The following is a 144,179-nucleotide window of genomic DNA, read 5'->3' on the forward strand; positions in this document are numbered from 1 at the left end:
GGTCTCCAAAGTACAGTATACAGAGATTTACTGTACAAGTACAGTGGTTGTATGTACCCTTGATTTTGGACACTCGTTGAGTGTAGAAAGCGTTACAGGTACCACGATAGCAGGTTCAACAGATTTGCAGGTTTTTGCAAATTGTAGCTATTTTGTCTTAGTGCTTCAAGATGTCTGACGGTTTCAGTCAGATTGTTACTGAGAAGATTGAGAAAAATAACTACCCTGCATGAAAGTTCAGAATAACAAATTTCCTAAAAGGAAAAGGTTATTGGGACTATGTAGAAGGAGACAATGAAAAGGAACCAGAGATTCCCGAGGCAAATGCTACAGCAGAACAAAGGAAAGCTTTGAGGGACTGGCAACAAGGCCAGAGCAAAGTGATGTATTGGCTTTCTATGAGCATCACAGATGGCATGATGGGCTATCTATAGGATGTTGAAACCCCCGCCATTGCATGGAGAAACTTAGGCAGAGTGTTCGAGGTGAACACCAAGGCCAGGAAGCTTCAACTAAAGTCGGAGCTAAATCAGGTTAAGAGGAACAACCTCTCAATCAATGATTATGCCTTGAAGATCAAGAGTATCATTGAGGCTCTTGGATCTATTAAAGTCTCAGTGGAAAACGATGACATTGTCCGTGCATGCTTGGATGGTCTAGGAGATGAGTATGTACATTTTAGGTCTTCCATGAATACAAGAGATGACATCCTCGTGTTCCAAGATTTGATTTCTATGCTTATTCTTGAGGAGAAGAACCTTGACACATCTTCTTTTTATGGTAAAAATAATTCTGAACAGGCCTTCTATTCTAACTCCAACAGAGGTAGAGGTAGAGGTCGTGGTCGAGGCCCAAGGGGTTGCAGGGGCCAATTTCTGGAAGGTCAATCAAATCAAAACAATACAGGTGGCAGGGGAAACCAGTCTCAAGGCAGGGGAGTCAAAGAGGTCGTGGTGCAGGATCAAGCAGGCAGCAACATACTCCAGATAGCAAAGAATGTTGGACTTGTGGTGAAAGAGGTCACATGTCACGTGACTGTCCAAAGGGAAAAGCAAGTGGAAAGAGAGAACAGGGCAACTATGCATCTACTAGCAGAGATGCAGATGACAGCAAAAACGAGCGCATGTTTGTTATGCAGCATGTAATGAATACAATGACTGCAGAGAATTCCACCCAAGATGATGTTTGGTATGTGGATTCAGGTGCCTCTAATCACATGACGTCTCGTGGAGAGTGGTTTAGAGATATGTGCAAACCAGATGTATTAGGCTATGTGCAGACAGGAGATGACACAGCTCACCCCATTGCTCATGTAGGGGACATACCTCTAAATACGAAGAGTGGGAAATCAAAGTACTTAGCAGATGTACTTCATGTCCCAAACATTACAAAGAATCTTGTTTCTGTTGGACAAATGGTTGAGCAGGGTTTGGAGGTTCGCTTCAATCCAAATGGCTGTTATGTAGAAGATTTCCAGAATGGCTGTAAGCTGATCACAGAGGGCAAATGTGTGGGCAGAATGTTTACGCTGAATGTAGACATGCCTGAGGTAAAAGCTGCATTATTTGCACAGGGCACAGGTGTTGTGGCTGATGTTGACATTTGGCACAAACGCATTGGCCATGTCAATGAGCAGAGATTGCGCAGCATGCAATCAAAACAGATTGTAAAAGGTTTGCCCAAATTCAAGGTGGATGGTATGCATAAAGTGTGTGCAGCATGCCAGTTTGGAAAACAGTCAAAGGGTTCATTTCCACATGAGCGCAATGTATGTAAAAATCCACTTGAGGTGGTGCACACAGATGTTTGGGGTCCAACCGATACTGCAAGTATACATGGTTGCAGGTATTATGTCTCTTTCATTGATGACCATACAAGGAAAGTATGGGTCTACTTCATGCGTAACAAAAGTGAAGTGTTTGGTCACTTTCAAGACTTCAAAGTCATGATTGAGAAGGAGACAGATATGCAAATCAAGACATTGAGGTCAGATGGAGGGGGAGAGTACTTCTCCAATGATTTTTCAGATTTTCTGCGAATGCATGGTATACGCAGGTAGTTTACATGCAGATATACTCCACAACACAATGGGGTCGCAGAAAAGAAAAACAGGCACATTGCAGAGGTTGCATGTGCATTGATGAATGAGAAGAACATGCCTCATCATTTCTGGGCTGAAGCCGTAAATACAGCTGTGTACATTATGAACAGGACACCTACAGCTGCAGTGCATGATGTAACACCTGAGGAAAAGTTTACAGGTACAAAGCCTGATTTGGCACACTTGAAAGTGTTTGGCTACATAGCTTACGTGCATGTACCAGATGAGTTGCGTAGGAAATTGGATCCTAAAGCAGAGAAATGTATTCTTGTGGGATATTCCCTTGAACAAAAGGGGTACAAGTGCTACAATCCTACTACACGAGAATTACGAGTGAGCAGAGATGTAGTCTTTGATGAGATGAGCAGCTGGTACAGTAATGCACATGGCACTATTAGGGCTGATGTAAAAGATGATGTGGTTGTACAAAATGTGAGGCCACAGTCACAGGTTTTGAGTGGACCACAAGAGTCCTCTTCTCGTGGCTCTGTTGAGAAACCATGGAATGGTAGACTACGTACGCAGGTTACTCCACCAACAGGTATAGGGAATGTATCACGAAAAGGAAAGGAAAAGGTTGATGAACCTCCCTTTATGGCTGATGCATCATCAGGTTTTTCACATGTAGACATGGATTCAGATGGTTCTGAACAAAGTCTTGATGAGGAATTTGGAATTTTGGCTGTCAGGACACCTGCTGTAAGGAAAGTACAAGAAGATTCTAGAGGGCAAAGGAGTGACCCAGGACCGCACAGATCTAATAGAGTCAGAAATCCAGTTCAAAAATTGCCTTATGATGGGTATCTAGCGCATCACCAAGCCTACATGGCTAAGGTGATACAGGATGTGGAGCCCACATGTTTTGAGGATGCAGTTGGAAATGTGCATTGGGATGATGCAATGAATGAAGAGATGGCTGCATTGGAAGAAAACGACACATGGGAGTTGGTGCCATTGCCAAGTGGCAAGAAAGCTATTGGCTGTAAATGGGTGTATAAAACCAAGCATAAGGCTGATGGTAACATTGAGCGTCACAAGGCAAGGCTGGTCGCAAAGGGTTATGCACAGACGTATGGCATAGACTATGAGGAGACCTTTGCTCCAGTGGCAAAGATGACGATTTTGAGAGCTGTCATAGCAGTGGCTGAATCTAGAGGATGGATTATGCATCAAATGGATGTAAAGAATGCCTTCTTGAATGGTGAGTTGCAAGAGGAAGTGTATATGGATCAGCCACCTGGTTATGTCGATCCAGGTTACCCAGATTATGTATACAGACTTCTCAAAGCTTTGTATGGTTTGAAGCAGGGCTCTAGAGCATGGTATGACAGGATTGCCAAGTATCTTGTCAGTATTGGTTTTAGGAGAGCTCATGCTGATCATTCACTCTATGTACGTTGTCGTGCTGTGACACGTACATAGTGGGAACGCATGCTACAAGATCTATCTTGTATTTTTTTATATACATAATTATATTTCCTATAGTGTACATATGCATATTTAAGTATAATAATAAGCTTTCTATCTCATCCTATTATTTTTCTCAAGGGTAACCTATCCTTACTTTACCATCAGAAAATACTATGGGAAAAGCATCAATAGCTCCGCCTCTTTAACTTGGGGCAAAAAGCATTGATTCTTTATTTCTACTATTTCATTATCATCTCACACCCTAGCTAGATCCTATGTCTAGGGTAAACTCCAATATATATATATTCTACGTATTTTTTATACTTTTCTTATATTTCTTTTTAAATAGCTACTAGGAGAGAATCAAATCCTAGTGGGACACTAGGTGGCATGATTTCAAAGATACACTTATTTTAATGCATTATTGCAAGCATGATTACAAAACTTTGTCAAGGAGCAATGTCATGCTTTCATATGGCATGAGGTGTCCTTGTGAATTAAATGAAAGTCTAGGCTAAGGAGACCACATGAAGACTTTTGCTGCCATAAATGGACCCTATTTTGATGAATTTTTTACACAAGGTTCCAATTCGAATTGGAAAACGATTTTAAAATGAAAATCGTAGCTAATGAGCTGAAGTTTTTGCCCATATTTTTACTTTTTTATTTGGAGCCACGGTTGAGGAGATATGATAAAAATACTGGACCCCAGTCTGCCCACATCATGCAAGGACAGCTCATTTCCAACTTTTCCAATTCATGTTCACACTGGCTCCTCTCTTCTTGTAACCCTTGGGGGTTCCCTTCACCTATAAAAGGGGACCTCTTCTTCCTTGGAAGAAACTCAAGCATTCAAGCCATTGATGAGAGGAATTCTTGAGGGAGTGAGTAGTAATGCCTAATTGTACTTAGCCATTAACATAAGCCCAAGCCTACACTTTCTCCTAGAGGGAGACTAGCCATTCTTGCAACAAGCTAACCTTTGAAGATCAACTCTAATCAAAGAAGGTCTTGCACTTGGTGTATCAATCAAAGTGGAATTATCCACTCTTCTTCTCTCTCCATCAATAATGGTGCAGAAGGGTTTGTCAAGTAAGATGTGTTCTACATTGATGTTTTCTTGATTTCTTGTTGTTTTCTTTTTCATCTCTAATCCAACATATATATATATATATATATCTAATCTCATCTCTTTAACCAAATCTATCTCTTTCACTCTTAGTAATTAATCCTCTCTACAAATTTTAGGTTCTCCTTGCTACAGGTACATCTCTCCCCGCAGTATCCTTATTGCCCACGGGCAAGAATAGGGCTTGGGAGGGAAACTTCTCATCTCTTCTCTTCTCTTCTCTCATATCTACATTTCTCACATACTATCTTAGATGAATAACCCACATGATGATAATTTCTATCGCTTTCACTCTGTACGATCTATTAGAATTAACGTATGGATTAGCCGTAAAATACACTTTCAACAACGTATAGTGTTTGTCTTTGGCCCAGAAAGGCTCAATGAAATACTTCTATCACCGGATCCCATCATACTACCTCTCATAGACTATAACTTTTCTTTTGACGTAAGCGTAGTTATCTTGCTATGAACCAAGAGGATTTGTACACACAATTAATCCCAATCATTAGACAAAATATATATATTATGGTAAGCACAAAACTACAATTCCAAAGAACAATTCGTAGCCTATTTGGCCAGCCAAGATTGAATGCCATTAACTCATTTGTTAACCCTTTCATATTACCCATGATACGATATGACCATAGTCTTGATGTTTTCATCTTTGTGTTATTTTGACATTTTCTTTTGTGTTCTTTCTTTGTGCGTGTGAGTGCAAGAGAGAATGGGTGGGCTTCTTTGATTGTACTTCTTTCCAAACCCTAGTCTTCATGGCATCTATGGTTTAACTCCTTCATATAGTTTTTGTCGAGTTCTCTCACAAACTCTCACAGCCATAAGCCCGATGCTTTCCTGGCAAGACCGCAAATTTCTCGACAACGTGAGAGTGATGTGGGGATTGTGGTCATTACCATATATGTATATGACATTATTATTTTTGGTGATAATGCTATGGAGATTGACCATGTGAAGGGTCTTCTCAAACAGGAGTTTGAAATGAAATATTTAGGCGAGTTGCGCTACTTTCTTGGCATTGAGGCGATCAGGACTCTAGAGGGTGTATGGCTATCACAGAGACAGTATGCTTTGGACATGTTGTCAAAGTATGGTATGGATGATTGTAAGCCAATTTCTATTCCCTTGCATGTGAATGCAAAGCTGAGTGCAGAGAAGGGTGATGTTGTTGAGGATGTCAACATGTACAGGAAGATTGTGGGTAGTCTAATCTACTTGACTATCACGAGGCCAGACTTGAGCTACACAGTCGGCTTGGAGAGCCAGTTCATGCAGCTTCCAAGGAAGCCACATTGAGATGGAGTACGACGCACACTTAGGTACTACGCAAGTTCTATCTGACTCCCATAGCATATACGCATACTCTTTGTAGCTTCCAGGTATCTCAATATTCCTTTCACTGCCTCCCAATGTTTCTTGCCTGGGTTTGACATGTATCTACTTACTATTCCCACTGCAAATGCAATGTCTGGGCGAGTAGTAATCATTGCATACATCAAACTACCCACTGCAGACACATATGGAATCTTATCCATTTCAGCCTGTTCTTCCTTAGACACAGGACAATCTTGTTTGCTAAGTTTCACATATGGTGGCAATGGAACACTCAATGCCTTTACCTTCTCCATATTGAAACGTTGCAAAACCTTGTCAATATACTCTGTTTGAGATAACCAAATCAACTTCTTTGATCTGTCTCTCTCAATGCGCATACCAAGTATATGACGGTCTCACCCATGCTTTCATGTCAAACGATTTTGCCAAATAAGGATCAGCCAACTACCATCCTTAGCCTTCTTTGTATATAGACAGTAATCCACATACAAAATAAGGATCAGCCAACTAACATCCTTAGCCTTCTTTGTATATAGACAGTGATCGAACTCACTACGTTTGTAGCTTGAGAAAGCATAAACTTGTGGAATTTATGGTACCATGCCCTCGGTGATTGTTTTAAGCCATAAAGACTCTTTAACAACTGGCATACCCAATCTTCTTGCCTTTCTCAACAAACCCTTCTGGCTGCTGCATGTAAATTTCCACATCTAAATCACCATGCAAGAACGCTGTCTTGACATCCATTTGGTGCAACACCAAATCTAATATGGCAACCAATGCAAGAAAGCATCTCAATGTAGTCATCTTGACCACCGGAGAGAAGACTTCATCAAAGTCAATGCCTTGTTCTTGCTTAAAGCCCTTGGCAACAAGCCTTGCTTTGTACTTTGGCTGACTATCATGAGCGGTGATCTTATACCTGTAAACCCATTTACAAGGTAGAGCCTTTTTGCCCTGTGGTAATTTAACTAGCTTCCATGTCTTGTTTTTATGCAGAGCTGTCATCTCTGACTGCATGGCCAATTGCCAATTCTCGGAGTCCTTCATTTGCACTGCTTCCTTGTAAATGAAGGCTCATTGCAATCAGTCAACATGACATAGTTCATAGATCAACTCTTCTAATCTCCTCAAACCCTCTCTGGTTAGTAGATGATTTTTGGATTCATTAAAGTGAACATCATTGCTGCGGACAACCTTTCTCGATTCGGGATCCCAAAGTCTGTACCCCATCTCACCAAATTACCATAGCCTAAAGATGCACTTTCTACTCTTTGGCTCAAGTTTGTTCCTAAATTCCTTTGGAACGTGAGTATATGCCTTACAGCCAAAGACTCTGAGAGTGTGCTTGTATGAGGGCATTTTGCCTGACCATACCATCTCTGGCACTGAATCCTTCTGCAAACCTTGCTAGGAATCTATTTACAAGATAAACACTGAGCTCTTGATACCATATTCAGCCCCCAAACCCATTTGGCAGCTGTGCATTAGACAACATACTTCTGACCATCTCTTGTATGGTCCTATTCCATCCTCTCAGCAACACCATTTTGAGGAGGATTGTAAGGAGCATTAAGTTCACCTTTTATACCTTTTGACTCACAAAAGTCCTGAAAGGCCTTTGAAACATACTCTCACCATTGTCAGTGCGTAAGCATTTAAGCTTCTTGTGCCACTCTGATTCTCCACACGTGTCACAAAACGTTTTGAAAAGCACTAAACGCTTCATCCTTGTGCTTGAGAAAGTAAACCCATACTTTCCTCGAGTAGTAATCAATCTATAAATGTCATAAAGTAAGAAGTTCCCCCTAGAGCTAGTTAAGCATAGGTCCACACAAATCACTATGAACAAGTGCCAACTGTGGTATCTCTTCTACTGCTTGCTATGCTTATGTGGCTGATGTGTTTGCTTACCATACAGAAATGTTCACAAAATTCAAAATCATTAAATGAAAGCCAGGCAAATAACCAGAACGAGACAAGATTTTCATCCCTTCTTGGACATATGTCCTAACCGGCTATGCCACAAAGAAACGTTCGGCTGCTCGATTACATTGATTACATTTTTAGAGACATTTGATACATAAATCATGTAAAGTCCTCTAGACTTTACTCCATGTGCTACTGTCATAGAACCCTTGATATCTTCCACATGTTCTGTCCAAAAGTGGTGACGTAGCCAGCATCATCAAGTAAACCTGTGCTGATCAAGCTACTTTGTAATTGCGAACATGTCTCACATTCTTCAGTGTGAAAGAAGAGCCATTCTGAAACTTCAATTGAACATCTCCAACACCTAAGATCTCACATGTCTGCCCATTTGCCTGCCTAGCCGAACATGATCTTTTAGTGTCACATAAGAAGTAAACCACTCCTTGTTTTGGAGACACATGAAGTGATGCCCCTGAGTCTATAATCCAGTCACTCAGTGCATTTCCATCAGATGTTGTAAGAAGAGCTAAGTCCATTGTATTCTTCAAGAAGTAGATGTCTGCTGACAATAGACTGTCATCCTCTGCAACAGTGTTTGTCACATTTATTTCTTGAATCTTCACTGAGGACTTGTTCTTCTCACCATGGTCTTCAGCTTTCTCTTTGCCTTTTTTCTGCTTTCCATTCTCTGCAGTCTCTTTTCATGTGACCCTTCTTGCCACAATGGTAGCATTCTATGTCACTCTTTCCTTTAGCACTGGCGGGACTTTCTACGAGACTGATTCCTCTTTCCACCTTGTACTTTTCTTTGGTCCTTCCCCTGACAACTAAGGCTGTTCCTTTGCCTTTGTCCATTGTCTTTCTATTGGTTTCTTCAGTAAGCAGACTTCCTTCTACACCTGCTATGTTCAAACCATCTGAGGTGCAGAATTACTCAAAGCTGTGCGAAAAGTGTCCCAACTTTCTGGCAATGTGATCAACAAGAACAGCTCTAACAGGTTCATCAAACTTGACACCTTGAGCTGACAACTGACTATAGATTGTGTTGAATTCATTCAGATGATTGGACATAGGTGTCCCTTCTTTCATCTTCAAGTCAACAAGCTTCTTAAGCCAGTATACCTGTGAAGTTGCACTCTGCTTCTCATAAAGATCACTCAGCTTTAACCATGCTTGATAAGCCGACATCTCGTCTGCTACATTGAAGTAAACGATTTCTTCCAAAGTCACATAATAATGGTAGAAAGTGCCAATTCATCCATTTCGCTCCATTCATCTTCGACCAAATTTTCTATTTTTTTCCCCCTTGAGCTTTATAGGTTTTATATGCTTCTTTTGTACCAACAGTGCCAAATCTGCTTCTTCCACAATGGGAAATTGGTTCCATCCAGCTTCTTGATATTGTAAGAGCAGTGTCCTGTGATCCAGCCATAGCTACGCTTCACAGTAGTTTTACTTTCCTGGGAAAAATTCGGCAGAGTTTCCCCTGGAAACTGACCTCTGAACCAATATCAACCTGTCAAATGAACCAAGAAAGCTTCAGATTCTGCAGAAATTTTGGGCAGAGTCTCCTTTGTAAAATGGCTCTGGTGTACTAAAAACAGACCAAAAAACAGCTCAAAAAACCACTATCTCTCTAACACTGTAAGCTATGGGTAAACCTGTCCTGCACCTGTACTGTCCCTGACTGTCCTGTCGCTATCCTGTAAGCATAGACTGCGACAATGCCTCAACGGCAGTAAAGCAAAGATGCAATCCCAACTGTCTAACTCATAGTCAATACATCCTAGCTGCCTATCTAAGGGTGCTCGAGGGATCGCTCCAAGACCTGTATCACCGAAAGGATCTCAACATTCGAGAATCCCCCAGCTCAATAAAACCTCACTCGACCCTCAACAAAGGCTGCAATAAATCTGACAATACATAGACTTCCCACAAAGTCATACATCCACAAATTTCCCACTGTATGCTGTAATTGCTGCGGCGGTTGTTTGCTGCGTGACTCACAGCCAGCAAACCCTCAACAGACATACATCATCTCTGACAATACATCCCATGTGGAAGTACCTGCAATGTCAGGATGAAATCTGGAATATCAAGCAGCAAACACAAGCTACCTGATGAACTAGTGGATGTCGCCTACAGTCTGTGTGTAGATACGCCCGTGTCGTATGTGACACGTCTCCAAGAACTGTGAGCAAGAACGTGTGAGCCGTCTTCGATGGTAGACAGCCACAAATCAACACTCTGGGAGTGTCGATATCCTCAGCACCTGCAGTACGTAGGCCGAAAACCCCAAAATTTGCAGAGTCGGATCTGCACCCTCGAGACCACGTTGTCAAAAAATGGCCTGTGCAGACCTTTGTCGAAGCCGAACGGACGGTGGCCGAGATGACCTCAGAATGAAATTCTGACAACACCGAGCCTTTCGGGCCATCCCACGAGATTTGGGGCCGTGTCTTCGCCTCTCCAAATTCACTCCAATTTGAGTTGGTGACTCTAGCCTCTGCAGTGCTGCCCCGAGCCTCGATCTGAGCTCTGATACCAGTTGAAAGAGTACGAGCGGAAGTGCGACACGAGAGAGAGTGCGAGAAGAAGAGCACGACGATATGGTGAACTCGCTCTACTACTGAATGTGTTGAGCATAGTGAGTTCTTATTAGGTTTTACTAAAGAATATGTGTACATACCTGGCGGCCCGCCCACTTACCTGGGCAACCACATTGGGCTTTATACCCCAACAATGCAAACCAATCAAGTGAGCACGTCTACAATGCCGATACTCATGTGTAATCGATGTGGCATAGATCATTTGATTTCCCAATGTCCAAATAATCCAAATGCACCGAAGATCACGCCATTAAACTTGATTGAAGTTACCAAGGAGCCATCACCAAGTGCACCCGTGGTACCAGTAAACGTACTCATGCGATCGATGCTCCAAAAACAAAATTATATTCTTGAGGAAAGAGACACGGCATCAATTGCCCAATCTCAAAAAAAAAAGAAAACACGAAGAAAGAGATCGCAAAAAGCAGCGAAGTCAGACCCCAGTTCAAAGACCAACATAGGGACTGGTGACGACCCCGTATATATGAACGACGCTGAAGAAGATTTTGATTCAGGTGAAGCCATGGAGACCAAAACGACCACTAGCATAGAAACCAACAAGGAAGATCTTCATGAGAACAATGGCCAGGATCCAAAAAGAAGATAGGAACTTACCCAAACCCTACAGTGGAGATTGAGCGAGCCAAACAATCAAGGAGTTTGGTAGAAGATACCCAAAGGGATCTAGAACCAGCACCTAGGAAGATCCAGATTACAGACACCGTGTTCCCTACGCAACAACAACCTCACCAAGTCCATAGACCCTTGGACATACCTAGTGACATCCAAGAAGAAAGTGACTTAAAGTCATGGGAAAGTGGACGTACTCACTTCTTGATGGAAAGAATGTTTACAGAGGGACTACCTGATCCTATTGAAGAAATGGAGATCCCATCTTCCCCAAGTCAAGGGACTCAAGACCAAAAGGTGTCATTAAACATTGCCAAATTGATGGATTTCATGCCTTCAAAAGTTAGAACCACCATCATGTCCAAACTATATAAAGACCCCGAGCTAGTCTCAGCTCTTCGAGCCTTCCTCAATGGAGAACTGAAGTTTGGGCTACCACAATTTGCACAGATTGATGGAGTTGGGGAGATGCCAATAGAGGAGGAATACATAGATCCACAACCGAACCTAGATGAGAACCTTGTTATAGAAATACCTGTTAACAAGTTGGGACAATACTTTGAGGGTGATGAATCCAATGCGACTATACCAATCACTACTAAGGAATTAACTGTGAAGGGAATCCTTGATGGTGGCGCTGGGGTTAGCATTGTGACTAAAAATTGCTGGGAAATTATGGGAAGACCTCACCTTGCGACCACAACCATAGTAGTGAAGATGGCCAATGGGTCTATTGTTAAACCTATTGGGATGCTAGAAGATGTCAAGATCAAGGTCTTTGGACATAAAAAAGGAGTTACCTTTATTGTTATTGATTTCTCCAAACACACTATGACATCGGAGATGATCTTAGGACGTCCTTTCATGAGGGAAGCAAAAATGGTGCATGACTGGTCCAAAAACCATGTCTACCTGCAGTTCCAAGATTCTGTCATTCGAGTGGATCTTGTTACAGGTCAAGCACATCCTCTAGGAAATAGGTTTATAATTGATCATAGATCTGACACCACAGTTCACTCGGCCCCATTGCAGTATTGTTACACGTGTAAAGCGGACACTGATGTTGGGAAAGATTCTCCTTATATGGATGTACTACCTGGGATGACTGAGTCGGACAATGTGGATTGGGTCCACCTAGCAGCAACCATAGACACTTGGGGAAATAGGGGGACGACCTGGGTAACACCTGAGGGGGATGAAATGCCCGTACCCTTAAATATGCTACAAGCAATGCATATAGCTTCTAACAAGACTCATCCTCATATGACGAAGAAAACATACAAGTGGGTCCCTAAAGCTTCTTTAGCGACCATGGCTAGTGTTGAAAAACAGAAGCCTTGTAAGAAACGTACCACTCGCTCCAAGAAATGTAAGAAAACGTGGCGCTGGATCCCTAAACGATTATTGGATGCCCAAGGCTACTATCGAGGAAATGATCAAATTTGGGTGCCAAAACGTAGATTGTGTTCTTACCTGTCACCTGATCCATATGAACCCACTCCTGTAGCTCCAAAACAAATCGACAATCGCGGAAAGAAAAAAATCACAGAATGCTATACACCCACTCCAGAGCTAGTTTGGGTACCAAAGAAAAAACGATTTGTTCCACCTAGCTCAACAAGGGGGGAGTCCCATGAAGCTTCTAGCTCCTCATGTAATGCATCCGTAGAGGTAAAGGCTTCTCCACAGCCTCCACCTACAATAGTGGATCTCCATAAAGATACAAAGGAATCCACACTTCCCAGTGTTCAAGAATTCACACTTCAAGTTCTATGCATTGTTCTATGCTGATGATTTGCTGATCATTGGACCAAATGAGAGATGTATTGCTGAATTTAAGGCTGATTTGAATGCTACTTTCAAGATGAAAGATTTGGGGTTGTTGCATCATTAGTTGGGTATACAGTTTAAGCAGTGTGATGGTGGTATTGCCTTGTGTCAGAAAAGTTACATAGAGACATTGCTATGTAAGTTTGGACTTGAGGATTGCAAACCTATTGCCACTCCCATGGAAACAGGTTTGAAGTTGAGTCTACATGATGCTGGCGATCCTGCTGATGTCACTCTTTACCAAACTGTTGTTGGCTGCCTTAGTTATGTATGCAACACGAGGCCAGATATTCAGTTTGCAGTCTCACAGGTCAGCAGATTTATGCATAGCCCAGGGTCTAAGCATTGGCAGGCTGTCAAGAGGATTTTCCGCTACCTTAGTGGCACTTTACATCTTGGCTTGTTTTATCCCAAGGGGGGATCATTGCCGCCAGACTTACATGCTTTTTCGGACTCAGATTGGGCTAGTTGTTTTGACACACGAGTGTCCACAAGTGGTTTTTGTTTCATGCTTGGCAGTTCATGTATATCATGGTTGAGCAAGAAGCAACCTACTGTGGCCACTTCAAGTTGTGAGGCTGAGTACAGGGCAGTCTTCACAGCTACGGTTGTGTGTGTATGGCTCAGACGCCTTATGGCTGATTTGGGTGTTGGACAGGACACTGCCAACACTATCTACACTGACAGTCAGAGCTCATTGGCATTTGCAAGGAACCCAGTTTTTCATGCTCGCACAAAGCACATTGAGGTGCATTACCACTATGTCAGGGAGAGGCTCTCAGCAGGAGAGATCAGCTTGGCTTATGTGCCAACACAGGACAACCTTGCAGATCTTTTCACAAAGGCATTGTCTCGTAAGAAGCTTGAAGCTTTCCACAAAGCTTTGGGCTTACTCCCCTTTGTGGACTGATCCTGTCCTCAGGGCATGGCACTTCCCTTTACTCATGTGCGAGCTCTCGTTCACCGCATCACTCCAGGGGGGATTTGTTACCATATACATGTGGTAGTGATGTGTGTGAACACACTAGCACCGCCAGGGCATTTTTTCCTCTTTAGGAGGTTTTTTCCCCCGTGCATTGTATATACGCCCATCACTCTAGGGCTATCTATCTTTCCATTGCACACTAAGTAACACACTCTCTATTGTGTGCCTTGAGCTTCCTTCGTCTTCTCCAAGCTGTGTGTGTTTCTCTGCAACCCTAATTCCAACAGACTCTGGGCGACCAGGCAAGGCACATGCGCGTATACAAGTTTGTGCGCACCCAGACTCTGGGCGGCTGGGCAAGGCACAGGCGCCTATACCCCAACAACCTCCCACTTAAACGCGATTGTGCCTTTAAGCAAGGGAACCTAGTCTAAAGACTACAAAAGGCGAGAGAAAATTGCTCTCAACCGATGCCCACTGGCTGGCTGTGATCGTGTGCATCCGGCCGTCCTGCTCCCGTGTAAGTCCATACACCACCAGACGTACCGCACACGTATTGCAAGTATGTACGCAATACCTGCACATCTCCCTTGTGCACTATGCCATCATCAGTCAAAAAACGCCTGACAACCCCAACTACAAATGCTCCCACTGCAGCTGCGATATCCGGTCTCAAGATCAGCATCTCATACATGAGACCACCGAATGCCGATGCAATGCTAGCGGGCCCTGCTAGCTCTACGGAGCATGCATCAACATATATATCCCTGGCAATAGGCATCTCTGACTGACAAGGCGTGTCAGCCACATTCATCTCCTGATTGTCCGCAAAAGACGCATCAACCTGTCGTGCAACCTCAGAGCAATCCAGCTGCTCTAGGTGTCTGCTGGAAGACATATTCTGCACAACTATATCCCCATGCTCATTGTCGAGCATAGAAAGGAATGATTGCATAATCGCTGATGTCTTAGCCTCCTCTGCAATCATCCACTACAAACATGACCACTCAATTTGTTGTGACTCACTAGAGCTCTCATGCTCTAACTCCTTATGCATAGACTCTCGCACAACTTCCTCCTGTCGTGACTCACTAGAGCAAGACCGCTCTACCTGTCTATCTTGCATAGAAGTATCTCGCACAACTGACTCTCTGCTTTGCGTAGTCACTAGCAAAGCATGGATGTCTGACTCTGTCACCTCTCTGTGTGACTGCTCAAGTCGTGCCTCAACTATGTGCACAATGAGCTCACTACTCTGCACTCCATGCAAAGCACCCTGCAACCCATGAGCAAAAGAGACTGTCCGGGTCTCTCGCTCTCTGCATGGCTGTAACAAGATTGTGACTCAACCATCTCGCACTAGTACTACGTGCAATAGGTACCATGTGCCAACTCTAGCACCTCTCGCAATCACCAACGAACCCAAATGCAACGCAAAAGATCGCTCAAGCAGCGATACCTGACATCCACTATCCCTGAGCTGATCAACGGAGATCAAACTCATCGTCAAATCTGGCACATGACGCACATCTCTAAGCATGTACGATGCACCGCTCGGTAATGGCAGTCTCACATCTCCTGAACCAGCAATCTCATGCAGTGACCCATCTGCCAATCGCACACTACCATGCACTCTACTAGAATAGCTACTGAACCAGTCACAATACAGAGTGACATGAAAAGTAGCGTCCCTGTCTAGCACCCGCAAAAGAAGTGCACTATCCTCAGACTTCAAAAAATCAGGAGTAATACAGGAAGCAAATGTGACCTCACTACCACTAGGGTACTCAGACACTGTATCTGATCCTGCAACTGTCAAGTCAATGCAGCCTATAGCATCTACTGCATCCTTGAGACTAGCCTGTCTCTTGTGCTGTCTCATACAACAAAAGCATCGCCGTCTAATGTGCCTTGAATGACCACAATGCCAACACATAACCCGTCGGCGCATATGTGAATGCCGTTGTCTCACAAGAGTCTCAGATGACTCAAATCTGTCATACATCTCATGCAATCTCTACCAACATGCTCTCGTAGTTGTCTCATACATAACAAGAGCAAATATAGACTCCGCAAGGTGCAAACATATCGTAGATAATGCCATCTCATCTAGCTCCTGCCACCACTGATTGTCAGACAAGCATGAAGGTCTACCTGCATCACCACTCAATGGTCCATGCAACCCTGGCTGTGTCAATGCATCAAGCATACACTCTCTCCATGCTGCAAAGTCTGACCCATCAAACATGCGCATTTTGGAGAGATCATAATCTGAGCGATCACCTGTCTCTGCCATGAGCACAATGTAGCAAACTAGAAAGCAAAATCAATGTCTCAGCACATGCCAACTTTCCAAGAATATGGCAAAGTCACAATGCAAAATCTGCGAGACAATCTGTGAGCATAAAGCTCCCACAAATGGCAATGATGCAAATCCCAAATGCCAAGTGTACGAGGCTCCTGTAGAGTAAACCAAGCTCCTGTATGGCTGTAAAATATGGCTGCAAATCATCCCCAAAACAGCCCCAAAATTCAGCTCTTAAACAGCTGCATAAACAAGTCACAAATGTGTCCCATATCAACCTACAACTGAGCCATACATGGACACCTGCAAAGAGGAAACAATGGCTGAAAATTCAGCGCCCAAATAAGCCCTCAAACCTGCCTGTAAACTTGTAAACCTATAGCTGAAACCTGCTGAAAAACCTCAAGCCATTAGTGCTCGAATCCGGCTACCTAGCTCGTAGCCACACAAGCATACATCACAACATTCACTCATGTGAGTGTGCCAAGATAATTGTATGCCTGTCAAACCATGAGCTAATCACCAAGCCCACATTGTGCGGTATCGATGCATACATGCACTAAGCTCCCACATGCAGAGAACACCGCACATAATCACCGAGTGCAATCGCAATCACAACCTGGATCGCATCAACTTATGCGCATATAACTCCTGGGAAAATTTTGCCAGAGTTTTGACGCACAATGGCTATCAACACAAAATAACCATTGTCCTGCAAGCTCAATACAATGAGCAATCAATGCGCATCAAACTACACTCAACATACATGCATAAGCTCTGCAAACCTGTGTCCAACAAATGCTCACAAAGAGTACCATAGGTGACCATACATATCATCCACAACCAACCTCTGCACTTGCTCACAAGATCTACTGCTCACAACATAAGCATACATAGAGCATTACCCACTCAAAGACCATGTATGCAAGCCACAACACTGCAAAAGAACCACTCAACACCAACTGGCAACACCTATGGGAGTACTAGACTCAACCTGTACCTGGGAGTCAAACCCGATCTTGTAACACCTAAAAATGCTCACAGTCGAGCAAATCAAACCAATCCACCTCCTGCTTGCCAATCTACACAAGACAGGTTTCTTTGCGGCTGAAACCTATCTTCTGATGTAGTGCTCAGAACAAAATTTTGAGGGCATAAACAGCTTCAAAAGGGGGGTAAATCTTCAGGTCACCTATTGGAAATGCTCCCGGAACGCCGAGTGTGAATTTCCAAGCTCCGGATCCAGTATCTGCCTGAAAAGTGCGCGCGCGATTACGCAAAAATGCACTGAACTTGGCTCTGATACCAATTGAAGGAACTGTGCAGGAGAGAAGAGGAAGAGAAGAGCACACGACACACAGATATGGGTGGGGAGACTCAATCACTTATGCTATGTATAAGGTATACAAGTCAGTGGGCGCCCAGACTCTGGGCGGCCGGGCAAGGCACAGGCACCTATACCCCAACACACACAAAGGAGAGTAAACCCAAAGCTTTGTGGAAAGCTTCAAGCTTCTCATGAGACAATCCCTTTGTGAAAATATCTGCAAGGTTGTCCTGTGTTGGCACATAAGCCAAGCTCATCTCTCCTTCTGAGAGCCTCTCCCTAACATAGTGGTAATTCACCTCAATGTGCTTTGTGCGAGCATGAAAAATTGGGTTCCTCGCAACTGTCAATGCGCTCTGAATATCAATGTAGATAGTGTTGGCAGTGTCCTATCCAACACCCAAATCAGCCATAAGGCATCTGAGCCATACACTCTCAACCGTAGCTGTGAAGACTACCCTATACTCAGCCTCACAACTTGAAGTGGCCAATGTAGGTTGCTTCTTGCTCAACCATGATATACATGAACTACCAAGCATGAAACAAAAACCACTTGTGGACACTCTCATGTCAAAACAAGCAGCCCAATCTGAGTCCGAAAAAGCATGTAAGTCTGGCGGCAATGATCCCCCCTTGGGATAAAACACGCCAAGATGTAAAGTTCCACTAAGGTAGCAAAAAATCCTCTTGACAGCCTGCCAATGCTTAGACCCTGGGCTATGCATAAATCCGCTGACCTGTGAGACAACAAATTGAATATCTGGCCTCGTGTTGCATACATATATGAGGCATCCAACAGCGGTTTGGTAAAGAGTGACATCTGCAGGATCACCAGCATCATGTACACGCAACTTCAAACAAGTTTCCATGGGAGTGGCAATAGGTTTGCAGTCCTCAAGTCCAAACTTACATAAAAATGTCTCTAAGTAATGATGCAACATCCCCAAATCTTTAATCTTGAAAGTAGCATTCAAATCAGCCTTAAATTCAGCAATACATCTCTCATTTGGTCCAATGATCAGCAAATCATCTACATAAAGAACCACAATGAGAAGTACATCACCCTCACGCTTTACATACAATGTGCTTTCTGTTGGACTATTACGAAAGCCTTGTTTGACCAAATGAGTGTCAGCTTTCTCATACCAAGCACCAGGAGATTGCTTCAACCCATACAAAGCCTTGTTCCATTTTCACTCTTTGTCCTCTTGTCCTTTCTTGACAAAATCGTGAGGGTGCGTTACATAAACTTCCTCAAATATGTCACCATTCAAGAAAGAAATAGCAATGTCTGATTGATGTACATCCCAACCAAAATGAGCTTCCAATGCACATAGAAAACGCACAGTAGTCATACGACAAGTGGGAGTAAAAGTCTCTTCATAATCTATGCCTTTTTATTGTGCATAACCCTTTGCAACAAGTCAAGCCTTATGACGATCGATCCCACCATCCGGCTTGCATTTCAACTTGTAAACCCACTTTGTATCAATGGCCTCTTTACCAGGAGGCAAATCACATAAAGTCCATGTGTCATTTTCTAAAAATGCATCATATTCTAGATTGCATGGCAGCCATCCAATTTTTTGAATTTTGTGCTTCATCAAAAGACAAAGGTTCCTCGGCATCATGTAAGCTAGACACAGCCAAAGCATAACAATCTGATGCATAAGATGCATGGCAAGAGCCTGAATGAATACGATTAGACAAAGGTGCATCCAATTTACTGTCACGCAAAGTGTGCACCAGCCATTTGGCATACCTCTAGCATGCTCATTTTCAGCCCTTTCCTCATCAAGTACATCATGTACATCTACATCAATAGTAGGCTGATCTATCACATTTTTGGAAACCCCCATAGGCTGTACATTTGCCTCATTGGAATTTACATTCGAAGTTCCACCACTAAAACGAGGCAACAAAGTGTCATAAATGTATGTGAGCTTACATTACTGTCTCTAGTACATGACAGCAAGGGCTGAACAGAATCTTCCACAAACACTACATCCCGTGAAACCAAAATATGTTTTTTTTGTGGATGATACAACGTGTAACCTTTACTTTCAGCACAATAACCAACAAAAATACATTTGACAGCCTTGTCATCTAATTTTATGCGTTGCACTTGTGGCACTAAACCATAAGTCAAACAGCCAAAAACACGCATGTGCTCAATAGATGGCTTTCTATCATGACATGCTTCATATGGAGTCATAGATTGTAATGCTTTCATAGGACACCTATTGAGTACATAAGTGGCACACATGACAGCCTCGAGCCAAAACGAATGTGGTAAAGCTTGACTCTTGACCAAACAACTTGCCATTTTCGCAAGAAATCTGTTTTTCCTCTCAGCAACACCATTTTGCTGAAGCGTATACCGCATTGTACATTCGTGTTTTATCCCACGACCAGCCAGAAATGCATTATATTTATGAGACATATACTCCCCCCCTCGATCGAAATGGAGGGTGTCCCATAGTACATTTTGATACATTTTCAGCCATAGCCAGAAATTGTTTGAAGCACATGAAAACTTCAGAGTTCGCTTTAAGCGGAAATACCCATGCATGCTTGGAGTACTCATCAATGAAAGTCACGACGTACAGGTAATTGCCCAAGGATGGAGTTTGCATGGGCCCACAAACATCACTATGCACAAGCTGCAACCTGCATGTGACCCTAATTGAACCATCCTTTGAAAACTTAGAACGCTGCATTTAACCCAAAATACAGCCTTCACAAACATGTTTGATAGGTGCTTCAAGAGGTGGCAAAGAAGCAACCATATCAGATTTCTGCAAAGGCAACAAACTGGCAAAATTCAGATGCCCAAAACATGCATGCCAAAGTTTTGCATCTGAAACTACATTTGCAAAATTTTGTTCACACTTGTCATACAAAGTGAGCTTATACAGCCCACGGCACAAAAGGCCAGATGCAACAATTTCATCACCAAAACTAAGATCATGAACTGTACATCTGTCATTCACAAATTTGACTACAAGTCCAAGTCTAGCAAGTGTGGATACAGACAAAAGATTCTTCTTAATCCCAGATACATAAAGTGCATCAACAAGTGTGAAAGAACTTCCATTTGCAGCAGTAAGCACAATCTTTCCAACCCCTTGAACCGGATAAGAGGCATAGTTGACACAAGTGACTGAATTCCCATGAGGGACAGACTCAAGAGAGGTGAACAATTCACGATGTGAGGTAATGTGCTTTGTAGCACCGTTGTTGAAATACCACACATGTGAATCTGCAGCAACTGACACACATGCATCACAAGGACTGCAGGATTGTAAGTGCACTCTGCACTAAAAAGCCCATTCTACATCAACATCAGCATCACAGTCTCCTTTTACAGAAGACTCAACAATGGCTGCATTTTTAGTGGAACCAACATTTGCAATGGAACCACCCTCTTTCTTCTTAGCCTCTTTGGCCTTCAACTTAGGACACTGCTTGATCAAGTGATCATTAGCTTTACAATAATGGCAACGCATCTTCTTTTTTCTCTTATCGCCAGAATTGCTAGACGAGGTTGTGCTAGCAGAAGCATTGGGAACAGAAGTTTTGCCACTCACAGCAGAACCATAAGAAGTGGTTGCATTGCTGTTACCACCCTTTCTTTGAGAAGCAATAAAAGCCTGTTCAACTGCACGCTGTCTAGTCCTGTTTTTTCTGGAAAGTGGCTCTTGCAACAACAATGTGCATAATGCATCAAACTTGACAACTTCAGGATTTCCTTGGGTCATAAGTCATTAAGTACTATCAAAAGTCTGATAAGAGTCTGGTAAGGCATCAAGAACAGTCTACACAAGGGAATTGTCTGAAATAACTTCACCTGCAGAAATAAGTTTCTCATTGATATCCTTGACACCAGCAAGGAAAGTGTCCATATCATCCTCCTCATGCATAATCTTTGACTCCAAGTCTTTACGCAGCAAAGTAATTTTAGCCTCATTGCGACTTGCATAAAGACCAGCCAAAATATCCCAAGCCTGTTTTGCAGATTTTGCTGAACAAATGTGAGGAACAATGGTGCACTTCATATACAATGCAATCAATGCATGAGCTTGCGCATCCTTTACATCCCAACAAGATTGGTCTGCCGTAGGCAAAACAACTCTAATAGCAGCAATTCTAGCAGCATGACCTGCAACATCCTCAACATCGTTGCATCCTCAGAACCAGGACGTACATCAATGTCCTGCCCAATATTCTAGATGGCCTTTGACACAAGAACGTGTATAAACCCACATAGGGTAATTGTCCCCATCCAACCTGTCCTCAGCAGCAAACATCTTGAACACATTTGTGTTGTTGTCAGCCATGGTAAATGCTGCATCTGATGTGAAAACTTCCTGAAAAGAGGAGAAAAGAAGCGGGAACAAATGTACTATATAGCACAAACCATAGAAGACTGTAAGGCACCTGTTATGTAGAAAATGGCATTGACAGAAATTTTGCACAAAATGGCAAAATAGCCTGTGCAGTACTACCTGTAGTGGCAACGGAGGCCGAAATGAGCCCGATTCAGAAATCTAAGTAGACTGAACTCTACAAGCTCTCCCAAAAATTTTGTTGACCTGCAAACGCTCGCCAAAGCTCATAGAAATAGAAAAAAGTGAGCAGGCATGTGTTGGAGCTGCTCTGGCAACTGAGCCCGGGAGGACGCAACTTGCTCTAATACCAATTGTTGGAATTAGGGTTGCAGAGGAACACACACAGCTTGGAGAAGATGAAGGAAGCTCAAGGCGCACAATAGAGAGTGTGTTACTTAGTGTGCAATGGAAAGATAGATAGCCCTAGAGTGATGGGCGTATATACAATGCTTGGGGGAAAAAACCTCCTAAAGAGGGGAAAAATGCCCCGGCGGTCCTAGTGTGTTCACTCACATCACTACCACATGTATATGGTAACATCATCAAGGAGCAGGCTTTACTCAAGGAGGTAAGAAAGCTTCTAGCTAAAGATTTCATTTATCCAGTGGAGAATTCAGAGTGGGTCTCTCCCATTGTTGTCACTCCCAAGAAGAACGGAAAGTGGAGGGTGTGTGTGGATTACCATCCACTAAATGAGGCAACAAAAAGAGATCACTTTCCCCTCCCATTTCAGGATGAGATACTATGAGGTAGCTAATCACGAGAAGTACACTGTGTGTGATGGCTATTCAGGTTACTTTCAAATAGGTATCGTATTGGAGGATCAGTTGAAACCAATCTTCATCACTCATTTGGGTTGTTATGCTTTCAGAGTCATGCCATTTGGCCTGACAAATGCTCCTGCAACTTTCCAACGCTTCATGAACCATTAAAGAGGGAAGGATCAAGTGTGTAGAAGAGTATCAACTATCAAGGAAATTCCAGTCATTCTAAAAGTTTTGCATGAAGAGGCATGTGGTGGTCATTTTGCCCAAGAATTAACCATGAAGAAGATTTTGCTTGCGAGATATGTTTGGCCAAGCTTGCATGTGGATGTCCAACATTGGTGTAAAAGCTGTCACAACTGTCAGGTAAATGGAAATATAAGGCTGGTGCATGGTCCGAGGCAAATAGTGCTTGCAAATGGACCCTTTGAAAAGTGGGGCATTGATGCTATGGGTCCTCTGCATAGAACAAAGAATAGTAAACTCTACATTCTAGTGGCTGTAGACTACATGACTAGGTGGGTAGAGGCTCAAAGTGTGGCAAGGGTAAATGGGAAAACAGTGAGCAGGTTTGTCTACACTAATATTTGTTGTAGATTTGACACACCTCTGGACATTGTTTCTGATAATGGTCCAGGGTTCAAGAAGGGTTTACTCACAGAAGTTTGTGAAGAGCTTCACATTCTACATCTTCATAGCACACCCTACTACACACAATCGAGTGTGATAAGAAGCCACACAATGAAAATCCTGTCAAGGGACCAAATATCATAGAGGACGCAGAACCACTCTATTTGGAAAATATGTCTTTTGATGGTACATGAATGTAGCGTCACCCTGGGGGAGGGCTAATGATAGTCGCTTTTCGGCTCTCCATAATTGTCATGGTGAGCTACCTCACCCTATCAAAATCACCTAAACACTGTGGCTATTCTTACCTTTTCATTGTACATAGGCGTGTGTGAGTTAGGAGACTTTCCCCATATCTTCTTAAAACCCTCATCTAACTAGTCACTGGGCTAGGTGAGCCAAAAAAATAAATAAAAACAAAAGCCAAAGTATAAATATTTCATTGTATATAGGGCTAAAGGGAATTTTCATAATTATTTTGATATTTATTTAAATATTTTTACTTAGGTGTGCGTTCTTTTCCTAAGTATGCTATGTACATTTACTCACCATTACCATAATCTTTCTTACTTATGTATTCTATAAAAAATCATTTCATGCAAGCTTCTCTTATTTTTGGTGTAAATCCACTTCAAGGAAAAACCTCAAAAAATACCTTCCACCATCAGTCATCATCTTGTATATATCCAAACATAGTGTCTTGCACACTTATAAAAAGACAATACATGACCTTTTGTGCTCCATAGTTCCAATCTTTAAAGTCCTTTATGTGTGTAGCAGTTGCATCTTGCTCTAGTAATGTTGGTGTTGTCTCATGTTCTCCATCAATGTCTTAGGGGGGTCACTGTATATATTATGTATATCACGTTCATTCATGGGCTATTTCTAAAGCTCCTTATCTGTGGAATTTTGACGAATAAAATACACCCTTTTTCTATTCAATATGTAGTTTTTTTTACTAATTTTATTTTACGATACCCTTTTGTATGTGAAAATGTGAAAAAAAATTCAAATTTAATCATCCCTTCTACTGCACTCACGTGATTGTCACATAATTATTAAGTGACCCCTCCGAGATCAATGTACTCCCAATAATGTTTACCTATAAGGACATTGGTCATTCTAAAATTCCAAGCATGGTACAGCAGTTGCACCCTGCTCTGGTAATGCAAGGTGCATCAATTGCACCTTGCTCTGGTAATGTTGGTACTCCCAATAACCTTTACCCTTAAGGACATTGGTCATTCTGAAATTCCAAGCGTAAAATTTTTCTTGTCCAAGCAATTTGATTAAGTCCATCATTGCTAGACAACATGTTTTCAATACTTCACCAAGTCTCTAAGTAATAGTCAATTACCACTTCTAACCACTATATGCATACATACACATGTTTCACACTACTAAGTAGTATATGTGAACATTGTAGACCAACTGGAGTTTTTGGCACCATTGAATGCTAGATCTAGAGAAACTCAAAACTCAACGTTCAATTCTTACATGCAAATGCACTCTGACTCTTAGACAAGGTTGTAGCATGCCCAGAATGGAAATTTGGCTGCATAGTGCAGTCCAATGGACTACATAAAAACTTGAGACATATAATTTTCAAAAAGAAGCACCTCACTCAAAGGTCATTTGACAATGGCTCTCGGGAATTCCGAAACCGCTTCTTCTGCTATTTTTGCTTGTTGCTCCAAGCTCCTCAAACACAATTAGGCTATGATACCATGTTAAGAGATAGAGAAAGAGAGGGTTATTGGGGTAATGCGATGTGCCTCTTACCCTCGTTGGACGCACTAGAGGCATCCCAACCACCCATCACTTGTACACAACTTAAATAGAAGGATAAGGGGCTTTCTCTAACACACTGTGATGAGTGCTCCACCCACATCTTGTGTGTACTCTCTCTCTCTCTCTCTCTCTCTCTCTCTCTCTCTCTCTCTCTCTCTCTCTCTCTCTCTCTCTCTCTCTCTCTCTCTCTCTCTCTTCTCTGCACACATACCGCATTTGTGCACTTAAAATTGTTATCAGAGTTAGAGTGAAGGCCTTGCATCATTCAACGTCATGAGAGAGAATGCGCTGAAGCTGTGAAATTTCAAGCACTATCTTGTAGTAGAGATTTGACTGTGTAAAAAGATGTTTGTCGGTTAGGTTCATGCAACCTTATTTTAAAATGCCATTGTCTACAATTTTCCAATTGAAAGTTTTTCCAAATTCCGCACGGATTTTGTTGTACATTTGGTAGACTACTTGCAGGTCAAGGGTATAAATTTTGATAGATTTGTTTTGACCTATTGATACCAGGTTAACCGCACCGCCCTCTAACTTGACCTGAGAGTCTAAAGTTCTCGGTTTTCGAAGCCGAGAACCGAATGAATCAACCCATTCGGGGAGCCGGAGGTAAAGAAAACCACAAAAAATAGCACTTTTTCTTATTATTAATGCCGCCACCAACCCCACACTTCCTCTCATTTTTTTATTTCCTTTCTCGCTCTTCCACCAAGCCCTGCAGGGCGCATAAAATATCACACACTCTCTATCCCTATAGCGGGCCACCATGCTTTTACAAAGTCTCTCTCTCTCTATCATGATTTTTCACACACTCTCTCTCTCTCTTACCCCCCCTCGCTTGTCTTTCTCCCTCCGACAGGGCCGTCGTACCTCAACCACCCTCTCCTCTCGTCCACACTCTCTTGGCCTCACACACACCTCTCTCTCCCCTCCTGTCTTCCTTCCACCGGCGGGCCACGTAGCATATACTCTCCTTCTCACTCTCCATACTCTCTCTCACTCTCCAACTCTCTCTCTCTCTCTCTCTCTCTCTCTCTCTCTCTCTCTCTCTCTCTCTCTCTCTCTCTCTCTCTCTCTCTCTCTCTCTCTCTACCCCACCCCGTTGACCCTCAATAACTCCCCCCCCCCCCCCCCCTTCCTTGCTCGCTGTCGGCCAAGAGCAGTCGGCCAAGAGCAGCCCGAAGGCGCACCCTCTCTCTCTCTCTCTCTTCCTCTCACACGCTCTCTTGACCAGCCCGAAGGCACAACAAACAGCGCTACTCTCTCTCTCCCTCACCCTCCAATGCCATCATCTCCCTCTCGTTCCCCTGTCGGACCAGCCCGAAGGTGCAGTAAAACAGCTCTCTCTCTCTCTCTCTCTCTCTCTCTCTCTCTCATAACCTCCCATCCCACGCACCATATCCACACACACTACCCCCCCATACCCCTCATCCCTTCCCTCGCTCTCTGTCGGATACAGAGCCACCTGCTCTCTCTCTCTCTCTCTCTCTCTCTCTCTCTCTCTCTCTCTCCCCTCGTGCAGCCTGAAGCGCACAGCCGGGTAATTCTCTCTCTCTCTCTCTCTCTCTCTCTCTCTCTCTCTCTCTCTCTCTCTCTCTCACCCATACACACACACCCACACCCACACACACACCACCTCTCCCCATTCCCTCACCATCTTCCCCCCCTCTCACTCACACCATCTCCTTCCCCCCCCCCCTCGTTCTCTGTACGAAGTTGCACGTTTTTTTTTTTAATTGTTTTTACACACACACACACATAGAGATCATTCTATCCCTCGTTCCCACACTCACATACCCTTGATTGCTTACATAAACACTTTCACAAACTCTAGACACACGCACAACCCATTGTATATATATATGACACTCACACATTACCCATACACACAGTACACGCACGCATATACGCACACACACCAGAGAATAATAGAAATCCAAAGGAATCAACGCCAACAACAAAAAGAAGATGGCCAACTCATGTGTCGCCAACACCAAAACAAGAAGTGGTGTCGAAGGCGCACCCCGGCCGGCACCGAGAGGAAGTAGCACGTAGCATCACGGCTTCCCGCAACAACTACCAATTCTGGCAGCCTTAAACCTCACACTGACCACCCGAACCATCAACAAAACCCTTGTGAATTCCCCGAACTCCACTCTTCCCTAATAACCTAGCCATTGGCTAGTGGATTGTAAAAACTCTCCTCTCTCTCTATCTCTACCTTCTCTCTCTTTCTATCTCTTCCACAAGCTTGGACAGCGAGTAAGCACCTTTAAGCTTCACATGAATCAGTACAACTTACCTCAAGGCAGATCACACATTCCGATATGAGTACGCTGAATCAAGGTAATACTGGACTTGAAGGCTCACTACCAGCACGTCATCAACACCATGTTGGGTGGGGAGCGCTTCTTTGAGGTTCTGGCATCAGATCAACCATTTGTCTTACCTTTGGTACAAGGCAATGTACCGTTTGAGATTTTAATCTATATTCTAGTGTAAAAAGGGTATACACGCCTCCTTGTAAAGAAAAAAAAAACTTTTGATTGCAAGCTAAGCAGTGTGTCTTTCTAGCTCTCTCTCTCTCTCTCAGTAATCATGGCAAGTGTAGCATTTCCAACATTTAAAGGAAAGAAGGGGGAGGATTTGGTAATAGATTTTCTAGATGACTTTGAAGTAGCATGTGTAGTAAGCAACAAAGATACAGATGAATCCCGGGTTAGAATCTTTAAGCATCTCATGAAGCTAGAAGCTAGGTCATGGTACAACGCACTTCCACAAGCAACTAAGGATGACTGGGAGCCCTTAAAAACTACTTTTAAGAGGCGCTTTGGGGGAGGTGCCACTTCAGAGAAGCTGTGGGACAAGTTGAGAGACTTGAAGCAGGAGGGTCTTTTAGAATATGCCACCTATGAGTCCAAGTTTGTGGATTTGTGGGAACGGTGGATTGAGTCACTGGCAAGAGGGGAAGCTGCACCCAATTTACTAAAAAAGGATCGGTTCACGCAAGGCTTATGGCCGCTTCTCAAGGAGAAGGTGAAGGGTAGATTCCCGGCTACGTACGAGTTAGCCGTCGAGATTGCTCGCCTTAAGGACAAGAAGCTGCGGATGAAAGACAAAGAAATCGAGTCAACAGAAGCAGGAACATCATGTTGACCAACAACCACCATTCCTCCACCACCACCGGCTCCTGGGGTAAGAAATGACCAACAAGATATGTTGGCCCATATTACTGACCAACTGCAGAAATTGTCTGTCCACTTGATACAGCAAGGAAGGAATCAAGAAAGAGATCAAGACTCGAGAAGAGCACGACAACAAAACAGGGAGTATCACTGCTACAACTGCAGAGAAGATGGTCACGGTATGTACTACTATCCCAAACCGCGACAAAACTATAATAGAGGAGGTAGGAGGAACCAACTGCACCCCCTAGAGAGAGAACACCCCCACCCCGAGCACCAGCCCCACCAACACAAATTCTACATTCACCCCAGGCACCACCACAAGCACCCATTCCACCTCTTCCACCGGCACCACCACCTCATCGCCCTGTAAACATCATAAGGCTAGAAGAGAAAGGAAAGGTTGTAGTAGTGGATCCACCCAAAGTAAAGGAGAGGGATAAGGGTAAGGAGAAGGTAACCTTTGTAGAACCATTTGAAGCCATGATTGTAAGGAGAGCTAGGAGGGAAAAAGCTACACAATCTGATGATGAGAGAAGCATGAAAGGAGAGACTAGCAAGAGGCCATCAAGGCCACAACAGAAAATAGGCATCGCCGACTTTCAGTTAGGGGAAAGATCTAGACCCTATGATCTAACATTGGATGTGGTAGAGCAAGGACCAAATATTACATGGCCACAGCTGCTACATCTCGCACCAAAGGTAAGGCGGCAATGGTCCAAAATGGTAAGTACAAGGCGCTCCAAAGCAAAGGTAGCCGGAGCAATTTCGGGTTGCAACATGGATGACATCCTTCCAATTGTCGACGTCAACATAAAAGGTAAGAGGGTTGGAAACACCTACATTGATGAAGGTGCACAAATTTGTGTGATGAGTGAAGCTATGATGCTTCAACTAGGGCTCGAGGTTGACAGGCCTTCTCCATGCAAGGTAAAGATGGCAAACAACACAAAAGTAAAATGTGCAGGTGTGGTAAGTGCTGTGAAGATAAAAGCTTTCAACACTGAAGTAGAAGTAGATGATTTTGTGATGCCTACTAAGGGGGAGGGCTATCCATTAATCTTGGGAAGGCCATGGTTGATGGCCATGAAGGAAAAACAGGACTGGGGCACTGGCCTTCTACGCGTGACTGGTAAGAAAGAGGAGACAATCTACTATGACATGAAGACTGGCAAGCAGAAGCAAATGGACCTAGAGACATCAGCAGATGAAACCACTAGTGAGTCTTCCACTTCTGAGGAGGAGACCAAATCCACCGACGAAAGTGACAATTCCATCGATATGGATGGTTTCATCATGAAGGATCCACAAAGGGTAAGCACAACTGGCGACCCGTCACTAGAAGGGCAAAGAAACAAAAAGGGAAGTAAATCACCTGGCCTAGGAGAAAGTAGGTTGAAGGGTATGTTGTCTATGGAATTAACAATTGAGGAGAAAGATAAATTTTTGCAAATGTTGATGGGATTTCCTGACCTTTTCATTGACAACTATGAAAGAATTACAGGTATTACAGCCGTGGAACACCATATTAAGCTGAAGGAAGGGGTAAAACTAGTTGTGCAAAAGCTACCACGGCTAGGGTTCATACAAGAAAAGGTACTCCTGGCCGAGGTAAGGAAGCTACTAGAAGCAGGGTTCATCTATCCTGTAGAAAACTCAGAGTGGGTGTCACCCGTAGTAGTGATGCCTAAGAAGAATGGTAAGTGGAGGGTCTGCGTTGACTACAAACCACTAAATGCAGCTACAAAGAGAAACCAGTTTCCTCTCCCTTTCTTGGATGAAATTCTGAATGAAGTGGTGGGTTTTGAATGCTACACCGTGTGTGATGGTTATTCCGGGTATTTTCAAATACACATAGCCTTGGAAGATTAGCTAAAAACCACTTTCATTACGCCATGGGGTTGTTTTGCATACAAAGTTATGCCATTTGGTCTCACAAATGCACCTGCCACATTCCAAAGATATGTCACATATGTCTTTCAACCATTCTTTGGAACATCCGTAAGAGTGTTCATTGATGATTTTTGTATATATAGCCCTCGCATTTCACACTTAGAAAAGGTGATTGAGGGTTTGGCAAGGTTGCAAAGCTTAGGTGGCCAATTAAATGTGAACAAGTGCCACATTGGGGAAAGTAGAGTCATTCTGTTAGGCCATGAAATTTCAGCAAAGGGTATCAACGTCGATCCAAGTAAGGTGTCTGCACTCATAGCTCTGCCTTCACCAACAACTGCACGTCAACTTGTCTCTTTTTTACAAAAGGTGAGGTCCTTGAGTACATTCATACATCTACTATCACAACTTGTTCTACCACTACAACAGCTCACTCAAAGATCAACTTTCACCTGGAACGAGGAGAGCGAACATCACTACAACAAGGTAAAGGAGATCTTAGCCACCCTACCAACTATCTCACCACCTAAGTGGGATGAAAAATTCTATGTCACCTCAAGTGTGGGTGATGACTCGTTGGGGGCTGTGCTACTCCAGAAGGATACAACAACATCTTTCATGAGGCCGATTTACTTCTCCAGTCGAATGATGATAGCAGCAGAGAAAGGTTTCACCCATGTGGAACACCTAGTCCTAGCCCTTAGATTTGCAACTACAAAGTTTAGGTCATATTTTCTGCCTAGGCAATTTGTAATTTTAACCATGGATGAAATGTTTGCCTATGTTGTACAACACATGGATGTTTCTACTAGGATTACTAAATGGCTAGTTCGTCTGCAAGAATTTGACTACACAGTACATGTGGAAAGCATGACAAGGGCAAGCTTGGGGGGACTCATGACCTACCAAAACTTTGAGAAGAAGGTGAAGTAACCTAAATGGGAAGGAATTTGATCACTTCCAGAGACACCGATCGTAGAAAGAGCACACTCTCTCTACTTTGATGGAGCCTATAAGCGAACATCTGACAATGCAGGCATAGTGGTCTTTGATGACAAAGGTATCAAGGTATTTTTGCTTGGCCATTTGTTGGAATCACATTCTAACAATGAAGCTGAGTATGCAGCACTAACCAAGGGGTTACAATGGTGCGTCTCGCAAGGGGTAAAGCGCCTTAACGTATTTGGGGATGCTCTACTTTTGGTAAGGCAAGTAAATGGAGTATGGACATGCAAGAATCCTAGCTTGAGGACTCACTTAAGCTGTGTAAAAACTATGTTGGGTAAGTTTGAAGCATTTCAACTACACCACATCCAAGGGCTCAAAACCATGAAGCTGATGCCTTAGCAAGCGAAAGATTGCAAGAAGTGCTGGTTGGGGCTATAAAACTAAAGCTCCCTCTATTTCAGGTAGTGACACCTTACTTGACGTCATGCATTTTTTGGAAACGGGGGAATGTCCTCTGGATTTAGCAAAGGACAGAATCAATGGCTTACCCGGAAGGCCACAAGGTATCGGTTTATCAATGACGGTTTGTACTGTAAGGGTAAGGACCAAATACTCAGGAAGGTCTCTCTCTCTAATGAAATTACGGGGGTAATTGCCAGTTGTCATGATGGTGTTTGTGGTGGTCACGTTGCCCTATATATAACAAGTAGGAAAATCTTGCAGGCTGGGTTTGTATGGCCTAGCCTCAACCGTGATGTACACCACTGGTGTAGGACATGTAAGTTGTGTCAAAAGGCCGGCGCCAGGTTACTCATGCCTGAACCACAGACACCTATCCTTTCACATGGACCATTTAAAAAATGGGGTATAGATGCCATAGGACCATTGCCTAGGGCCCACTCAGGGAAGTTCTACATCATCATGGGAGTTGACTATATGACTAGATGGGAAGAAGCTACATCCACAACTAGGATCACAGCTATAGAGGTAGCTAAGTTTGTATATGAGCACATATGTTGCAGGTTTGGCACACCATTAGAAATCATCCCTGATAGAGGGCCATGTTTCAGAGTAGACTTGGTAGGAGAGTTAATGCAAAAACTTGGCATTACAAGGAGGCACTCCTCACCATATTACCCTCAATGTAATGGCCTAGTTGAGAAAGTGAATGGAATGGTTTGTAAAATTATCACCAAGCAGGTTAACAATCATCCTGGAGATTGGGATAAGTATCTACTCCCAGCTTCGTGGGCCTACAGAACCTCATTCCGTACATCTTTGGGGTTCACCCCATATCATTTGGTATTTGGCAAGGAGGCAATCCTACCTATTGAGGTGCAACTAGCAAGTCTCAGAGTGATGGCAAGCCAGCTTCAACGGCCCAACATGCATTTGAGAGATCACATCCTCGACTTGGAAAGACTACAATTGGACAGAGAAGAAGCAATCAATTATTATGTGGCACAGGCAGAGCACATACGGATTAATTTCAACTAGCATCTTCGGCGCAAAGATTTAAAGAAAGGAATGTTGGTGCTCCGCTACGACAATCTCTTCGACACAAGCAAAGATAAGAAGCTCCTACTCCGATGGGAGGGCCCTTTCATCATCAGGAAAAAGTATGCCAATGGGAGTTACCAGCTTATGGAAGTTGATGGAAACCTTCATAAGACCAGAGTAAATGGTTGGCACCTGAAACCTTATTTCCTTCGATTTGATCAGACTCCACCGATCGCCATTCCTGATGAGGATACACCATCAACCTCCACCTCTTCATACAGAGCTGCCTGCTCTCTCTCTCTCTCTCTCTCTCTCTCTCTCTCTCTCTCTCTCTCTCTCTCTCTCTCTCACCCATACACACACACACACCACCTCTCCCCATTCCCTCACCATCTTCCCCCCCTCTCACTCACGCCATCTCTTTCCCCCCCCGCCCTCGTTCTCTGTAAGAAGCTGCATGTAATATTTTTTTTATATTGTTTTTATACATATAAATAAATAAATATAAATATAAATTATATATATATATATATAAATTCTATCCCTCGTTCCCACACTCACACACCATTGATTGCTTACATAAACACTTTCACTCACTCTAAACACACACACAACCCATGGTATATATATACGACACCCACACATTACCCATACACACAGTACACGCACGCATATACGCACACACACCAGAGAATAATAAAAATCCAAAGGAATCAACGCCAACAACAAAAAGAAGACGGCCAACTCGTGCGTCGCCAACACCAAAACAAGAAGTGGCGCCGAAGGCGCACCCCAGCCGACACCGAGAGGAAGTAGCACGTAGCATCTCGACTTCCCACAACATCTACCAATTCTTGCAGCCTTAAACCTCACACCGACCACCCGAACCATCAACAAAACCCTTGTAAATTCCCCGAACTCCACTCTTCCCTAATAACCTAGCCAGTGGCTAGTGGATTGTAAAAAACTCTCCTCTCTCTCTATCTCTACCTTCTCTCTCTCTTTATCTCTCTTACTAGAGAGGCATCTAGACCTTCTACAGCGACCAGTGAATATTTGCAAGGACCATTAGGTAAGGACCACCTCTCAAGCCTATATAAAGAGGCCTCCGCTAAGCACAAAGGGGGACACAAAGGCACAAGTGAAGGAGGTACACACTAGCTCCATGCACTCTACATTTTAAGCACCACTAAGCACATAATGCGCCCCCCCAAGCTAGAGAGCTTATGGCATCATGTTTGGTTGCAAGCTTGGGCATTTTAGCATTGGAAACATCACCATTTTCCCCATTATATCCACCACACCATGGTTGAGTTACTAGTCACGACCACTCCATGCACATAAGGCAGTCACTACTCCCCCGCAAGGCAACATGAGCACGCTAGGATTGAATGCATCGACACCATGCTACCTTGGGCCACTCTCGATGTTGGTGATTGATGTCGTCGATGGCTACATTCTTGATGTTTTTCCTCAACTAACCTCCGCGCTAGCTCCAACTTCGCCATGCACCATATGACGCTCGCATTCCATCATGCATCCCTAGTGCCGAGAGCCAGGTTTGTAACAGTCAAGACCACCATTTGTAAGTAGCATCATCGCCAATAAAAAGGGTACAATGCTGTCTTGATCTTTGGAGTCCATTCTCTATTCTCCTTAGTTTTGTTTTCCCACATTCGCGGGATGTTTCGTCTCTTGTACATCACTCTGCTTGTGCTCCATCACATGCGGTCTCTCCAACAAGTCAGTATGCTCCATTCCGACCTTGTCACATACCTCTCTCGTACACACACACACACACACACCTGGCTGTTGACTATGCATTTTTTTACATGTGGACGTTTGCTGTATCACCATTTCATGTTGGTTACCTAGAGGGCATCTCACTTTTGCTACCCTAGGTCATGTATGTCTACGTCCTAGCCACATTTATGCTAGGTGGTGCCCCCTCTCTATTTATAGGATTACTCCTACCTTGAGATGATGCTTGGGGATGTTTAGGCTATGTGTGGTGTAGAGGCCACCCCATATGGCATGTCATTTTCGGTGATCACTATAAACACAGCTTGTTTCATGCCATTTCCACAGTTCTTAACCATTTTTTGTGATATACAACTTTGTAGAAGGAAGTTTTTGCAAATTCTCTACGATTGAGAGATCTCGATTGATCGGTTGCAGGGTGTTCCAAAAGTTGCGGATTGATATGAAGATGATGTATGCATACTGTGGTGATTTAGAACGCTTTTGGAGCTGATTTGCTACATCTAGAGAGCTTGGATGGTTTTTCTCATGAGTGAAGAGAGTGTGGGCTGAAAATTGCAACAAATGTATGCGCATAAGTTGAGAACATTTCGTGGATGTGTGCACTCTTGCGGAGTCTCAAGATTCGAGAGCTGATTCATGAGCTGGCGAGAGAGGAGCTTCAACTGAGTTCAGGCTTGTTCTGAGGGAGACGAGGAATGCCCACCCATGCAGGAGAGAGCGAGCAACCCTGCTTCACCCCAATAGTGGAGTGAACCGCTATAGATAGGCCCTCTGAGGTGCGTACATGCCCCACTACTGACCTATACAATGCCATGACCTCCCAAATGAGCTCTGTGAAAACTCCTATCTCCTGTAATCTGCGCATCAATGTAGCTCTGGGTACTGTGTCAAATGCTTTGCGGAAGTCCACAAAGCTACAATAGATCCATCTCCGATGTGATATGCCCTCCTCAACGATGGCTCTGAGTGTCAAGATATGGTCAAGAGTAGAAAAAACTCTCCTGAACCCTACCTGCCCAGCTGCACGTATCCTCTCTCTCTATGCCCATCTGCTCAGCTGCTGCTGTTGAAGAATGGATGCGTACAACCGTGCCAATGTGTGTCCGATCATGATAGTGGGATAATTCCCAGGCTTCATAGGTCTCCTGACTTGAAGATAGGTACAATAGTAGATAGACTCCAAGTATCAGGCAAGCCCTCACACATGGCGCGGTTAAACATAACTGCTAGAAGCTCTCCTAGTAGATCTTTGGCATGCATGAAGTGCTCAGCCACTAAGCCATCATGATCATATGCTCTCCCAGTCCTAATCATGTCAATGGCCTTCCTCACCATCTCAGCGGTGAAAAAAGCACATGTGCAGGAACATGGATCAGGGGGGTCAGGAAGGGGCGACTGTCCAGGAACTGTGTATAGAGATAACACGTACTGGCCCTAGGACTCTGTAGAGGTAATGGCAAGGGGGGGGAGTGCTCATGAAAGAGCTGCCATGCCTCTCTTGTGTCCTGACTCAAGAATAGCTGGTATAGGTCCTGCTCTAGAGGCGAGCCAAAAATGCCCTCTTCTTCTACCGCATTAGGCACCGAAAGTCAATATGTGACTATCTGTGAATGATGTCCCCCAAAAGCACCTTCCTCTAAAGTCTAGATCTAGTCTCGCGGCATTCCACATCATACGAGTTGTTCTGGGGCATGCTCCAAGAATGGAATCTCTGCTCACGCTAGGTGTGTGGGTATGCCTCTGCTGCTGCATCATGTAATGTCTGTGTCAGTATAGTAGTCAGCTCCTCCAGGGGTCACCCTGGCTCTTCTGTACACAGGTGTCTGTAGATCCCATCTATGTATACACAGTCTGTCTCCCACGTGAAAGTGTAGCAAGTAGGGGCTGCTACCTGTGGCCTATGTGCTACACTGAACTGGAAAGAGATGGTTAGCGACACAAGAGCATGATCCACTTCCACACCAACACGTCTGGGTCCAACCGTGAGATCCTCAATACTAGAGATGAGACTTGATTGTGCCATGACATAATCTACTGTGCTGACTCCATGTCTGTGTGGAAAGCATGTAGAACCCCCTGCATTGGGAAATCTCTGTAGGCCAATCAAGATGAACAATCCATGTGTAGTCCCCATGTCTATCAAGTGTCGCCCATACTCAGTATGTTCCCATCCTGTAATAGTCTGGATAGGCCCGTCTCTGCAACATCTAGCTCTCTCAACATCTCCTTTGAATTATCATAAAAAATTGTCTGATGATGGGCAATCCTAGCATTGAAGTCCCCTAAAATAATGATTTCACCATCTGTAGAGAACTCCCAGATGTCATCATCCAAAATAGAATAGGGGGACTGTCCTCTAGGTGGTGCATACACTGACGTACTCGGGGGAAAGTAGCAAATAGCAATGTAAAGATATATGTCTGTCTTTGCTCTCAGTGTCACCCACATGTACCTAGCTTGCTTATCCGTGCAAGCTATATGTATCAATGGTTGCAACTCCTCCCTGAATAACACTACCACTCCTCTTGAGCCCCACCCTCTGTGCTCTGATCATGTCTCCTATCTACAGGCAGTCTCCCATCTGTATCCACTAATGTGAGGCATAGTCTGCTCAGGGGCCGGATGTGTCTCAGAGTAGAAGATGATGTCTCTCCCATTAAAACTTTCCTCAAAAGCACCCACATCAAGACGCATAGATCCATTACAATTCTAGGTAGCAATTTTTCGAGAGAGAGAGAGAGAGAGAGAGAGACCATTAAACCAACCAACTGGCAATGAAATAAATGATTTAGACAATGGGGGCTAGGTGTGCTTATATACTCCACTTAGCAATTGGCTTCACATTCTTGAGCTAAATAAAGCATCTTCATCTCTCTTGAGGGACTCCTAAGTGCCAAGGTAGATAATTGAGTACTGATCAATGCACTTTCCATGATAAGGCTGTCAAATGTATCGTACTAGAGACAATAATGTAAGCTCATAGGACATGTATGACACTTTGTTTCCTTTTTTCAGTGATGGAAGTATGAATGTAAATTCCAATGAGGCAAATGTACAGCCTATGGGGGTTTCTGAAAATGTTACAGATTAGCCTATTACTGATGCATATGTACATGATGTACTTGATGAGGAAAGGGCTGATAAAAGAGAAATCTAGAGGTAAGCCAAAATGGTTGGTGCATACATTGCGTGACAGTGTATTGGATGCACCTTTGTCTAGTCGTACTCGTTCAGGTTCTCGCCATGCATCAGATTGTTATGCTTTAGTTGTGTCTAGCCTACATGATGTTGAGGAACCTCTATCTTTTAATGAAGCAAAAATTGGATGGCTGCCATGCAATAAGAATATGATGAACTTATAGAAGATGACACCTGGACTTTATGTGATTTGCCTCTTTGCAAAAAGGCCATTAGTACGAAGTGGGTTTACAAGTTGAAACGCAAGCCGGATGGTGAGATTGATCGCCATAAGGCTCGACTTGTTGCAAAAGGCTATGCATAGCAGAAAGGCATAGATTATGAATAAACTTTTTCTCCCACTTGTCGTATGACTATTGTGCATTTTCTATGTGCATTGGCAGCTCATTTTGGTTGGGATGTACATCACTCAGACATTGTTACCGCTTTCTTGAATGGTGACATATTTTAGGAAGTTTATGTAACACAGCCTCGCGGTTTTGTCAAGAAAGGACAAGAGGACAAAGTGTGCAGATGTAAGAAGGCTTTGTATGGGTTGAAGCAATCTCCTTGTGCTTGGTATGAGAAAGAACAAGAGGACAAAGTGTGCAAATGTAAGAAGGCTTTGTATGGGTTGAAGCAATCTCTTCGTGCTTGGTATGAGAAAGCTGACACTCATTTGGTCAAATGAGGCATTCGTAACATTCCAACAAGCACATTGAGGTGCATTACCACTATGTTAGGGAGAGTCTCTCAGTAGGAGAGATCAGTTTGGCTTATGTGCCAACACAAGACAACCTTGCAGACCTTTTCACAATTGCATTGTCTCGTGAGAAGTTTCAAGCTTTCTGCAAAGCTTTGGGCTTACTCCTCTTTGTGGTTGTTACCATATACATGTGGTAGTGATATGTGTGAACACACTTAGGACCGCGAGGCATTTTTCCCCTCATTAGGAGGTTTTTTCCCCCGTGCATTGTATATACACCCATCATTCTAGGGCTATCTATCTTTCCATTGCACACTAAGTAATACACTCTCTATTGTGTGCCTTGAGCTATTTCGTCATTTTGTGCAAAATTGTTGTCGGTGTCGTTTTTTGCATAACATGTCCCTTACAATCTTCTATGGTTTGTGTTATATAGCACGTTTTGTTCCAGCTTCATTTCTCCTCTTTTCGAGCAGTTTTCACATGAGGTGCATGCATTCGTCATGGCTGACAATAACACAAATGTGTTCAAGATGTTTGCTACTGAGGAGAGATTGGATGGGGACAATTATTCAAATTGGATGAAATTTAGCCTATATGCTTCCTAAATGTTGTAGATCACAAGGGTGCACTCAGTTGTAACTTTTGACCCCAAATCTGGCCTCTAAGACATCATATGCGTATGATGTCCGAGTGGTCAAAATTTAGTTCTGTTTCTACCAGAGGTGCCCCTTGGTGTGTAGAACAAGAATATGTACTCACAACAAATTTTGGATTTCAAAATTGCACAAAATCACCACTTTTTGACAAGGAAATCCCCTGAAAGGGTAAAATCCCCTTAACTCTCAATCTATATGTCCAAATGATATGAAATTTGGTGTATGTGCTCAACACAACAAGCAGAAGATGGGTATAATGTCAAAAATTCGTTTTGACTGCCAGAATCACCCTTTGGACATCATACGCATATGATGTGTGCTGATGAATTTTTGGACAAAATTCATTCACAGGCATCCCCTAGTCTCTAGCACTGGTTTTCAAGCACTTCTATCAATTTTCATACAAAAATGTGCTCAAAATCACAAGTTTTTCTTTTTTCCATTTCAAACACTCTGTCTTTTGTCTTTTGGGTGTCAAGAGTTGGCCAAAACTCTAGTCTCATTGTGTACTAAGGATTAAACCCCCCTTCTAAACACTCTGGTGCAGTCAGATTTTTCAAAATTGGTCTCTAGATGCCCCTTGAGACATCATACTCGTATGATGTCCAAGTTTACAAAATTCAGTTTTTCTTCACAAAACCCTTGCACATGTCCTCTTATATGCTCAACATCAATCAGTCATGCAAAAATGTCAACAAAAAGCTGTTAACTGTATTTTTTCCTTAAAAGCAGACTTTTCAAAGATTATGAATGCAACCAAGCACTTTAGCAAATAAATCAGTGATGAATAGCTCTATATCAAAATCAAATCACTTACCTAAAGCTACACCTACAAATCATATGGGGTTTTGCATCTATGAGTAGAAAAACGCTTTAATGCCACACACAGACCAGCAAACACTTTTATCACCTCACAAACCACTCAACCACCAACAACTATAATCTACAAATCCTAACTAAATCTACCTAGTTGCAGACCCCGGCAAGACACACGCTTCCTGGCTATCCACTTGATCTCGGAATAACCTCTTCCGGATCCACTTGAGATTAATGATTTCTTTAGCCTAAACTAAAGCAAGCAACCATCACACGAGTGTTAGTAGGAATACCTACCTAAGTCCTTGTTTCCTCGACAGCGGCGCCAATGTTACGTGAGCGAATCACACCACCCATAAAGTGCATGTAACACAACCTAGATCAACATAATGTCAATCGAGGACACAGATCACACAATAGGCACACGGAGGGCTTGTCAGGCTGAGACCATCCTACACATACAACACTCTGGAAGGCCAACTAAACCACAACCTAGAGTCTCACTGCTCTCAACTACACCACCCAATCCACATACACACAAACAGAAGGAAACTCACTAAACCATGCCAGAACCGTACGAAACTTAAGGAACACCATCCGCTCACTAGGATACACCTGTCCCAAAGCCTCTACACCCAAAAACCTAGCTCTAAACCTATCTGCGAAAAATGCGTATAAAGACAAAGCCAAAATTTTGAAGTGCCCGAAACTGAAATCTATGAGTACCTATGTGTAACTTATGTCGCCACAATTCTAATGATTACTTGCAGCAGGTAGAAAACAGACATTGTTTGATATACTTACATCCGCAAATAGATCGTAGATGTGCGAGCACGTTCGCTCCGTTTCGTGAGGAATTCTTGGTGTTGTCGCGTAGCTCTTACCGAGCCTAGAACGATGACGCAGTCGGTTCTCCAATGCGATGAGCGAGCGGGGAGTAGCGCCAGGATGAAGCTCACATTCTCTCTTTCTCTCTCACACACAATAGACAACAATGCTAAACTTTTAATATGATTAAGTGTGTTTACAAAAGTGACCTAGGTACCTTATATACTAAGGCTACCTCAAGTTAACCAAAAATAGAGTTTGAGGGGTCAAATGGCTTTGTATTCACAATCGAGAAGTGCCATTGCACCCTAGCTTCTGCAACTAGACTACCTACTTATTACAAATGATGTTTATAACCATAATCCTCAGCATTTCATAACTCTCAAAAAATAAGGCTTTGTTGAGTTATGTCGTGCTGTTGACCGAGCGGTCAACAATAGAAAAAATTGAATCGATCCTTAGGAATAAAATATGTAACTTGGAATCGAAAAGGCTATAGCTATTTGTAAATGGGAGTGGAAATGACCATAAATTTGTTGCTAGAAATACCAAGGATCCATGTAGCAAGCCAATCGATTCAAAGTGGAAGATCTTGAGCTTAAATTACTTGTAATATATGCTATAGTGTGGGCACACGAGCACATACATTTATCTTGAGCAAGGGGTCATGGCTCACAATGTGGAAACTTCCTCTTATTGCTTGAAAGATTTTGATTATAATTAAAGGTGTCGAGTGTCATGCGCAATAGAGATTTCCCATGCTGGATGGCGGCATCCACAAGCTCAAGCCATGAGAAGTGGGGAGGTGGTGCTTGTTTTTGTGTGTGTGTGTGTGTGTGTGTGTGTGTGTGTGTGTGTGTGTGTGTGTGTGTGTGTGTGTGTGTGTGTGTGTGTGTAGGAGACAAGCCATTTACGACATCCATGTTATGGAGCCCGATCTACACTTGTAATTCTTATTCTAAAAAAGCACATTTGTAAGGCCCCGTTATGAGGAGAAGCCATCATGCATGAGAAAACTCGTTGGAATATTCCCTTATTGTCGGAATATCTTGGCCAAAAAATGGCATGTGGTCCATGGCCAGTGGGCGATGTTGGTTGACGGAAGCATCTACACATAGGCGGCTGCCTCTCATGTGAAAGGGCAGCCCATAGAAGCTTCTTGGCATCTATAAAAGGAGGCCTCTTCTATGATGTAGAAGCTGGAAGTGCAAGCTAAAGAGAGAATCATGCGAGACGACCATTGAGGGCTTCTAAGCTTGGAATGAGCTAGTCTCTTTAGGTAGTTATTCTAGTGTTGGAGTTCAAAGCTAGTTGTGAGTTCGGAGAATTCAAATGGTGCATATCAGATGAGACAACTGGAACTGAAGTACTGAACTAGAAAGACTGAAGACTGGAACACTGGAACTGATAATGTATATTCATACCAGTATGCATAATACAGAAAGTACAAGCTAAGCATTAGAGTAGAAATGGCTCAAAGCCCAAAAGGTTCCTAGGATTAATACAATAACTTCAGGGATAGGTACAAAGGCTAACGACAGTACATGACAAATTAACCCGCAACCAACCAACCCCATAGAATGTGTAATGGGTCCTATTTATAGGATTGTGTAGAGTTACTATAGTAACTACTATAGTTATTGCCCATCGAATGCTTCTAAAAGTTACCGCTGGTAATTCCTAAGAAACTGTTCCCCTCGCTGCATCTACAAAGCTCTTTGTAAACTACTTCAAGTTTGAAGTATAAAGCTAGTGAGTGGTTGCTTTCCCGTGGACATAGCCCACACTTGGGTGAACCATATATATCTCGTGTATGCTCTCTCTTTATTCTCTACTACTCTCCCTTGTGTATGTTATATCTCTCTCTAATAAGTACTTTGCTTTCCTTGGATATAGCCCACACTAGGGTGAACCATGTATATCTCATGTATGCTCTCTCTTTATTCTCTAGTATTCTCTCTTGTATATGTTAGATATCTCTCCAATAAGTACATTTCTCTAATTTCTACTTAGTAGCCTCTTAATCCTATCAATCTGAGGGTGATTCTTACCTTGTTTTTCATAGCTAAAAGTCAAATGAGCACAGCTAGAGGGAGGGGAAAAAATAACAGTTACTTAAAAGTAATGGAAGACAATTGTGTAGGCATAGGAACCCTCTCAAATAATCAAATTGATAAGGCCAAACTTGAGCCAATTTTTACATCATGAGGAATTTTTAGCCCATTCCATACACATCACCAGGAGAAAGCAAGTTTATGGCAATTAAGGAATGGTTTTTTCTGTTACTTATCACCATCACAAAAGCCATAACATGAGTTAGGAAGCATTTGTGAAAGATAGGTGTTAGCCAAAAAACCCACTTGTTGTCACCTTAAAGGAATAAATTTGCATGATTTTCAAAACCATACAACATTGTATCTCTGTCTGATGTTCCATGGAGGAAGAGGGTGGACAATACAAAAAAGGACAAAGCAAAATGCCAGTCATCCCGTGAGAGTTCTCCCTCTTTGCTACCCCCTTTATATAGTAGAATTGTTCCTTTGCTAACTCCTTAAAAATGATCTCTTTTGATGCCATGAACCCCATCACCCTTGCAGTGGCTTTCTTAAAACAACAAGTCCATGGTGTGCAAGAGGATTTTGAATCTCAAGATGATGGGGGCAAAGAGCCGCTCCAAATCAAACTTTGTTAAACACTAGGGCCCATAACACCTAGTGTGCATGCATTTAGCAAAAGCAAATTCGAACCGGCATATCCATAACCGTAGTTGACAATGCTTATGGCTAATGTTATGCTCACGGCTCATGGAAAAATAACTAAATACTTTTGACAGGAAAACCATGCTAACCTATTTGGTCCATAATAGAATGTGAAAATCCATCACATCTAGGTACCAAATGAACTAGCTCATTAACAGAACATAACTTTGCTATGTGTATAAACAACCTTCCGTTAAAGTTGTTTAACAACACTTGTAACCTTAAGAAGTCTTACATGAAATAAAACCCAACAACGATGAAGTGATTGTGTATTAGTTGGGTCATACCCCTGAAAATACCACTTCTAGAGACATAATCAGTGTTAGAACTAAGCAACATCTCTTCTCAAGTTGGAATCTTATTCACAAATGAATCTCAAAATAATCATCTCTCTCCACGAATAGAAGAGAATGATTCCTAACATCCCAAAGAAAGTAGTGAGACTAAATTTTCTTGGGTTTGCAACAAGATATTACCTATTGGGAGGCTCTCTTAATCTATTCATGGCATGATGCATCCCATGAATTATGTGCTTGATAGCAAGGTCATGCCTACTTGCTACCCCACATAAAACATCATATGTATTGCTATCACCTTGTGCACAGAAATTGCTCATCATTGTAATTATATACAATGATCACAAGCAATGATACCAGCCTCTAACTCTTTCTAACAAAGTAGTTGATGTTATAGCAGAAGCGTAAACTATGCTTTAGTGGAATGAGTCCACAACATGGCATGCCATACGCTGTTGCTTGCAAGGTGCTCTAGAAACAAAAAACGGTCCTCTCACTGACACGAATCCGTAGAGGGGAAAAACTATCCAATCCATGCAAGTCAACTTTGACTCGGTTCCTTCCTAAGCGGGCCTGCACATGGGCCTTGTTGCCGAGAGTTCCTTTGTCTTTGTAGTATGAAGTAACCATGCCCAAGCCCTTGCATCACCTCTTCATACAAGCTTGAGAGAGAGAGAGAGAGAGAGAGAGAGAGAGAGAGAGAGAGAGAGAGAGAGAGAACATGCACAACCATACCCCTCCCCTGAGCTCTAATGCCAATATATGATCGCGGGGGACTGAACCATGCAACTCTCCACCCAACCTTGCTATATATAGACTCGCAGCCATCCAAACATAGCTCCCCTTGATAGCATGTCCGTCCTGGCCCTTGGTCTGCCCGGTCTTACACTAGGCATGACAGTCATAAGCCTTGTCAAAATGATTTTAAACATATGTAATCTTGCTCAATTCCTTTGCATACTCTATTCCTTCCCATAGTGCAATTATGGCATTAAGGACAAATCTCCCCTTAATAAAACCCTTATGTTCTTTCAAAATAAACCGGTCCATAAGAGGGCCAAGTCTTCTAGCTAAGGAAAGAGAGAAAATCTTATAGACAAAAGTCAGACAAGTGATAGGTCTCCAATTAGATAGGTCATCCCTTGAGCATTTCTTATGAATGAGTTTAACAACACAAGAATTAATGGAAGAGGAAAGAGATCCTACAATCAGGGCTTCTTGCCAAACCAATAACATGTACGACGTGAAAAAATCTTGATATAAACAATAAAATTCATAAATCTGAGGAGATTTACCAGGCTTCAAATTTCCAATAGTTTCTCTTAACTTCCATTCTGAGATGGGTAAGTCCAACAGTGTAGCCACATGTTTAGGCGTTGTTTTTTTCCTGACTTGAGCTACTTTGGCTCTAGCATTTGTATTATCCTTATTTCTTAGAGGGAGAGGAGAGAAAATATTGGAAAAGTAAGACCCGGTAATTTCAACATTCTCCTTATGGTAAGAGGCATGAGTTCCACCTTCCTTAATCAAGTAAGGGATGAAATCCCTACATTTCTTTTTCTTTGATAATGAAAACATTTAATTTTTGGGTTTATCTATTTTCCCTACCCAATACTATTTGGTCCAAGCAAGGGCACCTTGGGCCTCCATAAGCTCTTCCTTCCCAAGCTAATCTTTCAAGTTATTCAGCTTAAGGGATGAATGATCTACTAGAGAATTAGATTCAAGCAATGCGATTTACTTGATGATCATCATTCTCCTCTTAGATCTAATTTCCTTAACTTTGTTTTTGAAAAGAGTTAAAGCCTTTCAAGTGTTCTTAATGGCTACATCCCAAGCAGCAAATGCATTGCTATGTAGACTAAAAGCACTTTCAAAAATTGCCTTAACCTTTGCTTTGACTAATGCAAGTTTCAACAAGGAACTGTCTAAATGAGGCCAACAAGCTTTGGAGGAATGTTCACCTTTTTGTAGCTCAAACACTAGAGGTTTGTGATCAAATATTAAAATAGAAGAATCTATTTTACAGCTCACCATTCAATGGGATTGTAGAAGATTAGCTATCATATACATCCTGTCAAGTGTGGTTGCTCTGTAATAACAGTTGCCGTGTTGGTTGTTTGCCCATGTGAAACTAGAGTTTTTAGAAGTATGTACCAGAGTGGGTCTATCTATCAGTTCTTCCTAGCTCTACTTTTCATTGCCTTGAATGACTTGTACCAAGGCGTTAAATATGTCATTCAAAGAAGTAACCATATTAAAGTCCCCTATAATTAGTAGGAGATCATTGAGTGAATTGAGTTTTGTCCATATAGAAGTCCTTTTAGAGACAGAGTTTGAAGCATAATACTGACAACATTGTAATTGAAAAATTCCTTTTGAGTAACAACAACCCAATGTCCCTTTTGGCCAATGTGCACTCCAATGATCATCTGCTTATGTTGAGATTCAGTCCAATCACAACCCCTCCTTTACCTGCACCGTGGTTAGAAGAAAATCACTCATGCTTCCTACTAATTTTTGAAGATTAAAGTCCAGAGAGAATCCTTTAACCTTCAACACAAGAAAATAAATGAAGTCAACCTGAAGGTTCAAGTCAAGCATCCATTTCTTAATGCAAACAGGTTTGACAAGTCCGTTAACACGTTGCAATTCAAAGAAAAACCAATTGTGGACTGACTCATTTTTTAGATGCTTTGGAAGGTTTCACAAAAGAGACAGAGTCTCTGTAAGGGTTTGCACTTTTCTCGTTCTTCCTTTTAGGTTTGCCACCTGGTGCCGGGGGATATGTGTTCGCTACGTGAGCCGGGCAGGCGCCGGGCCTCTGGCTGTTGGAGGTGTGAAAGAGAGAGAACAAGAGACACTGACAGATCTGGCAATCACCGCAATCATCAATTAATTGAATATTATTTTGAGTACAATTTAGTCCTTAGCTAAGGTGGGCTGTTAACAGCGCCGTCACTTGGATCATCTGCTAACTAGGAGTTTAAGCTCCCGCTTTACAGAATTAACCGGGCCGTTAACGACACCGGGCTTAACAGAATGATTAATCAAACATTAGCTGATGACGATGAAGTAACTTATGCAAACTTTATCTCAACTCATTGTCTCAATCTTCAGGCTTCAGAAATGATATGCAGCTTCCTACTTTGTTTGCATGCACTGCCTCAACTCTCGAAGTTCGATCCCCTTTCAACTCGAATCCCTTTGCTTCTGCTCCCTTGTCTTATACTTGCTCAATCTCGGCTTATGTAGGCTCAAAGCTTATGCTTGCTCGAAGCTTGATGTCCTCTCAACTCCCTTACTTATGTCCGATGCTCGTTGCCCTTTTTTATCCTGTTTCTTCTTTTCGTCTTCAAACTCATCCAGCTTTAGGGGAAAGTGCCTGTGTGTAGAACTTCTGCATGTCTCGTTCCCGCACCCGTACGATGTTTAGGTACCCTACCTCACAGCATGATTCCTCCGTTGGGCCTCCTTTTTTGCATCATTTTTGCGAAGGAATCCATCTCCTTTCTGCATTCTTTCCCTTGTACCTCTATTTTTGACTTGCAATTTAGGGCTCCAAAAAAGAGAGGAGAGAGAGAGAGAGAGAGAGGAGTGAAGCCTAAGAGAGTAGGCTGGTAGTGGAGGCACGCAGCCACTGACTGTAGCAAATGATTGCTTGAACCCTCATTTTTCCGTGTGCCGGCTGTGCGGAGAAGATGGAGGCGATGGCGTCGTGTGCTGCACCGTCCGCATTCAGGCGTCAAAGCAGTCTCATTTCCGAGCACCTTAAACCAGCGCCTTCATCCCTCCTCAGGGTGAGCGCGCAACACACCTGCTATTCCTCATTCATCAGGCATGGTCGTCGTCTTTATTCAGGTACCTCTTCTGCTCCCTCAATGGTTTGAGCTGCGATTATGATTCTCCCTTGCTCACCTCTTGTGCTCCAGGTTCCCGATCATTATTGCATCACGCCCATGCTCCTGGTCCTGTCAGGGCTGGCTCAATTGCCACAGACAGCAAAGAGGTACGCTCACATTCACCCTTCTGAATTTACTTTAGACTGAATTTCTTGCTTGGGCGTTTGAGGAAAAAAGACAGAAGAAAGCTAGCTCGCTAATGAGGCCCAAAACAAGGAACAACTGCATATAGAGCACGGACAATAGGCACACCTAATCTAGAATGAAAGTACAATTGTGATGTAATATTGCAAAATAGCGAAGCGCTGACGAATTATGCTTGTTTGAACCCTCATGGATGTTGTATGAAACAGGCACAATAGAATCCTGACAATGTTCCTCGTGGCGTGCACGTACGTGTGCGTGCACACACACACACACACACACACACACACACACACACACACACAAAGAAAGACCATTTCAAACGCCTATTAAAGTCGGATCATTTCAATGTGTGTGTGTGTGTGAGAGAGAGAGAGAGAGAGAGAGAGAGAGAGAGAGAGAGAGAGAGAGAGAGAGAGAGACTCTTTGACAATTGTTTAAATGTTGCTCAGACTGTAGCTTGCTCCGTTCAGACCATAGAAACATAGTGCAAGGAATGGAGTTGGGATCCGGGTCTGGATCGCAAAAGTTAGGGAATGGGGTGATATCGGGAATGACATTTTTTTTCATTTTTTCTTGATTTTTTTGAGCTACACGTATGAACCATAGTTTTAAGAACACTTTGAGCATTGAATTGCACCAAAAAAGACAAGAAACTTGACTTATAATAGCAAAATACATCAATAAAACATTGATGGCGTGATGGTGAATACAAGTACATAAGTACATGCTGCAAGGGCTCAAAATGGCAAGTACATGCCGCAAGGTCTCTCTTTCAGTTTCTTTCAAGTGAAGTAAAGTAATTTTGTGTTTGTACAAAGTACTAGGTATCCTTAAATCCTTTTGTTGCATGTGACACTCAAAGACTGAAAAATTTCGAAGATTCAATTCTTTTTGAGAATTCTCTCAACATCAAAAGTCATTTCTTTAACTGAGGCTCTCATTTTAAATGGGAGGGAATGTGAGGATTGTGTCGTATCCTTCATCCACATGTTACTTTCTTGCACTTGATCTTGTTGCAGATATGAACATAGACTAGAATGGAGACCCATGTCCTTGAAAGGGTGCGTCTCTTCATCCAACAGCTACACCTCTTCATCGAAGGGTTACACCCTTACAGCGAATGGTCACATCTCTACAACGATTGGCTACAACTATTGGTCAAAGGATGTAACTTTTAGTTTAGAGTCATGTCTGTTGGTCAAAGGATGTAACTCTTAGTCTAGAGTCATGTCTGCCCGTCAAAAGACATGCCGCTTGATATGTCTTTTCATCTCTTATCTAAAGGAGTCTATATATGCAGTTCTGTAACTAAGTCAGACTTTGTAAATAATTAATTTATTTACGAGAAAAGAATTATCTAATTAGTTGTGTGCACAGCAGAATAGACCTAGCAGTTCTAAGGCCTCAGGTGAGCCTAAATGCGGGCTAGAACACCTCAGAGGGACCTTAGCAGAAATTACCCTGAAGCCCTAGTGATTGGGAAATCGGGTCTTCAGAAAGGGGTAAGCAGTAGCCTCAGATTTTAGGCTCAGAAAAATACGCGCGTCAGTACAAGCACATGAATGAGATGGGGTCCTTAGAACAGTGACCCTAAGGCTAATAAAGCTAATAAAGCCTTAGGGTAAGTTTCGTGAAATTAAATTTAACGGTTCGTGCTCGGGCGGACGGCCGGACAAGTGTGAACAGGTAAAGGCGGTGCAGTGCCCGTGCGGCATTGCGCCGGCAGACCTCTGGTGTTCTCATAAAAGAATCATTGGTAGCAGTTGTTAGTTAGTTGCACATTTTTTTTAATGAGCTAGAAGTTTTAAAATCAAAAGTTGAATGGTTTTTAAGTTTTTAAAGTAAGTGTGCCAAGTGGCACACTTACCAATGCAAAGTAACTCTCTCTCACTCACTCTCACCCTCTCTCTCTTCCTAGCGCCCCCTCTCCCTGATGGCTATTTAGGAGCCCCCCCTCCCCCATTTTCAGGGCTGGCAGTGCACCTACCCCCCCTAATGTGAGCGTGCTCTACGCGGTGGAGCCCTCCATTGAAGCTTGAGAGCAGCCCCTTGCGACATATGTGGTAGCCTTGTGCTCCCATTATCAAGAACAAGGGATCTCACAGTCATAGACACCTTCTGGTGAAGTTTCATCGCGAGAAGCTACTGTAGACGCTCTCTTAGCAGAGTGCGGCTGCTGAAATTCTCTGTTTTCAGCCCCTAATCACCTCGATTAGGGTTGTTTTCAGCAGATCAGCCATAGAAATTCTCTTCTCTCTCCTTATCCTAAGTCTACATCAAGTTTGGCGCGATTCCATCGCGAAGAAGACCTCTGTTTCGGTGTAGGGGTGTGCACAGGTAAGAATTTCATGTTATATGCAGAAAATTACAGCAAGCATGTACGTGTGCATTTTTTGCTTGTTTCTCTTTTGTGTTCGATGCATGAATGAATGAGCATGAAGGCCACACATAACGGAAGATGGACTCTCCTCTGCGAGAGCTTCCGATGAGCTGTTTCGGAAGATAGACTCTCTTTTCGAGAGCTTCCAACCAGTCTCGCAGAAGAGGGGAAATCCCCTAAGCAGTAAGAAAGTGGAAACACTTTCTCAGTCAGTAGTCAGAACAGAACAGAAGAAAGAATAGAGGACGAGCGTATGCCCCGTTCCTGTGCTTGTAAAGATTCTCCCTTAGTAATAAAGATATTCTCTTTATGGGGGGGGACCAGCCCATCTTCTGGTCCCCAATGAAGTGTCAAGTTTTCTCGCTCCCTCTAATTCTCTTGAGTATTTGAAGTGCAATTAAACGTCAGTTTACGCTTCCGTATTTTTGTGACAAGTTCAATCAATCAAATTAATTCAACAAGTGCTCTTGTTTCTTGAGTCTTGGTTTAATCTTAAGTATAAAGTTTTAGTCTTAATTCTAGGATTAGCACCATTAATCCTCACAACCATGGGTAAAATAAGGGGAAGTCGCAGACGAGGGTCCATAGCCTCCACATACCCAAATCAGCCCCGAAGTAGAGAAAGACTTGGAAAAAATAGCAAGTTTCTTCTCTCTCAATTAAGTTGAATATGGCACCGGGTTAGCCTACACTGTGCATCCAAGGTGGTCGTGACACCAAGGCTCTGATGACATGTCATAATAGGCAGTGGAAGATGCAAATGAAGACATGAGCTTGCCCTCCAATCCGGTGGGCACCTTGACTCCAATCTGGCGCGACCCTGAATAGATCCTCTGTCACTAGTAAACACATGCAATGCGACATCCATATAGAACGCAACTGTGGAGATAGGAGATCAAGGAGGTAGAAAGAGAAATCGGATGATCCTTTTGATATTTCGCCTATGTTGGACCTTAAAATACGTTGTGCACAAGTGCCAACTTGTCGCTATTAACATCTCCATTGTCGTCGGGTTCTTCATCCTGCAAGATTGTAGGTGGGATGACTTCACATTCTTTATCGGATTCTCTGTCAGAATCCATGCCATGTGTTGTAGAAAGTCAAAATGGATCCTCCATAGAAGAAGAATCGACTGAATCACTGGTATCATTGTAACTGGCTTGGCACTGTCAATGCAATAATTCCATTGCAAGAAGTGAAAATTTTTAACACTTGGAACTTCAAATCAGAGAGTAGTTGTGACACAGAGTGGTGGAGTCCCGCTTGTGGATCCTCTGGACACAAAGTCTGGCGCCCCTTTTTGTACTTCATTCATATTAGTAGTTCACCGGAGTAAACTGGTAGGGAGGCAGTCTGCAATTGTGCAGCTATGTACTGATGTGTCGGAAGTGACCATCTAGGGCACTATTTTATAGGCTCTTGCCCCAAAAGCAACACAAGCTAGCGCTCAAAAGTTTGCTCTGCTATAAATTGATGCTCCAATTTGCTGAAAAGTATACAAGGTCACCATGGTACGGATTTCATGTTAGTGGCAGATTTTGCACTACATTTTTTGGGCTTTCGCACAGATTTCCATAAGATAGTCTGCATGATCACTTAGTTCTCTTCCGTTTGGATACTATCCAGACATGTCATCACTTTGTGACACGTTTGACATGGGTACCGACCCGCCACGTTCCAGGCTACATGTTGTGATGCCCGATGCCCATTGAGTGTAACAACACCCATCAAACATGTGTACAAACCATTTTTGCAAGAGGGAAAAACTGGAAAAGCCTTTATGACGGGCTTGTCTGGACATGCAGATCGTGCGAATAAGCTCACAAAATTACCGGAACTAAATCATTTGGACTCTGTAGACAAACCTTGGTTCCGGAGACATAGTAGTAGCATGCTCACATGGCTCGTAGAACCATGTGCACGTGACACAAGGAGTTTGAGATTGAGAATGGAGGGTGAAAATAGTGCTCCACCTCCAGTTCATGTGTAAGGTGCAGCGGAAGTGAATGTTGAACTTTGCTAAAGATGAGTGCTCCGAAGTGTGCTCAAGGGTTCCTTTTACTTGCGGAAGGGAGTGCCTTCCATTCCTTTAGTGAGAGAGTGCAATGATCACAAACAAAGTGAATGACAAAGTGAATGAAGGTGTTGAGAGAGAGAGAGAGAGAGAGAGAGAGAGAGAGAGAGAGAGAGAGAGAGAGAAGAATGACACCAAACGGTTCTCAAACCCTCCTTCAAGGGCCCCCCTTTCTATGGCGAGAGAGGTCTATGCTATTGACTGCACAAATCTGGTAGAATGGTCTAGATGCAATGGACTTGCCGACGATGTCGACGCCAATGATGACGATGACAAGGACGGGCTGAAATCTGAAAACGTTAGGGCTGATGTCACAAATTGCTGATGTGTCAAAGCCCTGAAGAATGGAGCCAACTTGCAGATGCCGGTTGAGGGGCCTAAACCCTAAGAAGAACAAGTAACAGAAGGAGTCCTACCAACTTATGGGGACCCCATCCGATGGGGCTCCAAGTGACAGAAAGGATTAAAATAAAGCAAGACCTACACACACAGAGAAAGAATTGTGTAGCAACTGATGATGTGATAGCTGTACGGAAAATCCAAAAATTGAGGTGACATGATGACGTGGCAGATTGTACGGATTTTTGCGTTTTGCGTTGACTGCTGTACGAAATTCCGTGGTTTACGCTGGCAACTTTTTGGCATTGCTTTTGGACCAGATGCTTTTGAGTTTGAAGGCTTTTCACTATAAACTGCTTTTGGGGCCTAGGGCCTTTAAATATGAGGCCATGGGCTCATTCTCGGGCATGCTTCCTGGAGAAGGTGCAGAGTTTGGAGTACCGGCTTGTAGTGAGTTGATGCAATATAAAGAAATACCAAAAGGGGCGCCAAGGTTTGCGGCCAACACTCTCTGGGGTGGAATTTCGCCTCTCTTTGTCACGTGTTGTCTCTCTCTCTCTCTCTCTCTCTCTCTCTCAGTTCAGTTGTTATTGAAGTGCTAAAAGTCTGTTCAGTCTGCTCTTTTCTATTGGCATGTGGTGCCCGTCTTGTGACAGTGGTATCAGAGCATCAGGCATATGCCTTTTTAAAAGCATACCGGTCCTACAAAAGAGTAGACAGAGCTATTGGAATTTTACTTAAAGTATCTTCGGGTCCCGACCCCGGACCTATTAGCCACTTCCACCCTTACTTCATCGTGCATCGGGCGCGCTCCCGTCTTCACCGCTCATGTCTTACAGGGCATAAGCCAAAAAGATCACTTGCAAGAGAAGGATCCAAGATTTGTTTCGAGTCACTGTTTTTCTCAAAAGCAGTGCCATGCAGATGTTGATTGTCTATAGCTACCAAGCCGCACACTTCCAAGGACTTGACAAGCTTTCAAGAATTTTTTTTCCGAAGTTATATGGTTTTTGACATTTTCCTTCGGAGTGCAACTTTTGGCAGAGGGCGGTATCTTGAAATGCTTGCCATGGAAACCCTAGCAGATTATAACTTGAAATTTCTCGACATCTCTCAGTGGATGTCTCTTCACGAGCAGATGACCTTGGAGGTCCAGTGGGATTGCTATCTTGGGACTACCATCGCCGCCAAAGAAACACTGTCTGTCCAAGAGCTTATGGAGCATGCTATACTCGGCTACGACCTTCTGGAATGAACCTAACCCTAATTTTTGGTGCACGTTTCAGGATGGAAAGTGAGTCGACTTTTCGAGCTCGTCTGATGTCGAGATTGCTTTTTAAGTTTGAAATCTGTTTGAGAACTTATTTGGTGATCCGGTTGGAATTTGTTTGGAATGGATGGTATTTGTTTTGAACTTGTTTTGGTACCGATTTGAAATGTTTGACTTTGGTTTTAATACTGGTCTCATTGATTGGTGATATTACTTCCGGGTTGAGAAGTGAGAAATATTGTTTTGGTATTGTTTGAACCTCGGAACAACGCAGGCCGATGCCTGGGGAGCATTTCGTTGTATGTTTGAAGTCTGAGCAGTGGTTACTCGGGAGGAGTATTAAGAAGTCTGAGCAGTGGTTACTCTCAGCACCTCCAAATGACGCAAGTTGCGGTTTGGGGGGCGTTTGGTTGTAAAAGGCCTCTACATCTCTCGGCCCGGACCTTTTTAGGTTATGCGGGAGGAGTGATGAGGGAGTCGTTGAATATCTCCCGGCCCGAACCTTGTTAGGTTATGCGGGAGGAGTGTTCATCGGCGACTTTATGTTTCTATGTCTTGTAACATGCATATGTGAGCATTTGTGTTGCATTATGATGTGCCTGTCACGATTGTGACTATGTTGTAGTATTACATCTACTCCTAGGTGTAGATACGCGAAGTGCCATGCCAAGGAGAGGACCCCTGCGCTTGGATGGTCACGACCCTTCGCTCAAGAGACGTGCCTCGTCGCCAAAAGCCACACTCCTTCGACGAATAGTCATAGCCCTTCGCTCTACGGGTGTAAGGTGCAGCGGAAGTGAATGTTGAACTTTGCTCAAGATGAATGCTCCGAACTGTGCTCAAGGGTTCCTTTTACTTACGGAAGGGAGAGCCTTCTGTTCGTTATTGAGAGAGTGCAAATGATCAAACAAAGTGGAAAAACACTGTGAATGAAGGTACTGAGACTGAGAGATAGAGAGAGAAGAATACGACACCAGAATGTTGTCAAACCCTCCTCCGAAGGCCCCACTCTCTATGATGAGAGCGGTGTACTATTGATTGCACAAATCTCTAAAATGCTTTAGACTTGCTGACGATGTCGGCGACGATGAGGACGACGACGAGACGGGCTGAAATCTGAAAACGCTAAGGGCTGAAATCTGCAAATCTTTATCTGCTGAATTCTGACTCTATGTCGGTGACGATGTCGATGGCGACGATGCGAGACGACGTGCTGAAAATGCAGATCCTGGATCTGCGTTTTCCGGGCTGAATCTGCAAACTATGCTGGATCTGACCGTGCGGCGAGGATTTGCTGCGGGAAGGTGAGATCTACGAGGTTTGGGACTTGTTCTGCGGGATCTGACTGTTGAAAACTGAAAATGCTTGTGCTTCTGATGGTTCTGTCGCGATGAATCTGCAAAATGCTGATTTGCCTGCTGATCTAAAAATGCTAGGGCTGAATTTCCTGCTGATGCAAAAACGCTAGGGATTTGCTGTGTCTGCTAATGCTGGCTTGATTTGCAATTGCAAACGTTGGGCTGAATCTGCATTTGTAGAAAACTCTAGGCTGGTTTTGCTCTTGAAGAAAACGCTAGGCTTCTTCGGGGGGGGGGGGTCTTGCTTGAGAAGGTGCACTGTGGATGTCAGGTCCCTGCTGCCTTCTGCCAGAAAGTGCTAGCGCTAGGTTTCCTTATATTATATATTGGCTTAGTCAAATTGCCCTACCTAGTTCCCAACAAAAGTCACTTAAAAATAGCAAGTGAAATTTGGCTAAAATAGGAAAAATAGGTCTATGCACTGTAAAAATGCTCCTAATGGGTTCTGATGGTAATCTGATGATCATGCTGTGTGCAACCAGAGGATATGCATCTACTCTAAGTGCCTAGACATGCACGGTTCGCATGAAAATTGGCTAAAATAGGGAAAATAGGTCTATGCACTGGAAAAATGCTCCTGATGGGTTTTGATGGTAATTTGATGATCATGTTGTGTGCAACCAGAGGATATGCATCTACTCTAAGTGCCTGGACATGCACGGTTTGCAAACAGACTCACAAAAGTGCCAGATCACTTCCTAATCTAACTGAACTGAACCCATGTCATGAAGTAGCTTGTCCACGCACACATAGGGTTAGATGTGCACGTGACATCCCCTCCTTTTCAAAGTGAGGTATTGGTACCGAACTGTAAGGCGTCGAGGGAGATCGCCAACAGCGTCTAGAATCTTGGAAAGGACTCTTCGCCGGCCCACTTTGATGCGTGGGTCATGCGATACTTGAACTTCATAAAGGTCTGCAAAGCTTGCTTCTTTCGGCCGCGCCGAAAGCGACACAAAATCATCTGTGGCTCCTTCAATGCTTCAACTTTGTCGATAGTCATGCGTCTACCTTCTTCAAGAATCTCCGAGGATAAAAATTCTTGAAACCACTTTCAACACAAAAACATGAATATACCCATTCCATATAAAGTGACTGGAAAAATACTATTCCTTCGAAAAAACTCTGCATGCAATGGAGATGAACATAGAGACGGAGTGCCAAACCGTTCATCAAACACACGCAAACAATGGGGTCGAATCTTGACTTTTTTTATTTAAATCAATCAACTGTGGCAAATCACACTGGAAATGCCGATGCTTGATGCTCGACCCTTCTTGTGCTGAACACTGTGAATGAAGGTAGTGAGACTGAGAGATAGAGAGAGAAGAATACGACCGTCGACACCAGAATGTTGTCAAACCCTCCTCCGAAGGCCCCACTCTCTATGGCGAGAGCGGTCTACTATTGATTGCACAAATCTCTACAATGCTTTGGACTTGCCGACGATGAGGACGACGACGAGATGGGCTGAAATCTGAAAACGCTAAGGGCTGCAATCTGCAAATCTTTATGTGCTGAATTCTGACTCAATGTCGGTGACGATGTCAATGGCGACAAAGCGACGACGACGTGCTGAAAACGCAGATGCTGAAATCTGCGTTTTTCGGGCTAAATCTGCAAACTATGCTGGATCTGACCGTGCAGCGAGGATCTACTGCGGGAAGGTGAGATCTGCGAGGTTTGGGACTTGTTCTGTGGGATCTGACTGCTGAAAACTGAAAACACTGGTGCTTCTGATGGTTCCATCGCGGTGAATTTGCAAAACGCTGATTTGTCTTGCTGATCCAAAAACGCTAGGGATCTGCTGTGTCTGCTAATGCCGGCTTGATCTGCAACTGCAAACGCTGGGCTGAATTTGCATTTGTAGAAAATGCTAGGCTGGTTTTGCCTTTGAAGAAAACGCTAGGCTTCTTTTGGGTTTGGGGGGGGGGGGGTTCTCACTTGAGAAGGTGCACTATGGATGTCAGGTCCCTGCTGCCTCTTCTGCCAGAAAGTGCTAGCTCTAGGTTTCCTTATATATTGGCTTAGTCAAATTGCCCTACCCAATTCCCAACAAAAGTCACTTAAAAATAATAAGTGAAAATTGGCTAAAATAGGGAAAATAGGTCTATGCACTGTAAAAATGCTCTTGATGGGTTCTGATGGTAATCTGATGATCATGCTGTGTGCAACCAGAGGATATGGCATATGCATCTACTCTAAGTGCTTGAACATGCACGGTCTGCAAACAGACATACGAAAGTGCCAGATCACTTCCTAATCTAACTGAACTGAACCCATGTCATGAAGTAGCTTGTCCACGTACACATAGGGGTAGATGTGCACGTGACAACGGGTGCGACTATTCGCCCAATGGTTGCAGCTCTTCGCCGAAAGGATGTGTCTTGACGTCTAAAGTCATGTCTCTTCACCAGGAGACATGTCTTTTCATTTGTGTCTCTTCGTCTCCTATATAAGGAGCCCTTGTATCACACATTCAATCCATCAACGCAGAGTCTTCCAAGTCTTGCTTCTGAGTTTAGTTCGAGTTTCTTAAGTCTTAATCATGAGTTTAAGTACTTAATTAAGGATTAGTACCTAGAATCCTTACAGTGGTATCAGAGCAAATTTTTTTCCCGAGACCCGAAGGTTGTGAGCCTCTCACCCTTGCCGCTACACTTTACCCTCTCCCGGAGTTACATGGAAGCAGAAGAAAGGTGGTGCACTCACGCATACGCGTATGAGGTAACCTAAACCTTCTTTCTCAATTTCGTAAACAGAAAACAGAACACGTGTGTGCACGCGTGCACGTACCCGTGAATGGTGATGCTGGTGGCCTTGTTGCCCTTTCGTGGGATGCACCCTTTGGCTTTTGCTTGCACCTCTTTGCGCAAATAGCCACATATTCATTAGGCTGCCCCTTCGAGCTCTCACCTCTTCTGGCCGGCGTGCCCTTCGTGCTCGCACCCCTTGGGGGTATCAAGTAACACACGTCCGCAGTAGCAGCAAACGACAACATTTTCTCTCTCAAGCGGCAACTCGTCAAATGCCTTGCGTTGGACTGTTTTGGCCTAAGTAAAAAACCCCAGCAGCGTTTTAGTTTATTTTCACGTTACTTGATAACCCCTTATTTAAGTGGCCATTAAACCCAACGAGGGTGCCCAACTTGGCCGGCCAACCCAGTTAAATAAAAAAGACCATTTGAAAGCATCCCTTCATATACACCAGAAAACGAGATGCAGTGCTGGAAACTTCTCCATGCCTCGCTGCTCAAATTGCCCACGCAGGCTGCCTTTCGGTGCTAAAATTTTACACTGGCTACTGAAATGTCCCTTAGCGTGCGTAGGGTTCTATCTCCTGCAACGTATGGGTTGCAATGGTTGGCCCTTACATCTCGATGACTTCTATGCAAATGTCCCGGTGTTGTTAGCAGCACTGTAGAAGGACACAAAACCCGACTTGGTTCTGAAACCAATCCTCGAGCCGAAGTACATACTAGTTTCCAAGCCGGAATATATTCTTATTACAAATTCTCGTGTCACGAGGTGATCACCATTTCTCCTACCCTAGAGTTGGAACTTGTTCCAGAGGTGGTACGAGTGCCAAAATTACCGGTTCCAGCTCTCGAAGTATTAGTTCTTAAGCTTATTCGGAGATACAATCACTTTCTTTGAGCATTTAGCATGGCCGACTTACAAGATGGCGACGACAATATTTTAACCGAGGAACCGATAGTAGTTCTGAAAAAGCAGATGGCAGCACTTTCAAGAAGCCTCGTACCGGTTCACATTTGCTTGGATCAGATGTAGATGCAAACCTCTTCTCGGAGTCACCCAACCGCTTCTCGGACTACACATGCAATTTCTCTACCATCTTCTTCCGACGCTTCAGAGGTCGACAAGGAAGAACCACTCAAACTAAAGGCTTCGAAACTCAAATTTTCTCACCCAAAGCATGGTGTCTCAAAGACAACTAAACATAAGTACCTTCGTGCAAGCAGAAAAAGTCAACATGAATATTCTCGGAAATGTTATAGTTTTAAGCAACCAACTTCTTATTGGAATCATCACCAATAGAAGTAGCAACATGAAGCTTTCAACGGATCATCAGCAATATCAAGATGGGCTTACTTAGTGGCACATATATCCGACCCTAGTCGAGTACTCGGTCGTGAATGCCGCGACGTTGAACAAGTTCCCCCTCGCGAGCCATGCCCTACATTTAAGTCTTTCTTATTTGACGGTGGTAAAGTTGAAGATTTATTGATCCTTTCCTTGTGCAAGAGGATCCTTCAGAGGTCTAAGAGGCAACAACTCCCTCGACCTCCCCCTTCTCAATTGGAAGCCTTAATACCCATTGAAACAGCTGAAGATTCAAAAGATTCCGGTTCTTATGTGACAACGGACAAGCACAGGACCCCTTCTATGGCCGTGATCAAGGTAGAAAAAGTCGCCTCATCACCGCCCTTGCAAAATATAGTCTTTGTTTCTGAACAGATACTAAATGCAGTGGTGAATGATAATTTTTCAAACTTGAAGACTCCAGTCCTTACCTTCATCGGTGCAAAGGATAAAGCAGATATAGACTCTTGCAGCACGACTTCAAATGAATCTTTGGACACCACTTGTTCTATTGATAAACCTTTACACATGGATATACCTCCAAACACAACTCTGTCTTAGTCTACAACATCCCTTCAGGAGGATTTTTCTGTTCCAGACAAACCTATGGAATATCTTACAGATTTCCAAGCAGTGGTCATCACTCAACAAAGAACTCAAGTCAGTTTATCAATAATTTCACTCGAAGCAAATAAAGATACAATCTTTTCTTGGATAAAGCTCGAAGTTACAAATGACTTTGACAAAGACACTATTCAAGTTGCAGATGTGATATTGATACTTTTGACAAAGATGAGACAAGTTGCAAGAATAAATGACTTGTTCTTCTGCCGTTATGTATCCTCCTAAAATTCCTTGTGCGGCTTTTTCATCCGGGGTTAGCTTAGGTTTAGCAGGTGTTTTAGCTTTACCCTTAATTTCATTTTGAGTGTTCTTTTCCAAAGGATTAGAGGAAGATTGGCTAGAAGAGTTACCGTTCTTACCATTCTTACCATTCTGTGGGTTCTAAGGAGTTTGAGAGGTACTGTGAGAAGACTTGTTCTCCTTAGGCTTTCCTTTGTTGTGCTTATCTCCTGTGCGAGAGCAATCGCTACCGCCTTGTTGAGATCCACGGGATCAAGTACTTCGACATCAAACTTGATATACTCGTCCAACCCATAAAGGAATGCCTCTTTGCTCTCATCATCCGATTTGCGTAATTGAGTGTCGTGTCACAAGATGGGCACCACGCGCCAATAGAAAAGAACAGACTGAACAAACTTTTAGCACTTCAATAACAACTGAACTGAAAGAGAGAGACGGCACGCGACACGGAGTGGCGGAGTTTCACCCCAGAGAGTATTGGTCCCAAACCTTGGCGCCCCTTTCGGTATTTCTTTATATTGCATCAACACAGTACAAGCCGGTACTCCAGACTCTGCACCTTCTCTAGGAAGCATGCCAGAGAATGAGCCCTTAGCACATATTTAAAGGCCCTTGGCCTATGAAAAGCAGTTTACATGAAAAGCCTTCAAACTCAAAAGCTTATGGTCCAAAAGCAATGCCAAAAAACTGTGAGTGTAAATCACAGAATTCCGTACAATTGCCACGTCAACACTGTCAGCGCGTTTTGCAGAAATCTGCCACGTCAGCACTGTCAGCAGAAAATCCAAAAACTACCACGTCATCAGTCGCTACGCATGTGTGCGGGTCCTGCTTTATTTTAATCCTTTATGTCACTTGGGGCCCCATCGGACGGGGTCCCCATAGGTTGGTAGGACTTGTTCTTCTTAGGGTTTAGCCCCCTCGGCCGGCAACTGCAAGTTGGCTCCATTCTTCAGGGCTTTGACACGTCAGCAGTTTGTGACATCTCCCCTTCTTGAGAGAGAGTAATGGTGGAATAGTAATCGTCCATGATTATAGCATATCTGCAAAACAACTCAAGTAAGCTCAAAAGTTTCCGAGGGTCATTCCGAGGGACAATCAGTTTGCTCTTTTTGTTAAGGAGTAGCTTTCTCCTTTCGGCTCTTTGGATCAAGGAGTTGGCATCTCCTTTCGTCCAGATCGGAACTCTTGATATTCCGACGTAGTAAAATTAGCCATCACACCTAGACCACACTGATCTTCCACGGGTGTCTTGATGCATTAAAATTACATACCCAAGCAATCTCATCCAATTAGGAATATTCAGTGGTTGGCGCATCACTATGCCACACAAACGCTCATATATGCATGTTACAAGACATAGAAACATTGTCACAAGACGGGCACCAGGTGCCAACAGAAAAGAACAGACTGAACAGACTTTTAACACTTCAATAACAACTGAACTGAAAGAGAGAGACGACACGCAACACGGAGTGGCGGAATTCCACCCCAAAGAGTATTGGCCCCAAACCTTGGCCACCCTTTCGGTGTTTCTTTATATTGCATCAACACAGTGCAAGCCGGTACTCCAGACTCTACACCTTCGCCAAGAAGCATGCCAGAGAATGAGCCCTAGCCTCATATTTAAGGGCCCTTGGCTTGAAAAGCAGTTACAGTGAAAAGCCTTCAAAACTCAAAAGCTTCTGGTCCAAAAAGCAATGCCAAAAGTTGCCAGCGCAATTTACGGAAATCAGTAGAGTCTGCAACGTCATCAGCCATCGCAAAACGCGGAAATCCGTACAGCCTGCCACGTCATCATGTCAGCACAATTTTTGAAAAACTGCCACGTCATCAGTTTTGGCGTGTGTCCGGATCTTGCTTTATTTTAATTCTTTATGTCACTTGGGGCCCCATCGGACGGGGTCCCCATAAGTTAATAGGACTTCTTCTTCTTCTGCTATTTGTTCTTCTTAGGGTTTAGGCCCCTCGGTCGGCATATGTAAGTTGGCTCCATCTTTAAGGTTTTGCGAACTTTTGCCACGTGAGTAGTTTGTTACAAATATAAAGCCGTCGATGAACACTCCCCCCGCAAATAATCATTCAGGTCCGGGCCATGAGCTGTTCAACGACTCCCTCATCACTCCTCCTGCAAATAACTTAAAAAGATTCGGGCCATGAGATATAGAGGCCTTTTACAACCAAACGCCACCCCAGACCGCAGCCTGCGTTGTTTGGAGGTGCTTAGAGTAACCACTGCTCAGACTTCTTAATACTCCCCCCATAAATAACCATGCAGGTCCGGGCCATGAGTAACAATAATGATACTCCCCCTGTAAATAACCACAAGGGTTCGGGCCATGAGTAAAAACAACACTTTTCAATCATTCAATACTCCCCCAACAAATAACCACAAGGGTCCGGGCCATGAGTATGAACAAGCATTTGCAAACATCATTTCTCACCCTCCACCTGGGAGTAAAATCACCAGTCATTGAAACCAATATTAAAACCAGAGTCGAACATTTAAAATCGGCACCAAGATAGGTTCAAAACAGATACGATCCATTTCAAACAAATTTCAAATAAAGTTTCAAACAATACTTTCTCAAACAAAGTTCAAAAGTATCTAACTATAAAACAACTAGAGAGTTCATTCAAGGTTTTGTTTGGACAACCGAACTTTGAGGACGACTGGCTTGCCTTTTTGCATTATGGTGATGGTTCGGTTCTGAACTTGGAGAGTCGCATCATTCTTGTCATGCCAAGGCATGCCTAATAGAACGTCACAATTGCCTAACTTCATAATGTGGACATCGGCTTTTCCATGATAATCTTGGATAGTGGAAGAGCACCAATTAGTGGTACCACTTTTTGAGTTTGCCTTGTGGCTAGCTCAGCTTCAATTTCTCCACCCGCTACATCATAATCAAAGTCCATCTGCTTCAAGAATCCTGGATGGATGAAGTTCTTTGTAGCTCCTGGGTTCAAAGAAAATTAGGGCTTTCAAACCGTTGACTTTGCCATATGCTCGACACAATTCATTTGTACTCTCAAGGCGTATGCCATAGACGTCAGATACTAATCCAATGGCCGGTTTAGCTCGTTTGGCTGGAGATGGTCCTGGGTTTCTGTCAACCGCCGACGCGGGAGTTGGCTCCGCGGGTCTGTTAGTGCGTTGGGACAACCAAAATAGTTATGTCCTGTTTGAAAGCATCCAAAACATCGGCCTTCTTGTAGTAAGGTGTCTCGTTGTTGAGGTGTCAAACGAGGCCTTTGTGGTTGACTTTCACGAGACTCTCGAGAAGTTGTACTTTGTTGGCGAGAGTTGTGGTTAGTGGCCGGAGGTTCTTCTGTGGTAAACTCTAGCTTTCCCTTCATCAGTTTGTAGCCGACCGCGGCATGATCCATAAGCTCTTGCATGGTAGAGACTTGCTTGGAGAGACCCTGCAATGGTGATGATAGTCCAATGATGTAGCGCTCGCACTGGTCCGCCAAGGAAATGAACTTAAAGAAGGACACGAGAAGGTACACGTCGAGAAACCTCTAGTTATAGGCAAGCATTTTCAAGTTGCCCCACTCTGCCAAAATCCGGACTTCAAACATAGAAGTCATGTAAGTGCGTGCAAAAACTGTCTTGAAAGCTTGCCAGGTCTTTGGAGCATGCGGTTGTGTCGCGATTGAACTCCAACATTACATAGCATTATCTTTAAGAAATCCCGCTGCTCGAGAAATCTTGGATTCTTCTGTATAGTTTCCCAAAGCATAGATGTTGTCGAATTGTTGTAGGAACTGCAATGCTTTCTTCCAATCTTTCACCCCGGAAAAATAAAAAAATTTGATTGTCATGCCACCATCCTTGAAATTTTTGGGTTGGTTTGGCACATATCTCGGGTATAGATAATAAGGGTATCCATATGGGCTCCAACTATTGTAGCTTGGTGGCGGGGGTTGTGGCGGTGGGGGCAATGGCGGTGGCAAAGGCGGTTGCACTGGATCAGGGTCAGATGGCTGCACCTTATTCCTGAAGACTCCCTCGATCGGAGCAGACGGCTGAGAAGGTTGTTGGTTGGAAGCTCTCGTACTTTCTGGTGCCGGAGGAGGAGGATCCACCTGGGGCATCAGATGAGGTAACATGTAGTTCAAAAATAGTTGAAAACTTTTGCTGCATCGGATGATTCTGCTGAGGATACCGGGAAAGAATGTAGTGAAGCTCGTCTAGCAGAAACTGCAAATATTCTGTTGAATCCATGAACGCCATGTCTTGGGTTCTTTATTGGCTTATGCCCTGTAAGATTGAGCGATGAAGATGGGAGCGCGCACGATGCGTAATGAAGTAAGAGTGGGAGTGGCTAATAAGTCCCGGGTCGGGACCCGAAGTTACTTCAAATAAAATTCTAGTAGTCTCTGGTTTGCTTTGTCTGCTCTTTTGTAGGACTGGTATGCTTTCAGAAAAGCACACGCTTGATGCTCTGACACCTTGTCACAAGACGGACACCACGTGCTAATAGGAAAGAACAGACTGAACAAACTTTTAGCACTTCAATAACAAGTGAACTGAAAGAGAGACAACACACGACACGGAGTGGCGGTATTCCACCCCAGACAGTACTGGCTCCAAACCTTGGCGCCCCTTTCGGTATTTCTTTATATTGCATCAACACAGTACAAGTCGGTACTCCAGACTCTGCACCTGCTCCAGGAAGCATGCCAGAGAATGAGCCCTTAGCACATATTTAAAGGCCCTTGGCCTATGAAAAGCAGTTTACATGAAAAGCCTTCAAACTCAAAAGCTTCTTGTTCAAAAGCAATGCCAAAAAGTTGCCAACGTAAATCACGGAATTCCATACAACTGCCACGTAACCTTTGTCAGCGCGTTTTGCAGAAATCTGCTACGTCAGCACTGTCAGCGGAAAATCCAAAAACTGCCACGTCATCAGTTGCTACGCATGTGTGTGGGTCTTGCTTTATTTCAATCCTTTATGTCACTTGGGGCCCCATCGGACAGGGTGCCCATAAGTTGGTAGGACTTCTTCTTTTGTTACTTGTTCTTCTTAGGGTTTAGGCCTCTCGACCGACATCTGCAAGTTGGCTCCATTCTTCAGGGCTTTGACACGTCAGCAGTTTGTGACATGCCGAGCGGCAAAACACGATTAGAGAAAGACATAACTGGCATGCCACTTTGCATGAGACTTTGCCAATCGTCTTTCGATCGTGCTAGGTACTGAGGTGGCATAAACCGTGCCTTGCGTTTGTCTTGGAAGTACACACACTCACGCACACCCCACATTGTACTTCGTCTTCAAAACCTTTTGACTCACTGAACACAGTCACACGCTTTGCTGAATTCAAAAAACCTAGGGTACACTGCGCGCGTGCACACACACAACAGAGGTCGAAAGCTGTATACACACCCACACACAACACCCGCGCACACACAATTATACAAGTGAAGCAGCACCTAGGTCGAACCTTGACGTGCGGTAAACCACCGACTCAAGTAGCGAGCAATCCTCCCTCACGTGTGCCGTAAACCACCGACTCAAGTAGCGAGCAATCCTCCCTCACGTGTGGCAAAACCCACCAGCAATACGAGGCGCTGAGGGGATGAAAGGCAGCGCATGTAGAGGTTGAAGGCAGCATCGAGAGCAAAAGCGTTGGGCGATGGAGCAATTGCGCGTCACTCAATCACACCACACCGCGACCGTCACACACACACACACGCTCTATATCACACAGGTGAGTTCAAGTGGGATGAATGGTGGGAGGCCAACATCAAGGGGTGCATAACGCTGACTGATCTGACGGTACGGCGAGGATCTGTTGCGGGTAGGTGAGATTTGCGAGGCCAAGGGCTGAATTTGCGGTGTCTAAGTGCTAAAACTGAAAACGTTGATGTGCTAAGTAGGGAATGTGCGTTTTGGCAACTTGGAATGTGCGAATGCCGTTCGGACCGGCTCTTGATAAATGGAACGCCCAAAACGGGTGAACATTCTGTTGTCTTGTTTTGGTAGCATTAGAACATTTTTGGAACGTTTCGAGAAAGCTAAACGTGGGTGTCCAAAACAGGCATGTCCAGCCAGGCAGTATGAACTCATTCTGAGTGTGTGAATGGCCGAATGGGTACCTTTTAAAGAGGGGCTCTTTTTGAAAGGGGCTGTCACAAACTGCTGACGTGTCAAGTCACTGAAGAGTAGAGCCAACCTTCAGATCATGGCCGAGGAGCCTACAACCTAAGAAGAACAAGCAACAATAGAAGAAGAAGTCCTACCAACTTATGGGACCCCGTTCGATGGGGCCCAAGTGACATAAAGGGATTAAAATAAAGCAGGACCCACACACACACACACAAAGACTTGCGATGTTGATGCAGTGGCAGTAGTACAGACATTCCGGAAATTGCGTTGACATGCTGACGTGGCAGCCTGTACGGATTTCCGCGATTTGCGGTGCTGACGTGGCAATTGTACGGATTTCCGTAAATTGCGTTGGCAGCTTTTGGACCAGATGCTTTTGTGTTCGAAGGCTTTTCATGTAAACTGCTTGTTAGGTGCAGCGGAATGAATGTTGTATTTTCTCAAGATTAGTGATCTTTATTGCTCAAGGTTCCTTTTAGTTCTTAGGGAAAGAGAGAGAGCTTTCCGTCTTATGGAGAGTGCTATGATCACGAACAAAGTGAGTGGATTGTGCGTGCAAGTGAATGAGACTGAGAGAAGGAGAGAGAAGAGATACGACACTGAGAGGTTTGTAAAACCCTCCTCCGAAGGCCCCACTCTCGTCGACGAGAGTGGTCTATTCTTTGATTGCACAAAGGTGTACAATGCGTATGCAATGGACTATGCAACTTGGTCTATGCCGCCGCCGCCGCCGCTGCCGACGATGGTTAAAATCTGAGATCTTCTAATCGCTGAATTTCGGTGGCTGAAAATGACTGTTTTGGCTGCGTTTTCTTGGCTGAAAAATGAGTTTTCTTAGGGCTGAAAACTGATGGTCTTTACGGGCTGAATCTGCTACACTTTAGGTGAATAATGCCGGTCTTAATTTGCTGCTGAAATCCAAAAACGCCAGGGGCTGAAATTGGTCCTTCTTGTGGTCTGAATCTGCTACTTTTTCTATTGCTGAAATCCAAAACGCTAGAGACTGAGGTTGACCAAAAACGCTAGCTGATCTTGCATTTCCAAAAACGTTGGGCATGTGAAAAACGCAAGGCATGTGATGGTCTTTGCGGCGACGATCTGATGCAAAAAAGCCAAGGGCTTAGCTTTCCCTCGATGAATGCTGTTGAAAGCGCTAGGGATAGGAATCTGGTGCTTGGAGAAAACGCCAAGGCTTGGGATCTTGCTTGGAGGGAATCCACCAAGGTTCTGCTGAGAAGTTGCCTGTTGAGCAAGGTGCTCCTGCTGCCTCTTCTGCCAGGAAGTGCTAACTTGGGTTTGCTTATATATTAACTTAGCAAAATTGCCCTACCTACTTTTGTAGGAAAGTCACTTAAAAATAATAAGTGAAAATACCAATAAATAGGAAAATAGGCTAAATGCACTGGAAAATTCCCCTAATTGATGCTAATGGATTCTGATGGGAATTCTGATGATCATGCTGTGTGCAATCGGAGGATATGCATCTATGCTAAGTGACTGGGCATGCACGGTCTACGAATAGACTCACAAAAGTGCCAGATCATTGCTAATCTAGACTTGACTTGACTGACGGGAACCCTGCTATGGTGTAGCTTGTCCACGGACACATAGGGTTGGGATGTGTCACGTGACATCCCCTCCTCTTCAAAGTGAGGTACTGGTACCGAATTGTATGGCGTCGAAGGAGATCGCCAACAGCATCCGGAATCCTGGAAGGGACTCTTCGCCGGCCCACTCTGATGTGAGGGTCGTGCGGTACTTGAACTTCATAAAGGTCTGCAACGCTTGCTTCTTTGGGCTGCGCTGAAAGCGACACAAAGTCTTCTGTGGATCCTTCAATGCTTCAACTTCGTTGAGAGTCATGCTTCTTTCTTCTTCAAGAATCTCCATGGTTGAAAATTCCTGAAACAATCTCCAACACAAAACCATGAACATACCCATTCCATGTATAGTGAAGGAAAAAAATCTTGTCTTCTCTAAAGACTGTGTATGCAATGTAGATGAACATAGAAACGGAGTTACAACCCGTTCATCAAACACATGCAAACAATGCGGTCGAATCTTTTCTGTTTGATCGAAATCAATCGACTATGGCAAATCACAATGGAAATGCCCATGCTTGGTGCTCATACTATCATGTGATCTTTCGGAAACTGTGTCATGCCAAGGAAGAGACATGGAATGTGACTTCCTGACATAAAAACTTTTCAACTTTTCATGAACAGTCCGTATACATTCGTGCGCATTCATGAGAGAAACGTGCTCAACATACAATATGTCATGCCTAGGAAAAGGGATCACATAACGATGCTGACTAAAATACAGGAAACCTTCATGAATGAAACACTCGAACAATGCGTGCGTATCAATCATGCGAACACATAATACTTTCTGTGATGGTTCTTTGGACCAAGGCTTGAGAGCCAAGATCGGTTCATCCTGAATGATCGAATCGTCTTGTGGGGGTTCTTTAGACCTCGACTCGAAAGCCAAGATCGGATCTTCGTGATCGATCGAATCTACAATGAGGTCAGCTTCGCTAGAAAAAGCATCAACTAACACATCATCCTTGTGAACAATCACATCTTCTTCATGCAACTCATCATGCTTGTGAGAAATCACGTCTTGATCATCATGCTTGTGAGAAATCACATCTTGATCATGCAAATCATCATGCTTGTCATTGTCATCCAAATCATTATGCAAATCATTGGCATCCAAATCATCATGCTTATCATTGTGCTTCAAATCATCATGCAAATCATTATCATTTAATTCATCATGCTTCTCATCATCATGCAATTCGTGTGTGTCATGCTGTGGAGAAGAAGAGACTGAGAGAGTCTCCTTTTTCCGATTCTGTTGCATCTGTGCCTGAGCTTGAGAAAAGAGTCGCAATAACTCTTGCATTTGTGCTTTGTTCTCGCGATAAAATTCTGCTTCTATGGCTGCCCTTCTTTCTTGGTACTTACGCTCGATGGCTGCCATATCTTCTTCGTAGGCTTTTCTTTCTGCTTCTCTTTCTTGGTCCAACTCCTCCATAGGAGTTAGTGCAATCTTTGTCGTAGATGGGGAAGGGTCGGAAAGTACGAGAGCTTCCAACCGGCAACCTTCTCAGTCGTCTGTTCCGATCGGGGGAGTTTTCAGGAATATGGTGCAGCCATCTGACCCTGATCCAGTGCCACTGCCTTTGCCACCGCCATTGCCCCCACCACCACCACCACCACCACCACCACCGCCATCGCCACCAGGCTACAATGGTTGGAGCCCATATGGATACCCTTATTATCCATACCCGGTATATGCGCCTAACCAACCCAAAGATTTCAAGGATGGCGGCACGATAGTCAAATTTTTCACTTTTTCCTGGGTGAAAGATCGAAAGAAAGCATTGTAGTTCCTACAACAATTCGACATATACAAAAGAATCCAAGATTTCTCGAGCAGCGGGATTTCTTAAAGATAATGCTATGCAATGGTGGAGTTCAATCGCGACACAACCGCATGCTCCAAGGACCTAGCAAGCTTTCAAGACAGTTTTTGCACGCAGTTACATGACCTCTATGTTTGAAGTCCAGATTTTGGCAGAGTGGGGCAACTTGAAAATGCTTGCTATCGAAACCATGGACGACTATTACCAAAGGTTTATTGACGTGTACCTTCCGATGTCTTTCTTTAAGTTCATTTCCTTGGAGACCAGTGCGAGCGCTACACCATTGGACTACCATCACCATTGCAGGAATATTGTCGTTCCAAGCAAGTCTCTACCATGCAAGAGCTTATGGACCATGCCGCGGTCGGCTACAAACCGATGAAGGGAAAGCTAGAGTTTACCACAGAAGAACCTCCGGCCACTAACCACAACTCTTGCCAACAAAGAACAAATTCTGGAGAGTCTCGTGAAAGCCAACCGCAAAGGCCTCGTTTGACACCTCGACAACAAGATTCCTTACTACAAGAAGGTTGATGTTTTGGATGCTTTCAAAGGACATAACTATTTTGGTTGTCCCCAACGCACTGACAGACCAGCGGAGCCGACGCCCGCGCCAATGGTCGACAGAAACCCAGGACCATCTCTAGCCAAACGAGCTAAATTGGCCATTGGATTAGTACCTGACATCTATGGTATACGCCTTGAAAGTAAACTTCATCCATCTAGAATTCTTGAAGCAGTTGGACTTTGATTATGATGCAGAGGGTGGAGAAATTGAAGCTGAGCTAGCCATAGGGCAAACTCAAAAAGTGGTACTGCTCATTGGTGCTCTTCCAGTGACTCTCCAAGATTATCATGGAAAAGCCGATTTCCACATTATGAAGTTGGGCAATAGTGACGTTCTCTTGGGCATGCCTTGGCATGACAAGAATGATGCGATTCTCTAGGTTCGGAACCGAACCATCACCGTGATGCAGAAGGGCAAGCCAGTCGTCCTCGAAGTTAGGTTGTCTGAACAAAACCCTGAATGAACTATCTAGTTGTTTTATAGTTAGATACTTTGGAACTTTGTTTGAGAAAGTATTGTTTGAAACTTTGTTTGAAATGGATGGTATCTGTTTTAAATCTGTCTTGGTGCCGATTTGAATTGGCTGTCTCTGGTTTTAATACTGGTTTCAATGATTGGTGATTTTTACTCCTGGGTGGAGGGTGAGAAAAAATAATGTTGAGAATGCTTGTTCATACTCATGGCCCGGACCCTTGTGGTTATTTATGGGGGGAGTATTGAATGATTGAAAAGTGTTGTTTTTACTCATGGCTCGGACCGGGATGGTTATTTACGGGGGGAGTATTAAGAAGTCTGAGCAATCCTTACTCTCAGCACCTCCAAACGACGCAGGCTGCGGTCTGGGGGGCGTTTGGTTGTAAAAGGCCTCTATATCTCATGGCCCTGACCTTTTTAGGTTATTTGCGGGAGGAGTGATGAGGGAGTCGTTGAACAGCTCATGGCCCGGACGGGGATGGTTATTTGCAGGGGGAGTGTTCATCGGCGACTTTATGTTTATATGTCTTGTAACATGCATATGTGAGCATTTGTGTTGCATTGTGATGTGCCAACCACTGAATATTCCTAATCGGATGAGATAGCTTGGGTATGTAATTTTAGTGCATCAAGACACCCGTGGAAGGTCAGTGCGGTCTGGTGTGATGGCTAATTTTACTACGCCGGAATATCAAGAGTTCCAATTTGGACGAAACGAGAAACCAGAAGCCAACGCCTTAACAGAAAAAAGAGCAAATTGATTGTCCCTTGGAATGACCCTCGGAAATTTTGAGCTAACTTGAATTGTTTTGCAAATATGTTGTAATCGCGGACGATTACTTTCTTTCAAGAAGGGGGGATGTCACAAATTGCTGACGTGTCAAGTCACTGAAGAGCAGAGCCAACCTTCAGATCGCGGCCGAGGGGCCTAAAACCTAAGAAGAACAAGCAACAACAGAAGAAGAAGTCCTACCAACTTATGGGACCCCGTTCGATCGGGCCCAAGTGACATAAAGGGATTAAAACAAAGCAGGACACACACACACACACACACACACACACACACACACACACACATAGACTTGCACAATTGATGACGTAGTAGTAGTACGGATGCTTCGGAAATTGCGTTGACATCTGCCGTGGCAGTCTGTACGGATTTCCGTGATTTGTGGTGCTGATGTGGCAGTTGTACGGATTTCCATAAATTACGCTGGCAGCTTCTGGGCATCGCTTTTGGACCAGATGCTTTTGAGTTTGAAGGCTTTTCATGTAAACTGCTTTTGGGCCTAGGGCCTTTAAATATGAGGCCATGGGCTCATTCTATGACATGCTTCCTGGAGAAGGTGCAGTGTTTGGAGTACCGGCTTGTACTGTGTTGATGTAATATAATGAAATACCGAAAGGGGCGCCAAGGTTTGGGACCAATACTCTCTGGGTGGAATTCCGCCACTCCGTGTCACGTGTTGTCTCTCTCTCTCTCTCTCTCTCTCTCTCTCTCTCTCTCTTAGTTCAGTTGTTATTGAAGTGCTCAAAGTTTGTTTAGTCTGTTCTTTTCTATTGGCACGTGGTGCCCGTCTTGTGACAGGGGCCCTCTATGAAAGGGCTCTCTTTGCAAGCCAAATAAGAGATCCCCTTCCCCTCCTCTTCTGTCAGACTCTCATTGCACTTAGGCCTGAGCACTTGCAAGTCGAGCTTCAAGATCTACCTATCCCACCTCTTGCAAGTTCCAAGCACTCTCGGAAGTGATAACATGCTTCCCTCTCCCCACTTGTTCTTGTGCTCATAGCTTGTAGTGATGAACCATGCAGATTTTGCACCTTTTTGGTAGTGTACATCTCTTTGCACAAAGTCCTCTGCAGTTCCTTGGTTCCAAGTGCCCTTGTGATTATGACAAAACAAACGAGATTGAAATGCTACTTGCTAATAAATGATACCTGTTCTAATATAATCTAGCCTTTGCAAATGTCTACGTTATGAGCTGCTCTATGCAAGAGGGGTAGTTCCTTAAACGCCTCAAACGATTGAGGGCTTTTATGGAAGAACTTGTGTAATGAGTACTAACTAAAACATTCTTAAAAGAAGCCCAACGAATAGGACCATCACCAAAAACATGCAAATTCTCCAATTAGATTTTGCTAAAAACTTAAATCTTTCTTGATACAGATTATGACTACTTCTAGCTACTGAAAAGAAAGAAGGGTTGAAAAGATGTACCTGAGGGTTATCAACATTGCTTGTTGAAGCTGAAGAAGAAGTAAAAGTGTTTTTCATTTTTATAGTAAGGTCAGTGTTTCAGATCAATGCCCGCCTCAAGGCTAAAGATCCTAAGGCTAGATTGGTGCTAGCCACACCCCTCATTTGTATAGCAGGGCTGCTGCCAAGCAGTGAGGTCCTTAAATAAGGCTGCTTGCTACACTCAAAAGATCATCGACAATAGCGTGCAATCGAGTGCCCGTGTTAGGTGCAGCGGAATGAATGTTTGCGCTTTGCTCAATATGAGTGCTCCGAACTGTGCTCGAGGTTCCTTTTGTTCTTATGGAAGGGAGAGCCTTCCGTTCTTAACGAGAGAATGCTACGATCACAAACAAAGTGAATGGGCACTGTGCGTGCAAGTGTATGAGACTGAGAGATAGAGAGAGAAAAGAGATACGACACCAGAGACGTTGTAAAACCCTCCTCCGAAGGCCCCACTCTCGTTGGCGAGAGTGGTCTACTTATTGATTGCACAAAGTGGTACAATGACGATGCAGTGGACTGATGCAACCTGGGACTATGTCGGTGGCGACGACGATGACTTAAGGGCTGAAATCTGCGGTCTCCTATTTGCTGAATTTCGGGGCTGATTCGGACTGCTAAAAAATGCTGGTTTGCTGCGTTTTGAGGGCTGAAAATGGGGTACTTTTGCAATCATCTAGGGCTGAATCTGCTACTGAACCCTATGTGTCCGTGGACAAGCTACAGCATGATCAGGGTTCAGTCAGTCCAGTCAGTCTAGATTAGAAGTAATCAGGCACTTTTGTGAGTCTATTCATAGACCGTGCATGCCCAGTCACTTAGTGTAGATGCATATCCTCTGGTTGCACACAGCATGATCATCGGTATTCCCATCAGAATCCATCAGAATCAGATAGGGGAATTTTCCAGTGCATTTAGCCTATTTTCCCTATTTTTGACATTTTTCACTTATTATTTTTAAGCGACTTTCCAACAAAAGTAGGTAGGGCAATTTTGCTAAGTTAATATATAAGCAAACCCAAGTTAGCATTAAATGGCAGAAGAGGCAGCAGGAGCTTCCCGCTCAATAGGCATCTTCTTAGCAAGAACCCCCAAGCACCATCAACCTTGGCGTTTTCACCTCCCATAGCCTAGCGTTTTTGGCATCGCTATCTTCTCCACCTATCTGGCGTTTTGATGCTGTGCCTTCATCGCCAACCTCCCCCGACTCCCAGCGTTTCCATTAACGGTACCAGATCTGCTAGCGTTTTTCACTAACGCTACAAGGACAGCAGCGTTTTCTATTTTCAGCCCTTCTTGGCAGCAGATGGTCAGCGTTTTCAGCATGCATGAACAGTAGCAAATTCAGCCCTAGATGATTGCAGAAGTACCCCATTTTCAGCCCTCAAAAACGCAACAAACCAGCGTTTTTTAGCAGTCCGAATTAGCCCCGAAATTCAGCAGATAGAAGATCGCAGATTTCAGCCCTTAAGTTGTCGTCGTCGCCACCGACATAGGCCCAGGTTGCATTAGTCCATTGCATCGTCATTGTACCACTTTGTGCAATCAATAAGTAGACCACTCTCGCCAACGAGAGTGGGGCCTTCGGAGGAGGGTTTTACAACGTCTCTGGTGTCGTATCTCTTTTCTCTCTCTATCTCTCAGTCTCATACACTTGCACGCACAGTGTCCATTCACTTTGTTTGTGATCATAGCATTCTCTCATTAAGAACGGAAGGCTCTCCCTTCCATAAGAACAAAAGGAACCTTGAGCACAGTTCAGAGCACTCATCTTGAGCAAAGCGCAAACATTCATTCCGTTGCACCTAACATTGGTATCAGAGCTTTGGTAGTGTTCTGTATCACTCAAGGAAAGAACCACAAGAACCACATAATTTTTTTTTTGCTTGTTGCGGTCGCACGAACCCAAGTTCACTTGGGCGTGTCGATTCCTAATCGTGTTTTTGAAGAGTGACAGGAATCCCAAGAAAGAAGAGCTTGTCCAACCTCCCCTTCTGCCTCTTTTCACTCATTGAGAGCGGACCGTGCACTTAGCGGCCGGCCAATCGACGTGAGGTGGGAAAAAGCAACCTTGGTGTGAGCGCAAGGCCGCCAAGGGGTGTGCCTGCGGAAAAGAGTAGAACTCGGTGAAGAGAAGATCCTTCTCTAACATAGATTGCAAGCGAAAGAAGAAACTCAAGAACATCAAGACCCGCAAGAACCTCAAGAACTCAAGAATCCCAAGAACCAAGACTCCCAAGAACCCAAGTTCCTCGTGAACTTAAGAACCCAAGACCACAAGAATCCACAAGAACCCACGACTTCAGTGGATGGTCATCACTCGAAGCGGAATGGATACTTCGCTTAGAGGTGATGAGCATGAGAGAGGCGAAGAAGAATTTTCCCCACCAGGAGGTTTTTCCGACCCTCCCCTTTCCCCATCTACCCCAAGGATTGCACTAACTCCTATGGAGGCTTTGGACCAGATGTTTATGGAAAGGAAGTTAGAACGTGAAGCAAGAAATGTAGAAAGAATGGTAGAAATGTATCGCAAACACGTAGAAAGAAATGCAGAAAGAGAAGCAGAAAGACAGGCAACCAAAGCAAGACAAGAACATAGCGACCGACACATGAAAGAGTTCTTGCGACTCTTTTCTCAAGTGCAGGCACAGATGCAAGAGATTCAGGAGACGGAGACTCTCTCAGTCTCTTCTTCTCCCAAGCATGACACACAGGATTTGCATGATGATAAGCATGATGATTTGAATGACAATGATAAGCATGATGATTTGAATGACAATGATAAGCATGATGATTTGGATGATAATGATGAACATGATGATTTGCATGATCAAGATGTGATTTCTCACAAGCATGATGATTTGCATGAAGATGACATGATTGTTCACAAGGATGATGAGTTAGTTGATGCTTTTTCTAGCGAAGCTAACCTCGTTGCAGATTCGACCAGCCACGAAGAATCGATCTTGGCTCTCAAGCCTAGGACTAAAGAACCCCCTCAAGAAGAACCGATCTTGGCTCTCGAGCCTCGGTCCAAAGAACCCTCACAGGAAGTATTATTTGTTCGCATGATTCATACGCACACATTGTATGAGTGTTTCATTTGTGATCGTTTCCTGTATTTTAGTCAACGTCTTGATGTGATCCCCTTTCCTAGGCATGACATATTGTACGTTGAGCACGTTTCGCTCATGAATGAGCACGAATGTATGCGGATTGTTGATGAAAAGCTGAAAAGTATGCATTCAAGGAAGTCACATTCCATGTCTCTTCCTTGACATGACACAGTGCCCGAAAGAGCACATGAAAGTATGAGCACCAAGCATGAGCATTTCCGTTGTGAATTGCCACAATTGAAACTTGATTGCTCTAGATCATAAGAGAAAGATTCGATCTCATTGTTTGCGTGTGTGGTGAACGTTTTGGCACTCCGTCTATTTGTCCATCTACATTGCATGCACAGTCTTTAGAAAAGACAAGATTTTTTCCACTCACTTTACATGGAATAGGTATGTTCATGGTTTTGTTTTGGAAATGGTTTTAGGAATTTTCAGCCATGGAGATTCTTGAAGAAGAAAGAAGCAGGACTCTAGACGAAGTTGAAGCATCGAAGGAGCCACAGAAGACTTTGTCGCTTTCGGCGCGGCCCAAAGAAGCAAGCGTTGCAGACCTTTATGAAGTACAAGTACTGCACGACCCACACATCAGAGTGGGCCGGCGAAGAGTCCCTTCCAGGATTCGTGTCACGTGACAGCCCGTGATCCCTTGCTAGAATCACTACTCAACCTCTCCTCTCACAAGAGATATTTCATGAAACCCTCAATCGTTTGAGGCGTTTAAAGCAAGAGAGGCTAGCTATCTCAAGTATCGATTGCCCTTGTAGTAAAACTACCTTTTCTTCTTACGTAGATGGAGCTTTGGGTCATGTAGTTACTGCCGATTGTTCTATCCTTCCTTCGGATTCCTTGAAAGACCTTTTCTCAAGAGGTACTAAATATAGGCTCCCTTCTTTAAACAACTCTTGCCTTCTCAAAGCCATAGAAAAAGGAATTTCTAGTTTCGTAGTAAAGTTTGAGGAGTCTTTAGAAGCTCAAGGTATTTTTACCCTTTGGAAGTCTGTAATTCTCAAGAAAGCTTCTTTGAAATTAGTATCTTGCTCTCGGAACATTTCTTTAGGAAGGAATAGCTTATCTTCTTCTGATCGTGATTCTCTTAGGAAATTTCATTGTGATTTTGTAATCTCTTATGTAGATAAGTGCTCTAATAACTTTGTTGTTACGTGCAAAAAGTTCTATTTAGAATGCTTGTTAGGTGAAGTAAACTCTCAGACTTACAATGATTGTGATCTTTCAATGCAAGAGGTTATCTTGAAACATCAAGACTTTTGTAAGTCTTTTGGTTTCAAGTGCCAGTCTAAATTACCTTTTTTATATACCGTTTGGAAGTTCCACAAGAACCCTATAAAGCCTAGATTTATAGCTGCTTCTTGTAACACCTCTTTGACCTCAAGGTATTTTTACCCTTTGGGAGTCTGTAATTCTCAAGAAAGCTTCTTTGAAATTAGTATCTTGCTCTCGGAACATTTCTTTAGGAAGGAATAGCTTATCTTCTTCTGATCGTGATGCTCTTAGGAAATTTCATCGTGATTTTGTAATCTCTTATGTAGATAAGTGCTCTAATAACTTTGTTGTTACGTGCAAAAAGTTCTATTTAGAATGCTTGTTAGTATCTCAAGAAAGCTTCTTTGAAATTAGTATCTTGCTCTCGGAACATTTCTTTAGGAAGGAATAGCTTATCTTCTTCTGATCGTGATGCTCTTAGGAAATTTCATCGTGATTTTGTAATCTCTTATGTAGATAAGTGCTCTAATAACTTTGTTGTTACGTGCAAAAAGTTCTATTTAGAATGCTTGTTAGGTGAAGTAAACTCTCAGACTTACAATGATTGTGATCTTTCAATGCAAGAGGTTATCTTGAAACATCAAGACTTTTGTAAGTCTTTTGGTTTCAAGTGCCAGTCTAAATTACCTTTTTTATATACCGTTTGGAAGTTCCACAAGAACCCTATAAAGCCTAGATTTATAGCTGCTTCTTGTAACACCTCTTTGACCGAGGTTTCCAAATGGCTTAGTTATTGTTTTAAAGCCATTTTACCTAGCGTAAATGAATTTTGGAAAAATATGCTAAAGGAAGCAGAGGTACTGTCACAAACGGAAGCGCATAACAATATAAAATATACTCAGATAAATAGAATTTATCACTTAATACTGAAGCCAGAGGATATAGAGAGAAATAAATAGAGAGAGAGAGAGAGTGAGAAGATCAACACAGTACTGGGGACCAGAAGATGGGCTGGTCCCTCCCCTTAAAGAGAATTCTTTATTAGGGAGAATCTTTTTACAAGCACAAGAACTGGAGAAAACCCCTCCGTTTTAAATCTTTGACTCGATGGTCGTTCCTTCCCGTATGGGAAATGTGAGAGACGAGCTCTCAATTCTTTTTTCGTCTGTACTCGGAGTCGAGACTCCGCAGACAATTTCCGAATTCCGTTCTCGGAATTCCCAAGCGTAGGCCGAAGCCTTCTCGCTTCTCCTTCGCGATGAAGTACCTGCAAACACACACGCAAACACGTGACAACAATTCGTATGGCGAATCCACAATAGATACCTGTCGCTCTTGCGCGGGAAAAGCGACTTCCGTGCTTCGTAGTCTTGCGATCTCTCGCGTCTTCTAGCGGCAGAGTCTTCTCTTGCTGGTGTTGGTAACCCCCTTTCAGTGAGGGCATGTGGTGCTTTTATAGCTTCTTCGCTACGGCACGAATAGCTGCTCGTGTAGAGATCGCGGCCATTTTTTTTAAAAAATAATTTTTTTTCGATGTTCTGCCAGAAAAAGAGAAAGAGAAAACGCTGGCTGATCTGTTGCCTTATTTATCGGATGGCTGCCCACTTATTAAATGGGCGGCCGGCGTATTTTAAAAATAGTATGAATCTGCCCAAAAACTCAATAAAACCTTATAAGTTAAAAACAATGCTTTCACAACACTTCCCAGGCGTCCCTGGATGCAACCACATGCACAAATGCAATGCAGACATAGATTCCTCGCGGGAAAGCGTTTGCTCTTCTCGGAAAACTCGTTCAAATTTTCCGCTTTTTAAGAAAAGCTTCTCAGAACCCATCTTTATTCTTGTGCTTGCGTCTTTACGCGTATTCCTCTTTTCCAGTTCGGATTTCCTCTCGACTATGGATATCCCCTTTCCGATGCACTCGTCACTCACCTTGTGACGCATCAAGAATATCCATCACCTAGTTCTTTTTTCACCGAACTTACGGTACAATCCCCTTCACGATGCTCTATGTCACCCATCCTATGACGCATCAGAGATGTCCGTTCCCGGATGGTCGGATACTTCTTCCCGATGCTCCCTGTCACCCATCCGATGTGACGCATGAGAAGTACCCGTTCCTGGTGGCCTTACAGATATTCCCGTTCACAGTGCTCTCGTCATTACTTTGAATGACGCACTAGGAATACTCTGTACTCGGATGTCTCCAATGAGAAAAACCCTCTCACTAAAAATTCCAATAATTCATTTTGAATTATTTTTCCTGGTGTTCCAAGCGAGAAAACCCTCTCACTTATAAATCCAATAATTCATTTAGAATTATTTTTATGTCAGGTAAAGCCAATTTAGCAACACGTACCTATCGATTTAAGTTGGGTTTTACATGATTCAATAGGTGTGATTCTTGTTTTAAAGTTTTTGAACTCTTCAAGAAGCCTTAAGGAGAAATCTTCTCCTTTATGTGTCCAAACTTTTGACTTTACAACGCTATACACGAAGCTAAATTTGGAGGACCTTAAATTTAGAGTCAAGTTTCTTATTTCAAAAGTTTTGCGTACAAGCTTGAGAAGGATAGGTACAAGGCATTGCTAGTAGAAAAGTAAGCCTTGAACTTTGACTTCTTATGGCTGAAAAATAAGAATGTAGATGTAGACAAAGGAAGAAAGAGATTCACTAGGATTGTAGATGACATTGACATCATATTTTGGTTAGATTTTCTTTTGGACAATTTATATATAACCATCGGCGACTTTCTTTTCAAGCAAACAATTGGTATCCGTATGGGCACCAATTGTGCTGTTTTTCTTGCTAATTTCTATCTTTTTACTTATGAGTTTGATTTTATGGAACGTCTTGTCCTTGTTAACACTTGCCCAATATTTTTGCACAAGTTATGCAATGTAAGACGCTTTGTAGATGATATTTTTTTCCCTGACGTTCCTTCTTTTCAAGATTTTATGTACTTGAATTCGAGTTCTGTAGGCGGAGGAATTTATCCCAAGGAGTTTTGTGAACTTAACTGTACCACAAATAGTTTAGACCTTAAGATTTTTCAGACTCCCTTGGGATTAGAAGTAGTTATCTATGATAAGCGCCTTGAACCAGAATATGCCAATCTAAAAATCATCCGTATGCCTCACATTTCTTCGAACATTTCTCTTTTAGCTAAGTACGGTGTCATTTGTCTCAACTATTTAGATTTTCTCGTCTTTGTTCTAGTAAATCTACTTTTGTTGTTCAATCTTGCCATCTTATTTCTTGACTAGTTGAAAAAGGATACTCATTCAAAAGAATCATGAAAGACATTCGTTCATTTTTGCATCGTAGTAAGTTTATTTTTAATGTTTCTTCCTTTGGAATGTTCTAGATAATCAGTAGTAAATTCAATCGAAGTGGGGATTAAAAAGCCCACTTATTGTTTGACTTAATAACACCTTATGTTGTTGTTTTGATCTTTAGCGCTTCTAGTATTTTTACTATAGCTTGACAAATGCTAGCCTTTATCATGGCTGAGTATGCCCATCACCTCCGGAGGGTGATAGAAACTCAGCTCGTTGGTTTTGTAGAGTACGTTCAAAGCATGAATGACCTCTATATAAATCTGCACCTACTCTTGGGCACTGACGACGTGAGTAGGGATGTCATAGTTGTTGTCCAAGCTATGCATGATAAAGGTGATAATCTTATTCTTCCTGTTTGGATAAGCAGCGAAGTTGAGATCAAATATTGTCAAGTTTGGTTCTTTGCTCTTCGTAGGTTTATAGTAGTATTCATTTTTCGATTTCGTATTTAGCCTACCTGAGGACTTAAGAATGTGTTCTGTTAGAAGTTGTTGTGTGAAGTTTGATTTCTAGGATTAAGTTTTTAAGATGTCTTATTCTTTTTTTGCTTAAAGTTGAGTACTCGTTTTAAGCCAAGTAAGTTGCGTCAACTTATTTTACACATGCCTTTTCTAAAAACATTTTTAAGTTAATAATGTTTTTTTTAATCTAGTTTTGTTTCTTAGCAAACAAAGTGATTTAGTTAGTTAGTTTGTTTGTTTGTTTTTGTTTTTCTTTTCTTTTCTTGTGTCCCTTGCTTTTATAGTTTTATGAGTGCTTTATTCCCTCTTATCATTCGCGAGTTCAGACTATTCTGAACTCATGAAGGTATATGTTAATTACTCAAGTAGCAGCCACTGTGTATGACTTTCTTTTCTTTTGCTCCAGGTGGTCACAGCTGTCAAAGAGAAAAGCACATTCAATCACATTTTGCACTATTATCGCAAGCCATTTTTGTCAGAAAGTGCAGTTGCTGAACTTTTAAAGAGAGTAAGTTGCCTCACCCGTTTTGGTTTAAGGCTCTGTTTGCCTATTTAAGATTTTTGCGAGTCAAGGGAAGCCCCAAATCTGTAATAAAGGTTTCTTATTGGCATCTAAGAACATCCAAGGCAATGCTCTTGCTAATGGTTTCGTTGAACTAAGCCTTGAGAATGTTCAATAAAGCAAGGAAGTATGTAACATGCATATATTGGCTTTATTTGTGAATATGATCCGTGTCTAAGAACATCTAACAAAGCAAGGAATTATGTAACCTGCATTTATTAGCCTTACTTTTCATGTCAAGAAGTTTTTCCTAGTGCTTTTAGAGATTCATGATGTGCACAGTTGCTGGATTATTGTCTGCCAGGTTCAAGAAAAAGTAGCTCCACATGTTCATTCCCTTGACACGGAACAGGTAAGCTAGCAAAGAACTGGAACATAAGAATTTTATTCCTACTACCTTAGGCTATATTACTTTATGACTTTTGATCAATGAGGGCCTTCTGTATACAGTGCTTCAATGTGGCTCTGAGCTCAGATATCGGGAAAGAGAAGCTAGAAGTTCTTGAATGGCTCTTAAAAGAAACATTTGAGCCAGATTTATTGCAGTGTCAAAGTCTGTTGGAAAAGCGAGGTCCGGCAGGTAGAATCGATATTTCGCAGAGGGGTTACGTTTTGAAAGGAGCACTATGTCGCCTTAACAGTTGACATTGCAAAGTTGCATTTTATGGCACAGATAATTCCTTTTCTTATCTAGTGGAAGTGGGTCCTCGGCTCTCTTTTACGACTGCTTGGTCTGCGAATGCTGTGTCAATATGCAAAGCTTGTGGCCTAAGCGAGGTGATTCGGATTGAGCGTTCCCGGCGTTATGTGCTTTCTGTTAAGGGTGATGATCCCCCTTTGGATTTAAGCCAATTGGAATTGTTCTCTGCATTGGTGAGCTGTTTGAATATTTGATGTGTACATAAAGCCCAAGACAGTTTATGGTCTTTAAGTGAGGGTTATTTACACTTTTATTTGTTTCCTTCTACTTTCGTAAGGGAAGTCTTGTTCTATACTAAGGGACCTCAATGACTATTGGGAGCAGGTTCATGATAGGATGACAGAGTGTGTTTACCCATCTAAGTTGACATCCTTTGAAACCAATGTGGTGCCAGAACCAGTTTTCCAAGTGCCAGTTGTGGAGGTACTTCTTATTTGAACACCAAGGATTCAGGTTTCTCTTACAAGTTTTGCCGGAAGTACAACTGCCAATATGAGAATGTTGTTTGTTTCGTGTGAAGAAAGGACAAGAGGCTTTGGAGGCTATCAACCAGAAAATGGGACTTGCTTTTGATGATTTTGATCTGAAGGTGCGGTCTTCCTCACTCAAGTCAAAGGGAATTTTAAGAAGTCGTGCAGTTTTTCAGGCTCAGTAGGTTCTGAGTTTTATCTTTGTTTCTGCAGTTTTAGAAGAAAAACTGGTTAGTGTCTCTGAAGCATTCAATTTTTATCATCAACTTTTTACCATTGTAGCAAGTGTGAGCTCGTGCTTTGGAGAAAGACAGAAAGATATATTTCCGTTTTTAAAAGGCCAAAATGGCCCATGAGACCAGAACAAGGTACCATTGATGATGATAATTCTCATCCTTAAGGTTACAAAAAAAGAAAGCATAATCCTCACTGAAACCCTAGCTAAAATAGAAGAGAGAGATTTCTTGTATGACTCTGAAGCTGTCGGCTACAACTGGCAAGTCATACGAGTAGTCTCTCCTTCGTTCCAACATCTCCATGAAGGATTGCCTCAAGAGGAAGAGGCCATGACGTCCCTTTTGTGCTTTTATGAGGGTGGAAAGATCGTTAAGAGGGGTGATGACACACTTTCTAACAATATCGCTCTTCAATTCTGACTAAAATGGCAAAAAAGCGTGAGTGGCAGTTGATGTGCATTACATTCTTGTACTGGCATATGAGCCACTGAATGTGCAGTTTAGCTTTTAAGTCCAGTTTTTGCTAGTGTCTCCATTGTCTTTGTGCTTCACCCTACTTCAACTTCAAAGAGATGTTATGAGAAAGGTGCATACAAAGGAATGCTATTTGGGTACATTGTTTTAATTCCTCTTGCTGCAATACACATTATTTTCTCTATTCAAGGTAGCCGTTTACAGTTTTGGGGCAAGAGATCTAAGTGTAAAGCTTCTTGCAAGGTTTGATCTTTTAAACATTTTGTTATTGTGTTAGTTACCTAATGATTGCTTGCGTCATCTTTTAATGCAGTACTACACCAATCTTTTTCAAAATGACATAAAACGCAATCCGACAAATGTGGAGCTCTTTGATATTGCGCAATCTAACAGTGAACACAGCAGACATTGGTTTTTCAAGGTAGAAGTTTCACCTCTCAAATGCTTTTTCTTTGGAATATTTTCAAGCTATAAATGCTGCATAATACTTAAATTTTCAAGCTATAAATGCTGCATAATACTTAAATTTTCCAGTCTTTTTCCATTGTTTTTGTCAGGGTGAATTGGTGATTGATGGGAAAATTGTAGCTAGTTCATTAATGGATCTTGTGAAGGATACTCTCAAAGCAAATCCGAACAACTCTGTTATTGGTTTTAATGACAATTCAAGGTACTTGCAGCCAGCTTTATTCTTTGAAGCTAAATTATGTTGCATGAACACTTGAATCACTTCACAAATTTCTTTCTTGTGCCCATATATAATGTTTGTTTTTGTACTATCATTTTTTTCAGTGCTATAAGAGGTTTTCTTGTTGATGTTCTTCGTCCAAAGAATCCTGGTTCCCCCTCTGCCCTTCTAACATTCTCTCGTGACCTTGACATACTTTTCACGGCTGAAACACACAATTTTCCATGTGCTGTAAGTTGCTTTCTTTCCACACATTATTATTTATATCTGCTTCACATTATTACTACTAACTTTGTGTCTGGTTGGATCTACAGGTTGCACCTTTTCCTGGAGCAGAAACAGGTGCAGGCGGCCGCATAAGAGATACTCATGCAACGGGCACAGGTTCTCTGGTGGTTGCGTCAACTGCTGGTTATTGTGTTGGAAATCTTCAAGTGAGTGTTTTTTCATTCCTGCACTGTAGCATTATCCTTGTATTGAGTGCTGAAGTGTCATAATCACCTGGAGTATGAGTAAATTTCCCAACAAATTTTCATCTGACTTACAGCTTGATGGTGGTATAGCTCCTTGGGAAGACTCAACCTTCATTTATCCCAACAATTTAGCTTCCCCGCTTCAGGTACAAATAATGTTTTAGGTTTTCCCATTTGAATGTTTTTGTAAGCTGAGCTCTGAGCTGAAGGCAAAAAATTTGATACCCTGTCATGGAGACAGAAGAGACTCTTCTTTTATGGGTCAAAAAGCATATTATGGTGGTATGTGTGTCTTTCATTTTTGGAAGCTGTGCCTTACGCTTCATGGTAAAGATCCTTCTTTTTATGGGTTAAATAAAGATTTGGTAGCATCTGCATCTTTCACTTTCTACAATTGCACCTGCAGAAGCTGTGCTTTGTGCATGATGGTTAAGCTGTGCCTAATGGTTAATGGCTTTTGGATGCTCACTTTTGTTATTTCAATCCCTTAAATCCATAATTATAACTTTGACTCTTTACAGATATGTTTGATTCTTCCTTTTAAAATTTTCCTTCTCGAGAGGAACTAGCTGTTTTTGAAGAGAAGGCAGTGTTTATTCTGTCTCTTCACCTTGTACCTAGTTCTGAGATCTTAAACTTTTCACTTATTGGCCATTGTTGTTCAGTCAGCCGCAACAAGACTGCTGCTTTCTCGGATATCTAACTAAAATTTTTACAGCCTTCCCACCTTTGAAGGCGCACAGCTGCCTTTTCTGCGTGGTTTAGTCAGTGATAAATTTCAATGCTCTTTTGTGAAATTTAGTAGAAGATTGAAAAGGATTTCTCTAAGAGCTAACTTTTATGCAGATTTTGATTGATGCTAGTGATGGTGCATCTGATTATGGCAACAAGTTCGGAGAACCCTTGATCCAGGTTTTCACTCTTTAGCACATCCCAACACAATGGAGGCTGTGTAGGTGTGTCTTCTTTAGAAGGCACAAATTAACAAATTATTTTCAGGGCTTTACTCGAACCTTTGGAATGAAACTCCCGAATGCAGAGCGGCGAGAGTGGCTTAAGCCTATCATGTTTAGTGGTGGTATTGGGCAGGTCTAACATCAAAGTTCTTGTTGTGCTTCAGTAGCCTGGCAAAAGAGTAGGGCAGTGAATTGTTGTTTCTGTTTGGCCTCTTTCAGATTGATCATGAGCATGTCAAGAAAGGGGAACCTGAACGAAGTATGCTTGTTGTTAAGGTTGCCCCTTGAGGTTTCAGTTTCTTCCTTTTATGCCAGGAGCTTTTACAGCTCAAAATCCATTTGAGAATAGTAATAGAGTATTTGGTGCATTTTATTAACAGATTGGAGGACCAGCTTACAGAATTGGAATGGGAGGTGGGGCAGCATCTAGCATGGTAAGTGTGAGCACCAATTTTATATCAAGTTTTACTTCAATTGAGTGAAGTGTTTATATCATATTCACATTTTTATTGTTCAAATTGGCACGTTTAACATGCCTTAAGGCACAAGGGTATGCAGTGACAATAGTTTGCAGCATTCATTTGAGTGCAAGAAAAATTTGAGTCAAGCTCTTTAGCATTTACTGGTACCTGTTTACTCTGCCGTGCCTTCATCCATGAGAAATCCACCAGGATCCGTCATTAGCGAGTCCAGACTGTTGTCTCATTTCTTACTTTATAAATATCTTCACGTGCTTTGTAGCTCACACGGGGTTGCTTGGGGACACTTTATCTTCACACGTTGATCATGATGCGACCTGTTTGCGCTGCCATTGGCATGTGCCAGGGTTCTTGTGCCTCAATTTGTGGGGTTGTTTGACGTCTCACATGGTATGACGTGCAGTCTAAACACTCGTGATCCACTTTGCAGTTTGGTGGCTTGTGCAGTTTTCGGGTCCTGTTCCTATTTTTGAGAGGAGGATATTTGTTCATGCTCTTCATCACAGGGTGCTTTTGTGGGGCTTTGGATGTGTTACCTTCCTCTGTTTACGTACAGTCTGGGAGTCTATTTTTTGGATTATCTCCAACATTACCTTGTGGTGCCTTTGGAAGGCTCTATGCTTGTGCATGTCTAGCCATAAGCCTTTCCCCACAATTGGCGCACACAACTTCTTTCCAGGCAGAGCTGGTACATTCTCTTTGGACCCAGTGGGACTCTGCATGGGGCTCCCTGGGGTAGTGCAAGTGGAGTGCCTATTTTGTTATGTCCCTTAAGACATTGTCTGAGCTGTGTTTGCCCAGCTTGAGGTTAAGGAGATGTATAAATAGGATCTTGGGCTGTTTTGTGAGCCATCTTTGTGATCACCACCCTCGGACTACAGACCCATGGGAGTGCTATCCTAGACATCCAAGGGGTGCGGGATGGTGGTATGGGACACCTCATCCTTAAAGGTGTGGCACTAGGCTCAGGGCTGAACTAGCGAGGCTCCATGGTTGGTTACATGTTGTTGTGCTCGGCTTGTGTGGTGTGTTTTGGATGGATCCTAGGGGAGCATGACCATTGTGATTAAAGCATCTTCCTGCTTTCTTTCATGTGACACTACAGTTTGCACAGAGCCACCATAGCCCATTGCAATGCACTGGACCACTTCAATCAGCATATGGTGGTATGAGACCCTTCTAGTGGGAGAAGTGGACTTGAGGTGCAATTCAAGCCTCTGGAGAGAATCGATGGTAAGTCTTTTTTTTCCCATTGTCTTGTTGATTCTTGTGTGTGGAGGTTGATGAAAGATGTTGGTTTGAATCATATCATGCATGGTGCACAGTGCACCACTGTACCCGTGAACATAGGTAACCATGGAGGTTTCCCCTAGAGCTACCATACTGGGGACTGGTAATACCTTCAACTAGTCGGTGCTAGGATGATAGTGATGGAAGCTGGAGTTTTAATTTTCTTTCTTTATTGCATGAGGGAGAAAGCTCGACTGGGTGTTGCCTAGTAGCTACCAGACCATTGATCAGATGGGGCAGCTTTGATCCACAATATGGCAGCTGTATTAGGCCCATAGGCCAGCTGATTACTTGCCGTGCAGTTGGCACTACGAAGGCTCCCATAGGGACAGGCTAGTGACCGAAAGGATTCGCTGTACAAAGTGGTGTCAGGTGCAACGAAAGGGTTAAGGATTTTAGCTCAGATTTAGTACTTTGCACAAACACACAAAGTACTTTACTTCACTTGAAAGAACTGAACACAATGAAAGAGAGAGAGGCAGAGAGAGAGAAAATGAAATGAAACGTTATATTAAACGACGTCAAAAGGCCAAAATGACCTATGAGACCAAATTGATACAATCATTGTGGATCTAATCTAGTGTCTAGGTGCAAAAATAAAATGAAGTAAAGTGAAAGACTAAACTAAAAGACTAAAATCGTCAGACTGAAATCATCATCATCATCATCATCCATACCCAAGGATGCCCGACATTGGGCATTGTCCGCGAAAGTATTGCATTGGTCGCTGACGAGCTTCGTCAATGTCCGCTTGTGTAAGTAGGCGTACTGGGCGTCTCCCATGTCGTGCCAGAATAGTCCTGATTCTTTGATGAAGCCTCCGTCGATGTCGTGGTCGCCCCTGTAGACGTGTGCGTCTAGTTCTTCCGAGCTCAGTGGCTCTGTCCACTAATATACCTCTTGTAGAAGTGGGGTTTGAAACTTTGAAGTCTGCTGTGAACCATGCTCATCTAGCTGCTGAGTCCCTGCTCTAAAGAAGTCAGTGATCTCCCTTTGTGAATGTCTCCCATTGCCTGGTCTCCGCAAGAGACTCTCCCTGTGTCTGCGCAACTCTAGCAAAAACAACCCGAGGCATCTCTAATGGTGATATCTCATGACTCTAGCCAACGGTCCAAAGCCCTCTCTGAATAGACTGTGAAAGCGGCCTTGTATCTCATAGTATACCGGACAATGACAAATGTTATGTAACTTTGTCTCTGGCTCTATATGACACAACTGGCATATCTTGGCTTCTGCTGGTACTCTCCTAAATCTGCCAGTCTCAATCTCTAGCTGATGCGATGATGTGCGCATCTGACCAATAGCACATCATATCCCATAGGATAAATGAGTGTCCATATAGGCTGGTCTGATCACATATCCATCCTCTGTTAGTTGGAGGAGATGCTCTCTATAGAAAGCCATCTTCTTGCCCAACTCTTGTGTTTGCTGTATCCATGTGCTCCTGGTATCCAGCTGAATCAAATCCTGACGCGTGAGTCTAGTGGTCTCTGTCCGTGCGAGAGATAGGGAGGGTGCATCCAAGGAGTACTGGAACGGTGGCAATCTATCCATGTTGAAGCCATGTGATTGAAACCATGATGTCATCTCCTGAAGCGCTAGCTGTCGGGATGACTCAAGGGCTAGCCGAGCATATCTGTCTGTGGGGAGGTCCCCATAAATTATGCATGAAGGAAACTGATCTAGTAAGGTCCTCAACTATGAGAAGGGGGGCATCTAGCTCATCTGGAATAATCTCATGTGGCACTGAGGCCTTAGCTTGAATCATCCGAGAGATTATAGAGACTAGAGGCCTCTCCATACATCTCCAACCATCAGTGCTACCAGATCTGCCTTGGTGGTCCACTGAGGCCCCCCAAATCTGAATGCCATAGAGAGAAAAGAGAGACGACACTGCATGTCGGGTCCCAATCACCCTCAAGGGCCCCCTTACTCTATTGCCAGATCAAGTACTTGCTTTGATTACTTGCACAAATGGTGATACGATGCTGAAGGCTAAAATGCTGATGTTGATGAATAGCAAAAACACTAGTGGATGATGCTGATCTGAAAACGCTAGGGATGATTCTGGTACTGCGGGTGCTGATGCTGGAGACACTGCTGAATGCTGAAACGCTGATCTCCAGGGCTGAATACTGGTGGCGACGAGGCTGAAAATGCTGATGGATGGGCTGCTGGCTGAAAATGCTGATCTGGGTACTTGGTACTGCTTTTCTGATCTTCTGAGGGAGAGCCCCAAGCTCACATATATAGGATTTCCAAAAGGGGTCGAGCAGTGCATGAAATCCCACGACTTCACTTTTGATGAGGTTTTTATGAACTGAATTGGCTTAACTGACATTTAGAGACTGTTCACATGCTAAGTGACTTTATGAATGCTTGTGCAATTGAGGGTATGCAACTATTGACCTACGTGATCATGCATGTCCTCGGAGAGGCTCACAAAGTGCCAGGCTAGATCCGAAGCTATCTAAGACCGATGCTACCCTGTAACAATAGCTTGTCCACATAGCTCAAGTGCAATGTGCACGTGACAAGTGGTCTGGGCCAGTTTACTCCAGCAATGTTTGTACATTTGCAGCCAAGTTGTGATGCCCTGTGTAGGGTCAGTGTGCATCCAAGTACAACCTCTGGTTGAAGACGGTTTGATAGCCAACCAAATCCCTCCCCCCCGAATTTGAGGATGGAGGAGGCAGCCAGCTAATGTGATGGACAGCAATGGGAGCACTCGATGACGGTGCGTGAATGGCCGAGGGGAGGCTCGATGGGCTGCCGACGTAGGTGACCTCAAGAAAGGGGTGAAATCTGAAAACGCTGGCTGGCTGCTGAAATCTGCAAGCGCTATCTAGCGATGCAAGGGCTGGCGGCTGTTGTAGAAAACGCTAGGCTGATCTGAGCGAAAACGCAGGCTGCTGGCTGCTCCCTTTGCTAGCGCTATCTGCAGGTCACTGAAAACGTTAGGCTCCTTGCTTCCTTTTTAGGCTAGGAATTTGGTTTATAAATCTGCTAAGGGCTAGGTAGGGCAAACTGTCCACCAAACCCAACAAATAAATGATAAAAATGATTTATTAATAAGTTTTTGACCAGCGCTAAGTATTGGGTGAAAGTGTCGCTCATCTGCCAATCTGGGAATTAGATCGACGCAAGGAATGGTCCATTGGATTCCTCTAACCTAAAACTACATGTATGTCATGCCAGATACCCACCATAGTCTAATAACATCTGTCAAAATGTGTGTACAAACCATTTATGCAAGAGGGTTCCAAAAGTGGAAAACATAATCTAATGGACTCGTTCGGACATGCAGGTTTTGCGAACAGGCTCACAAAATTACCGGTACGAATCCTCCCAGGATTCTAGACACTCCTATCTAGGAAGAAGGGGAAAACTGGCTCTGGAAGTCGATGAAGCATGGCACATAGAGCCATGTGCACGTGACACCCATCGTCATCTTTGCCTTCTGGCTTGGAGGTTGCTCTGTAACTGGTCTATCTGCCAAGGGTGCTTGGTCGCTTTCTACTAGAGATGTACAAGGACCAAGAGCATCTATTATGGACAGCTAGTGGGAGAGGTCATATGAGACATGCCAAGAGAGCTCGGCATGGACCATCTCTCTAGCTGTGACTAGTCAGAGGAACGGCGAGGATCAATTTCCTCTTTGGCCGTACACAAAAAGTTTAACCTTGAAACCGGGCACATATGGTGCTCTAAAATCAAATCAATCACCCTTGATTGTGGGTCTATAATAAAAGAGGGAATGAGAGAAAAATACTTAGGTAGAGCTTGTAGAGCCAAGTGTTGTCATAATTATGGTCTAGGATCATTTTGAGCTTTGTTTCCACCATTGGCACTAGTGCACATACAAAATATTCCTTTTGTACAATTAAGTTTTTTGCCTTTTTTTTTTTGCAAAGCAGGTACTTCGAAGTCTGTTATGAACCGTGCTAGGTAGCACATATTGTTTTTGTACCGTTTTTTCATGTAACAATTACATTGGGTATAGTCAATGGCCATGGTTGACGATGAAGATATATTCCGTACGTTCGTTGCTGAGGTGGGCCGAGGATAAGCTGGTAGAACCAACATATGATGTCGCATGTATTGGGTGGAGCGTGTGTTGCATATTTGCAAATGTTGTATTGACATTGGAGGATTATGCTGGTTCTAGCTCATGTTTTAGCTCTAATGGAGTTGAACCACCTCGTCTGGAGTTACTACTACACTGACAAAGTAGATAGGATTGTAGAGATGTGCATGCTATTACTTCGATCGTGCTCTGCGAAACATACCATTATCCCACCTACTAGGTTTTAGAAGGCTGCAAAATGGATGCTGGGATACAATCGCAAAGTAGTATCAGGTTTGGAATGAAGGCTCGTGTTGCTTGCTTAGCATAAGAAGATGAATGCAAGCGATTCTATGAACAATGTTTTGACAAAGATTAAAGTTGTTACAAACAAGATTTCGTCTATTAGTTTAATTGTGCAAACTGTCTTGAATGGTCTTCTGATTATGAGACTTGTGATGAAGGGTACTCCAATGTCCTTTTCATTTGAAGAGTTAGTTTTTGTTTTGCTTCAAGAGGAGCAATCTGGGCCTATAACGTGTCACAAATGGGTGACGTGGCATGGCCCTGGACACACCTGGACACGTGGCAGCAGTACGGACCCCCACTCCATGCGCCGACAGGCTGTATGGACTGTGTATGTATCTCCGGATTTTGCGGCGCAAAACGCAGAAGTGCTGACATGGCCTGCCGTACGGAAAATCTGCTTTTACATTGGCTGATTTTACGCTGGCAGATTTAGCAAGGCTTTTGGGAACTATTGCTTGATTTTAAAAAGTTTTGAAGCTTTTGATTTTGGGGCTCTGTTTTTGGGCATCCCTTGTAACCAATAAATAAGTGGTTAGGCCCTCACTTCTCAGAGCATCTGGACGCAGAGTCTGAGAGTGAGCACCTACCCACTCTCTTGTACTTTGAACACAGATTAATACAAAAAGAAATACCGAAAGGGGCGCCAGTCTTTGGGGACAATACCTCTTGGCACAGAACTCCGTCGGGCCGTGTCGAATTAATTGTGAAGTGTGTACTGTTTTGAAGTGAATCTCTGCCGTGTTGCGGTAGAATCTTAACTTGGGGTGTCCAAGTTTGTTACAGTGGTATCAGAGCGCGACCGATTTCTCTTCTACCGGGAAATCCGATCCCTTTCTCGCGACACTTATGGATTCCAACAGAGAACATTCAACTTCTTCTGCATCTGGGGATATCATGAAGAAGATTCTCACGAAGAGTACGGCCCACCTCGGCCTACTCAGGCAGAGATTGAAGAGATGGAACGTCGACAATTGGTTGATGAAGCGACAAAGATGATTGTTGCAAAATTTTTGACTCAGATATCCTTCGAAGAAGTGCACGCCCAATGGCAGAAGGCCACATAGCCACCCATCAAACCGACACTCAAGAAACCTCCTGCTCCGAGGATGTTTACAGAACAAGAATTGGAAGAGGTAGTGGATACATGGATTAGTCAGCTTTTTGATGCGAACAACAAAGTAAAAAAGCACGACAAAAAGCAAAAGAAAGGAACTTACTTCTCGGGTTATTTGGGGCGTCAATCAACTTTTGCCTCGGCAAGGAAAGTAGAAGAAGCGTGTGCGATTTGAAGGAGTATCCAGTTCTTCTTCTTCTTACAGTTCTTCTAGCTCTTCTGACTCGAGCGAAGAAGACAAGAAAGGGAAAAAGAGAAGCAAAAAGCAAAGCTTCGGAAAGGGCAAGAAAAAGGCAAAGAAGCCTAAGTTTCGCCCAGTTTCTGACAGTCCTACACAGGACTCATCCTCAGATAGTTTGGACTCCGATGATCACAGATGCTACGCAAAGAAGAAGCATTTCTATAAAGCCAACCAGTATGACTTCCTCGAAGATAAAAGCAAGAAAGTTCGAGAATTTAAAGAAAGTGGATAGTCAATTAAGCTGACATTTTTTCTGGATTCCGAGATGCTTTGAGGGCTTTGGCCTTCATACAACAGTTTGATATAGCTTTCTCTGGAGGGCATTTACTTTAAGCACACCAAGATTCGGAGGGCTACCTCTTTCTTCAAGGGAAATGCTCGAACATGGTGGTTCACTCTTCTATTGAACAAGGAAGCGCCAATTAAATGACAAAAATTCAAAAGGCTTTTTATTTCTTCTTGGCTGACTCGGGAGTACGGATAAGAAATATGAACTGCTTGGAATCATCTTCGGATGACCAAGAGAGATTCTTTGGACGCATATTGCGAGAGATTTTGGAGCTCTTTTCTACTAGCCTCTTCATTTAAGAAGATCTCGTTTAAAGAACAGATTGAGCGACTTGCTGCGGACTTCCTATAGGGATCCGAGATCACTGCTTAGAACAAAAATGCGATTCTATTCAAGAATTGATGGGTCATGCGAAACGGGGTTTTGCGATAAATTTAGGCAATCTGACAGCCCCACAGATGAGATCATGACTCACAGAACTGAACAGACTTATAATAATGAAAGTAGAAAGAAGAAGAGCCCCCAAGAAAGAAAGATAAGGATTCGGGACCCCGGTTCACTCTTCGGGAGGAGAGAGCCAACTACATCAAAGAGGGGAAGTGTTTTGGATGCGGGGATTATGGGCACATCTCGGCGAAGTGCCCGAAAAAGGCACAACAAGAACATATTGAAGACATGCCAGAGAGTTCTAGAGCAGCAGAGGAACATGGCAGAAAAGGCAGATGAAAGGAGAACTGGTACCACATTGCGTGGGGCCCGAACCGAATCAGATGAACGAAAGTACAAAACTTTGCCGCACTTAGGGCAAAGTGAGAGATAAAGAAGCCCTCATTTTCTTTGATGGAGGAGCCAAGGCCAACTTCTTTTCACTTGAATTGGCGGCTCGATTTGGAATTACGCCCGACAGGCTGAGGCCACAGGCGGAGGTAGTTCTAGCGGCACCCGAACGGGATGTTGCCATTACACCGATCATTGGCAAACTCGTTTGCAATGTCAGGGGTGTTTAGGGTACGAGGTCTTCTATGTAATTTCCTTGGGAGGTTGTGACGTCCTCCCCGAAATCCTTTGGTACCACAAGAACAACGCCGTGGTTGATTATCGGGTGAAGAAAGCGACTTTGACTACTGAAAAGGGCCGAAACATTGTACTTGATGTGAAACTAAAGGGCGAGTATGTCCCTATTGTATCGGCTTCGGCCGTTTTGAAATTAATGAAATCCAGTCTGTTTGTTTACTCGATCTTTTTGAAAGAGTTGAATGATGAACATAGGACAAATATGTCTAAACTTGATAAAGAACGTCAAGATTTTCTCCACACTCATGCCGATTGCTTTTCAGAGGGCCTGCCCGGCGACTTGCCACCAGCTCGTCCTGAGGATCATACCATTGATCTGATAACTGGAAACACACCACCGAACCGGCCACCTTATCGTGTGAGTCGAGCCCAAAATGAAGAGATTATGAATCAAGTGAAAGACCTCTTGGAAAAGGGTCTTATCCAGTCGAGTACTGTACCTTACTGCTCTCCGGTGTTGTTGGTTTTGAAGAAAGACAGATCTTGGAGAATGTGCATTGATTATAGAGCTCTCAATAAAATCACCATCAAGAACAGATTTCCGATTCCCAGGATCGATGGTATTCTTGACCAACTACAAGGATCCTCGTGTTTCAGCAAGGTCGATTTGAAGAGCAGATATCATCAGATCCGAATCGCACCGGGAGATGTCTACAAGACAGCTTTTCGGACGACCTTCGGCTTATTTGAATTTTTGGTGATGCCTGTTGCTAATTGGACTATTTTCTTATTTTTAATGATTAATTTCTTTTTTTAGGATAGTTTATTATGTGCACTAAGAACTGTTAAAAGATTGTAGCTACAGGAACTGCCATCAGGAACGGACAACTCTGATGTGTCATTTGATGGGTGACGGTAAACATCGCGAAGGAGTTTCCGTACGTTCGGTGGAAAGGGCCGGGTTACGAGTGCCCCTGATGCGTCACATGATGGTGACGGGTGCATCAATAAGGGGGCATCCCGTAGGCTAAGGAGGAAATCCGAACTGAGTAAGAAAATATGCGTAAGAACGCAAGCACAAGAATAAAGATGGATTCAATGAAGCTTTTTTACGAAAAGCAAGAACAATCGCGGGAAGGCAGACGCTTTCCCGCGAGGAATCTATGTTTGCATTGCATTCGTGCATGTGGTTGCATCCAAGGACGCCTGGGAAGTGTTGTGAAATGCATTGGTTTTAACTTATAAGGTTTTATTGAGTTTTTGGGCAGGTTCAGACCAATTTTAAAATATGCCGGCCGCCCACTTAATAAGTGGGCAGCCACTTAGAAGATAAAGCAACAAAACCAGCCAGCGAATTCTCTCTCCCTATTTCGGGTAGAACAACGGAAAAAAAAAAAAAAAAACCGACCGCGATCTCTACGCGAGCAGCTATTCGTGCCGTGGCCAGGGAGCTATAAAAGCACCACATGTCCTCACTCAAAGGGGGTACCAACGTCAGCAAGAGAAGACTGTGCCGCAAGAGATCGCGAGACTACGAAGCACGGAAGTCGCTTTTCCCGCGCAATAACGACAGGTATCTATTGTGGATTCGCCATACGAATTGTTGTCGCGTGTTTGTGTGGTTTGTTTTGCAGGAATCTCCCGTCTTGCGGGAAGGCCCTTCACGAGAAGTACGGCTTCACGCCTAAGTCCCTTACGGGAAAGTACGGCTTCGCGCCTAAGTCCCTTACGGGAAGAAACGGCCTTGTGCCCAAGCCCTTTACGGGAAAGCACGACCTTCGGGTCTAAGACTACAGAACGGAGGGGTTTCCTCGCGTTCTCGTGCTTGTATAAGAATTCTCCCTGAATAAAAGAATACTCTTAACGGGGGGGGGGGGACCAACCCATTTTCTGGTCCCCAATACTGTGTCGATCTTCTCCCTTCTCTCATGTTTTCAAAGAATTATAATTTTCAGATTTTCTAAGTGCTCGTGTACGCTCCCGTTTTGTGACAGTGGTATCAGAGCTCGGACTCCTCTCTTTCTCTGCAAAGAAGGACGATTCTGGGAAGAACGGGAAGAACCATGTCGAGCCAGGGGAGAAGCGTTGAAGAGGAGCTTCAACAAGTGCAAGCTGAGCTTGCGGAGTTGCAACAAATTTTACTGTTGCCAGACGTCCAAAAGCTTTTGGGCGGAATGAAGAAAACGAATGGAACTGATGCAGTCAAGCATCCAGACAACACTGTTGGCTTGAGACCACAGGAGGCAAGAGAAGAAGAATGTGCCGAGGTGCACAAAGGATCTTCGGATCGTAATGAACGGCCTACTCCAAGGAAAGGCCAGGAAAAAGTGCTCTCTTTGCTAGACGAGAGCAAAGACATCTCTATCTCATCTCCATCTTACTCTCCTGATTATACTTCTACTTCTCGATCATCTTGTCAGAAGGAGGAAGCTGCTACTACTACTACTCTTCATCAACCTAAAGATAAGCCTCGATTCAAGAAGCATGTTCGCAAGTCCCAACATCGCATGAGAGTCTTCAAATCGGGCGACAAGGACATCAAGTTCGAAACCTACAATGGACGGAGAGACATCTCCAAAGCACTGTCCTTCATCAGACAGTTTGAAGTCGCCTTTACCAATGGGCACTTCACAGAAAGATCCAAATTACGCCATGTGGGGATGCACCTCAAGGAAACGGCAAGTAATTGGTGGCTAGCGAAGATTCTGGAAGGTTCTCAGGCCAGAACTTGGGAGAGCTTCAAATTTGAATTTTATGAACAATTTCTTCCACCTGACTTTGAGCAGGACATACGGAAGGAATGGGACTGGCTTGCCCAGAAGGAACATGAAAGAGTAACGACTTATGTGGACAAGTATTGGTCGGTTCTTCTGAAGGTCACTCCCTTCATGAAGATTGCCGACGAGGAAAAGAAACGAAAGTTCGAAGCGGGTCTCCAACCACAACTTCGAAAGAGTATGAAGGTGTATCCGCATGATACTCTTCAGAGGATGATGGAGTCAACAATCATTGCTGAGGATTTGCACTCAACTGGGACGCCCAGAAAGATGGAGCATAGCACTTACCGCTCAAGACAAAGAGGGGTCTACGATGACCAAGGGGGCCACGGAAGAAAACGTCCTCCATCTAGGGACGATGATCATTCTAAGAAGCCAGAGGGCACTGGCAAGCGAACTAAGTATCTTTCTCCTACTCAACTCCAAACTTTCAGAGAGGAGGAAGATGCTTCTACTGTGGCGAGAAAGGACATATGAAACCGGAGTGCCCTCTAAAGGAGCAACGGCAAGAACAAGCTTCTGCTAGGCAAGAAAAAGCAAGGAAGGAACCCACACCGCCAAGCTCGAACTCAATTCCAGATGTTCAAGGAAACACAGAAACGGAGAAAGGAAAGCGTCAACTTCTGAAGGGCTGGGGGTCTTTGAACAACCCGCGAGTACTGATTCTTTATGATCCAAGATCCACGGACAACTTCATCTCCCTGGAACCTGCGGAACGTTTGTGCCTCACACCGTCTCAGCTTGGCACACCGGTTACATCCGGATCGGCATTCGAGGGGTTGACAACCAATGCAACTCTCGTGCAAGGACAACTCAATCTTCGGATTGGCGAGTACAAGGACCGCGAATCATTTTTGATGGCACCCATCGAGGGATGTGATATCATCTTGGGTATGCCATGGCACTTTCACATGACACCTATTCCCAATTATGTGGAAAAGACCCTCACTTTTGATCATGGGGGTAAGAAAATAAAGATTCAAGCTGATGCAGGAGATTGGCAGTTCCCAATTGTAAGCCATATCTCCATTAACAAAGAAATGAAGAAGTGTGTTTCTGCTTACTTGATTTTTGCACGTGAGAAGGATAAAACTAGTAGAGACTCTCTCTCTCTAGTTTGGAAATTAAGCGTCTTCAAATTATTGAAAAGTACAAAGACTGCTTCACAGAAACACTTCCTGATGAACTCCCTCCTGTACGCCCGGAAGATCACTGCATAGATCTCATACCGGGTAGCTCGCCTCCCAATCAACCCCCTTATCGGGTAAGTCTTGCTCAGCAAGAGGAAATTTTGAAGCAAGTCAACGAGCTTCTAGAGAAAGGGTTAGTACAGCCAAGTGCTTCACCCTACTGCTCTCTAGTTCTACTGGTGCAGAAGAAAGATGGCACGTTTTGAATGTGCATAGACTATCGGTCTTTAAACAAGATCACAATCAAGAATCGCTTTCCGATCCCTCGGATTGATGATATACTTGATAAGTTGCAGGGTGCAAGTGTCTTTAGTCGCATAGACTTAAAGAGTGGGTATCATCAGATACGGATCGCCCCTGAGGATGTCCATAAGACTGCTTTCCGCACAACCTTTGGACTATATGAATTTTTGGTAATGCCTTTCGGCTTGACCAATGCTCCTGCGACATTCAATCGCATGATGGACCGCATTTTCAGCCCGTATCGAGCTTTTACGGGAGTATTCTTTGACGACATACTCATCTTCTCTAAGTCAGAAGAGGAACATCGAAAGCACTTAGACTTAGTGTTTCAAGAATTGCGAAAGCATGAGTTGCATGTGAATGCAAAGAAGAGCGAGTTCTTTCTCTCAGAGATACACTATCTCGGCCATATAGTCTCTCACAATCAAGTGAGTATGGATCTTGCCAAGATCCGAGTGGTAGAAGATTGGCCTATTCCCACTACGATACATGATGTACTTAGTTTCCTGGGATTATGTTCATATTATCGAAGGTTTGTCCGAGGATTTGCTCATGTAGCAGGATCACTTCATGACTTGACAAAGAAGAAGATTCCTTTCAGATGGGGATCGAGACAACAAGGAGCTTTTGATCGGCTCAAGTACTTGCTAAGCCATGGGCCTATTTTGATAGTGCCTGACTTAAGAAAACCATTTGAGGTTCACTGCGATGCTTCAGGCGATTGCATCGGAGTAGTGTTAAACCAAGAAGGCCATGCAGTGGCCTACGAAAGCAGACGGCTTAAGGATGCAGAGCTGCATGCATCAATCTACGAAAAGGAACTCACGGCTGTGATTCACGCCTTATCCAACTGGAAGCACTATCTTCTAGGAGCGGATTTTGTGATCAAGACTGATCACCAGAGTTTGCGGTATTTTCTTACGCAAAGGAAACTATCTGAGAAGCAGATGAGATGGGCAAACTTTTTGTCTATGTTTCACTTCCAGATCCTTCACACGGCTGGGAGTAAGAATGTGGTCGCAGACGCATTGTCTAGGCGGCCAAGGGTGAACGCTATCACTTCGGTGTATCACCAAGAATTAGAAGCACTACCGGATTTGTATCCGAATGATCCAGACTTCTCCACCATTTGGGAAAAGCTACATCGTGGAGAGAATGAGTTTCCCTATTCCATTCGGGACGGTTATCTCTACCACCATCAGGCCATATGTGTGGCGGAACCATTAAGAAAGAAGATCATGGATGAAGCACACGCTTCGCCTTATGCGGGTCATCGGGGTATTCTCTCTACGACCTTAGCAATGGAAAGATATTTCTTTTGGCCTAGCCTTAAAGCAGGCATTGATAAGTATGTCAGGGAATGCTTGGTTTGCCAAAAAGTGAAGTATGATCGGCATAAGACGCATGGGTTGCTACAACCATTGCCTGTGCCTAATGAACCCTAGGAAAGTATTGCCATGGACTTCATCATGGACCTCCCTAGAACTCAGACTGGAAATGACGCGATCTGGACCATTGTGGACCGGTTTAGCAAGCAAGCACACTTTATACCAGTCAAGAAAACGATCAAAGCAGCTCATATGGCTAGGGTCTTTCTAGCACAGATCTTTAAGCATCATGGAATGCCTAAGTCTATTGTGAGCGATCGAGATCCTCGCATGACAGGAAATTTTTGGCGTGCCTTGATGGATAATCTTGGTACAAAGCTGAATTTTTCATCTGCCTACCATCCTCAAACGGACGGGCAAAGTGAGATAGCCAATTCCACAGTATTGGATATGTTAAAAGCTTATGTGTCAGACCGGCAATTTGACTGGGAGAAATATTTGCCTCTTGTCGAGTATGCATACAACAATACCATACACTCATCGACGGGGAAAGCACCTTTTGAGATTCTCTATGGTAAGCCTTTGCTTCCACCCATCCTTTTAACTAAGGATAAGATCTTTGCAGCAGATGAGTTTGTCCGGGATTTGGACACCGCCTACGGGCAAGTTAGGAGAGCCATTCTACGCTCTCAGGAAAAGCATAAGAAAGCTGCAGACAAGCACAGAAGGAATCTAGACTTAATAGTCGGACAGTTAGTCTTACTCAGGTTTGAGAAGGCAAGACTTAAGAAACAAGCGTCTCATAAGGGGAAGGTGGTAAAACTTTCTACCCGTTACTATAGGCCATTTAAGATCATTGAGCGAGTGAATGATGTCACCTTCCGAATAGAGCTACCGCTTAATTGGAAGATCCATAATGCTTTCCATTTCAGTTTACTCCGGCTGTATGTGGGACCGCCTCCAAGCCAGCCTAGTGCTGAGGAACCTCCTGAGGTTGAGGAAACAGAAGAAATACTCCAACCGGAGCAGATAGTAAGTCATCAGGAGCGGCCTCTCAAATCCGGAAAGATAACACGGAAGTATTTGGTTAAGTTTAAGAACTACTCGAATCTAGATGCTCAGTGGATGACGCAGGAGGAATTAGCAGCTTATCTCGAGATACTGGGGGTATATGTCCAAGCACTACAGTTGAGGTCAACTGTTTAGAAGCCAGAGGGATGTTGCTAATTGGACTATTTTCTTATTTTTAATGATTAATTTCTTTTTTTAGGATATTTTATTATGTGCACTAAGAACTGTTAAAAGATTGTAGCTACAGGAACTGCCACCAGGAACGGACAACTCTGATGTGTCATTTGATGGGTGACGGTAAACATCGCGAAGGAGTTTCCGTACGTTCGGTGGAAAGGGCCGGGTTACGAGTGCCCCTGATGCGTCACATGATGGTGACGGGTGCATCAATAAGGGGGCATCCCGTAGGCTAAGGAGGAAATCCGAACTGAGTAAGAAAATACGCGTAAGAACGCAAGCACAAGAATAAAGATGGATTCAATGAAGCTTTTTTCCCGTAGGCTAAGGAGGAAATCCGAACTGAGTAAGAAAATACGCGTAAGAACGCAAGCACAAGAATAAAGATGGATTCAATGAAGCTTTTTTACGAAAAGCAAGAACAATCGCGGGAAGGCAGACGCTTTCCCGCGAGGAATCTATGTTTGCATTGCATTCGTGCATGTGGTTGCATCCAAGGACGCCTGGGAAGTGTTGTGAAATGCATTGGTTTTAACTTATAAGGTTTTATTGAGTTTTTGGGCAGGTTCAGACCAATTTTAAAATATGCCGGCCGCCCACTTAATAAGTGGGCAGCCACTTAGAAGATAAAGCAACAAAACCAGCTAGCGAATTCTCTCTCCCTATTTCGGGTAGAGCAGCGCAAAAAATAAAAAATAAAAAAATTCCGTGGCCAGGGAGCTATAAAAGCACCACATGCCCTCACTCAAAGGGGGTACCAATGTCAGCAAGAGAAGACTCTGCCGCAAGAGATCGCGAGACTACGAAGCACGGAAGTCGCTTTTCCCGCGCAAGAACGACAGGTATCTATTGTGGATTCGCCATACGAATTGTTGTCGCATGTTTGTGTGGTTTGTTTTGCAGGAATCTCATGTCTTACGGGAAGGCCCTTCACGGGAAGTACGGCTTCACGCCTAAGTCCCTTACGGGAAAGTACGGCTTCGCGCCTAAGTCCCTTACGGGAAGAAACGGCCTTGTGCCCAAGCCCTTTGCGGGAAAGCACGACCTTCGGGTCTAAGACTACAGAACGGAGGGGTTTCCTCGGGTTCTCGTGCTTGTATAAGAATTCTCCCTGAATAAAAGAATACTCTTAACGGGGGGGACCAGCCCATCTTCTGGTCCCCAATACTGTGTCGATCTTCTTCCTTCTCTCATGTTTTCAAAGAATTATAATTTTCAGATTTGCTAAGTGCTCGTGTAAGCTCCCGTTTTGTGACAATGCCTTTTGGCCTTACCAATGCTCCAACGACCTTTACCGAATGATGGACAATATTTTTACAGAGTACAAATCTTTTGTTGGCACTTTCTTTGATGACATTTTTGTCTTCTCCAAGGATGAGGCAGAACATAGAGAACATCTGCGACAGGTCTTTCAGGCATTGCGGGATCACAAGTTGGTGATCAATGCAAAGACGAGTGAAGTTTTCCTACTAGAGATACACTTTTTGAGACACATCGTCTCAGCAGCAAGAGTGCAGATGGACCCGGCCAAGATTGAGACTATTCGTGATTGGCCCGATTTGAAGAATGTCCATGAAGTTAGAAGCTTCTTGGGCTTATGTTCTTACTATCGGCGGTTTATTAGAAAGTTTGGAGAGGTTGCTTCCCCTTTGCATTTGTTGTCACAAAAAGGAGTCCCTTTCTCGTGGGGAGCCACAGAGGTGATTGCCTTTCAGACTTTGAAAGAGAAATTGTCTACGGGACCAGTTTTTACTTTGCCAGATTTGCAGAAGTCATTCGAAATATATTGTGATGCTGTGGTCGTAGTCTGGGTGCGGTCTTAATGCAAGAAGGATGTCATTGCCTATGAGAGCCGATTGTTTTTAAGGCCGGAATTGGCAACACAGATATATGAGAAAGAGCTTTTGGCGGTTATCCATGCTCTTATTCAGTGGCGACATTACATACTCGGAGCCGATTTTACGGTCTTCACAGATCACCAGAGTTTACGCTACTTCTTGTCTCAGAAGCAGCTATCAGAAAAGCAGATGCGGTGGGTAAATATCTTGTCACAGTTTCACGATCGTCCATGTGTAGGGACAGAAGAACTTGGTGGTTGATGCTTTGTCCCGGAAGCCGTTGGTCTTCTTGACTATTTCCGCAATACATCATAGAAGCTTCAAGAACATGGTCGATCAGTACGCCAGAGATCCAGATTTTGCAGATGTATCAGGTCGAATACAGAATGGGGAGGTAGTAGCGGGATATTCCATTCGGGATGGCTACTTGATGAAAAAACGATGTTGTGCGTTACAGAGCAGTTGAGGGAAAAGGTTCTAACCGAATGCCACTGTCCACCATTTACGGGTCACCGCGGCATTGATACCACCTTGAAAGGTGTGGAGAGATAATTCTTTTGGCCAAGACTCAAGAAGGACGTGGACGATTTTGTACGCAGATGCTTGGTATGCTAGAAGGTCAAGTTTGACAGGCATAAAGCATAGGGATTGTTACAGCCTTTACCCATTCCCACCCGCCCCTGGGAAAGTATTGCAATGGACTCTCCGGAAGACACAGAGTGGGCACGATGGTATCCGGACTGTTATTGACAGATTTAGCAAGCAAGCTCATTTCATTACAGTGAAGAAAACAGTCAAGCCGGATCACTTAGCGAGATTGTTCATTGCCCAGATATTTAGATTACATGGCATGCCTGAGACAATTGTCTCTGACAGAGATCCCTGATTCACGAGTTTGTTTTGGAAGGCTATGTGGGAGAACATTGGCAGCTGTCATGAGAACGTGGCAGCTGTTAACTATGTCACGAGGACGTGGCAACTGCTAACCTTAGTTGTTGGTTTCTTTCCAATGATTTTTGTTTTATTTATGAGACCCTCTTTTTGAAGTTGCAAACGGTCGGACATTGTATGGCCAATGTGAACGGTAGTTTCATCCACAGACGGGAAGTTGGCCGGCACTGGAATTCGTATAGTAAGAGGATGTCTAGGCTCAGTGCAAGATCATGTAGGTCCCCCCATCGCACTTAGCAAGTTGGTGGATACTAGGAAGTGAACTCAATAAAGGCATAAAGTCAAGGTGGGATCTCCATTAGAAAGTATCTGACAGTTGGGCCACATTGCACTTTTGGATGCGGTCCCAATGAGGATAGATGGTCAGATGACCAGTGGGAGCCCAACGGAAGCATCTCCTAAAAATTAGGGAACTACTATTTTGGGCCATTAAATGTGTTCGCGTCATTACCTCCGGTATGACAACAGGAACATTTCACAACTCTGCCGCAAAGTCAACTGGGTAGCCAGTCGGGAGATTTTTAGGCGGCAACCTTGAAACGGGCAAATTCTTGTAAATGTGCCAAGTGGCACTTTCTTGTGTACTTGCCTCATTCAGGAAAATGGGTGCTGAATTTTAAGCTGGGAGAGGCCTCATTTGCTTCCTGTTCACAGGTTAAGAGCTATAGAGTGCTTTCTTTACCTCTCATGTACAGTGTGGTGCTAGGAGTGATGCCCTGCACACTACACATTGCTCTCTCTCCCATAGTTACCCGGAACGCGGAACGGGAACGGCAACGGGATCCCCGCGGAACAGGGGAACGGCTAGGGGTCCGGAGCTGGAACGTCGCGGAACGGGAGGTATAAAAAACACCCAAATAGTGCAATTTTTAACTCCTTGTGTTTAAATACAAGGAGTATTAGAGTGCTTTGACTCTAATACTCACAAAAAACTCGTTTTGAAGACCATTCAACTTTGCTATGACTAGATGATGAGAGAGAGAGAGAGAGAGAGAGAGAGAGAGGGGGGGGGGGGGGGGGGGGGGGGGAGATTTGAGAGAGTGGGAGGGAGAGGAAGAGAGCTTGAAGGCTTGAAGCCTTGAGCCTTGAGAGAGTGAGTCTTGAGAGGGAGAGATCTTGAGAGTGAGAGGGAGAGAGCTTGAGCCTTGAGGATTAGCTTGTGAAGAGAAATGGGGAGGGGGGTGCATTTTATGAGTCCTTGAGGCCTTGCACACTTTCAAAAGAAGCCCAAACATTTACTTCAATTTTTTCAATTTTTGCCAAATTTGTTTGTAGCCGTTGGCCGTTCCAGGGGCATTCCGGAACGGTCCAGGGGCGTTTCGGAACGTTCCGGAACGGCCGTTCCGGTTTGTATTGGCCACCCGGAACGTCAGACATTCCGGGACGTTCTGGAACGTTCGGGAAGGGAACTGCCCCCCGGAACGCCGGAACGGGGGCTAGGGGGCGTTCCCCGATAACTATGCTCTCTCCCCCCTACGTGCATTTATGTGATGCCCCACAAGAGGGCTCTTCATTTGACTGATGTACAGCTGTGTGGGTTCATGCTTTTGTGCTGAGGCAAGAGCCTCCTTGAGCAGGAATAGGGGTAGCTAACTGCTACTCCAAAGTAGGCACCGATGAGGGTCATAACCTCACAGTACAAGTGCGTTTTCAGTGCTGTGTATGCGCTGTAAATTGACTGTTTTTCAGCCATACGGACGCCAAAACCATTGGGAATAGTGCCCCACTGGCAGAGGACAGTTAGGGGATTGTTTACTGAATTTACTGTTTTTGGGCAGGAATCAGAGGGTTTATGCTAGTGGAAGTGAGTTCCAGTAGGGGAATTGGTTTCGCGTAAGTTTTGGGGTTGTTATCTTGCTGAAATTTGGCCAAAACAGGTGGTATCTAGTTGGATACAGGTAAAGGATTCCGAGGACTCTACTTTGTAATTTACCCTCTCAAAGTATAAAGAAATACCGAAAGGGGCGCCAATTTTGGGGCCTACAGGTTGTCGGCGTCTGCTCGGAGTAGTCTAGCTTTCGAGCCGTGTGTGTGCTTAAGTGTTAATTCCGGTCGCAGGTTTCCTTTGCACGTTCTCTTTGTGTGTGTCTAAAGTAAAGAATGTCGGGTGAAAGTCAAAGTCTACCGCCCTACGGGCCGGTTTCAGTTGCAGTTCTCGTCATCTTTCCACCCGCACACAGATGGGCAATCTGAGGTTGCAAATTCAGTCGTACTGGATTTATTGAAGTCTTACATTTCGAATCAGAAGACTCGATGGAAAAGTTTCTGCCTTTGGTGGAATTTGCCTACAATAACACGATTCACTCTTCATCGGGGAAGGCGCCATTTGAGATTATTGAAGGTGCTCCGAAGGTTCCACCCTTCTTAAGCACGAAAGATAAGATTTTTGAAGGCGACCAGTACACGAGGGACTTGGACACAGCTTTTGCCAAGGTCCGGGAGGCTTTAGAGAATTCTTAGGAAAGACACAAAAAGGCAGCAGATCGACACCGTTGCGATTTGAAATTAAAGGAGAACGATTGGGTGCTCTTACGTTTGAGAAGGCACGCCTGAGAAAGAAAAAGGGAAAGGAGTGACTTTTTCCAAAGCTTAGCATGAGATACTATGGACCTTTCCAGATAAAAGAAAAGATAAATGATGTCTCGTTTAGACTGAAGCTGCCCGATACTTGGAGAATTCACAATGCTTTTCATGTGAGTCTCTTGAAGCCTTTTAAAGGCGATGTGCTCGATGATGGGGAGGCAGATGAGCAACCCGAAGTGGAGGAAAGCGAGGAGATACTCGTTCCAGAACAGATATTGGCACATAAAGATAGAAAGACAAAGGGTAAAGTGATAAGGCGGTTCTTGGTTAAATTCAAGAACTATCCCGCATTGGATGCGAAGTGGATGGAGGAGGAGGACCTAGCAGATACTCCTCAGATTGTGAACTTTTACCTTGAAGCATACGGTTTAACATAGTCTACTCCAATAGAACCCTGATTTCAACATGGGCGAATCTAGTGCTGCGGGTATGCACAAGAGGGGAGTCACTCCACTCCTTCGTCGATAGATTGCCCTGATACTTCGATTTGATATAGAGTCACTGATGTCCCTTTGGGTACTGTCGGGCTGACAGTATTCTGTTGTAATGACTTTATGATTTGGAATTCCTGAAAATGATAATGATACTGATTTGTACTTGACATGTTTAAGTGCAGGAACTGATAGACGAGATGACTGCAGCATTTCGGTTTGATAAATCTCTATAGACATGATTGCAATTAGGATTAGTTAATTGGGCATCTGTGAAGTCTTGATTGGATCTAGATGCGATTGCTAAATATGTTGCCGATTAATCATGGTCTGAGATTGGAATGATTTTGAATGTGATTTGTTATGTGATGTCCTGTGATGTCAAGTGATGTCCTGTGATGTGACTGTCGATTGGTACATGTGCTAGATGTGTTGTTCCTAGTGCGTCAGTACTAACAGTCAGTGTCTGCTAAGACAGTTTATGGCCTCTGTCTGTTTTGTAGGCGTAATCGAGGGCGATTACAATGCTTTCAAGAGGGGGTATGTCACAAATGGGTGACGTGGCATGGCCTTGGACACACTTGGACACGTGGCAGCAGTACGGACCCCCACACCATGTGCCGACAGGTTGTACGGACTTTGTATAGATCTCTGGATTTTGCGGCGCAAAATGCGGAAGTGCTGACATGGCCTACCGTACGGAAAACCTGCTTTTATGCTGGCAGATTTAGCAAGGCTTTTGGGAACTATTGCTTTATTTTAAAAAGCTTTTAAGCTTTTGATTTTGGGGCTTTGCTTTTGTTCATCCTTCATAACCAATAAATAAGTGGTTAGGCCCTCACTTCTCAGAGCATCTGGACGCAGAGTCTGAGAGTGAGCACCTACCCTCTCGTACTTTGAACACAGATTGATACCAAAAGAAATACCGAAAGGGGTGCCAGTCTTTGGGGCCAATACCTCTTGGCATGGAACTCCGCCGGGCCGTGTCGAATTAATTGTGAAGTGTGTATTGTTTTGAAGTGAATCTCTACTGTGTTGCGGTAGAATCTTGACTTGGGGTGTCCAAGTTGGTTACATAACGCATGATTTAGGTCAGGCTTTTTACTGGCTTCAGTGGCTAATTACTTCACATGGTAAGGGAACTCAATTGCTACCGTTTAGACCAAGGAAAATTGGCAAACATAAGAAGGTGTAGGGATAATGTTCATTGCTTCTACAAGTATTGTAAGGTCAACGATCATGTCCTGAAGAGCTTTCCTAAGTTGTGTGCGAAAGAGATCAAGAGGAAGGAGGAAAATAAATGGCTCTCTCTCAAATGGGGAATATTCAAATGTGATGCACTTTTTAGAATAGGAGAGGGTGTTGCATTGTGTCAAAATTGGTGTATTGAGACATTGCGGTGAAGGTCTGCAAGCCTATCTCTACTTCTATGGAGATGGGGGTGAAGCTTAGTCTCCTTGACGTTGGAAACTTTTTCTGTGCCACTGTGTATTGGCAGGCCATTGGTGGTGCCTTGTTTATGTGTGCATTAGAGGGCTAGACGTTCAATTTGTAGTCTGGCGTATAACCAGATTTATGCATAGTTAAGGGATTAAGCTTGCAGTCTCACCTTGAGGAGATGTTTATGTAGCATGTCGACTTAGCATAGGTATGCAGTTAAGCATATGTTTCGCTACCCATGAGTTGTTTTTGTTTCATGCTTGGCAGCTCATGCATATAGTGGTTGAACAAGAAGTAGCCTATTGGGGTCACAGTATGGGGCAGCTTTCACAATGGTGTTTGATTGTGTTTATCTCAAAGGCCTTGTTTTTGCTTCACTGACAGTTTGAGCGCATTGGCAATTGCAAGCAACAGTGTTCCATGCTAGCACCAAGCACATTGAAATGCATTATCATTATGTCAGGGATTGACTTCATGCTGGAGAGATGTGGCTGATCACAGTGTTGAGGGCCTGGCAACTTTCAAGGGGGATTTGTCATCATATTATGGTAGCGATATGTGTGAATATACTTTTGGGACGGCTTGGTGCTTTTTGTCCTTACTAGGAGTTTTTTCCCCCATGGGCATTATACAAGCATCAATCTTGGGATTATTTATGTTTGTACTCACAGACTAAGTAATACCTCTGTTGTGTTGTCTGCTTTTGAGCCTCTCCTCCAAGCTAATGTGCAGTCCTGCAACCCTGAACCTGCCATGTGCACTGTTGTGTAGTCCTTTATTTGTGCAAAGTTAAAAAGGTAAATGGAAAAAGCAACCTTTGATTTTGTTAAAAGCATCTCACCCCATCAGAGCTAAATTATGTTGTTTCAAATAATAAAACGTTACTGGTCGTTGCTCATTTTGGTTTTCTAGGCTAGTCTGTTTTCTTGAAGATGCTGAAATAGGTTGCTAATGTATTATTTTTTGTTTGTCTCTCCCATATCTTAGTCATTGTAGCTGATGACATACTTAACTTGTTTCAGGTCAGCGGCCAAAATGATGCACAGCTGGATTTTAATGCTGTTCAGAGGGGAGATGCAGAGATGGCTCAGAAGCTTTATCGAGTTATAAGGGCTTGTGTAGAAATGGGTAAAAATAATCCAATCATAAGCATACATGATCAAGGAGCTGGAGGGAATTGTAATGTTGTGAAAGAAATTATTTACCCCGAGGTGAATAGTAGTTTGTAACCCCTTACATTAGTGGTATGTAGCTTGCTGAAGCAATATGGTGGTTACAGTCTTCATTGTCAACTGTGTTTTGTTTCTGCAGGGTGCTGAAATTGATGTAAGGTCAGTTGTTGTGGGAGACAAAACTCTGTCAGTGTTAGAGATTTGGGGTGCCGAATATCAGGAGCAGGTATTGGAAATTGATCACTCGCTTTCTGACCAAGCATTTGGGATTCTCAATATCATTGGACTGTTGCTAGATTTTTGTTGTTGGTTTGGCTTGTCTCTTCACAGGATGCTTTATTAATCAAGCCTGAAAGTGAGCAGCTTCTGCGTGCAGTCTGTGATCGGGAAAGGGTCTCCATGGCTGTGATAGGGAGCATAAGGTTTGCTCAATTTTCAATTCTTAGAGGATACTGTTATACGTGCTGGAACTGCTGTCACAAATCCGCTTTTTTTGTGGTTCAGTGGGAGCGGAAAGATTACTCTGGTGGATTCAAAGGCAATTGCTGAAGCTGCAGCAAATGGTCTTCCTGCACCAAATCCTGCTGTTGATTTGGATCTTGAGAAAGTATTGTTTTGTCTTTTTCTGCTGATAAGTGATGATTGTACACTCTTCAAGATAATAGGTGAGGGCATTTGTGTCAGGCAGTTTGCAAGCCCGGTATGGGATTCGTTGTCTGAAACCTGAAGGGTCAATATCAAAGGGAGAATAAATATTTGCTGCTTCAAAATAAGGGCCACCTAAAACTCTAGTGATGTTAGCCATTAGTTAACGTGCAGATTCTACTCATTCACAGCTTTGCTAGCAGACCACCAAACAATGACTTATCGATTGCTATTTCACCACAAACATTTTTTTTCCTGTGAAAGTTTAGTGATCTCGTTTTAACTTGTAGGTGCTGGGTGACATGCCACGGAAAAGGTTCGAGTTCACACGACAGCAACCCTTGTGTGAACCATTGGACCTTGCAGCCGGAGTCACTGTCATGGATGCTTTGAGACGAGTACTACATCTGCCATCTGTGTCTTCGAAGCGTTTCCTTACAACAAAGGTTATTGTTGTGCTCTTATGTGGTGTTTTTTCAGTACTGTGCAAGGAATCAAAGCTGGATCTTTGTGCACCCTCACAGACACCACCACTAGGCTTATTAATTTTTTCTCAATGACAAAGAAAGAAAAAGCTTCCTGACACCATCATCCCCCCCTCCAAGTTCCAACACACACAGGCGGGAAGGGAAAAACACACACAGATTACACTTCGTAAGCTCTTTTTGCATGGGATAACAGTGGAAATACTAACATTGTACATTGATTTGTCTCATAGGCTGAGTTTGGCCTCCAAAATCCCATTAATAAAAACTTTCTTGTTCTATATGATAGGTGGACCGATGTGTAACTGGTCTTGTCGCGCAACAGCAGACTGTGGGTCCTCTCCAGCTTTCTCTCTCAGATGTAGCAGTTATTGCTCAGGTCTGTAATATTCCAGGATTTTCTAGTCGATTTTGTGTGGGATAGGCTCCTTAGTCTTGACACTGAAGACTAATGAAGGTTCGATTGGGGTGGTAAATTCTTGATTCTGTATGTGGGTGCTGCAGTCATATACAGGTCTCACTGGTGGTGCTTGTGCTATTGGTGAACAGCCTATCAAGGTGAGAATTTTCACAATGCAAAACTTTACTGCACCTGCTTTTGAAAGAGTGGTGTTCACTCATTTACTTTTATCCGTAGGGCTTACTCAACCCTAAGGCAATGGCTAGGTTGGCGGTGGGTGAGGCGTTGACAAACCTTGTGTGGGCAAAGGTGAGCTACAGCAATTTGCACTGTTTTTTTGGGGTATCTTTTTTCCTTTTTTCATACGTTGTGGCAGGTGAGCGCATTAGAGGATGTGAAAGCTAGTGGGAATTGGATGTATGCTGCGAAGCTGGGGGGTGAAGGGGCATGCATGTATGATGCTGCGGTTGCCCTCCGAGATGCTATGATTGACCTAAAAATAGCCATTGATGGTGGAAAAGACAGCCTATCCATGGCTGCCCAAGCAGGTGGAGAACTGGTGAAAGCTCCAGGTGATCTTGTTATAAGCGTGTATGCACCATGCCCAGATATAACCAAAACCGTCACACCTGACTTGAAGGTTAGTGCCTGCTGTTTATATCCGTGAAAGTGCAATATTTTTGGGACTGATTAGTCTTGCATTTTATAAAGCTTGGAGACAAAGGTGCAATCCTCTTTATTGATTTGGCAAAAGGAAAGCGCCGTCTTGGAGGATCTGCTCTAGCTCAGGTCTTTGATCAGGTGATAACTTCTCCATATTTATGCAATTAATCCCTGGTTTGGGCAATGTTTGTCTCAATCCTTAGCGTTCGGATTTGTTTCCAGATTGGTGATGATTGTCCCGATTTGGAAGATGTTCCATACCTTGGAAAGGCTTTCTCTGCTGTGCAGGTGGTCTCCTTTGTTTCCGTACTTTTTATTTGATTTCCATGCATTAATCTCAATTTTTTTTTTACAGTGCTTGCTAGACAAGAAACTTATTTCTGCGGGACATGATATAAGTGATGGTGGTATCGTGGTTGCATTGTTGGAGATGGCATTTTCCGGGAATTGTGGTTTAAAGGTCTGTCTAGAAGCATCTGAAAAGGTTCAACTAAAGGGCCGTCCCTTGTTTGAAGTCTTATTTGCTGAAGAGTTAGGTCTCCTTCTTGAGGTATGTACCATAGAGAGGAGTGTGTCCACTTATAAAAGACAGTTTTTTTTTTGCTCCAGTGTTTTTAATTATTGACTCTGTCGATGTTTATAGGTTGATCAGCACAAGCAGGAAGAAGTGATTGCCGAACTTGCTGCGGCTGGTGTGTCTTGTGCTGTGATTGGTCATGTTACAGCTTCACCAGTCATAGATATTTCAGTGAGTGGTCATGAATGTATTCGGGCTTCAATGCCAGAGCTACGAGATGTTTGGGAGGAGACCAGCTTTATGCTAGAGAGGCTCCAGAGGTTGGACTCTTGTGTCGAAGCTGAGCAACTTGGAATGAAAGGCAGGGAAGTGCCTTCATGGAAACTTTCTTTTATGCCCACAAAGACATCAGATAAGTTTTTATCATGTACTTTGAAACCTAAAGTTGCTATCATTAGAGAGGAAGGAAGCAACGGGGACAGAGAGATGTCGGCGGTGGTACATGCTGCTGGTTTTGAACCATGGGATATTTCAATGTCAGATCTTCTCTCAAATATAGTCAACCTTAAGGATTTTAGAGGGGTTGTTTTTGTTGGGGGATTCAGCTATGCAGATGTTTTAGACTCTGGAAAAGGTTGGGCGGCAACTATTCGTTTTAACGAGTCCCTGTTGCATCAGGTAATTTTGCATTTATCTGCCGGTGTTTCTAGCATGAGATCATACACTTATAAAAGGTGCCGTTTTACAGTTTCAAGAGTTCTACAAACGCTCGGATACATTCAGTCTCGGCGTGTGCAATGGATGCCAGCTCATGGCTCTCCTTGGCTGGGTACCTGTAAATGTGGGCAGTGGGTTGGAGGTAAAGAATATGGATAGTTCACAACCTCGGTTTATCCAAAACGAGTCCGGTCGCTTTGAATGCAGGTTTAGTTCTGTGTGTATAGGAGACTCCCCTGCTATAATGTTTGAAGGGATGTCGGGTACAACCACAGGGATTTGGGTTGCGCATGGAGAAGGACGGGCACTATTTCCCGATCAGGCAGTTATGGACAAGGTTATCAGCTCCAATCTTGCCCCTCTGAGATATTGTGATGACAGCGGTGAAGTTACAGAGACCTACCCCTTCAATCCTAATGGTTCACCTTTGGGTATTGCTGCGTTGTGCTCTCCTGATGGTCGGCACCTTGCCATGATGCCTCATCCTGAGCGCTGCTTTCTTATGTGGCAATATCCATGGTACCCTAAGGATTGGCATGAAATAGATCCTGCAGGCCCCAGTCCGTGGATGCGAATGTTTCAAAATGCTCGAGAATGGTGCGAACGGCAGTAGGGGAGCTTCATGTAACACAACCGACACGCTTATTGGAAGTTCACATAGTGGGCTCTTGTGTACAACGTCTTCCAAACATGAATGGCCTCTCCTTTAAAAAAGGAAGTGAGCGTGACGAAAGAATTGTAACGAAGTACAAATTCTTGACAAAATAAGGTGCATGATGGTGGGCTAATATATCCCCTTGACACCGATTTTGCTGCGCATGTATGTGTGCATTAGCAGCAGACCCCATGTTGGGACTTCTGAAGAGAACCTTTGCAGTAAAGAGAAGGGTGAATCTGTGCACCTTGTTAACATCAAACTTACTTGAGAAAGACAGAGACGTCTATGACGCGTAGAGCCGGAGCGCCCATGCATGGGGAGAAGGTGGCATTCTGTCAGCACCTTTTAGGTTACAGCAAGAGAGTACTGTGCTATCTCCAGGGTGGTTAGTGCTCTGCTCAAGTTTTTAGCCATAGCATGAACAAAACATGGAATCTGGCCCGTATCAATGACAATTACTGAAATGTGTCATGGCAAATTTGTTCCTTTTGCAACCTCTGTCCTCTGGTTCAGGTTGTTTTTACTCTTTCTTGTTTGAAGTTGCATGTGCCTGTTGCATCCGTATGGGCTAACTATGATTTAGGTGGAGGAAGTCGTTATATGGAATGAGCAGTGGATGAAAGAGCATGTGATAGTGCTTTAAGAACGAGCAGTATTTTAAAAGTGTACGAAGGAAGTATCCCTTAAAAGGTAAATTTTACATTCATTTTTCCCTTGGACAATCCTCCATTACACGTCTATCCCCACATCGCATATTTACTGCAAATCTGGAACATGTGCAAGGATTGTAGGAGTGTGAGTGCATGCATTGTTTTATCAGAAGTGTAGGGCATGATAAGTTTTGCTCATGGGGATGTAATTGGCGGTGAGCATTACTCATTGTATGTGCATAAATTGAGAATATGGAAATCGGGTGATAGGTTATAGTTATGGCTATCTGCTTCAATATTTGGTTGGTCCATAAGGGGTCGGCATATTGTTGCGAAACCCATTTATTTGGGTGATGTTTCTTTATGGTATGATAACACATGCCCTAGGGGAGAAGAAAGCAAGGCATACAATTTCCTTGGGCTGTAGTTTTAGTATGTGAAGGGCCTCATTTTTATTGCCACATGTGCTCTTCTTTTGATTTAGAATGCCCACCAAAGAGGTCGCGTTTTTTGAATGTGCATCAACAGACACCACATGCTATATGGAGGTTGAATAAGTGTTCATCTTGTTTGACGCTGAGATGTTCCGTCTGGTAGTCAATTTTGGTTTAAAATGTCCAGTGATTAGTAACTTGGCCTTGCATTTGATGAACAAAAACGTGCATGCTTGTGGTTTCATCAGTGTTTTGACTTTTTTAAAATAATACAGCAACAATCAGTGTTGATGGATGTAGTCCTCAGTCATCATGCAATTTCGCTTAAAGTTTGAAGCGGCTGTTGATTCCTCACTCCTAATTTGTATAGTTTCCATTCTATAATTTTATCCGTGAAAAGTAGCTTCTCTTTGGGAAGGTACCTAGCAGCTGCTTGTGCTTGGGTAATTAGAAAATCCTTCAAACATGAACAAAAAAATTCTTGCTTGTATATGCCTTGTGTCAAGTTCTTCTCAAATGAGTGGCTTGGGAGTCTTGCTGGTGGGCAGCTTTGTCCGAAGTTGCATTGATATACTGTTATTTGCTTGTCTGTCGGTAACCGCGTGCTGTTTTGCCAAATCTAGGCTTTTTTGCTTGCAATAATCAACGAAAATTGATGCATGAGCACGACTACAAATTTGAGATGCATGAGCACGACGACAAATTTGTATTAAACCTCATCGCAACATTGAATGAGCAAGTTTGTTGATGGGGCTAGTGTGGTAAAAATGGTTAGTTGGGAATTTGATCTGTCGTGCTAGGAAAGATTTTGGAATGTAGTTTTTGTCTTTTGTCTATATGTCACAATTCACTTATGTCGATTAATAATGCTTCCGCATTGAGATGCTTGATACATGACTTGTGATGTTGAATAACCTTGCCAAGATTTCTTTAGTTTCCAATGTTGTAGACTCTTGGAGCCTCTTAAGCCTAGTTTGTTTAACACTATGGTTTTTGTTGAATGATTTAACTCAAGAAGCTATTACTTCGAATGCACTTGAGAGCCTTTTAATGCGTGCTACAATTTTTGAAGCCATTTGTTCCCATTTGTGAACATCCTCGTAGTACAAAGTGAGTTTTTAGCTTTGAATAGCATGAATAACTAAATTCCATGTTTAATTGAGGTTATTATTCATTGTTTTTAGAGCAGTCTCTAATTTCTACTACGAGGATGTTCACAAATGGGGACAAAAGACTTCAAAAATTGTAGCGAGCATCAAAAGGCTCTCAAGTGTATTGGAAGCAGTAGCTTTTGGAGTTGAATCATTCAGCAAAAACCTCACTGCTAAAAAAAAAGCTGAAGGCACTTCAAGATACCACTACATTGGAAACTAAAGAAAGAATGGTGTATCTTTGTTTTCATGATGTTTTTCTATGTCTTTGATTGATTCAAATACAAGTTTATGTTTTCTAAAGGTTTTACTCCACTTCATTGAGGATGGGACTTGAAAGTGGCTAAGCTGTTTGCTTACACTCATATCTCTTGCATTTGACAATGAAATTAAACAACATGAGTATGATCTTCTATTGTGCCATGTGATTCTTTCACCTATTGGATCTCCTAATCACTCTACTTTTTTATTGGTCAATTAATATGTTGGATGATTCCTCTAGGGAATGGCTAAAGATATTACACAACACCTAAGTCATGTGACTATTTCACACACACACACACACACACACACACACACACACACACACACCAACTCATTCACATTGAGAGCCACTCCGAGATTTGGTGGAGTTGTTCGTGTGGGATTTGTTTTAATTGACACCAGAGGATTAGAGGTAGGAGATACAGACAAGATTGCATACACAGATTGGTCTGGCTTTTCTCTTTTCAGAGATTATTCACAGCGCAGACTACTCAGTCTGCCTTCTCGAGTTCTACAGGATGATCACGGTGCAAACAACTTGGTCTAACCACATCTCTTCTCAGAGGCCCTTCACAGTGCAGACTGTTGAGTATGGCTTTCCCCTCATCTTGGATTACCCTACCTATTGACAGGACACCATTTGGTGGTGGTCGGTGCGGTCACCCGGTGACTGCTGTAGCTTCTGGTAGCTTCTACATTGCAAAATGTTTAGTCTGGCTTTCCTTGTTCGAAGGATTTAAGGTGCAGATTGCTACATCTGGTCTTCTTGGAGTTTTACACAGCTTAGCCACCTCGCCACAGTGGGTTGCAGGATTTAAGGCGCAGATTGCTACATCTGGTCTTCTTGGAGTTTTACACAGCTTAGCTAAAACTCAGCTTACCCACCTAGCTTAGCCACCTGGCTGCACTGGGTTGCAGGTTCATGCATTGACAGGCTTTTGGTCATTCTCATGACGGTTCCTAGGCTTTCTCATTTTCTCTTGACGGTTTGACTACAGACACCACAGATCTTATTTGACATGACCCTTGTTGGTCTTTTGACACTCTTTTACAATAAGGAGTTGTTTTTTACACTCAGTTCGGGATCTTCACGCAATATCTTCACCATGTATCGACGGAGTACAACAATTGCTACACTGCTCGTGATTGCATCTTTCCACAGAGATTACTTGGTGGTTGTGACACCCCAGACTATTGCTACACTCGTGGAGTTTGTTGGGTATTGTCCTTCAATGGACATCACAACATACATCTTTATCATTTGCCTCACATCTTCGGCTTTATGCGGTTTGTTTGGCATTTGATGCTAAGAGGGGTGGTTAGACTTGCACTATTCTGCTGCTTCACATAGGTCTAGAGAATATTTGTATGGCTAGTATGTCTTTGGGATGGTCACCCATAGTCTAGGTTGTACCAGGTCCGACCGCATGAGTTTGGGGCCGGTTGCCCACCTTGTCCGCACGCCCTCATATTTCATTTATTTCTTGTTGGATCGTGGGGGATTTTTCCAGGATTTGCCCTACCTCCACTTGGGCACCTATTTAGGCAGGGGGGTACCCACTTACATCATCTAGTTATTGTGTATTGGGTCTTCTACTGCTGATAGTCATGGGGGGCTGATCGCACCCTCTTCACCATATCAGCATTTTGGTGTTTTCTACTCTCTCTCTCTCTCTCTCTCTCTCTCTCTCTCTCTCTCTCTCTCTCGATTTCGCGCGCACACACACACACACACACACACACACACACACACACACACACACACACACACACACACACACACACACATGGGGGGCAGCTAGCTCTGCTCGGAGAATGTCACGTGGTACTAAAGCCTTGGATCTAATAAGCCGCAAGATCATAGACACCAGAGGCTTCTCCATGTCCCCCCATCCATCAGTGCGACTCGACCTCCCATGAGAGAGAGAGAGAGAGAGAGAGAGAGAGTTCATGAACCCACCAACTGGGCAATGTGATTATACTATGGGGGCTTGGATGCACTTATATACCAACTTGAGGGCCTTATGTACCCCCCTTATCGAATTGCCCCACCTAGAATCATGTCAAATAAGTAACACCTAAAGATAAATATTGAATTAGGAACACATTGGGGCATTCACTTGAGATGCTTTAACATCGTCTTTGTAGCTCATAGTGAACATGTGTAGGAAGACCAAGTCGATGCAATAGCTACCATGGACACTCCAGATACTAGATACACCTTGGATTTGCACCATTCAATGCATTTTCCATAGCCAAGAGTTGATCTTGGTTCACTAGACTAGATGGTTTCATGGGAACAAGCTATGAGTGTCTATTCAAAGGAGGCCCTCTCCTCTCATAGCTTTCCAGACGAGTGCCAAGGCCACACCCATTTAAGAGCATATCAAAACGCAACCAAAATGCTTACTTTGGAGCTTTCTGACTAGCATTTCACAACGCTCTAAAGCAATTGATACAAGTCTCCAATCCTTGCATTTCAATATGCAATATGTAGGGGGTAGAAAAATGCATGGCAATAATTTTTGGGTGCATGTATTCATCTAGCTATGCTAGAATTGAAGAGCTAATGAAGAGTCTCTATGCAAGAAAAATCTTTCATCTTGGCTCCAAGAAGAATTGTTTCAAAAAAGCTCGATAAACTTTTACACGTGGAAGTTTAGAATTCCTAATTTCTTGATAAAATAGGTTTTTAGAGGAAGATATCAAATTTTGATGGTAGAGGTCGAGAAAGAGTTGAATTTACAAGACATAACTTCAACTCTTATGTATGTGGTAAGTATGGACACTTTGCAGCTCAGTGCCTAGATAAAGTTAAAGTCGAAGTGCCCGAAGGTAAAATAGCAGAACCATTTCCAATGCTAGTGACCACTATGAGTGTTGGAGTTGTCATTGAGGAGTTACTAAATGATGTGATTGACCAAATGAAGTATAGTGAAGAGGCTCAGAGATGTGGGAGATGCAAAGAGATGTCTGAAAGGCCAAGGAGGTGGATGAATGGCACAAGAAGAGGACATTGGCAGCCAAGATCATGGAGGATCTGGCAAAGAAGATGCTAGAGAATCCTAAATGCTTAGAGGCCAAAAACATCCAAAGGATTTTACCAAAGGCTCCAGAGGTTGTGGAAAAGGAACTCCCAAAAAATGAATCTGGTAAGGCAGTTGGTGGGAAGGAATCTAAAGAATCGATAAAGGGCTCATAGGAGCACTTGGAGAAGGATGCATGGCAGGTCAAGGTAGAACTGGTTGAGGCTGATAAGTTGGATCTGGGGATGGAACAATTCAAAAGGATCCATTAGCTAAAAGAAGCAAGAGGCCACCAAAGGCATGACATTGCAAGGATAATTATTTGGAAGGGTGGTCATCGACTTCAGATAGTAGCTCCAGAAATGAATGGGACCAGATCTAAATCAAGATTTGTGATTGAATTTTGAGGCTTCCTATTGAACTGGAAGATATCAAAAGGAATTTACTAGAGAGTGCTAATTTTATCAAAACGCAAAGGAATAAGGAATTAGATGCAATGGCCGTGGATTTATTTGAGATCAAAGATGAAGTGGTGATGCCGATCCAGATTTCTTATAAAAGTAGAAAATAGTGGGAGCCATTGTCAGGGGTAATATTGGATGGCAGTGCTGGTATTAACATCCTGGGGAACCATGTTCTCGAGGTATCTGCTAGAAAATATGGAAGATAGCACGTGCAAATAGGTGTATGGTAGAGGGGAGATGAGAGAAGAAGAACACAAACATTAGGTACAATCTCTCCACGTGCAAGAGTGAGCATTTTTCTCTTGCGCGTATTTATTTACACATTTTTTAATGCTAAAAATGATTACAAACTGTCCACCCAAACATAAATTGATTATTTTTCATAAAGAGCACTTTAATAATAAAATATCCATAAATACTATCATATCTTATCATCTATAAGTCGGCTGTGCTTTTCCACCTATCATCTATAATAATTAATTGTTAATGCATCATAAATAAATCCAATTATATACCTCTCCATAAAAGTCATCCACATAATATATATTTTAGTGTCCCATACCACGAGAATAAGAAATATATGCTATCTGTTGATGTATCAGAATATCTTTGGTCATAATCATCGTTCAATAATCAATTTTTATTAATTCAAAGTCCAATTCTATAAACATTGTCAATAAATCCAAATCACTTCCATTATATACATGGGTTAACAAAATCATACTAGGGGTAGTAGTGCAACATGATTATGTAATCGATGTTTCTTAAATTGGTGAATCAACACCAATTCAACATGCTGTCTAAATAAAAAAATCTGCACTTAATATTGTTTAAAGTAATGAACTTGCTGTTTATTGATGTGTTGTCTAAATTGGTAAATCTACACGGTTAACTGTTGTTGCCTAAAATTGGCAAATTGACACCAAGATGAGCATTTATACACTACCTAAAGTGGTGTGTCTATGTACACGTGACCAGTGGACTAGGCAAGGCATAAAAAACCAAAACATTAACTACATGTTGATGTAGGTTGGAATAGTGAAGTGCATACGAAGTGTTGTCGTCGATTATCCCAGATCACCTGAGCTCATGTGAGTAGCTTTGTAACTTAATGATTAATCATCTCAAGAGTAATTCCGATCAATGCAAGTACAAATCACGAGGTTATAGATGGTTGATTTCACTGTTCATAAGGTAATGTAGCTAAGTAAAAGAGCTCTACCTTCTAAAGTGTCCAACATTGCAAAAAAATTGCTTGAGTGGTGTAGCCTCTTCTTGAGGGGTGCACTATGTAATCATGTTAATGCATCACGTCAGTTCAACAAGAGAGGTTTAAAAATGCAAAAAAATTAAGCAATTTAACAAAGATACATTAAAATAAGAGATGCTTATATTCAATAAAATATGTTATAAAAAGGGTTTTTTTATTTATTCCATGAACGCACATTATATAGGGGGGTATTGAATAGTGCACCCCTGGAGAGCCCCTTAGGTATATCTACAAAGAGAATCACTTAAAAGAATTAAAATAAAATAATAATTTATCAAACAAGTATATTAAACTGGGCATTGTCGTTTAAGAAGTTGTTGTAAGAGGTGGTGTAAAAGTTAGAGATCTTAAGGAAGTAGAATAAGCACTAGGATGGTGCATTATACATGGAATTTGGGCCTAAAGATACATAAAGAGATATGACTCATTGGAGATAATTTAAATGATCTTGTTAAATGTATATTATTAAAATGCATAAAGAAATTACATACCTGCAGGTTCTAAACTGATATAAGTAAGCCTGAATGGGATCAGTAGATACACTAGAAGCTTGGGACAGTCTTGTACGAGATAGGTAATATACTTAACCAACTAAGTAATGTTATATAGATTAATTTATATATTTGATTGTGTAGCAAACAGAGAATTCATACCATAATGTTATGAAATAATTCTAATGAAGTATCACCTCAATATGGTAAATGACTTTGTAAAAGGAAAATCAATAGAAAAGAGGAGTTATAGTGGTATGGTTGAACCTTGCCATAAATTATCCCGCTCATTTGAACTTAGTGATCAAACAAAGCTGATGATTCCAAATTACTCTAACTCATGTACTTAGATTTATCTGCAAAAGTCTTTCTCAAATACAAAGTAATAAATATGATTTCTTATTTAGATTCAACCAAGGATTTAAGTATACACTAAATATATTAACACTTCAAAGAATCCCTTTATTTCAAAGTCAATGAGAAGTTTGATTATCTTTAAGTAGAGGAATTATGTGCCAATAAAAGATAATGGAAGAATCACATAAATTGGATAATGATCTGTAAAATTGTACAAACAGTAGATATTGAGCTTGTATCAAAGCTCTGATAATAACTCAAATGAAAAACTAATCATGGTGCTTCTAAACAATTAATGTAATGACCTTATACTTGGTACATAGTCGTAATATTGATATTCACGAGCTAATCTACATTGGCTAGCCAAGCTTAGGAAATACACAAACATATGATGATCAATGACCAACTATTTGGATATGCTAAAGTAGGGCTCCAGATACAAAGGTTTTTGGTATCCAATTCTGGCATAGGACTAGTGAGTATCCTTCACTAAAAATTAGCTATCCACAAGTAGTAAAATATAGCAGATATGTCATAGAGAGGTAAAGAAATGAGACGCAATATCTAGCAATATGAAATAACAACTTCAATATCATATATTGGAACACCGAAGATCATCGGCTAAGGAGAAAAACTGCAAATTTCATTACATTACATCACTAAATAGTAGATATAATTGTACATTATGGGGCCAATGGCTCGTGGAAAAGGCTAGGGACACTACAAGAGGTTGTGTGCACTTGTGACGTTTTTAGCAACGGAAATACATTGGGTTTTTATACTCTCGGACATCGCTAAGACCGTCGATACGGGAACGTCGTTATGAGCGTCGCTATAGCCGTCACTATATAGCAGGCTACCTATAGCGACGTTGCAGAGCCTTATATAGCAACGCCCAAGAGTAAAAATCATATTGAATGTTTCAATAATAGAGTAAACCTAAATGAATCCAAGATAAGCCCATATTCACCTTTGAAAGAAAGTGCAAGCTTAGGTATAGACCCAAAGTAGTCACCCACAAGACAATATAACCATTAACTTCATGATTCATAGTATTGTTTGCAAAATAAAGATACAAAACTGACAAAAGTAAATTGATGAAAGTAAATCAATGACAATTGTACACATCATAGGCAAAATCACTTGATTGTTAAGCTTTGCAAATGTAATAGTTACAACACCATTGTCATTATTGAGAAAATATACATGGTTTTTCAATAGTTACAAAAAGACCATCTCATGATACATATGCTATGACAAAAGGAAACTAATGCTATCTAGCTACAGCTAGATTGACGTTGACTAATCAGATGTCTCATTGCATCCAAGCAGCGTATCTGTCGGATTCTGCAAAAAAAAAAAACAATAAGACATCTTCTGTAAGTATAAACATATAATTTACAAAACAATACAACGAATAGAAAAGAGTAAACCCTAATACTAACCATGCCGCCGCGAGAACTCAAAATGTCCATCAGGACGTTTAAGCCCTTTCTGCCTGCGTACTCGCGCTCGTACGGTGTGGGGTCACGTCCTGTCATCGACCACTGTTCAAAACATACAAAGAATCCATTATGTTAGAATTTAAAAGTACAAATAGACGTAACTACCAAACCTAAAGAGCAATGCAAAAACACTTACAAAATCGGCTCAAATGATGTCCACCCGCCGTTCCCCAAGTGGTGCGAGCTCCTTGCCACTACTCGCGCTTTGGCTGCCTCCTTTTGTTGCTTCCACTTGTCAGGATTCTCGCACGCTGCTTGCTTCGCATTCTTCCAATCTTCTTTGGCCAGTCAATCTGGTCTGTTCCACCTATGCTTTATTGCTTTTTGCACCTCAGAACGCTTGTGCTTGCAGTATTCACGCATTCGAACCTTCATCAGGTCTTCATTGAAGCGGTCATCCCGTGTTGACACGGAAAACTCGTCATGCAGTATGCTGATGACTCTGACTTTTAATTCACTTGGTACTTCACTCCAAGTGTTTAGTATACGGTGCCTAAACACCTGAGAGCAAAGACTGTGCATGCACGAGATCACCTTCTTGCCTTCATCATCCAAGATGATGCCGTCGCTAAAGTTGACGGAGTAAGGCAAGCCCTCTCGCCTATGACGCGTGAACCTGGGTGTCGGGCAGGGGTCTCTAGCGACGTGTCGATGGGGGTACAGACGTTTGGTGTCTCCACTGGAGTCTAGGTCCCGAAGCGAGGAGTGTCGATTGGGGTGACTCCCGGAGGAGTAGGTAGTGGTGTGTAGCCAGGAACAGCCGATAGCCGCACAAAACCTGGCATAGATGGCGATGCCGTGGCTGGTGTGGAGACGGACAAAGAAGGGAAATGTAAAGAGCCTCGTCGAGCACGAGGCGGTGTCGAGGCATCAGCGGCGGTATCCCCACAACAACCACCATCGCCACCACTAGAGTGTCAGTGCCTAAACGAGTGTGAAGATCGTCTCGTCGACACCGAAGATTTGGAGTGTGCTGGATGCTCCAAAACAGAGGGAGACGCTGAAGGAGTAGAACGACGTGATGGTGCTCCAGTGTGATGAAAATCCTCGTACCATTGGCTTTGCTGGGGTGACAAAGAAGAAAGAAACTCATCATCATCCATACTTGCATTAAACACACGAATATTTAATCTTAATATTGAATGGAGAAGAAAACATGAACAAGTAGAGAGAGAGAGAGAGAGAGAGAGAGAGAGAGAGAGAGAGAGAGAGAGAGAGAGAGAGAGAGAGAGAGAGAGAGAGAGAGAGAGAGGACTCATAAAGAGGGAGGGATTCCTGTGTAGAGAGATTCCTGTGAAGTTCTTATGATCCGATCAACTAGATCTAGTGGAGGGACGAGCAGTATCTATGAGCAGAGACGGATCACCTCCTTCACGATTGCAGCCTTAGTCTCCATCACACTCGGAGCGCAGTGCTCGTCAGCGAGGAGTGTCCCTACTTGTGAGAACATACCTGGAGCATACGTACCTAGAGTGGACGCAATGACGATTAAACATAATTTGAATTTCTCAAGTATAGCCACGTGAATACAATATATATTATAAAACGGAGCAAAATTATTCAAATAAAATGTTAATGGCTTTAAGAGGTCTCTCTCTCATCCTCGCATAGCTCAACATAACTCCATATATCTATATAGAGCTCTCCGTTTAGGAAGATGTCCTCCGTTTTATTTTGTAGATTCTCTGCATGCACCCCATAGAGAGTAACAGCTTGATGCTCGTTTGGCACCACCTCAACGGCTTCTGACTGAGCATCTTTTCCAATCTCCTCCATTGATGCCGCTATGATTGGCACATGGTAGCCCTCATATGTCCGTGCACTACGAGGGGCTACCTCTATGACGTACTACCATTTTGATGCAGACTTTGTAGGATGAAATATCACCTGCCAGAGCCACATAATTTACATGAGAGCTTCCAAGCACATAAATTCTAAAATTGGATAGCTTTCAAGCACATAACTTACTTGTTCACAATGCTTGGGTAGTACGAAAGTGTCTCTTAGGTCGGTCCATTTTTTAGTTGAATCCACTTCAAGGAAACCGCTCTCCTCTGCGCACAGTAGCATTGCGACCCTCCATGTTTATCTTGAACCATTGCACCTCGAACAAGTCGACAAAAAATCCTCTATAATCAATCCTCAAAATCTCTTGAAGCGTGCCGAAGTAAGTGAGTTCCGCCACCACAGGATCTGCATCAGAGGGCTGTCGTGGACTACACTATTCAAATTTTGCCATGATTTCACAATCTTGAGTAAAACGCTTTTTGTCGATTCGTTCCACCCTAAAATATTGACCTTTACACCATGCTGTTGTGTATGACTTATACTACGACCAACAAAGATTATGAGTGGCCGTTCAAACATCTAGAAAGTCACTGGTCGTACATTACAAACTTACCTTGGTCACGCAACCCCGAAAGTACTCCCACTCCTCCTCAGTCACTTCTTCACCGCACTATTGTGCGCTTTTCAATTGGTTGTGCAACTATCTTAAGCTTATGAATGTTGGTAGGCGCTCCCGACCCGGTCATCTTCCCCATCTCCACTTGATCCGTGCCCTTTATCGCTCTTGCTTTGCATCCTCGTATTGTGAAATTCACTTTTGCATCATTGAATTGTGAAGCATGCAAAATCGATTGATTTTAGCCTCTAGATCTTCCGTCATCTTCTTCTCAACACCGAGATTGCACATGACAATCCCAGATATGCGCTCATCATCTATGGTTCTCCATAGCGTGTCCTGCGCTTTATCAATCCGTCTAGCCACTCTCCAATGTAAACTAGGGACTCTAATACCAGCCAACCTTCTGCCATGCTACCCTCCGGACGTGCCTTCTGACGCACATATCCCTTAAGTGTTTTCATGAAACTTTCCAAAAAGAACATCCATCTGGAATGTACTATGCCAACTATTTCCACCTCATCAACTATGTGAACAAGAAGATGCACCTGAATGGTTAACATGGTAGTAGGAAAGTGTTTCTCAAACATGCACACAACCTCCGCAACATTTAGTTTGGCGAATGGTATGGAGTCTACATTGATCTCCTTTTGTGAGATCCATTGCACCAACTTTGCAAGTTTGTAGATTGTGTTACGGACGTCAGGAGACAAACATCTCTCAATGGCCACCGGTAAAATACATTGCAAAACACGTCTAGCAATGATATTAAAGTTTACACACAAATTTTCTATACAGTTCCCACTATGATATATTCCACTTCAAACATACCTGACACATTTTATGCCAGTCGTGTGACTTCAAACCGGTAAGCTTTCCTTCTTTAGTGAAACACGTTCGGAGCGAGCGCATTACGCCAGTGGGGGTCCGCACAGATTGAATGGTCTCTTTTACTTTGCGTTCTTGGGATCCTGTGAAAATCCATGGCACTTTAGGGAGTTCTATCGATCCATCGGATGCTGTTTGCGGCCAATATTGCTCCATACAATCCACATTTTTAAGGTCAGCCCTGGCTCTTAAAGTATCTTTCTTACTGGTCAGATGGTCCCATAGAAGATTACCCACATTCTTGAATATGTGCATTGGATCAAGCAAGTGATTGATCATGAGTCGGGGCCAATATGGTAACTCATACCATAGAGAGAGCCTCTTCATCCCTGGGGACAAACCGTCATCACACATCTCCTTCTGCTCTAACCATGCTTGTGCAGACATCCTCGGTGGCTCTCTTCCCAAAAAGCCGTCGTGTAACACATGATTCTCTGGAAGATACGCTTGATGACCTTCGTAGATTCGCTTCTTCAATGAGGGCGCCCAACGTGCATTCAGTCTAGGTTCACCAACCCTGTGTCCGCTTGTTTGAAGCTCTGCATGTATACACATGCAGGGCTGCATGTATACACATGACAATAGATAAGCTTGAGAAAAACCAAGATTTACAGTGTTTGAGTTTGAGTGTTTGAGATAAGCTCTGCGCTCGCTTGTTTGAAGCCCTGCATGTATACACATGACAATAGATAAGCTTGAGAAAAACCAAGACATTAGGGAAAAAATGGACTCTCCATGGGCCTTGTAAGAATCCCTAATTTAAAGGAAGCCTGCCAAGATTAAGGGGGACAAAGGCTTTGAATGGGGCTATTTTGGTAGGGTCTCCTCCACCTTTGACCCCTAAAAAGGTAGGGGGAAGGGGGGGGTTAACCATTTAAAAAGTAGGGAAGGGGGGGGTAAACCATTTGAAAAGTAGGGGGGTAGGGGGTCTTCTCTCTCTAACTTTTTGGCCAACTTGTAAGTGGCCTCTTAACTCTCCCATGCCACCTAAGCAAATCCGTGGGTCAAAGAGGTAAAAAAAATGACTTTTTTCAAAAACTTTCAAAAAAACTCTATTCCCCCCTAAAAAGTACCCCCAACATATACACATAATAAAAAAAATATTTTTAAGTTAAATTACTCAAAATTCAACATTTTTTGACTCCCTCCAAACTTTTAGGAAATTCCCCCCAAAATTGAAAACTTTCCCTCCTAATCTAAGCTCCTCTCCTACACCCATCCCCCTTGCACCTGCACCTGCTGCTGCACCTACACACCCATCTCTCCATCCTTCAAGCTCCATCTCTCCATCCTACAAGCTCTATCTCTCCATCCTTCAAGCTCCATCTCTCCATCCTACAATGCCTCTCGACGACGTGACCAATGTCCCAGCAAGCTCTTCACGCGGTAGGTCTCCAGGGCTTTTCCTATGCCTACCTCAAGAGTATGTTCCGACAAAGAAAACATGCTTGGGTACATTACCTTCAGCCAACGAACACCGCGCTCAAGGGGAGAAGAATGTGGATCTCTGGACAGACGGATGCTTGTATCCAAAGGATCCTTCTCTCAATGTTCATCCGTCTTTTACAAACATTCCATCACTGTTGCAATACGTTGGAAATGGAGAGCAAGGTTTGTTGGGCTACTGCAAGAGACTCAACAAACACGAGATTGTGCGGTCCGAGATCTACTTGCGTCATTGGCAGTTGCTCAATGGGAGTTTCCACAATCTTCAAGATCAGATGCAAACAGCTACTAGTGCGCTTGAGGAGGCAAAGAGCACCATCACAACCAAGGAAAATGTAATTAAAAAGCTTGAGGATACTCTTTCACACATGAAGAGTACTGCCATGGGAGGTAGGGTGAGGAAAAGAGAGTTGTCCGAAATTCAGACTCTTGCACCACGTGGAGGTACAAGAAAACGAAGGGTGACAGCTATGAGGTAACATGTTCTGTCCCTCATGTTGTTTAAGTCTAATACGGCTCATCATTGTTGTTTTGGGCAATAGGAACTTCGTCCAAGAAATGTGCGGCGGCGAGAATGCAGAAGCTAGGGCTACTTTACTTCGTTCTTGTTTCAACAAAGAGGATTTTATTGGGATGCTTGATGCTCCAGAGGCAAAACACTTGAAAGATGCAATCACTAAGAGAGTTCTTAGTGATTTTTCTAATATTGTCATTGATCTAGATGTTCAGGATATTTGTGATGCTGTTGGGATTAGTACCAAGGGCTATCAAGCAATACATCAAGTGTTAAAAGATGCATTAAGAAGTCGAGGAGTCACGGAAAACCTATTCCCACTTCCTCACAGAGTGCAGATTGCCAAGAAGGTGTCAAATGAAGATGTTGTTCACCGATTAGGGGACTACTTGTATATTGAAGACACAATGCCTCTTCAGTCGCTCCGTAGCAAATCACAAGGAAGGAAGGGCCACGGGAAGGGAAGCGGTGCTGTTTCTAACAGTGTGTTGCGGACCAAAGGGTTTGTTTACACCAAATTCAACAATATCTTTGTGGACTTGATACGATTGCAACAGTCCATGGCTGTTTTCTACAATTTGAGTGATGCAGGTTAGTTTAGAGTTGCCTACATGCTCTATGATGTGTCATAACAAGCATTCTGAGGCTTTATGTTGTTGGCAGTTCTTGAAGGCAAGCTTGTGTTCGTGCTGAAGTTGGATGAGTGTGTAATTGTTAAAGGGAGAAAGTTGGAGAGAATGAGCATCACGCTTATGAATGAAGCCCTAGCTTATGCCAAGCAATCTTGCAGTTCGAGTGAAGCGACAAGGCCCTCTTTTAGTGTGCAATCAGAGAAGGATATATGGTGGCTTGGTGCAATTGAAGTTCCGAAAGAGACACATGAAGTCCTTGCATGGATTTTCAGTAGAATCCCATGGGTCACAGAGGTCATTAAAGCTCAAATAAACGGTGAGAAGCTCATGGTTCTAGGACGTGGGGAGTTTGATGTTGAATGGCATTTAGGTGGTGATCTAAAGACCATAAAGTGCATGCTTGGATGCAAACAAGGTGCAAATTCTTTACTTCCCTGTCCATTCTGTACGAAAGGGCACAAGACAAGTCGAGCAACTCAAGTGGAAGGTCAGGACGAAGATAATGATGACCATATAAATAGGGAGTGGCAAACTTCGGTTCTTTCATGTGATATGCTATAAGTGCCCAATAGGGATAACAAAGATCCTGAGTGGAACCCCATAATTCCCTTCTCCCTCAACAATGTTCACTTTTGTACATTGCATGTGTTTATGCGAATATTTGATAGGATCCTAAAGCATCACATTGATTATGCTTTCACAATGAAGCCCCTTCAATGGTCAAAAGACTCCTTGCAGGGGGTGGAGACGCTCCTTAATGAGATTGGATGTCACCGATCAAGGGTGAACATTGTAGCAGAGACTTCTAGGGAGAAGACATATGAGGTGGCACAGAAGGTTTCCATGAATGGAGCCAAGGCACGTCGATTTTTCAAGAAGATGTCAAAGTCTCCAATGCAGGTATCCAAGGCAAGTGTCGATCTAGCAAGTGAGAAGCGGTGGGAGTTGTGGAAAGATTTGTGTTCATGCACGATGGACAAAGATCCCAATGTGGAGGTTGCTAACCAACGCAAGCTAGTATGGTCATCCTTTCAAAAGGTTGTGTAATTGATGAATCTTTCAAGCACCACCGTTGAGCAGCGAGAGGAGTTCAAGAAGGTGCTTTATGAATTCACAAAGTCCGCTAAGGACGGATGGTCTGAAAGCAAGATTACGCACTACATGGTTTGTTTTAACGGACTTAATACATATGCAATGTTTGAAAATGCAACTTTTCTATTCGCTTATCTCCTTTTTGGTTGTTTTAGCACATTCTCTATGCGCATGGTGCATACTTCATGGACCGCTATGGTTCGCTTGATATATGGAGTACACAAGGCATGGAGAAGTCCCACTATCGAGAAAAAGGAGTCTACTTCAAGAATACTCGGCATGGTGGTGGTAGTTCACACTCTAACTACCTCCAAGAGATGTTTAACTGGTTTTTTAGGCACACCTTTGGGAGAACTTGTACTATTGAGAAAGCAAGAGAATACAACCAAAAATGGCCAATCAAAATACAAAAACCCACAAAAAATAAGAAAAGGTAGCTAAGCAAGCACAAAGCAGACCTTGCGTTGTTCTAGTTTGAAACTTGCATTACCGACATCCTCGAATCCCATTATGACAAAGTGTTCCCGAAGATTGGCAAGAGTCCAATGCGGATTCACTGCAACCACCTCCACCTCGTTATTGGGCATGCAGACACGAATTTCAAAGGATTGAATCTCTTCGGCTGTCAACTGCAAGGGTATCCATTTGCCACGTTTGTGCATCCACCTCTCATAGCTAAACCGTGCATACAAGGTGCACCTTGCTTTCAAATACCGAAGGCAAAGCTGTGTGGGGGACACATTGCACTTATAACGGTCACCATCATGCAAACCGTCAACATAGCCCCAATTGACACCTAGAATGGTGTCCGTTGCATCTATGTCAACTTCTTTGCAAACAAACATTGTTGGTGTTTCTACAATCGGTAGAGAGCGGAATGCATGCACAAACAAATGAATGGGACAATGCCAACTGAGACCCACCGATCTGGTTGCCTTACCAAACTTTAGGGACCCTTGGAAATCTTGCAGCACCTTGCGCTTGAAAGAAAGCAAAGCCCAATGGTCTAGAGTTGGCCATTCTGCACTCTGCAATGAGGGTGTCTCCACGGCTTCTAACCTACCATAGCTTTGGCTTGACTTCGGCACCGCGTACTTGTGGGAGTACATGAATATTCGCTGCTCGGTAAGTTTTTTCGATGAAACATTAGGAAACATAAGCTCCCCAATGTGAGCATGCACAACCATGAACGTGCCTGAGAGGCACTCAAGCGGCTGCTCCTCAACTAAGCTGAATGAAAAAACATCTTTACAAATGCCCTTAGTTAAACATAATGATCACATAAACGTAAACATGACATATGCATGGGATAGCTAAACCATGAAAACTTACAATGAGGTGAAAATTGAGTTGAAGCTCTCTTGAGGTGGAGCTCAGCTGCACTGTAGACGTGTTGCACGATGGCCACCATTCCGGACTTTGTTTCTTTGAATGCCAATAGCCGGCCCTTCCAATGACGTTCCAATACGCCTCGACACCGTATGCGATGAGGTCCAGCACGTGACGATTGCATGTAGATCCATGCATCCTTCTTGAATACTTGTGGGATCCATACCCCCTCTGAGTCTTTTGTGTTGTGCAACACAATCTCCTCTATCTCTGGTTTGGGTCGTCTATGCGTGGACATGCTTGGGAAGTTGGGCTTGGGAAGGGATTTGAAAGAGTTGAGTACTGAGGGGAGGGTGAGGTGAGCTGCCTATGGTGGCTATGGTGGCTTTGATAGTGGAGATAGAGAAAGAGGGGAGGAGTGAGAGGTAGAGAGGTAGAGAGGATAGTGGAGCTGTGGGCTATGGAGTGTGGGCTGTAGAGGGTTGATGGAGGTGTGAGAGAAGGGGGAGCTATGGAGAGAGAGGAAGAGAGTGGTGGAAAGCTTTTGGCTATGGCTACCTTGACTGTAGAGAGAGAATGGGAGGAAGGAGAAGAGGGAGAGCGTGGGAGAGAAAAGTAATGAGGGAGAGAGAGAAAAGTGGATTTTGGGGGGGAAAATTGATTTTTTAAAGTTAGTTTATGTTTTGGGGCAGTTTTGGAGGCAAATGGGTCAACTTTGGAACTTTTAAAAATTTTTCAATTTTTAGGGTTTTTAAACATGCGCGTTTTTTTGGGGGGGGTCCCTCCCTCTTTTATGACACCTCTCTCCTCCTATTTACCCCCCCCCCCCCCCCCCCCCCCCCCCCCCCCCCCCCACCCCAAGCCTACCTCCCACCTCTCTATAAGAACCAAGCATTGAAGAGGGAGACAATTAGGCTACACCCCTATCATTCCTCCCCCTCTAGGTGATATCCCAAGAGCCTTCTCATTGGTTCTCCCTTAAGCCTTCACTAATCAAAAAGGCTCAAGGAGAGTCCATATTTTTCCTAATGATTTACAGTGTTTGAGTTTGAGTGTAAATCACCTGAGCATTCTGTTAGTCCGGGATAGTCATGCATGGTCCACATTAGAATGCCTCTGATCAAAGCATTCCGTCGACCTGTGTGTCGGCCATATCCACCACTTCTGTGCCAATCCACAATTGTTGTAGCTCTTCCAATAGTGGACAAAGATACACATCCATATTCTTCACTTTATACCGCCCCGCCACAATCAAGCTTAGCCACAGGTGTCCCCTCTTGGTAGTCAACCACGGGGGAATGTTGTAGTTGACGATGACAACAGGCCATACACTGTAAAATGTTGATGTTTCACCAAATGGATTTACGCCATCCATAGCCAGGCCTAGGTGCAAATTTCGGGCTTCCCTGGCAAAATCCCTCTTCCTCTCTCAATGTGTGTGTATGTATTCTTTGTTTATGCATATGTGTGTATGTGTTTTTATTTATGCATGTGCTCTCTCTCTCTCTCTCTCTCTCTCTCTCTCTCTCTCTCTCTCTCTCTCTCTCTTTCTTTCTTTCAAAGACACAATGTGTGTGTGTGTCTGTGAGAGAGAGAGAGAGAGAGAGAGAGGGGGGGGGGGAAGAAAGAGAGAGAGAGAGGGAGAGCGCGGGTTACCTCTTTGCTTGAGCGTCGAAAACTCAGATATGAGATCTGAGTTTCGGACGCTCTCGATTTATTTTTGCCCACTGTCGGCGTCACTATAGGCATCGCTATGTAACAAATAGAATAGCGACGCTCATAGCGATGATGATAGCGACATCGTGGATTTTCACTTTTAAACGTCGCATTGCGAGCGTCGCTAATGTGAAGTACCTCTTGTAGTGGAAAAAAGTCATTAGATGGATTTTTTTTCTTTTTCAGTAGATAACTGCTTGCATATCTATATTCATATTCTAAGAACTGAGATAGCAATAATCATACATAGTATGGAGAGGGTTCTATTCGACTGTGACGAGCTTCAACTTAAACCTGGTTATGATGGGCTGTTTTAATTAGGCAATATTTCAACTTGTAAACGAGAAATACTTGGTTTGTGCTATTATATAGGTCGCTTTTACCTTTGGCCAAAGGTGGATGCCTTATCGAATATATCTTGCTACTACTCTTGCAGGCTATGCATAGTGAGTCCTACACCATGATGCCCTGAGTGTTATGCAATTCCCCACGGAGGATCTAGATTGCATTATTGTAGCAGCCTTATAAAGGAAACCATCAAGATTTGGTTGGTAGAGAGAGAGAGAGAGAGAGAGAGAGAGAGAGAGAGAGATGAGATCCTTGTGTCTATCAGTTTCGTTACTAGAAATATCTGCATCAAATAGATTTATGCTGGTAACCATAGTTTGTTTGAGAGCCTTTGGATCATCATCATTGCCATATTCTTTGTCCCTATCGGAATATCTTTATGTTTTTTTTTTTTTGCTCATGGTAATTATCTCTACCATCATTCTCTATGACGAACTCTTCTATACCTACCATTGTATTGACTATCTATTATAGTTACATGGTTGACTAATTTGACAAACAATGTGTTGTAATAAAACAATGATATTAATTAAGATGATACCATTATCTGATTGTCTGTGAGTTTGGTTGGCTCCTCTACGCGCTTGACGAGATCGATTGGTGTGCAATATAATTGGATAAATGTAATGTCACAATGTATGCATTAATCAGCGACATTTTATGTGCTAACGAGTAACATTCTATGTAGATACTTGCCAATAGGGTAGCACAAAAGAGAAATAATATTAAAAAGTTAATTATGAGCACTTGAAAATATCAAGACCGTAGCTGCTGGATGGCAAGCATGTTGCTCCTCTTTGTATACTTCACAACAGCCATCACCAGTACGCTGTTTGCCCCCCAATTAAATTTAACACATATATATATGGTTATATATATTTATAGGTGTTGCAAGATTGATTCTCACGATTGGCCATTAGATAAGGAATGTGGGCAAAAAGACAAGGCAAGAACTTCGTCAATAAAAGAAGAAAAAAAATTGCACGCATGCTTTTGACAGTAAAGAGGACGTGGGGTTTTTTTTAAAATAAAAATAAAAATTGTGGGCGCCGCCTGGGTGGTTGATTGTATGCTGCACAGGTGAGGGGGAATGAGAGCACGGGTTGTTGCATGCAAGAGTAGGCAGCCGTTGCACGGTGTCAGTAGAAAACCGTTGGGGTTTGAGTGGTCTGGGGTCGGTTGCATGGCACAAGAGAGAGAGAGAGAGAGCATAAGGCGGAATTGTTGTTGCATAGGTTGCAATCCTGAAGTGATGTAGTCTTAAAAATGTGGTTGGTGATTGAGTTGGCCGCCCATGCGAGGTAGTTGTACCTTTGGTAATCGAGGGTGGGTGCATACTGCATGCAGTGATGAGCGCCGGCAGGTGTTCAACCTTCTTGTGTTTAAGAAGTGCAAGTAAACTATTGTCGTATAGGTGCTGCTGGGGAAGTCGTGAGCTATGCATAACATCAGGAATATAAGGGGTATGAGCCTCCCGAAAACGGCCACGGGAGGGGACCCCCCACCTAGACACGTTATCCTCACTCCACGCACTCGTGCACCGTGGGGACTCCACGCAAGGTTCCCCAGGGCACGCTATGACCCTCCGTGAGTGCGGTGGAGCTTGAGGCTACGTGGGGCTAGGGACCCGGAACACAAGACCCGCGAAACGTAACACGGCCGTCGACCCATCGAACGCAACCACGCCCGAGCCGGTCCCGTCCGAGCCGGGCCCCTTTGAAGGCAACTCGACCCGAGCCGGTCCCGTCCGAGCCGGGCCCTCCTGAGCCGGTGCCGTCCGAGCCAGGCCCTCTTGAAGACAAACACCTCGACCCGAGCCGGTCCCGTCCGAGCCAGGCCCCTTGAAGACAAGCACCTCGACCCGAGCCGGTCCCGTCCGAGCCGGGCCCTCCTGAGCCGGTCCCGTCCGAGCCAGGCCCCTTGAAGACAAGCACCTCGACCCGAGCCGGTCCCGTCCGAGCCGGGCCCTCCCTGAGCCGGTCCCGTCCGAGCCAGGCCCCTTGAAGACAAAAGCACCTTGCCCCGAGCCGGTCCCGTCCGAGCCGGGCCCTTTTCTCCGCAAGCTTCCGCAAACGCGCCCACCACGCTTCTCCGCATTGACGGCCCAACTCCCGGGTCGTCACACTTGGTATCAGAGCTCCAGGAAAAGAGCTCCAGGCCCCGTCTCCGTGACGTGCCCAACCTCCGGGCCGTCACCACTTCTGCAACCACAAAAGAAAGATGCGAGCCAGACAGGGCTCTTTATATCAAAATCAGAAAGAGAAAAACGCGACGGACCAACTCAACTTAGTTCGTCGCGCCCCGGCCACGTTTGTGGCCCATGCTGAGCTGAAGACCCACTCAAGTCTACAAGAGACCACAGGGCACCGAGCCAGCCCTCCAAATGACGTCCACACAGGGACAAACAGGGATCAGTTTGACGATTGAAGATTCAGCCAAAGCCTTCATGATGTCATGACGACCAAAGCTACTTCGACCCAAAGACTGCATCTAACCAAGTAACCTTGCCCGATTCAAGATTCGGCGATTGGAAACCAAAGCTGGTGTCAGCCTAAGTCTACAACGCGCGTCAAAATGACGGTAAGTTTCCTTGCAAACATCGCAAGGGCTGCATTGCGACGGACTTTACCTCCAATTCGACTTTCAAGAAGTCTCTGCGCGGGCCAACGCAGCAGGTGGCTCCGCGCACATCGGGTTACCTTTTCGGGGAATGCTCAAGTATGGGGAATTCTACTTGGGTATTCAAAGCATCTCTTTTCAGCCTTCTGCCAAAAACCACAAAAATATACACACACCTCATTTCAAAAATGACAAAAACAAAGCATGTTTTTCTACTTGCATTTTCGGGTACAGTTTTCACGCACTTTGCACTTATATGCACCCCTTAACCTTTGGCCTCATGCATAGCCAAGCACTCTTTTCCCTTCGTTCGACGAGGACGTCGAACTCTCTTCAACCGGGGGTGTATATAAGGGGTATGAGCCTCCCAAAAACGGCCACGGGAGGGGACCCCCCACTTAAACACGCTAGCCTCACTCCACGCACTCGTGCACCGTGGGGACTCCACGCAAGGTTCCCCAGGGCACGCTATGACCCTCCGTGAGTGCGGTGGAGCCTGAGGCTACGTGGGGCTAGGGACCCGGAACGCAAGACCCGCGAAACGCAACACGGCCGTCGACCCATGGAACGCAACCACGCCCGAGCCGGTCCCGTCCGAGCCGGGCCCCTTTGAAGGCAACTCGACCCGAGCCGGTCCTGTCCGAGCCGGGCTCTCCTGAGCCGGTGCCGTCCGAGCCAGGCCCTCTTGAAGACAAACACCTAGACCCGAGCCGGTCTTGTCCGAGCCGGGCTCTCCTGAGCCGGTGCCGTCCGAGCCAGGCCCTCTTGAAGACAAACACCTCGACCCGAGCCGGTCCCGTCTGAGCCAAGCCCCTTGAAGACAAGCACCTCAACCCGAGCCGGTCCCGTCCGAGCCGAGCCCTCTTGAGCCGGTCCCGTCCGAGCCAGGCCCCTTGAAGACAAGCACCTCGACCCGAGCCGGTCCCGTCCGAGCCGGGCCCTCCCTGAGCCGGTCCCGTCCGAGCCGGGCCCTTTTCTCCGTAAGCTTCCGCAAACGCGCCCACCACGCTTTTCCGCATTGACGGCCCAACTCCCGGGTCGTCACAAGGAGCTTCTGCTCGGGAGGCACCGCAAACCTAGCTAGATACGATTGGGGACAGGGGACCACCAGCCCCCCCCCCCCCCCTCCCTCCAGGCCGACGGTCCCCTACCCCCAATCATACCTAGCTAGGTATGCCGTGCCTCCCTCATAGAAGCTCATGGTGTTGAGGTAAGTCATAATGTGGGGATTATTGTGAGAATGATCTGTCCAAAAATTCTTTTGACTTGCCGATTAACTTGTTTGATTTTGGGTTTGCCGTGCTAGAACAACTACTACTCTCATGATTTTAAAATTCCTCCTTTACTTCTTATTCTTCCTACCAATTACATGTACATAGTACTACTACTTCAAAATTCTCTTAATTAATGAACAAAACTCTGCCATATGAAAATTTCCCTTATTCTTCCTCTTTATTCTTCCTCTTCATCAAGTTATCCTCAACTATTCAAACTCGGACACACCTGAGAGGTCTCTTCAGCTCAATCTCTCATCACATGCATTCTTTTGTGACCACAAAACCACTAATTCAGCTATTTCTTAATTCGATTTCTCATTAAAAGGAGTTTTTTAACAAACTACCTTTCCTATTGCATGCGTAACTTCTCATGCTTGCTTTAAAAACGTTATCATCAGTTAGCATTCATAACACATGTGATTATGAGAACAAAAAATTCTAACAAATTAAACCATGCTATTGTAGCTTGTAAATGAGGATAAACATATCAAAATAAGCTCAAGAATAAACACGAATTAGCTTTTATTGTTTTGGAGATTTCTATAGCCATCGAAGCCTAGCCTATGGCTATGATACCACTGCAACACTCAAAAGGCGAGTGTCCCTACAAAATACACAAAATACCATGCTATAGATGATAAAAGGAAAGAGACCTACATACCTGGCAATGCATATAAAGACATGATCCACAAGAGACTGATTTGAGAGAGATAGAGAGTGAGAGAAAGCATGAGAACGATGTAGATGCACCTCCTGAAGCGGAGTGCTACACAAGCACGCAGAGAGAGAGAGAGAGAGAGAGAGAGAGAGAGAGAGAGAGAGATAACTCAAATATTGGTGCAATCTCCCCTTGTGCAAGAATAAGCATTTTTCTCTTGCACGTATTTATTTATAGATTGTTCAATGCTAAATAATGATTATAAACTGTCCACCCAAACATAAATTGACCATTTCTCATAAAGAGCATTCAATAATAAAATATCCATAAATGCTATTATATTTCATCATCTATAAATTGATTGTATATTTTTACCTATCATTTGTAATAATTAATTATTAATGTATCATAAATAAATCCCATTATAAATGCTCAGAAGCGCAAGAGCCATACACAATTATGGAGGCCAAACACTGACAATCTAAGGACCCAATAGGAGAATAAATGTAATGACAAATAATACTAAAAGTTGGAAAAGGGCAATGAGGCCAAAAGAATTATGTAGGAAAAAAGAAAAAGAGAAGAGAGAAGGAATGTTAGCATCGATGAACATATTTCCTATAGTAGAGGTCTCAGGGGGGTCACTTAAATTCTTAATAATTACTATCACGTGAGTGCAATAGAAGGGGTTATTATTTTTTTTTTCTCACATTTTCACATACAGAAGGATATCGTAAAATGAAATTGGAAAAAAAATTTACAGATTGAATAAGAAAGGGTCTATTTTATTTGTCAAAAATTCATAGATAAGGAGTTTTATAAATAGTCCCCCCCCCCCCCCCCCCCCCCCCCCCCCCCGAGGTAGAGGTAGACTTAAATGCAGTACTTCTGGATCGAGAAAGGGAAAGGTAGCAATATTGAGAGAATTTCAATGAGTCGAATCTAGACGAAAGACTAGTGAGTCTGTATGGTAGGCCTTCTGAAGAACCAGTAATCCAGACTGTCAAGGATGCCAAACTAGATAAGAAACATAGGGATAATTTGCAACAAAATGCAGATACACATGGTTGGGATAGAGTAAAATTGATTGAAAACCGGATTCAATTGGTATGGAAAATCCTTTCAACAAATATGTAGCGTACATATGAACGGACAAGAACTCATAATGCAGGTAAAAGCTTCTCCCCCAAAGGCCAAAGCACATTGGTGTTTTAGAATGCAAGCACTCAATGCTATCGGTGTATCAAAATGATGCCGACCTTGCAATGTCAAACTTCTGTGCCTAGACCCCATGATGTCTAAAAAAGTTGTAGACGGCCATACCTAGTGCAAGGGAAGTTTGTCGACTTTGTGAGATTTTAAAAACATTGTAGGCAATGCTTGTTCTTGGAAATCCATTGAAAAATGCTCCCAGGAAAAAAACAACGCCGATGCTCTGGTCTCCTCAATGCGTGCTAGTTCCTCCCAAGATCCTCAAGTACCCTACTCTGATACAATTTCAAAGTTGTCAATGCAAAAGCGTATATCCAAGTGAGAGAATGCATGAGAGAGAGAGAGAGAGAGAGAGAGAGAGAGAGATGAACCAACCAATTGGGCAAAAAATTAGTGATTTATGTTACCATATACATGTGGTAGTGATGTGTGTGAACACATTAGGACCGCCGGGGCATTTTTTCCCTCTTTAGAAGGTTTTTTCCCCCGAGCATCATATATACGCCCATCACTCTAGGGCTATCTATCTTTAAATTGCACACTAAGTAACACACTCTCTATTGTGTGCCTTGAGCTTCCTTCATCTTCTCCAAGCTGTGTGTGTTTCTCTGCAACCCTAATTCCAAAAATTGTTATCAGAGCAGGTTGCATCCTCCCGGGCTCAGTCACCAGCAGCTACAACACATGCTTGCTCACTTTCTCGGATTTTTGTGAGCTTTGGCAAGCGTACACAGGTCGACAAAAATTTCGGGTGTACACGTAGAGCTAAGTCTGCTCAAATTTCTGATTCGGGCTCATTTTGGCCTCCGTTTCCACTACAGGCAGTACTGCACAGGCTATTTCATCATTTTGTGCAGAATTTTTGTCAGTTCCGTCTTTTGCATAACAGGTACCTTACAATCTACTACCACTTGCACTATATAGCACGTGTTGTTCCCGCTTTGTTTCTCGTCTTTTCGGGTAGTTTTTACATCAGTGCAACATTTACCATGGCTGACAACAACACAAATGTGTCCCAGATGTTTGCTGCTAAGGACAGATTGGAGGGAGACAATTACCCTATGTGGGCTTACATGATGCATCATGTTCTTGTGTCAAAGGGCGTCTAGAATATTGTGCAGGGCGTTGATGTACGTCCTGGTTCTTAGGATGCAAGCAATGTTGAGGATGTTGCAGGTCTTCCTGCAAGAATTGCTGCTATTAGAGCTGTTTTGCCTACGACAGAACAATCTCGTTGGAATGTAAAGGATGCGCAGGCTCATGCATTGATTGCGTTGTCTGTGAAGCGCACCATTGTTCCTCACATTCATTCAGCAAAACCTACAAAATAGGCTTGGGATATTTTGGCTAGTCTTTATGCAAGTCGCAATGAGGCTAAAATTGCTTTGCTGCATAAAGAGATGGAGTCAAAGATTATGCATGAGGAAGATGATATGGACACTTTCCTTGCTAGTGTCAAGGATATCAATGAGCAACTTATTTCTGCAGGTGAAATCATTTCAGACAGCTCCCTTGTGCAGACTGTTCTTGATGCCTTACCAAATTCTTACCAGACGTTTGCTAGTACTTGGAGACTTATGACCCAAGGAAATCCTGAGTTGTCAAGTTTGATGCATTATGCACATTGCTGTTGCAAGAGTCACTTTCCAAAAAAAATAGGACTAGATAGCATGCAGTTGAACAGGCTTTTATTGCTTCTCAAAGAAAGGGTGGTAACAATAATGCAGCCGCTTTTTATGGTTCTGCTGCTGCGAGTGGCAAAACTTCTGTTCCCAATGCTTCTATTGGCAGCACTTTGTTTGGAAATTCTGGTGATAAGGGCAAAAAGAAGATGCGTTTCCATTATTGTAAAGCTAATGATCACTTGATCAAGCAGTGTCCTAAGTTGAAGGCCAAAGAGGCTAAGATGAAAGAGGGTGGTTCCACTGCAAATGCTGGTTCCACTACAAATGGAGCCATTGTTGAGTCTTCTGTAAAAGGAGACTGTGATGCTGATGCTGATGTTGATGTAGAATGGGCTTTTAGTGCAGAGTACACTTATAATCTTGTTGTCCATGATACATACTTGTCAGTTGTTGCAGATTCACATGTGTGGTATTTCGACAGCGGTGCTACTACAAAGCACTTTACCTCACATCGTGAATTGTTCACCTCTCTCGAGTCTGTCCCTCATGGGAATTTAGATACTTGTGCCAACAATGCCTCTTATTTGATTCAGGGGGTTGGAAAGATTGTGCTTATTGTTGCAAATGGCAGTTCTTTCACACTTGTTGATTCACTTTATGTACTTGGGATCAAGAAGAATCTTTTGTCTGTATCCGCACTTGCTAGACTTGGATTTGTAGTCAAATTTGTGGATGACAGATGTATAGTTCATGATCTCAGTTTTGGTGATGAAATTGTTGGATCTAGCCTTTTGTGCCGTGGGCTGTATAACCTCACTTTGTATGCCAAGTGTGGAAAATTTTTTGCAAATTCAAGGGCTATTTCAGATGCAAAACTTTGGCATGCACGTTTTGGGCATCTGAATTTTGCCAGTTTGCTGCGTTTGCAGAAATCTGATAAGGTTGCTTCTTTGCCACCTCTTGAAGCACCTATCAAACATGTTTGTGAAGGATGTATTTTGGGTAAAATGCAGCATTCTAAGTTTCCAAAGGATGGTTCAATTAGGGCCGCATGTAGGTTGCAGCTTGTGCATAGTGATGTTTGTGGGCCCATGCACACTCTGTCCTTGGGCAATTACCTGTACTTTGTGACTTTCATTGATGATTACTCTAGGCAGGCATGGGTATTGCCTCTTAAAGTGAAGTGCAACGCAGAAAAAATTGGATAATAAGGCTGTCAAATGTTTTTTTTTTATTATAGTGCTGAAAGCAAAGGTTATAGGTTGTATCATCCGCAAACAAAGTGTATTTTGGTTTCACGGGATGTAATGTTTGTGGAAGATTCTGTTCAGCCCTTGTTGTCATGTACTAGAGACAATAATGTAAGCTCACAAGACATTTATGACACTTTTGCCTCTTTTCAGTGGTGGAAGTAAATTCCAATGAGGCAAATGTATAGCCTAAGGGGGTTTCCAAAAATGTTATAGATCAGCCTATTACTGATGTAGATGTACATGATGTACTTGATGAGGAAAGGGCTGAAAATGAGCAGGCTAGAGGTATGCCAAAATGACTGCTGCACACTTTGCGTGACAGTAAATTGGATACACCTTTGTCTATTCATACTCGTTCAGGTTCTTGCCATGCATCTTATGCATCAGATTGTTATGCTTTGGATGTGTCTGGCTTTCATGATGTTGATGAACCTCTGTCTTTTGATGAAGCACAAAATTCAAAAAATTGGATGGCTGCCATGCAATCAGAATATGATGCACTTATAGAAAATGACACATGGACTTTATGTGATTTGCCTCCTGGCAAAAAGGCCATTGGTACAAAGTGGGTTTACAAGTTGAAACGCAAGCCGGATGGTGAGATCGATTTCCATAAGGCTTGACTTATTGCAAAGGGTTATGCACAACAAAAAGGCATAGATTATGAAGAGACTTTTGCTCCAACTTGTCGTATGACTATTGTGCATTTTCTATGTCCATTGGCATCTCATTTTGGTTGAGGAGATGTACATCAATCAGACATTGTTACTACTTTCTTGAATGGTGACATATTTGAGGAAGTTTATGTAACGAAGCCTCGCGGTTTTGTCAAGAAAGGACAAGAGGACAAAGTGTGCAAATGTAACAAGGCTTTGTATGGGTTGAAGCAATCTCCTCATGCTTGGTATGAGAAAGATGACACTCATTTGGTCAAACAAGGCTTTCGTAATAGTCCAACAGAAAGCACACTGTATGTAGAGCATGAGGGTGATGTACTTCTCATTGTGGTTCTTTATGTAGATGATTTGTTGATCACTGGACCAAATGAGAGACATATTGCTGAATTTAAGGCTGATTTGAATGCTACTTTCAAGATGAAAGATTTGGGACTATTGCATCATTACTTGGGTATACAGTTTAGGCAGTGTGATGGTGGTATTGCCTTGTGTCATTTAAAATTTACATAGAGACATTGCTATGTAAGTTCAGACTTGAGGATTGCAAACCTATTGCTACTCCCATGGAAACAGGTTTGAAATTGAGTCTACATGATGTTGGTGATCATGCTGATGTCACTCTTTACCAAACTGTTGTTGGATGCCTCATTTATGCATGCAACACAAGGCCAGATATTCAGTTTGCAGTCTCACAAGTCAACAGATTTATGCATAGCCTAGGGTCTAAGCATTGGCAGGCTGTCAAGAGGATTTTTTGCTACCTTAATGGCACTTTACATTTTGGGTTGTTTTATCCCAAGGGGGGATCATTGCCGTTAGACTTACATGCTTTTTCGGACTCAGATTGGGCTAGTTGTTTTGACACACGAGTGTCCACAAGTGGTTTTTGTTTCATGCTTGGAAGTTCATGTATATCATGGTTGAGCAAGAAGAAACCTAATATGGCCACTTCGAGTTGTGAGACTGAGTATAGGGCAGTCTTCACAGCTATGGTTGAGTGTGTATGGCTCAGACGCCTTATGGCTAATTTGGGTGTTGGATAGGACACTGCCAACACTATCTACACTGACAGTCAGAGCGCATTGGTAGTTGCGAGGAAACCAGTTTTTCATGCTTGCACAAAGCACATTGAGGTGCATTACCACTATGTCAGGGAGAGGCT

The 144,179-nt window shown here is 43.4% G+C and overlaps 1 protein-coding gene across 2 annotated transcripts; it reads left to right on the top strand.

Moving 5' to 3' along the window:
• Positions 1 to 47,243: 47,243 nt before the first annotated feature.
• Positions 47,244 to 114,213, top strand: PUR4 (purine biosynthesis 4). 2 transcript variants are annotated; one of them, XM_086499150.1, is made up of 31 exons: positions 47,244 to 47,519; positions 47,591 to 47,667; positions 81,475 to 81,576; positions 81,935 to 81,982; positions 82,081 to 82,210; positions 82,304 to 82,503; positions 82,655 to 82,753; positions 82,851 to 82,919; positions 83,824 to 83,931; positions 84,068 to 84,180; positions 84,303 to 84,429; positions 84,513 to 84,632; positions 84,746 to 84,817; positions 85,518 to 85,583; positions 85,671 to 85,760; positions 85,847 to 85,903; positions 86,008 to 86,061; positions 109,481 to 109,669; positions 109,770 to 109,856; positions 109,961 to 110,052; positions 110,135 to 110,237; positions 110,566 to 110,721; positions 111,050 to 111,139; positions 111,265 to 111,318; positions 111,398 to 111,469; positions 111,537 to 111,800; positions 111,872 to 111,961; positions 112,046 to 112,111; positions 112,179 to 112,373; positions 112,467 to 113,018; positions 113,089 to 114,213. In XM_086499150.1, exons 1-31 carry the CDS (start codon positions 47,360 to 47,362, stop codon positions 113,668 to 113,670), a joined length of 4,284 nt encoding a protein of 1,427 aa, XP_086355276.1. In that variant the 5' UTR covers positions 47,244 to 47,359; the 3' UTR covers positions 113,671 to 114,213. The 2 variants fall into 2 exon arrangements, with proteins under 2 accessions (XP_086355276.1, XP_086355277.1); XM_086499151.1 differs by having other exon boundaries at positions 47,245 to 47,519; positions 82,304 to 82,407.
• The last annotated feature ends 29,966 nt before the right edge of the window (positions 114,214 to 144,179 follow it).

The sequence above is a fragment of the Adiantum capillus-veneris genome, chromosome 24 (genome assembly GCF_014529385.1).
Source record: "Adiantum capillus-veneris isolate H3 chromosome 24, ASM1452938v2, whole genome shotgun sequence".
NCBI classification, from domain to species: Eukaryota; Viridiplantae; Streptophyta; class Polypodiopsida; order Polypodiales; family Pteridaceae; genus Adiantum; species Adiantum capillus-veneris.

Excerpts from the sequence above, each read along its gene's own strand:
- PUR4 (XM_086499150.1), top strand. The coding sequence starts at position 47,360 with ATGGAGGCGATGGCGTCGTGTGCTGCACCGTCCGCATTCAGGCGTCAA. Across the intron at positions 81,577-81,934 it reads TTGCTGAACTTTTAAAGAGA|GTTCAAGAAAAAGTAGCTCC; the intron begins GTAAGTTGCCTC and ends ATTGTCTGCCAG. Across the intron at positions 111,319-111,397 it reads TTGGTGAACAGCCTATCAAG|GGCTTACTCAACCCTAAGGC; the intron begins GTGAGAATTTTC and ends TTTTATCCGTAG.